The sequence below is a fragment of the Bos indicus x Bos taurus genome, chromosome 5 (assembly GCF_003369695.1).
Source record: "Bos indicus x Bos taurus breed Angus x Brahman F1 hybrid chromosome 5, Bos_hybrid_MaternalHap_v2.0, whole genome shotgun sequence".
Taxonomy (NCBI): Eukaryota; Metazoa; Chordata; class Mammalia; order Artiodactyla; family Bovidae; genus Bos; species Bos indicus x Bos taurus.
Genome location: NC_040080.1, coordinates 45,707,654 through 45,850,263, shown reverse-complemented (window position 1 = coordinate 45,850,263; position 142,610 = coordinate 45,707,654). Strand labels below are relative to the sequence as shown.

Below are 142,610 nucleotides of genomic sequence, written 5' to 3'. Positions count from 1 at the left end.
TTACTTCACTTAGTATGATCACCTCTAGATCCATACATGTTACTACAAAAGGCATTATTTCATTCTTTTTATGGTTGAGTAATATTCCATTTTTTGTATGTACCACATTGTCTTTATCCCTTCATCTGTTGACGGACGTTTAGGTTGCTTCCATGTCTTGTCTATTGTAAATAGTGCTGCTATGAACATGGGGTGCATGTATCTTTTTTTGAATTGGAACTTTTTCTTTTCCAAATATATGCCCTGAAGTGGGATCGCTGGATCACCTGATAGCTTGATTTTTAGTTTTTAAGGAACTTCTTTACTGTTTTCCATAACGGCCACACCAACTTATATTCCCAGCAAGAGTGTAGAAGGCATGCCTTTTCTCCATATCATCTCCAATACTGATTGTCTGTAGACTTTTACTTGATGGCCCTTCTGATTGGTAGGGGGTGATCCCTTATTGTAGTTTTGATTAGCATCCACAGAGGATGAGATGGTTGGATGGCATCAGTGACTCAATGGAGATGAGTCTTAGTGGACTCCGGGAGTTGGTGATGGACAGGGAGGCCTGGCGTGCTGTGGTCCATGCGGTCGCGAAGAGTCAGACACGACTGAGCGCCTGAACTGAACTGAATGAATAATTAGCAGTGTTCAGCCTCTTTGCATATGCTGGCTAGCCATCTGTATATCTTCTTTGAAGGATGGTCTATGTAGAACTTCAGGCAGTGGCTTCTTGGTGACAGTGGTGGTGATGATGGTGGCGGCAGCAGTGGTGATGACAACTCAGTGGATGGAGCATCTGACAAGTATCCAGGTGCCCTTTGAGTTCAGGGTGCACCGAGAGACCAGTGAAGTTCCCATGAAATTCCCAGTGTTGTGTAGGAACAGAGATTGATTTGGGAAAAACAGAAAGAAAGATGAAAGCAGAAGGCATCAACAGGCCAAGGAACTATGCGGTGTGTCAAGGAGATCAACCAGCCTGGGGTCAACAGACAAGGCCTCTCTGACCCTCAATTTCCTCCTCAGTTGAGGATGAAGCAGAACAAGATATTCTAGGACCATCTGCCTCTCTCCACATTGTGTTCTACAGACTTTACTTCAATAAATATGAACTGATTGGCTGAGGCTTCCTTGCATTGATTGATGAGCTCAGCTAGGCTCCAGATGCCTGACCTCCTTCCCCATGAGCCTGTCTCCCAGGGTCTCAGGAAGTACATCCTCCATGGCTCCTCCTGTCTGCCCACTGGGCTCCCATAAAGTTGTTTCCCTCAGACCCTGGAGCCCCGCGGGCCCCATGGGACACCCAGGGGAACCCATGTCGTCTGACTTGGGCTGAGCAAGGGGATGTTCCTCCTCCAGCCCCGGGGACAAGGATGGACACGGGGCACCCGAGGGTAATTCAGAGCAGAGGGCTTGCATGCAAGTGTGAGGAGGGGGGTCAGCCATAAACAGAGGGGCAGAGAGAGCACATGCCTCACCCAGGCTGCCTTCATGTTTCACCAGGACTTCTGTAGGAACTTCCAGAACGGTCTTCCTGTGTTTACCTTGGGACACTGCCCTGCCTCACCTATCTATTCCCCGCATAGGGCTAGAATGACTCTTAAGAATATTGATCTTAGCTCTACCTGCTTTCCCTCCTCCACAGCTGCCTATGACTCTGAGCACAGACACTCAAAGCCTCGCTGCAGCCTAGCCTGCTGGGGCCTGTGGTCCTCCCTAGGGCAGAGCTGGATGCCAGGCTCACTCCATCCCCAGGAGCAGGACTGAGTGGCTTGGGGAAGTGGGCAGGAAGGAGGGAAGTTCCATCCAAGGCCATGTTCTGACCTGGCCACCCAACTGGGATTGCACCTGCCTGGACTTTGTGAGGAGCCTTCATGGGATGCCTCAGGCTCCTCCTCCCAGGGAGGAGAAGGGAGCATCTGGGTGTGGCTCTCACCTCCATGGGCCTGCTCCTGTGGGCACTGACTCTCTGTGTTTCCACCTGTGGAGCATGTGAGCACCTAACAGTTTCCCATGCCTGGAGCCCAGGGCAGGAAGCCAGAGACCTGGGACCTGGAAATGATCCTAGGACATATTCTAAGTCCCTCCCCACGTGCTGCAGAGCCTTCTCCACACTTTTGTCCAAACCTCCCTCGAAAGACTTTCCTCACTGCCTCTGACTCCCTCTCAGCCCATGTTTTCCTGAGGCTTCAACCAGTCCTCTCATTCCTTCTTGAAGATGTCAGCAGTCATGGCCATCGCCTGCCTGACCTTCAGAAATGTGAGTTCATTCCTTCAGCGCTTCTTCATCAGTTCCTGGAGGATTCCCATCCTGCACAGACTTCTCTGGGCAGGGTTTCAGGCACTGGGTACAGAGCCATTCTGTGTCCACCCCCATCTCCCCCTGAACCTTTAGAGCTGGACTCCATTGAGCTCAATGTGCGGCTGATGCAACTCCACGGTGACCTGTGTCAGGTGAGATCCTTGTAGTTCTGAGCAACAGAAACTGCATCTGGCTAAGTGAGCACAGAAGAGGGTGCACTGAGAGGGAAGAAGTCCAGGTCAGAGGATACAAAGAAGTCCCAAATGTGCACAGTTCAGGGAGGATAGGAAGCAGGACATGTCCCCCTCCAGGATCCCACAGTCTGTCCCCTGAGGTCCCGGCAGCAGGGGGCTTAGGTCTAGACACCTGGAATCTCAGTGTCAAGCTCCCAAGAGACAGAATAACTTGGGCCTGGGGACAGTATCCTTGGACTAATATTTCAGACTGAAGGATGAGGAAGATGAATGAGTAACAGGGACCTGAACCCTGGGGGAAAGTCTCAGGTAGAGAGGCTCCAGATTGAGTGCTTCCTGGATGCACAGGTGCCCTCTGCCCAGACCAACAGACATGACTTTCCTCACCTCACCCTTCTGGGTCCAAGTACCCCACACATGACAGTAAGTGCACCGCCCACTTCCCCAGCTGGAGACAAACACGAATCCCCTCCCCCTGCTGCATCTTGCAGTGATGTCAAGGGCGAAGGGCCCCAGCGTGATGCCAGTGCATCTCCTGGTCCATTGGGCTCCTTTCTCAGTATTCTGCATGTGTATTATATATGTGCAGGCAACAGGCAGGTGCAGTAGAGACCCCGGCCCCCAGGAACATTGCTCTCCTGATACCAGTCCTCACTGGGATCCCACTCCCTGTTCCTCTTTCCTGTGGGGAAATTCACCCCTGTGGAGCCTGGGCTGGGCCATCGCTGTGTCAGCACTGTCACCTGGGTCCTAATCAGGATCTTACTGCACCTCTGAGAGCAAGTGCTTGTCACCCCAGTGAAGAGCAGGAGGAAGCTGGGCCCAGGGACCAGGAGAGTGGCTGAGGCCCCTGTGTTTTTAGAAGCAAATCTCAAAAATCTTGTCATTTCTTCTGTACATACTTCTGTTCATCCCTATATTTTAAAAAGGTCTTTGCCTGGTAACTTTCCTGGTGGCTCAGAGGTTAAAGCGTCTGCCTTCAATGCGGGAGACCCTGGTTCGGTCCCAGGGTTGGGAAGATCCCCTGGAGAAGGAGATGGCAACCCACTCCAGTATTCTTGCCTGGAGAATCTCATGGACGGAGGAGCCTGGTAGGCTACAGGCCACGGGGTCGTGAAGAGTCGGACACAACTGAGCAACTTCACTTCACTTGCCTGGTGGCCAGACCCTAAAGAATCTGCCCGCAATGTGGGAGACCCGAATTCATATCCCTGGGTCTGGAAGACTTCCTGGAGAAGCGAATGGCAACCCACTCCAGGATTCTTGCCTGGGGAATTTCATGGACAGAAGAGTCTGGTGAGCTACAGTCCATGGCTTCACAAAGACTTGAACACAACTGAATGACTAACACATCGCAAATGTCTAAGTTCGCTCTGCCCATATTGTTGGAATTTAGGCTCTTGGAACTTCCATCCTTTTAAATAACACTGCAGTGAACATATTTGTGTATGAAGTTTCCCTCTCATCTTTGAGGCTGTTTTTCTGGGGGTGGGCCCTGCGGATGACATTGCTGGGGTAAAGGGAATGAGCGCTTAAAGGCTCCTGTGTCTGACCCATCCCCTTCCGCCGCCCCTGCCAGCCACACCCCCACCCCACGCCCCCACCCCCGCCCCTAGTGTCCCTGCAGGCTGACTTCGCCATTGAGGTGTGGCCAAGGCCACCTATGAGCGCATGTTCACACCACCTGGTGCACAGCTTCCAGTGGCTGGATCCCAGGGCGTGGACCTAATTGAACGGGGGTGTCCTCAGTCTGTGGAGGTCCTGGCTTAGATCAAAGCTGGTTCTTCTCAGCAAATTGTGTTGCTTGCACAGAGTATCTAACAATTGGTTTCACTCGGATGCTGGGTTACACCCAGTCTGGGCCTAGCCTCCTCGTCAATGACAGTTGTTGATGAGAGACTTGCCCTGTCACAGCGCTGCTCCCAAGCCACTTGTGGCCCTTGAGCGCCATCCTGCACCTGGCCCCACTTTCTTGGCTTCCCTTGCTTCGCTCCTTAGGTTCCTAAGTATGCTGAAGCCCCTCTAGACTTTAAACTACCTGTTTAAAGAAACACTCTTTCTCTAATTACCTAGGGTAATGTACCAGAGCCCCGATATCCACTGCCATCTTTGTTAGAAATGCACGGGGCAGAGATGCCAGCAGGTAAAATCCCTTCAGGGCCCAGGTTCTGTGTTTCTCTGCAAGTCTGACTCCTTACCTGTCCCGTGCTGGCCCCCACGTGCCCCTTCCTGGGGTCCCCCCACCCCGCTTTCCCTGCACCAGGAGAAGTCTGTGTGCAGAGCATTAAGACCGATCCAGGGCCTTGGTCTTTCTCTAGGACTCCGTGGTGGCTGGGGTGGCATGTGGTCAGCAGCCAGCTCTCCTCTTCTACATCAGGGTCCTGGAGATCGAGAGCAAACTGTACCGCATGGGCCAGAGTAAGGTTTTCTTTGGGCTACTGTGCTGGCCCACCTGGAGGAGGAGTGGGACCTGAAGATCACCGACGTCATCATCGGCTTCCAGGTCTGATGCAGGGGCTACCTGGCCAGGAAGTGAGTCCCGGGACGCCCACCACCAGCTCAGGGCCCCCAGCTGTCCTGTCTGGAGGCACTGAGGAAGCAGGGCCTGGCCGCCCTCACCGAGGCAGGTGTTCCCCAGGGAGGCCCACGTGGCTTTCCCACCCCCCTGCTTCCTGGATTTCTGCCTGAGGTTTAAAGTGAGCAGGTGGGAGGGGTGACTGTGCTCCAATTTTCCCTGCAGAAAAACCCCTGCCTCCCACTCTTCCTCCCTGTGTCCCTTCTGTAGGCGTGACACCCAGATCTGGCTGTCCCCAGAGGACCCCGAGCTCTGGGGAAGAGGCATCCTTGAGCTCCAGCAGCTCCTGTGGGGTCAGAGGCAGACTTGTGCAGGTCAGTGGGCAGGGCAGCTGCCCGTTTGCCCCTTGAATCCTCTGTGTCTGGGCTCTGGGGCTTGTGTCCTGGCCTGAGCCCTGAGCTCTGGGAGCAGGGTGGCAAATGAATGTTTGCAGGATGTGAGCTGCTGACATTCTCCCACCAAACACAAGTCCCTGAGTTGTTGGAACAAAGTGCCCACCTCTCCCTTCCTCTCAGCTTCCTTATCTGCAAAACACGTCAGATACATAAGAGTTGGCTTTAAAAACAAACTACGGTTGGCTATCCTCATGGAATAATCTCCTGTCCCTCCCTCAAAACCTGAGGGGAGGGGACCATAATGGCCCAAGGACGTTTCCTGGGGTGAAGCAGCCCTCAGGGAAGGGCAGGCGGGCCTCCATGGGGCATCCAGGTCCACTGCAGTCACTTCTGCTTGAGGCAAACCGAGAAGTTCACCGGACACTCAGACTGTGGGAACTTGACCTGCATTTCTTCATCTGTGAAACGGAGCCAGCACTCTTAGAGCTGATGTGAGATTCAGCAGGAAAGTCATGGATGGTGGGAGCACAGCGTCTGCCACACGCTCAGCCCCATCCACAAAGGCTCTTTGCTCAGGAACCAAACGGAGACAGGGCCAGTGCTCCGTTGCAGACTTCTCTGAGTCACCAGGACACTGGTTTTCTGATAAAAGTCTTCCATTTGGAGAGAAAAAAATCTGTTGTCAGGTGGAGATAAGCTGAGGTAGCAAAGGGCAGCGTGCTCTCAGCCCTTCCCACGAACTTCTGCATCCACCTTATGGCAGTGACCACCAAGGCTGGGCCTCCTCATGTGGGTCACTGGGACTAAATGCACTAGTTCCGTCCTTGCCAGCAGGGCTAAGTCTAGAGGGATCTGATCAAAAGGGATTGTTGGAAGGTCATGGACAGAGTGGCTGAGGGGTGGCCTTAGGCCCCCCTTCTAGGTGGCATGGGAGCAGAATAGGAAACTGTGGCCTCTACAGAGAGGTCACGGAGGGCTTCTCAGAGGAGGTGATGCCAGATTTGGGCTTTGCAGAAAACATTTCTCCCGGTTGGATGCAGCAGGTGTCCCTGGCAGAAGAACCTAGAAATGTGAGTGAATCCTAGAAGCCACCTGGACGTGGCCCTCAGCAACAGAGTATGACCAGTATGCACTGAGCAGCTGGTCTGTTCTAGGACTGTACCTCATGCTGGTGGCATGAAGGTGAACGAGGCAGGCAGGCTGGTGAGTGTGGGGTTGTAGGGGTGAGAAGATGGAATGGGGGGGTGGTGGGGAGTGATTTGCCAAGGTACTCACGGTGTGTTGGTGGCAGGTCTTCCTTCATGGAGCCTGAGACGGAGTGGACTGTGTCAAGAAGGACGTGGAATATCAGGACTGGGCTTCTTTCTCTAAGCAGGTCAGCTGGAGGTGGAAATAGTCCCAGGGTGGGGCCTGGTGGGCAGAGTGTTTGTTTGACTTGAACCACTCAGAAGTGAGGGTTTTACTTTCACTTTTGCTTCCCAGAGTATATCTAGGCACAGAGAGTATGTTTGGTCATTGCAGAGATGCACAGCTGGCGGCTGCCTCTGCACAGCTGAAAACGTCTGGATCTTGTTCACACTCAGCCAGAGGAAAATCCCTGGGTAAGCAAAGTGGAGGGCCCTGCCCATCTCCCCATCCTCAGGATGAATGTCTGAGAAAGGATGATGTCACTAGTTGACAGAAGAAGGGAACTGGAAGCGCAGAGAGGTGAGGTCATGGCCAAGGCAGCAGGTTAAGCAGGGGCAGAGCCTGGATGTGGAGGCAGGTGTGTGTGAGGGCTTCCTCCCAGCCGAGGGCCCCTAAACAGAGCAGAGGGAGGGCCACAGCTGCTCAGGTGGGCTCAGCTCAGGATGTGGACTCCTGAGACATGAGCAGCAACCCCAGAAGGAAGGTGGGTGTTGGGTGTGCTTAGTACTTTGGGAAATTGGAGGAAGCAGAGAGGGTAGAGGAGGACAGGGGAGTCAGAGCCTCCCCTCCTATGGCCTGGCCACCTTAAAGCTGTCCCCAGGGTGCTAGGCTGGGGCTGATGGGGGAAAGGGGATTTTTTTCAGTTACAAGGAATCAAGGTTTGTTGAAAAACCTTGCCTCTGAGAGCCAGGCTTAGTGCTAGGCCCTGAGGGACACTGTGGCCTGGAGAGGGACAGGACACCAATCGGGGAGTGAAGGGCGTTGGCTTCCTGCGTTTGTCAGACCCTCTGCTCAGGATGTGGGTGATGGGAGGTCCTGTGTGGGGAAGGTGGCGCTGCTGGAAGAAGTGAGAAGGGCTCACTGCACAAGGTCCACATACATCCCGGTGTTGCAATCTTAAGATAAAAAGCCGAACTCTACAGACATCAGTATAACAGGAGGGGCATGAGCTTAGATCTATAGTTTTTACCGGCAGAGACAACCCTAGAAACGTTGGGTTATTAAAACCACATTCCCACCCTGCCCTTGTACCCATGTCCAAAGTCCTGGTCTTGGCCTCCTCTCTGCCCACAGAGAACTGTGTGACCCTGGGCAAGCTACCCCCTGGGGAATTGTTTGTTCTATTCTCTTACTAAGTTTTTTAAATCTGATTTCCACTTTTCCCTGTGGGTGCAGATGTTTTTTCTGACCTGGTTTATGGGAGCCTTGGCAATTTTTTTTTCTAAGAGTTCAGTAGGTCAGAATTTCCATTATATCTTGTGGAATGTGTGTATTTAGAAAGGCTTTCTGAAATCAATGTTATTTTTAATGCTTCCTTCAGTCCCCTCAGTTTTTTCTCTCTGGTTTACGTTGGATCTTGATTGATTGATTAGGATCTTTAGTTTCTTCTCCATTCTCTTCCTCTCTCTCCACTTCTCCCGTCCATCCCTTTCTAATTTTAACAGGGGAACTAGGGTTATGCTGTGTCATCGAGAAGCTGCTTCTTTCATGTCCCCATAAGGGATCCCACACCTCATATTTTGGCCAGGCTGTGCCCAGGAGGGTGGAGGGTGCCCAGAGGCACTGGACAGGAGGAGCAGCAGAGAAGAGACAGGGCCCCTGATGATGCAGGAAGCGTTCTCAGATCTGGAGAAACTGAGCAAAAAGGGACCACGACCAGGAAAGTGCGGCCTTCAAGAGGAGCTGGAGAGCAACTGGGGGAAGGTGGCAGAGGGAGGTTTGGAGCTGGGCCTCCAGGGACAAGTACCCTGTCATGCGGAGAGGCCAGTGGGGAAGCACATGTCATGGGGAGGGGCAGCCTGTGCCAAGTGAGGTGCCAGTCTCGTGCAGCAGGCCCTGTGGAGACAGAGAGTGTGAGGAAGACAGAAGCTGGGGCAGTCGGGTCCGGGTTCTCGGCCAGGGACTTTCTTAACGCCCTTTTCCCTTCCCAGGGAGGGTGACTGCAGGCACAGGAGGGAGATGGTTGGGGAGAATCTGTCTACACAAGAGGAGGGGAGGGATGCATGACTGGCCATGCAGCTGGGCAGGCACAGGGTTCTCCAGGGTCCTCCCCTCTCCCACCAACAGCCTTTCCAGAAAGGAACCAATCAGAGGCTAACAGTGGAGGAAGCCCTGGATAGGAATCCAGTAGAGGAAGAACTATGAGCATCCACATGCATCTGAGGCCCCAGACAAGCCCCTTGGCCAGTCAGGACCAGGCCAAGAATGGGAGGGAAGGATGGAAGGATGAGGTGGATGGTTCAGATGCATTTGCAAAGTTTTGGCATCACCCAGGATCCAGCCCTTTCTGCCTAAGCCCTCCTCTTCTCTCTGACTTGGCTCTTGGTCCTCGTGATTCATGACGTCATTCAGCTGCCCTGGCTTCTGGGTCATGCAGCTTCCAGGCAGAGAGGGCAGTGCGGGACCAGCCAGCTCTCTTCTCCCACCTGTTTCAAGGTAGACCTGCCTGTGCGAATTTTCTCCCATCACACAATCAGTGCCTCCAGCCTCCACCACCCGGCACACTCCCTAGTGAACAAGTTACTCTTCCTGAGGGACAACCCCAGGCATCACAGAAAGAAGGTGATAGAAAGATTCTAGGATGGGGGCTCAGGTTAGGGGATTTGGGGGAGGCTCTAAGGAAATGGGAGCTTCCCTGATAGCTCAGTTGGTAAAGAATCTGCCTGCAATGCAGGAGACCCCAGTTTGATTCCTGGGTCGGAAAGATCCCCTGGAGAAGGGAAAGGCTACCCACTGCAGTATTCTGGCCTAGAGAATGCCATGGATTCTATAGTCCATGGGGTTGCAAAGAGTTGGACATGACTGAGAGACTTTCACTCACTCACTAAGGAAATGGGTCCACTCTAGATTAGGTGACACAGAAAATGAGGGGCATTTCTATCAGTGGGGGTCTCGATAACTCATCTGTGGAGAGGGGAGACCAGAGTGAGCATAAAGGTGTGACTGGTAAAGAAGGAGCAGTCATGCTTTTCACCCAAGGGAGGGGGTGTGGTGTGGTGGGGGCACAGTGATGGGTGTTTGCTGTCTCCTTTGCCCCTGCTTTCAGGGTGACCCTGTGTGAGGCTGGAGTTCTGTTTGAGTCTTTACATCCAACAGGAGAAGAGCAGCACCCTGTTGTGATACCAGGCCAGCCATGGGATGTCAGGGGTATTCTTTCCTTCTCAGTCCTTTATAATGGTCACATAAATAGACAGAAAGGAATATACCCATCGATTTTAAGACTCCTCTTATTATTAAATTCAATTAACAATGAAATATTTCCCACTACACTTACTCCTCTCTGCAGCATAGCTACCTTTTGTAAGCTTTATGTCTCCCTTCTTAGCCACACTTGATATAAACTCTTCTCATTGAATTATTATGAACTCATGGCCTTTGTCAGACTCAACGTGGCCCAATGAAACATGATCATAGTATTCACTTTCCATTGTCAGCAGCATTATTATATGTGAGTTACACTGAAGTTGCTCAGTCGGGTCCGACTCTTTGTGATCGCATGGCCTGTCAGAGGAGCCTGGCTCCTCTGTCCATGGAATTCTCTGGACCGGAATACTGGAGTGGGTAGCCATTCCTTCTCCAGGGGATCTTCCCAGGGCTCGAACCCAGGTCTCTCACATTGTAAGCAGATTCTTTACCATCTGAGCCACCAGGGAAGCTCATTTCATGTGGGTGCCCCTTCTAAATGCTGCTCTGAACGTTTCCAAGAGAATCTTTGCCTTTGGGGGTGTATAGCTGCCAACCTGTGGATATAGATGCCGACCTGTGGAACTGACCTCCCCTTCAAGGAGTCTTGCTTCCTTTGAGTGGACAGAAGCCCATGGGTGCACATGTTTGTGGGCAAGGTGCTGCCAGATGATGGCTCTGTTTAAGGCCACAGGTCACTGTGATTGTCCTGGTTTATGTGTATTATCATCCCTCCTTTTCCTAGAGAGCTTGGCTTCATCATCACAAACATGTCTGCTACACTGACAGTTGTCACATCGGGTGTCAGCTTACTTCTTATTGTCTCTTAATCCAATTGCTTCCACCAGCTTTATGTGGTGGTGCCAGAAATCAATCCATTCTTATGGGTTACTAACTACTATGAAGTGACTTCTGCTTTTATAAAATTAAAAAAATCCAAAATGCTAAATGCATATGTTTAAAACAAACCAGTTTATACAGAGGGTTCTGCACACCTCGTATAAAAATCATTTTCAGTTGTTTGCTTTTTCTTTAGGTAATTAAGCAATATCCTTAGATAATTTCCTGATTTACAGGGTCATTGAGAGAAGTAAAAATAAGTGAATGCTTGAGAAGCACTTAGAATGCTGCCTGGGGCAAAGTGGGAAGTCGTCAACCACAATAGCTAATAAACATTAAGTATCATATTTTTCTTTTCCTAATTTAAAAAGTTTGATACTATTAACTTACTTCTTACCAGGTAAGATAATGTTTTCAGTTATTCTTATATTTTTTCTTATATCCGTCCCTATCTTCTCCTAATATCATTATATCACTAATCTTACATCTTCTGTTAGAAAACTTTGTGGTTATATGCACTTTATTTGTGCCATTGTTTCTTAGGCCCTCAGGTTCAACTGGTGTTTCTTGATTCCCCACTTTGTAAAATGAGACTAATTCTCTTTCTCCCTTCAGTGATTCAGCTTCCAACTTCTAGAAGTGTGATTTAATGTTTATATTGATTGACAGCAAATAAATTAAGTTCTCATATTTAAATGCTTTGTTCTAGAAGTTAAAAGTCAAAGAAGAGAATTTACATTTTGTGATGTTTTAAATGTTTTCTCTTGAGTAACTTGTATTAACACTATCTATCTGCACATACATTTTGGCACAGCTTCAGTTTTTCCTGATGTTTGGAATTGCCTTTGTTTTCACCCCGTGCACTGTCTGTCTTCAAATTTCCTCCATTTCTTTGCACCTGTGCCTCATATGATACCGAGTCCCCTGTCCCCACAGACTCTGGACTTTTTACCCCATTCTGAACTGGTTTCTCTCTACATCTGCTGTGTGCGCAGCTGTGATCCTTGGATTCCCTTCTCTCTGGGTTGATGTTGCTGATTCCTGGATCACATTCAGGAATCTTTCTTTCTCTTGGTTATCCTTTGCATCATCATCACACACACACCTTTCTTTCCCTCTGCACCTCACTCTCAAGTAACTTGCTAAGGAACGACTGTGAATAGCAACGTTTCTATTCTCCACTTAGCTCCATTTCTTCTGTCATTTAAAGAAAACTTCTGGAAGCTTTTTTTGACCTTCTTTTCCAATCTTTCTTTAGACTTATTTGGTAAACACTTATTAATTCCCAAGATTTTTTTTGTCTGTTTCATTTTTTCCCACTTCTCAGTGTATCTCATTTTATGACAAAAATCCTTTCTAATTGACTTAATGACCTGGGTTCAAGTTTTAAAAATTATTTTCTTCCTTCAGAATTGTCCATCCATCTCTTCTGGTGTCATTTCTCATCTGTTTGTCCTAGTCACCCTTTTCCACATTGTCATCGTTTCCATGTATCTAATCTTGGACGACCCATTCATATTTAAGAGGAAGTAAAGTTGACCGGTAAGCTGCCCTGTAGAGTGCTTGCCTGCTGCTCCTGCTGGTGCTAAGTCACTTCAGTCATGTCCGACTCTGTGCCACCCCATAGACCGCAGCCCACTAGGCTCCCCCAAGAGTACTGGAGTGGGTTGCCATTGCCTTCTCCGAGAGTGCTTGCCTGAGGACCCCTAAATTCCAGAATACAGAAATATTTTTTCTGGAGTCTCTGAATTAAGATTTTCCTCTGTCTGGTGTGGATTTGGGTGAATATGTGATGGAATGTGGGTTGCTGGGACTATCCCCTGCTTTCTCCTCTGTGTCACTCTCATTTTGCTCTAAGCAAGCATTCCTCTCGCCTGTACACCTTCTCTCCGTTTCTTCCCTCCACTCCTCTTTATTCAGCAGTCACTTCTTCATCCAATCAGTCTTCAAACTATTGCTGAAAACTCTGGGCTCCTGCTGCCCACATTCCTGGCTTTATATTAGCAGCAGAGCACCAAGAGGCGAGGTATGGGCTCTTGAGCCCAGTAAGTGAGTTGAAACCTAGTCTGTCATGGACAAGATTTCTGACCTTGGGCAAGTCACATACCATCTATGAAAAAAGGAGGGGATTTTGCGTACATATCTCAAGGGTTACTGGAATGATCCAAATTATATTCGGTAAAGTCTTAGATCAACTATCAGTACAGAAAGACGACCACAAGCACAGAGACGCCTGCTCTCAGTAGCCATTATTACAACTGTAAGCATGTTTCATATCATTTCAGTCAGGTGTCAGGAGGAGGAGCTGATAAATGCACTTGTCTTCTTACAATTTGCTGAATGTAATCAACGTTTGCTTCCTTTCAACATCTACCAAGGCAATGTAATCCCAAACAGAATTTAAAAATTCTCTCTCAATAAAAATCTGTTTTAAAGTAGAGACTTCTGAGAATTGGCAAGATTAAAAGAATTGACACCCTCATATATGAATATAATTGTAATCAATTGGTGCAATTTTTTGGTACAACAGAGCGACTCTAGGTATGAAAACATTTAAAATGTTTAGAACCCTGACCAAATCATTCTACTTCCAGAAACAGCTTAAGGACACGGTCTCAAGTACAGGCAAAGTTTCATACAAGAAGCGTGTTCTTTACACTATTATTTACACAAACAATTAGAAACACCCCAAAGTGCCACAGTCAGGGGAGGACCGCAGAGAGGACTGGGTGCCATCCAGGTCCTCAGCTGCCCAGGGCAGGGCTGCAGGGAGGGGGTTGTTGAGAAAGGCTCCTGCGGAAGGAAGGAGGATGTGGGCTGTGGGAGCTGCAGCACCAGAAACTTGATCAAGGCAGAGATTCAGGCACAGGGAGCAAGACATCATTTTGGAATAAAAAGAGTCATTTACCAATTAACATATATCCCCAGGTAAGTATTTTTGTATATTGTTGAGAGTAGAGCATAGTTATCATTAACCTGCTATTTGAATCAGAAAGACTTGGGTTCAAGTCCAGACTCTGGCACCAGCATGAAGTCTTGGGCTGACCCATGTTTAGGTGAGTTTCAGGAGCCTGCACATCATAGACACTGAATCAATAGTAGTTATTACCAATTAGTGACACAGGTGTCCGAACCTCACATAATTCCCAGAGTATTCCTTTCTATGCTCCTTTCTATGTGTTCTTCTGTCTCTGGTTTTACTGCTCCTATAACTTCACAGATGGCTGTCTCCTGTCTGATTACCTTCTCCCTGTGCCCCAACAGGAGAGCAGGACTCTGACTCAGCTTGGAAGGAGCTGTAGGAGGTGAGTGACTTTTCTTAACTAACAGCCAGCAGAGCCCAGAGGACAGGGAAATGCAGAGTGTTAAGCCCTGGTGGCACTGGTGTCCATCCCAGGGGAACCCACCAGAGGCCTCCCCCTCACTGCTCCCTGCAGCCGCTGCTCACTGCTGATCTAGCCCACAGTCTGTTTTCTCTTCCCCAAGGGTGAAGCCACACCTCCTTCCAGACCGACACAAACAAGGAGTGAAGGGAGATCTCTGGGAGCCCCTGCTGCCACCATGAGCTCTGAAAACTTCGGACACTGTTCAGGTAGTCAGCTCTCTTTTCCCTGGAAGGTTCCTACTTGTGACCCAGATTGAGGGAGGTGTTTCCAGGCAGAGTTAAACTACAGAGGAATCAAGAACCATGAAAAGGATGGATAAACATCCTTGAGTTTTCAAGAGAGGCCAGGAGATTCCCCTCACCCTGGGGTCTGCCCATAGCCTCCTTCCCAGCCCTCTCCTCAGTATCCATGACCAAGGTGTTGACTTCCTGCCTCTCCCACCACCCAGCAAGTGACTCAGGACGGTGGCTGGGAGAGCACACGTGGAGCATGGAGAGCAGATGGCAGTCCCCAAGGCCAGGCAGGCCTGGGAGAGGAGGTCCTCCAGCATCATTGGAGCATCTCCTGCTCTCTCCCTTGGCTCAAGCCTCCTCCCATTCCCTAACCTTGCGGCATCACCACAGGAGCTGTTTCCTCTGGCTCTTGCACAGCCACAAGCCCAGCCTCTCTGCAAGGGTCAGTGGACCCTGCTCTGAACCCCAGTCTGGCCTTTGCCGCCTCCCACTTGGAAGGGAGGGGTGATGAGGATCACATCTGGCTCCACCCCTCCTCCACCTGGTGGATCCCCTCCCCTGCCCATCCTACAGTCTGCGGTCAGAAGCAGGAATCCACTCACATGGTAGTTTTACTCAATGGCATGTGGTCCTAAAGTCTTTTGTAAAAGTAGGTAACATGAGCTTGTGATGTTTTCTAAGTTTCGTGTGTACAACATTATATTTTTACTTCTATATATGCTACTGAATGCTCACAACCAAAAATGAGTTGCAAAGAATCCCCTTTGTGTGCTATAGAGTAGAATGAACAAATCACAGGAGTTTTAAATGGAGGTAGGATTCAAAGTCTTGTCCAAGAAATGTCTGACACTTGTCCTTGGATTCAACCTCAGAGCTCTCAGCTCTGTGGCCTTGGGCTGTCCATTGTCTTGTCTGAGTTTCTCTGCTGTGAAATAAGGATAATTCCTCTTTGTGTGGATTTACCAAGAAACACATTTGATATCAAGTCCCAGCCCACACACATATAGATAGCCTGGCCACCAATATCTTACCTACAATTCCATAACCTCCAGATTTCTGAAATCACTCAGGGATTTTGATAACTCATTGAGGAGTAATCTTACCCTCTAGTGATCTGAGGCTATTTGTAGTCATTACATTCTTTATCCCATTTAACGTGAGTATTTGTTTCACTGCCCAAACATGAAAGCATTCATTTATAGGGTGCTGCCAGTCTATTCTGTAAGTGGTAACTAACAAATCACACTTGCTGCTTCTTCTTTTTGTGTGTGTGTGTTCAGTTGCTCAGTCATGTCCAACTCTTTGCAACCTCATGGACTGCAGCCTGCCAGCCTCCTCTATCGGTGGGATTCTCCAAACAAGAATATTGAAGTGGCTTGCCATGCCCTCCTTCAAGGGATCTTCCTGACTCAGGGATCAAATCCGCCTCTCTTACATCTCCCACATTGGCGGGCAGGTTCTTTACCGCTAGAACTCCCTGGGAATTCCAACTATGACCTCAATTTACCTGGGAATCCCACGTAGGACCTCATTTCACCTAAACTCCTTACAAGTCCTATCTTCAGAAAGGTCACCAGGGGGTTAACTCTTCAACACAAATTGGTGGGGAGGGGGGACAGTCCATCCATAACCCTAGGTGACCTCACCAAGAGCACCCCAGGTGACTGCTGCTCAGCAAGAGGAATTTTAACTATTTTATACTCAATAACATTTATGCCCCACCACTAATTCTTCTAATCTTATTCCCTTTTCTTTCATCTAGATACTGAGATCTTTTTTGAGGATGTCGTTGGATGTCTCTGGGACACAATGAGCAGAGAGAAGCTGCTACTCCTGCTGAATGAATTCCTGGAGAGAATTAAAGCTGAGGCCAGTTTGTCCAGGTAACCGGCACAGGTGCACCAGGAAGGTCACCCATGTCCCCCCAGCACCAGGCCAGCTTCCTCCTGGAGTAACACCTCCTCCAGGCAGGACCCTACTGTTGGGGCTAGGGATGTTCCTTCCCAAGATCCCATCAGGAATGTTTCCTCCATGTCATTTGCTGACAGTGAATGATCCTGGGTTGAGAAGAGATAAAACCTGCAAGGAAGGGGCAGGTTATGTGACCTTGGACAAGTTACTGAACTACTCTCTGCTTTGGTTTCTTCATCTTTTATTGTTATTGTGAGGACACTGAGATCATGCATGTAAAGTGCTTCCCATAATGACTGACATGGAGTAAGTACTCAGTCAATAGTCACATTTAAAAAGTTATTGGGAAGCGACATGGGTCAATGGTCTTTCTGGTGAGGAGAACCAAGCAGAATTTCCTTTGGGGACAAGTTGGAAAATCCTGACACCACCATTTGTGTCCTGGGCTTCTGCCTACAGTATTTCTATTCCCCATGTTAGGAGCTGTACCAACCCTGCAGGATCCTGCTGGGCCATAAGGGACAGAGGCTAGAGAGGAACTGGAGGAGCTGGGGGGATCCTGAATCTAGCCGTGCCCAACTCCTGGGCCTGTGAGCTTAAGACTTTGAATCTCAGCTCTGTCCTGTGTCCAGTGGGAATAGCAGTTCTGATGGATTATGATAAGGTGATGGCCTCAGAGTGAACTGCAGAGTCAGAGGTGGGGAACCAAGTGCAATCATCTTGTCCAAAAGACCAGGGAGGCCTGCACCAGGGTCAGACCCAGGACTCAGGGTGGAGCAGCGGGTCCAGGTTGGAGGACTAGTAGGAAGGCTTGGGCAGCAGGACCAGGAGCAGAGTCAAGAGAGTGGGCCCTAAGGACACAGAACTGAAGGGACTGTGACCCTAGCAGAGGTCCCCTGAGTGGGAGAGGGGAACATTTCTTCCCTCCCTGATGGAATCCCCTCATGCTGGACTAGAGGGCCCTGGGAGACTGTGTCTGCATACCCTGCCTGGGACCTGGCTTCTCACTCCATCTGGGACCCTCTTCTAGTCTACATGGAGTCCCCCTGACAGTGGGAAGGCCCTATGGCTCAGGGAGCCCTCCAGGGTCACAATGAGTGGCTGTGATTGTGTCACATTTGAGGGATTCTGAGGATTCTCGCACATCCCCACCCAAGAGGAAAACACTTCCTTCACCATCCTTGCAAGTGCTGGTCTCCTTAGGCTCAGCCATTCAGATGGATGTTACCTCAAGTCCCTTGAATCTTTAGAGGTTCCACAAACTTGCACACAGCCTTGGGGTGAAGGCAGGTGAAGCTGTTGCCAGGTAAACTGTGAGTTAGGTTGGTGATCCCTGAGCGATTGAGGGTGCTGGGAGATGGGTCAGGAGTCAGTGAGGTGAGCTGGACAGTCCAAGGGAAACCAGCGCTCATAGCACATCTCCTGCTCCCCTGTCCACTGGGGCAGTGGGTGGACCCAGTGACCTTCTTCTGAGAAGGTCAAAGGCACAATGCTTAGAAGACAGCAGATGGCAGACCAAATGAGTATAAGGTGTCTTCTAGCTCTGACTTTTGGGGTTTAAAAAATTCTAAGTCATAGAGACAGCCAATCTGCAAAGTATAAGGGCACAGTGCCCTGGACTGCCCTTACTTTGACTTCAATGGCAAATTTAGGGGATTCCCAAAACAACTCTCAGGTTCAAGAATTCCCTATAGAATGGAGAGGACACACTGAAAGCTTCATGATCCCAGGTACAGTTTACTACTGCTGCTTCTGCTAAGTCACTTTAATCGTGTCCGACTCTGTGTGACCCCATAGACGGCAGCCCACCAGTCTCCTCTGTCCCTGGGATTCTCCAGACAAGGACACAGGAGTGGGTTGCCATTTCCTTCTCCAATGCATGAAAGTGAAAAATGAAAGGGAAGTCTCTCAGTTGTGTCTGACTCTTTGTGACCCAATGGACTGCAGCCACCAGGCTCCTCTGTCCATGGGATTTTCCAGGAAGAGTACTGGAGTGGGGTGCCATCGCCTTCTCCTACAGTTTACCACAGGGAAGGATAAAAGTTCCCACCAGCCACAGGGCAGAGTCTGGGCAGGTTTCACATACGAAGCTTCCATTGTCCTCAGGACACGTTACTGACCTGGATTCGGTGTGTGATAAGATGCACGGAGTACTGCCTATCAGGGACACTTACTTGCTTACAAGCCTAATTACCCTGACCTGTCATCTCCAGCCCCTCCTGGAAGTCAGACTTGTGCCCTAGTGTCCAGCTCTACCAGATGGCAGAACTGATGCCATGGGACCCAGAGACCCTGGGTTACTTGTCACCTCAGACTGACCAGTGGCCAAAGACCCAGGCAGGCAAGGACACTCCTATCAGCCAGAATTCTAGGGGCTTAGGGACCACTTCCCAGTAGCCAAGGGCAAAGGGCAGGGAGACTTCTCACTACACACTGAGACCCTTGAATGAAGGTTTTCTCCTCCAGTCCTACACGTCTTTGTCTGTGGAGTTCCCACTTCAAAAACTCTTTCAAAGTGGTGGTGTTGACCCCCTGTGAGATGTCTTTACCACATACCTTTTCTTTGGCTGAGCCATATGGCCTGTGGGATCCTCATTCCCCAACCAGGGATTGAGTCAAGGCCGGCAGCGGGAGTGCAGAGTTGAAACCTCTGGACCCCCTGGGAACCTGGGAATTCTCTCAAATACCTCTCTTAAGTTGCCAGTATCCAAATGTGACCTCGTTTACCTATTCCAAGTTTAGCTGTTTCAAGATGGAGCATCTACAAAGTATGAAACATGTTTAAGGTTGAAAGAGAAAAGTTTACATTTATAAAATTCTTTTCTAATGATTTATAGTAACATATCTGTATTTATGCAGGACATATATTATGGAGCCAATTTTACAGACAACAAACTGCCTTTCTAATCCCTTGACCTTCATCGTTACAGGGAAGATGCAGATGAACTACATAAATATCTGAACGAATTGAAAATATCCTTGGTTGAGGAGGGCCAAGAAAGACTCTCCAAAGAGCAGCTGGACAGGAGGAGGTTTCTGAATCAGTTTCCTCGGGTGAAACGGCAGCTGGAGGAGTTAATAAACAAGTTCCACGAGCTCGCAGACAAGGTTGAGAAGGTCCATAAGGGATGTACCATCTCCAACGTGATGGCCCACAGCACTGGTGCTGTGTCTGGTATTCTGACCATCGTTGGCCTGGCTCTGGCACCCGTGACAATGGGGGCCAGTGTGGTGCTCTTGGCCACTGGGATAGGGCTGGGAGCAGCAGCTGCTGTGACCAGTGTGTCCACCACTATCATCGAACATGTGAATAGGTCATCAGCAGAAACCGAAGCCAGTCGCATGATGTCAAGTCTCATCGAGAAATGGAAGGTTCTCCTAGAGGTACTCAAGAGCATCCCCGCAACAGAGAAAGTCACAGAAGCTGTACAATGCACTGAAATGCACATCCATGCCATGGAGACAGTCCAAGACATTCCTGGCTCTGTAGCCAATGCAAACATCTTCATGAGCCCTGTGAGATTCTCAGCCCCAGCCATCCAGCAGATACAGGCAGGGTTCAAAGCCACAGCTTTAACAATTAGCAAAGGAGTCCGGGTGGCGGGTTTGGCCACTTCAGGGGTCTTCCTCCTGATGGATGTGGGCTTCCTGGTGAAGGAGTCAATGCACCTGCACGACGGTGCAAAGACAGCATCAGCTGAAAACCTGCGGCAGCGGGCCAGGGAGCTGGAGAGGAAGCTGGAGGAGCTCACCCAGATTTATGAGAGTCTGCAGGAGGACCTGATTTAGCCACCCCCAGAACAGTGCGGGGTCCAGGGACATGTGAGGGGCTAAAGTGCAGAGGTACCTTGTTAGAGGGAAGAGCTGGAGACCACATTAATGGAGCTGGAGACCACATTAGTGAAGCTGGGTGTTAGGATTTGGCATTAGTTGAGCACAGCAGGAAAGGGATGGATGTAGGTGATAGATGAGGAGAGAGAAGGAAGGGGCCTGGAGCCTAGATTAAGGGAGGAGTGGGGACCAGAGAATGAGAGGTGGGGAGAAAGCACTTTTTTTCATACTAAGAACGTTTTATTTTGTATTGGAGTATAGCCAATTAACAATGTTGTGATAGTTTCAGGTGAACAGCAAAGGGACTCAGCCATTCATATTCATGTACGCATTTTCCCCCAAACTCCCCTCCCATCAGAAACCACTTTGGACTAAAGATGACACTGGAGGCAGAATAAAGGGAGAGGTAGGCGAACTAGCAATGAGAGGCCAGGTGTACGAACGGGTTGAAAATGGGAGAAGGTCAGTTAGGATTGTTGGGATCCCGAAGTAGCAGGGGCTCCTCTATCGCCCTCCACAGGCTGTGATGTCCCAGCAAGAAGAGTCTTCCCCTGGTGGTGGTCTCTAGACCTCTCCTCCAACAGCAACTCACCTTTGGTCCTAGTTGATGTATGTTACTTAGGCAGTGACTTCTTTTGTTTGTTTGTTTTATTGAAGGATAATTGATTTACAATATTCTGTTAATTTCAGGTATACAGCAAAGTGCTTCAATTATACAGGTATCTATGTATTTATCTGGGCTTCCCAGGTGGCGCTAGTGGTAAAGAATGTGTCTGCTAAGCAAGAGACACAGGTTTGATTCCTGTGTAGGGATTCCCTGGAGGCTGAAATGACACCCACTCCAATATTCTTGTCTGGGAAATCCCATAGACAGTGGAGCCTGGCATGTTACAGTCCATGGGGTTGCAAAGAGTCAGACACAACAGAACACCTGAGCATGTGTATATCTATATTTGTTTTTATTCTTTTACATTATAGTTTATTACAAGATATTGAATACTGTTCCTTTGCTACTACAGTAGGCAGTCCCTACATTATTGGTGTGTATCTGTTAATCCCGTCTCCTAATTTACCTATCCCCCCAAAACTTTGGTAAAAAGTTTGTTTTCTTTGTCTATGAGTCTGTTTCTATTCATTTGGTCATTTGTATTTTTTCTGGATTCTACATATAAGTTAGTATCACGTATTTGTCTGACTTACTTCACTCAATATGATAATCTCTAGATCCATACATATTGCTACAAATAATATTATTTCATTCTTCTTTATGGCTGAGTAGGATTCATGGAGTGTATACATGTACCACATTTGCTTTACTCATTAATCTGTCAACAGACATTTAGGTTAATATCGTGTCTTGGCCGTTATGAATAGTACTGCTATGAACATCAGGGTATGTGTATCTTTTCAAATTAGAGCTTTAATTTTTTTTGTAGAAATATGCCCAGAAGTGAGATTGCTAAATCATATGGTAGCTCTATTTTTAGTTGTTTAAGAAAACTCCACATGGTCTTCCATAGTGGCTGCACTAATTTACATTCCCACCAACAGTGTAGAAGGGTTCCCTTTTCTCCACAGCCTCAGAGCATTGTAGATGTAGGTGATGGCCCCGTGATCGCTGTAGGGGAGATAACTTATTGTAGTTTGATTTGCATTTCTCTAATAATTAGTGATGTTGAGAAGGTTTTCACGTACCTGCTGGCCATCTGTACGTCTTCATGAAGAATTGTCTGTGTACATCTTCAGGCAGTGGCTTCTTGATGACAATGGTGGTGATGATGTTGGTGGCAGCAGTGGTGTGACAACACAGTGGATGGAACATCTGACACGTTGCCAGGAGCTCTTTGGTTCCAGAGTGCACCAAGAGACCAATGAAAATTGGTGAAATTTCCATGAAAATTTGTTATTTCATGGATTCCATGAAAATCCAAATGTGGAGGAGGAACAGAGGTTGATTAAAAGAAAGAAAGAAGGATGAAACAAGGAGGCAGAAACAGGTCAAGGAACTTTCGGTGTGTCAGGAGACGAAACAGCCTGGGACCAACAGACACGACTCTCTGACCCTCGGTTTCTTCTTCAGCTGGGGGGTGAGGCTGGATAAGATATTTCAGGTTGCTCTGGTTCTCTCCACCTTGTTTTCCTTAGACTCTGGTTCAATAAATATGAGCTGATTCACTGAGGCTTCCTTGCGTTGACTGATGGGTTAACCTGGGCTCCAGATGCCTGACCTCCTTCCCCGGGAACCTGTCTCCCAGGGTCTTAGGGAGCACGTCCTCCATGGCTCCTCCTGCCTGCCTGCTGGGCTCCCATCCAATCATTTCCCTAAGATCCTGGAGCCCTGCAGGCTTCGTGGGATGCCCGGGGGAGCCCATGTCATCTGAATTGGGCTGAGCACTGAGATGCTCCTCCTCTAGTCCTGGGGACCAGAATGGACACCCAAGGGTGATTGAGAGCAGAGGGCTTGTGTGCAGGTGTGAGAGAGGGTTAGCCATATACAGAGGGGAGAGACAGCACACACCTCACCCAGGCTGCCTTCATGTATCAGTAGGACTCCTGCAGGAGCTTCCAGAACTGCCTTCCTGTGTTTACCTTGGGGCACTTCCCTGCCCCACTCATCTATTCCCCGCTTGGGCTAGAATAACCCATAGAGTATTGACCTTAACACAACTGCTTTCACCACCTCCACAGCTAACCGTGACTCTGAGCACAGATGCTGAAGCCTAATTGCAGACCTAAGCAGTGTGCTGGAGCTGGGGTCCCCTGAGGGCAGAGCTGGAGGCCAGGCTCACTCGATCTCCAGGAGCAGGACTGAGGGGCTAGGGGATGGGAGCAGGGATGAAGGAAAGTCCATCCAAGGCCATGTTCTGATCTGGTCACCCCTCTGGGATTGCACCTGCCTGGACCTTCTGAAGAGCTTTCATGGGATGCCTCAGGCTCCTCCTCTTGCAGGAGGAGAGGGGAGCATCTGGGTGTGGCTCTCACCGCCATGGGCCTGCTCCACAGGGCACCAACTCTCTGTGTTTCCATGTGTGGAGCATGCGAGCACCTAACTGACTCCAATGCCTGAAGCCCAGGGCAGGAAGCCAGAGACCCAGGACCTGGAAATGATCCCAGGACGTCTCCTAAGTCCCTCCTCACGTGCTGCAGGGCCCTCTCCCCATTTTTGTCCAAACCTCCTTCGGAAGACTTTCCTCAGTGCCTCTGACTCTGACTCCCTCTCATCCAGTGTTACCCTGAGGCTACAATCAGCCCTTCCATTCCTTCCTGAAGATGTCAGCAGTCATGGCCAGCATCTGTCTGATCCCCAAATCATGAGTTTCATTCCTTTTTAATTCTTTGTAAGTTCCTGGGGAATTCAAATCCTGCACAGACTTCTCCTGGGCAGGGTTCCAGGCACTGGATACAGAACCATTCAGTGTCTATCCCCACGTCCCCACAAACCCTTAGAGCTGGACCCCATTCAGCTCAATGTGCAGATGATGCAATTCCACAGTGACCCCTGTGTCAGCTGAGATCCCTGTGGTTCTGAATACAAAAACTGAGTTTGGTAAGTGAGCACAGAGAGCGTGCACTGGAGGGATGCAGGCCAGGTCGGAGAATGGAAAGAAGCCCCCAAAGCTGCACAGTTCAGGAAGGACAGAAAGTAGGACAGGTCCCCCTGCAGGAGCTCACAGTCTGTCCCCAGAGGCCCCTTCCAGCAGGAAGCTTAGGTCCAAGGCCCTGGAATCTCAGTTTCAGGTTCCCAGGAGACAGAGGAGCTTGGGTCTGAGGACTATATTCTTGGACCAATAGGTCAGGCGGAAGGATGAGGAAGATGAATGGTTAACAGGGACCTGAACCCTGGGGGGAGAGTCTCAGGAAGAGAGACTCCAGATTGAGTGCTTCCTGGATGCACACGTGCCCTCTTCTCAGACCAATGGAAACGACTCTCCTCACCCTGTTCTTGGTCCAACATCCCACACACAACAGTAAGTGCACCGGCCACTTCCCAAGCTGGAGACAAACACGAATCACCTTCCCCCACTGTATGTTGGAGCAATGTCAGGGGTGAAGGGCCCCAGCGTGATGCCAGTGCTTCCCCTGCTCTGTGGGCTCCTTTCCCAGTGCTCTGCATGTATGTTATACATGTGCAGCAACAGGGAGGTGCAGTAACCCCAGGACCTCAGGAGCACTGCTCCCCTGATACCAATCTTCACTGGGATCCCACTTCCTGTTCCTCTTTCCTGAGGGGAAATTCACCCCTGTGGAGCCTGGGCTGGGCCATTGCTGTGTCAGCACTGTCACCTGGGTCCTTATCGAGACCTCACTGCCCCCTCTGAGAGCACGTGTTTGTCACCCCAATGGAGAACAGGAGGAAGCTGGGCCCAATGTCCAAGAATGTGGCCACAGTCTCGACCTGGGAAGCACCATCCTAGGTGGGGCCTCTGGGTGCCTTGAGCCTCTTCCCTGGATCCTTGTTGAGCTGATTGGTCAGGAGGATGCAGGGTGTCCTGTTTCAGGAGGAAGTGAAGCAAGCATGTGGTGTTTCTGTAACACAACTCAACCTGGGCCCAGGGTGGTGGACCCACCTCCTTGGAGCCCAGGCCACAGAGCTGTCTGTCGCCACTTGCTGTGCTTCCCAATGTGGGGAGAGATGGGTACAGGTCTGTCCCGCCACCCAGGACCTGAGTCCCTTCTGGCAGGGCCTGTTTTGGGGGCTTCTAGCTCTTCGCTTGGCCCTGAGTTTGCTGGTTTTAAGCTGCTGCTCCTAGTTCTCACAAAGGCCTTGAAGTTCACAGAGCTGCCTTCATACCAAGCTGCACACAGCCTCCAGCTGCCTTGTTCCTGGGGCTTTAGACCTAAGAGAACAGAGGTGTTTTGAATCTGCAGAGGTCCATACTTTAGAATCCACCGGTTTTCTCAGGAAGTTGTGCTGCTGACACAGAATATCTAACAGCTGGTTACACTCAGATGTCTGTGGAGCTGGTCTGGACCCAGCCTCTGGGACAAGGACAATTGGTGAGGAGCACCTTGCACTGTCCCAGTGAGGCTCTCAAGCCACCTGTGGTGTTGTCTGTCACCTTGCACATGGCCGCACACTGCTCAGCCACCCCTGGTAAGCTCCTGCGCTTCTGAAGGACGTTGAAGCCAGGCTTGACTTTAAAGTACCTTTTTCAAAAGAAACCTTTTGGGACTTCCCTGGTGGTCCAGTGGTAAAGAAGCTGCCTGCCAATGCAGGGGACAAGGCTTTGATCCCTGGTCCGGGAAGATCCGACATGCTGGGAGCAACTAAGCCCGTGCACCGCAACTACTGAGCCCGCTCCCTAGAGCCCGTGCTCTGCAAAAAGAGAAGCCACTGCAATGAGAAGCCCATGTACTCAACCAAGAGTAGCGCACTCGCTGCAACTAGAGAAAGCAGCCCCTGCCTGCACAGCAGTGAAGACCCAGGGCAGTCAAATAAACAAACAAGGACACTGTTTCCCTAGTTACCTAAGGTAATGCCTCCTGAGCCCCACTATCTACTGCCACCTTTGTTAGTAATGCACGTGAGCACAGACTCCAGCAGGTAAGCTCTTTCAGGGCCAAGGTTCTGTATTTCTTACCTGTCCCATGCTAACCCCCACCTGCCCCCTCCTGCGACCCCTCAGCCCCACTCTCCCTGAATCAGGAGGAGGCTGCCCACAGAGCAGCAGGGCCAACCCAGGCTCCAGGCCCCTTCCCTGACCTTGGCCTTGCTCCACGGCTCTGTGGTGGTTGGGGTGCCCCATGGTCAGCAGCCGGCTCTCCTCCTCTGGATTGAAGCCCTGGAACTCAAGAGCAACCTGTACCGCATGGGCCAGAGCAAGGTCTTCTTCCGGGCTGGTGTGCTGGCCCACCTGGAGGAGGAGCGGGACCTGAACATCACGGATGTCATCATTGGCTTCCAGGCCTGCTATGGGACTACCTGGCCAGGAGGTGAGTCCCAGAACACCTACCTCACCCAGCCTGATCCTCACTCGGGGTCCCTAGGTATCCTGTAGCGGAGGGCACTTTTTTCACACTATGAACTTTCTATTTGTATTGAGGATTAGTTGATTAACAGTGCTGTGATAGTTTCAGTTGAACAGTGAAAGGACTCAGCCATACACATACATGTATCCATTCTCCCCCTAACTCCCTTCCCATCAGAAAGCACTTCAGTCAGTTCAGTTCAGTCGCTCAGTCATGTCTGACTCTTTGTAACCCCATTGCAGCAGGCCAGGCCTCCCTGTCTATCACCAACTCCCGGAGTTCACCCAAACCCATGTCCATCGAGGCGGTGATGCCATCCAGCCATCTCATCCTCTGTCATCCCCTTCTCCTCCTGCCCCCAATCCCTCCCAGCATCAGAGTCTTTTCCAATGAGTCAACTCTTCACATGAGGTGGCCAAAGTACTGGAGTTTCAGGTTTAGCATCATTCCTTCCAAAGAAATCCCAGGCTGATCTCCTTCAGAATGGACTGGTTGGATTTCCTTGCAGACCAAGGGACTCTCAAGAGTCTTCTCCAACACCACAGTTCAAAAACATCAATTCTTTGGCACTCAGCTGTCTTCACAGTCCAACTCTCACATCCATACATGATCACAGGAAAAACCATAGCCTTGATTAGACAGACCTTTGTTGGTAAAGCAATGTCTCTGCTTTTGAATATGCTATCTAGGTTGGTCATAACTTTCCTTCCAAGGAGTAAGCATCTTTAATTTCATGGCTGCAATCACCATCTGCAGTGGTTTTGGAGCCCCCAGAAATAAAGTTTGACACTGTTTCCACTGTTTCCCCATCTACTTCCCATGAAGTGATGGGTCCAGACGCCATGATCTTCGTTTTCTGAATGTTGAGCTTTAAGCCAACTTTCTCACTCTCCTCTTTCACTTTCTTTCTTTTTTTGTTTTCTTCAATTTTTTTCTTTTAATTTTATTTCATTTTTTAACTTTACAATATTGTATTGGTTTTGCCATATATCAACATGAATCCGTCACAGGTATACATGTGGTCCCCAACCTGAACCCTCCTCCCTCCTCCCTCCCCATACCATCCCTCTCAGTCGTCCCAGCGCACCAGCCCGAAGCATCCAGTATGGTGCATAGAACCTGGACTGGCAACTCGTTCCATATATGATATTATACATATTTCAATGCCTTTCTCCCAAATCATCCCACCCTCTCCCTCTCCCACCGAGTCCAAAAGACTGTTCTATACATCAGTGTCTCTTTTGCTGTCTCTTATACAGGGTTATTGTTACCATCTTTCTAAATTCCATATATATGCGTTAGTATACTGTATTGGTGTTTTTTTTTTCTGACTTACTTCACTCTGTATAAGAGGCTCCAGTTTCATCCACCTCATTAGAACTGATTCAAATGTATTCTTTTAATGGCTGAGTAATACTCCATTGTGTATATGTACCACAGCTTTCTTATCCATTCATCTGCTGATGGACATCTAGATTGCTTCCATGTCCTGGCTATTATAAACAGTGCTGCGATGAACATTGGGGTACATGTGTCTCTTTCAATTCTGGTTTCCTCAGTGTGTATGCCCAGCAGTGGGATTGCTGGGTCATAAGGCAGTTCTATTTCCAGTTTTTTTAAGGAATCTCCACACTGTTCTCCATAGTGGCTGTACTAGTTTGCATTCCCACCAACAGTGTAACAGGGTTCCCTTTTCTCCACACCCTCTCCAACATTTATTGCTTGTAGACTTTTGGATCGCAGCCATTCTGACTGGCATGAAATGGTACCTCATAGTGGTTTTGATTTGCATTTCTCTGATAATGAGTGATGTTGAGCATCTTTTCATGTGTTTGTTAGCCATCTGTATGTCTTCTTTGGAGAAATGTCTATTTAGTTCTTTGGCCCACTTTTTGATTGGGTCATTTATTTTTCCGGAATTGAGCTGTAGGAGCTGCTTGTATATTTTTGAGATTAGTTGTTTGTCAGTTGCTTCATTTGCTATTATTTTCTCCCATTCTGAAGGCTGTCTTTTCACCTTGCTTATAATTTCCTTTGTTGTGCAGAAGCTTTTAAGTTTATTTATGTCCCATTTGTTTATTTTTGCTTTTATTTCCAATATTCTGGGAGGTGGGTCATAGAGGATCCTGCTGTGATGTATGTCGGAGAGTGTTTTGCCTATGTTTTCCTCTAGGAGTTTTATAGTCTCTGGTCTTACGTTTAGATCTTTAATCCATTTTGAGTTTATTTTTGTGTATGGTGTTAGAAAGTGTTCTAGTTTCATTCTTTTATAAGTGTTTGACCAGTTTTCCCAGCACCACTTGTTAAAGAGATTGTCTTTAATCCATTGTATATTCTTGCCTCCTTTGTCAAAGATAAGGTGTCCATAGGTGCGTGGATTTATCTCTGGGCTTTCTATTTTGTTCCATTGATCTATATTTCTGTCTTTGTGCCAGTACCATACTGTCTTGATGACTGTGGCTTTGTAGTAGAGCCTGAAGTCAGGCAGGATGATTCCTCCTGTTCTATTCTTCTTTCTCAAGATTGCTTTGGCTATTCAAGGTTTTTTGTATTTCCATACAAATTGTGAAATTATTTGTTCTAGCTCTGTGAAGAATAACATTGGCAGCTTGATAGGGATTGCATTGAATCTATAAATTGCTTTGGGTAGTATACTCATTGTCACTATATTGATTCTTCCAATCCATGAACATGGTATATTTCTCCATCTATTAGTGTCCTCTTTGATTTCTTTCACCAGTGTTTTATAGTTTTCTATATATAGGTCTTTAGTTTCTTTAGGTAAATATATTCCTAAGTATTTTATTCTTTTCTTTGCAATGCTGAATGGAATTGTTTCCTTAATTTCTCTTTCTATTTTCTCATTATTAGTGTATAGGAATGCAAGGGATTTCTGTGTGTTGATTTTATATCCTGTGACTTTACTATATTCATTGATTAGTTCTAGTAATTTTCTGGTGGAGTCTTTAGGGTTTTCTATGTAGAGGATCATGTCATCTGCAAACAGTGAGAGTTTTACTTCTTCTTTTCCAATTTGGATTCCTTTTATTTCTTTTTCTGCCCTGATTGCTGTGGCCAAAACTTCCAAAACTATGTTGAATAGTAATGGTGAAAGTGGGCACCCTTGTCTTGTTCCTGACTTTAGAGGAAATGCTTTCAATTTTTCACCATTGAGAATAATGTTTGTTGTTGGTTTGTCATATATAGCTTTTATTATGTTGAGGTATGTTCCTTCTATTCCTGCTTTCTGGAGAGTTTTTATCATAAATGGATGTTGAATTTTGTCAAAGGCTTTCTCTGCATCTATTGAGATAATCATATGGTTTTTATTTTTCAATTTGTTAATGTGGTGTATTACATTGATTGATTTGCGGATATTGAAGAATCCTTGGATCCCTGGGATAAAGCCCACTTGGTCATGGTGTATGATCTTTTTAATGTGTTGTTGGATTCTGATTGCTAGAATTTTGTTAAGGATTTTTGCATCTATGTTCATCAGTGATATTGGTCTATAGTTTTCTTTTTCTGTGGCATCTGTGTCAGGTTTTGGTATTAGGGTGATGGTGGCCTCATAGAATGAGTTTGGAAGTTTACCTTCCTCTGCAATTTTCTGAAAGAGTTTGAATAGGATAGGTGTTAGCTCTTCTCTAAATTTTTGGTAGAATTCAGCTGTGAAGCCGTCTGGACCTGGGCTTTTGTTTGCTGGAAGATTTCTGATTACAGTTTCAATTTCCATGCTTGTGATGGGTCTGTTAAGATTTTCTATTTCTTCCTGGTCCACTTTTGGAAAGTTGTACTTTTCTAAGAATTTGTTCATTTCTTCCACGTTGTCCATTTTATTGGCATATAATTGCTGAGAGTAGTCTCTTATGATCCTTTGTATTTCTGTGGTCTGTTTTGATCTCTCCATTTTCATTTCTAATTTTATTGATTTGATTTTTCTCCCTTTGTTTCTTGATGAGTCTGGCTAATGGTTTGTCAATTTTATTTATCCTTTCAAAGAACCAGGTTTTGGCTTTGTCGATTTTTGCTATGGTCTCTTTTGTTTCTTTTGCATTTATTTCTGCCCTAATTTTTAAGATTTCTTTCCTTCTACTAACCCTGGGGTTCTTCATTTCTTCCTTTTCTAGTTGCTTTACGTGTAGAGTTAGGTTATTTATTTGACTTTTTTCTTGTTTCTTGAGGTATGCCTGTATTGCTATGAACTTTCCCCTTAGGACTGCTTTTACAGTGTCCCAAAGGTTTTGGGTTGTTGTGTTTTCATTTTCATTCGTTTCTATGCAAATTTTGATTTCTTTTTTGATTTCTTCTGTGATTTGTTGGTTATTCAGCAGGGTGTTGTTCAGCCTCCATATGTTGGAATTTTTAATAGTTTTTCTTCTGTAATTGAAATCTAATCTTACTGCATTGTGGTCAGAAAAGATGCTTGGCATGATTTCAATTTTTTTGAATTTACCAAGGCTAGCTTTATGGCCCAGGATGTGATCTATCCTGGAGAAGGTTCCGTGTGAGTTTGAGTAAAAGGTGAAATTCGTTGTTTTGGGATGAAATGTCCTATAGATATCAATTAGGTCTAACTGGTCTATTGTATCATTTAAAGTTTGTTTTTCCTTGTTAATTTTCTATTTAGTTGATCTATCCATAGGTGTGAGTGGGGTATTAAAGTCTCCCACTATTATTGTGTTATTGTTAATTTCTCCTTTCATACTTGTAGCATTTGTCTTATATATTGTGGTACTCCTATGTTGGGTGCATATATATTTATAATTGTTATATCTTCTTTTGGATTGATCCTTTGATCATTATGTAGTGACCTTCTTTGTCTCTTTTCACTCTTAAAGTCTATTTTATCTGATATGAGTATTGCAACTCCTGCTTTCTTTTGGTCCCTATTTGCATGGAAAATCTTTTTCCAGCCCTTCACTTTCAGTCTGTATGTGTCCCCTGTTTTGAGGTGGGTCTCTTGTAGACAACATATGTAGGGGTCTTGTTTTTGTATCCATTCAGCCAGTCTTTGTCTTTTGGTTGGGGCATTCAACCCATTTACGTTTAAGGTAATTATTGATAAGTATGATCCCGTTGTCATTTACTTTATTGTTTTGGGTTCGAATTTATACACCCTTTTTGTGTTTCCTGTCTAGAGAATATCCTTTAGTATTTGTTGGAGAGCTGGTTTGGTGGTGCTGAATTCTCTCAGCTTTTGCTTGTCTGTAAAGCTTTTGATTTCTCCTTCATATTTGAATGAGATCCTTGCTGGGTACAATAATCTGGGCTGCAGGTTATTTTCTTTCCTCACTTTAAGTATGTCTTGCCGTTCCCTCCTGGCTTGAAGAGTTTCTATCAAAAGATTAGCTGTTATCCTTATGGGAATTCCCTTGTGTGTTATTTGTTGTTTTTCCCTTGCTGCTTTTAATATTTGTTCTTTGTGTTTGATCTTTGTTAATTTGATTAATATGTGTCTTGGGGTGTTTCGCCTTGGGTTTATCCTGTTTGGGACTCTCTGGGTTTCTTGGACTTGAGTGATTATTTCCTTCCCCATTTTAGGGAAGTTTTCCACTATTATCTCCTCAAGTATTTTCTCATGGTCTTTCTTTTTGTCTTCTTCTTCTGGGACTCCTATGATTTGAATGTTGTATCGTTTAATATTGTCCTGGAGGTCTCTGAGATTGTCCTCATTTCTTTTAATTCGTTTTTCTTTTTTCCCCTCTGATTCATTTATTTCTACCATTCTATCTTCTAATTCCCTAATCCTATCTTCTGCCTCTGTTATTCTACTATTTGTTGCCTCCAGAGTGTTTTTGATCTCATTTATTGCATTATTCATTATATATTGACTCTTTTTTTATTTCTTCTAGGTCCTTGTTAAACCTTTCTTGCATCTTCTCAATCCTTGTCTCCAGGCTATTTATCTGTGATTCCATTTTGATTTCAAGATTTTGGATCAATTTCACTATCATTATTCGAAATTCTTTATCAGGTAGATTCCCTATCTCTTCCTCTTTTGTTTGGTTTAGTGGGCATTTATCCTGTTCCTTTACCTGCTGGGTATTGCTCTGTCTCTTCATCTTGTTTAAATTGCTGAGTTTGGGGTGTCCTTTCTGTATTCTGGCAGTTTGTGGAGTTCTCTTTATTGTGGCATTTCCTCACTGTGTGTGGGTTTGTACAGGTGGCTTGTCAAGGTTTCTTGGTTAGGGAAGCTTGTGTCGGTGTTTTGGTGGGTGGAGCTGGATTTCTTCTCTCTGGAGTGCAATGAAGTGTCCAGTAATGAGTTATGAGATGTCTATGGTTTTGGAGTAACTTTGGGCAGCCTGTATATTGGAGCTCAGGGCTGTGTTCCTGTGTTGCTGGAGAATTTGCTTGGTATGTCTTGCCCTGGAACTTGTTGGCCCTTGCGTGGTGCTTGGTTTCAGTGTAGGTATGGAGGTGTTTGATGAGCTCCTGTCAATTAATGTTCCCTGGAGTCAGGAGTTCCCTGGAGTCAGGGTTTGGACTCGAGCCTCCTGCTTCCAGTTATCGGTCTTATTTTTACAGTAGTCTCAAAACTTCTCCTTCTATACAGCACCATTGATAAAACATCTAGGTTAAAGATGAAAAGTTTCTCCACCATGAGGGTTACCCAGAGAGGTTCATAGCGTTACATGGAGAAGAGAAGAGGGAGCAGGGAGTTAGACGTGACCCGAATGTGACGAGGTGGAATCAGTAGAGGAGAGAGCGGGCCAGCCAGTAATCACTTCCGTATGTGCACTCCACAACTGGACTGCTCAAAGATGTTCACGGAGTTATACAGAGAAGAGAAGAGGGAGGAAGGAGACAGAGGTGGCCAGGAGGATAAAAGAGGGGAATGAAAAGGAGAGAGACAGATCCAGCCAGTAATCAGTTCCCTAAGTGTTCTCCACCGTCTGGGACACACAGAAATTCACAGAGTTGGGTAAAGTAGAGAGGGGTTAGGGAGGAGACACAGGCGACCTGGTGGAGAAAAAGGAGAGTCCAAAGAGGGAGAGAGCAGTCAAGCCAGTAATCTTGCTCCCAAGTAAAAAATGGGTACTGAAGATTGGGTTCTTAAAGGTACAAAAATTGGTAACAAATACCTAAAAGCAAAACTTAAAAGTCTAGAGTAGAGTTTGGAATTTCAAAATACAATGTTAAAGAAAAGAAGAAGAAAAAGAAAAGAAGAAGAAAAAGAAAAGAAGAAAAATAAAGAGAAAAAAACAAACAAACAGAAACAAAATCACAAAAATTATAAAGAAAATATAGGTACAAAATTGATAACAAATACCAAAAAGCATAAACTAAAAATCTAGAGTAGAGTTTGGAATTTCAGAAATACAATGTTAAAGAAAAGAAGAAGAGAAAGAAAGAGAGAAAACAAAAGTCACAGAAATTATAAAAAAAAAAAATATATAGGTACAAAATTGATAACAAATACCAAAAAGCTAAAATTAAAAATCTAGAGTAGAGTTTGGAATTTCAAAAATACAATGTTAAAGAAAAGAAGAAGAGAAAGAAAGAGAGAAAAAAAAGTCACAGAAATTATAAAAAAAATATATAGGTACAAAATTGATAACAAATACCAAAAAGCTAAAATTAAAAATCTAGAGTAGAGTTTGGAATTTCAAAAATACAATGTTAAAGAAAAGAAGAGGAAAAAAAGAAAAAGAAAAGGAAAAAAAAAAAACAAGGTCACAAAAATTATAAAATATATATATATGAAGTTTTCTTTTAAAAAAATAGGGTCTTTTTTTTTGCAAAGTAATAGTAGGTTATAAAAGTGAAAATTAAAGGAGTAATAGAGGACTTAAAATTAAAAAAAGAAAGAAAGAAAGAATGATCGTAAAAATAGTAAAAATATATCTAGGACTTTCTCTGGTGTTGTGGGTATTGTGGAGTCAGGTCATTTTTGGCTGGTTCCTTGGTCTGGCTTATATTTCTCAAGATCTATAGGCCCCTTCCTATGTAGTCGGTACTGACAGGGTTTTGATCTATTGACTGTTGCTTCCAAGGCGGTTCCCTCTGTTATAGCTTCTTCTGTTTGCTGGTCTCTTCAGTGTCTGATTTCCACCCTGATACAAAGGGGGCAGTGGAGGACACTTTTTTTTTTTTTTTAGTCTCACTTGTTCAGTCGCGCTGTGGGGAGGGAGGGACGCTGCAAATAACACTGGCCTGTGCTCGTAGTGCCTCAGCTACACTGGGCCTGCCCCCGCTCACGGCGCATGTAGCCTCCCTGCCCACACTGCTCAGGCTCTAGGTTGCTCTGCCGAGAACCATTCGAGGCTGGCCCTGGGCTGCCTGCACCTCCCAGGTCTAAGACGCTCAGGTTTAGGCACTCAAGTAGTCCTCAGAGGCGCAGACTCGGTTGGGCCTGCATTTTGTGCCCTTCCCAGGTCCGAGCAGCTCAGGTGATGAGGTGTTTGGTGAGCGCGGTTGCTGCGACTTATCGCCTCCCCGCCGCTCGGTTTTCTGGGTGTACAACTGGCGCACCTTCTCAGGCGGATGTTGACTGTCCAGAACCCCAAGAAGTCTTAGTTTGCAAAGAAGCCTGCTTACAGTTTTGTAGATAATGTCTCTCTGGGGCTGCGATTGCCCCCTTCTGGCTCTGGCTGCCTGTCACCAGAGGGGGATGGTCTGCAGCCGGCTATTTCTGTTCAGTCCTTTTTTCCCTGCGCGGGCCTGGCGGTGTCTTAGGTTAGGGCTGGCTTTTCGCGTGGTAGATATCCCACAGTCTGTTTTGCTAGCCCAAATTAGTTCCCTCAGATAGCACTCGGGGCATTCAGGGCAGATCCTTACTCTAAATGATGCAGCCAGCACCGCGCCTCCCTGCCCAGCCCCCGCTTGCTAGTGGCGGGTGCAGGCGTCTGCGCTGCTTATCCCCTGGGGGAGTTACTGTTGGGCTCGTAATATGTGGATTTTAATTGTTTATTTATTTTTCCTCCCTGTTATGTTGCCCTCTGTGCTTCCAAGGCTTGGCACAGACTCGGCAGTGAGAGTGTTTCCTGGTGTTTGGAAACTTTTCTCTTTTTAAGACTCCCTTTCCGGGATGGAGATCCGTCCCTTCCTCTTTTGTCTCTTTTTTGTCTTTTATATTTTTTCTTACCTCCTTTCGAAGACAATGGGTTGCTTTTCTGGGTGCCTGATGTCCTCTGCCGGCATTCAGAAGTTGCTTTGTGGAATGTACTCGGCGTTTAAATGTTCTTTTGATGAATTTGTTGGGGGAGAAAGTGGTCTCCCCGTCCTATTCCTCCGCCATCTTAGCTCCTCCTCTTACACTTTCTTGAAGAGGCTTTTTAGTTCCTCTTCACTTTCTGCTATAAAGGTGGTGTCATCTCCATATTTGAGGTTATTGATATTTCTCCTGGCAGTCTTGATTCCAGCTTGTGCTTCTTCCAGTCCAGCATTTCTCATGATGTACTCTGCATTGACGTTAAATAAGCAGGGTGACAATATACAGGCTTGACATACTCCTTTTCGTATTTGGAACCAGTCTGTTGTCCAGTTCTAACTGTTGCTTCCTGACCTGCATATAGGTTTCTCAAGAGGCAGGTCAGGTGGTCTGGTATTCCCATCTCTTTCAGAATTTTCCACAGTTTCTTGTGATCCACACAGTCCAAGGCTTTGATATAGTCAATAAAGCAGAAATAGATGTTTTTCTGGAAATCTCTTCCTTTTTTGATGATCCAGCAGATATTGGCAATTTGATCTCTGGTTCCTCTGCCTTTTCTAAAATCAGCTTGAACATCTGGAAGTTCACAGCTCACATATTGCTGAAGCCTGGCTTGGAGAATTTTGAGCATTACTTTACTAGCATGTGAGATGAGTGCAATTGTGCGGGTAGTTTGAGCATTCTTTGGCATTGCCTTTCTTTAGGATTGGAATGAAAACTGACCTTTTCCAGTCCTGTGGCTACTGCTGAGTTTTCCAAATGTGCTGGCATATTGAGTGCAGCACTTTCACAGCATCATCTTTCAGGATTTGAAATAGCTCAACTGGAATTCCATCACCTTCATTAGCTTTGTTCGTAGTGATGCTTTCTAAGGCCCACTTGACTTCACATTCCAGGATGTCTGGCTCTAGATGAGCGATCACACCATCGTGATTATCTTGGTCGTGAAGATCTTTTTTGTACAGTTCTTCTGTGTATCCTTACCATCTCTTCTTAATATCTAGTGCTTCTGTTAGGTCATACCATTTCTGTTCTTTATTGAGCCCATCTTTGCATGAAATGTTTCCTTGGTATCTCTAATTTTCTTGAAGAGGTCTCTAGTCTTTCCCATTCTGTTGTTTTCCTCTATTTCTTTGCATTGATCGCTGAGGAAGGCTTTCTTATTTCTGCTTGGCTGTCTGGGGAGGCCTTACAAATAGCTGTGAAAAGAAGAGAAGCGAAAAGCAAAGAAGAAAAGGAAAGATATAAGCATCTAAATACAGAGTTCCAGAGAACACCAAGGAGAGATAAGAAAGCTTTCTCAGAAACCACTTACTTTGAACTAAAGACGACACTGGGTGCAGAATACAGGGAGAGGCAGAGGAACTAGCAACGAGACACAGAAAGACAAAAGGGCTGAAAATGGGGGGTAGTCAGAGAGGCAGGATCGTTGGGATCCAGGAGAAGTAGCAGGGGCTGCTCTATCGCCCTTCCCGGGGTCTGATGCCCCAGCAAGTAGAGTCTGCCCCTGGTGGTGGCCTCTAGCCCGACTTTTCCAACAACTCACCTTTGATCCCAGCATTTTATCTTAATTAGGCTGTGACTTCTTTTGTCTGCTTGTTTCTTTAATTGAAGTAGAGTTGATTCACAATATTTTGTTAGTTCAGGTGAACATCGAAGTGATCCAATTATACATAATCTATGTATATATCTATATTCTTTTAATTTTTTTTCATTACAGATTATTATAAGATACTGACTATTATTCCCTGTGGTATACATAAAGAACTTGTTTTTTAATCTGTTTTATGTATGGTAGTGTGCATCTGTTAATCCCATACTCCTAGTTTACCCTCCTCTCTCTTTAGTAACAACAAGTTATGTTTTCTATGACTATGAGTCTGTTTTGGTTTGTTCATAAGTTCATTTGGACTCTTTTCTTTTGGCCATGCCAAGCAGTTTGTGGGATCTTAGATCCCCGGCGTGGAATAAACGTGGCCATAGCAGCAAAACCACCAAATTTGAACCACTAGAGCACCAGGGAACCACCTAGACTATTTCTTAGATTGTCCACATAAGTGATATTATGTATCTGTCTTTTCTGCCAGACTTACTTCACTTAGTATGATCACCTCTAGATCCATACATGTTACTACAAAAGGCATTGTTTCATTCTTTTTATGGCTGAGTCATATTCCATTGTTTGTATGTGCCACATTGTCTTTATCCCTTCATCTGTTGACGGACATTTAGGTTGCTTCCATGTCTTGTCTATTGTAAATAGTGCTGCTATGAACATGGGGTGCATGTATCTTTTCGAATTGGAACTTTTTCTTTTACAAATGTATGCCCTGAAGTGGGATCACTGGATCACATGATAGCTTGATTTTTAGTTTTTAAGGAACTTCTTTACTGTTTTCCATAACAGCCACACCAATTTATATTCCCAGCAAGAGTGTAGGAGGCTTGCCTTTTCTCCACATCATCTCCAATACTGATTGTCTGTAGACTTTTACTTGGTGGCCCTTCTGGTTGGTAAGGGGTGATCTCTTATTGTAGTTTTGATTAGCATCCACAGAGGATGAGATGGTTGGATGGCATCACTGACTCAATGGAGATGAGTTTGAGTGGACTCCGGGAGTTGGTGATGGACAGGGAGGCCTGGTGTGCTGTGGTCCATGGGGTCTTGAAGAGTCGGACACGACTGAGCGCCTGAACTGAACTGAATGAATAATTAGCAGTGTTCAGCCTCTTTGCATATGCTGGCTAGCCATCTGTATATCTTCTTTGAAGGATGGTCTATGTAGAACTTCAGGCAGTGGCTCCTTGGTGACAGTGGTGGCGATGATGGTGGCGGCAGCAGTGGTGATGACAACTCAGTGGATGGAGCATCTGACAAGTATCCAGGTGCCCTTTGAGTTCAGGTGCACCGAGAGACCAGTGAAGTTCCCATGAAATTCCCAGTGTTGTGTAGGAACAGAGATTGATTTGGGAAAAAGAGAAAGAAAGATGAAGCAGAAGACATCATCAGGTCAAGGAACTATGCAGTGTATCAAGGAGATCAACCAGCCTGGGGTCAACAGACAAGGCCTCTCTGACCCTCAATTTCCTGCTCAGTTGGGGATGAGCAGAACAAAATATTCTAGGACCATCTGCCTCTCTCCACATTGTGTTCTACAGACTTTAGGTCATTAAATATGAACTGATTGACTGAGGCCTCCTTGCATTGATTGATGAGCTCAGCTGGGCTCCGGATGCCTGACCTCCTTCCCCATGAGCCTGTTCCAGGGTCTCAGGAAGCACGTCCTCCATGGCTCCTCCTGTCTGCCCACTGGCCTCCCATAAAGTTGTTTCCCTCAGACCCTGGAGCCCCACAGGCCCCATGGGACACCCGGGGGAGCCCATGCCATCTGACTTGGGCTGAGCACGGGGATGTTCCTCCTCCAGCCCGGGGGACAAGGATGGACACAGGGCACCCGAGGGTGGTTGAGAGCAGAGGGCTTGTGTGCAGGTGTGAGGAGGGGGGTCAGCCGTAAACAGAGGGGCAGACAGAGAGCACACGCCTCACCCAGGCTGCCTTCACGTTTCACCAGGACTCCTGTAGGAACTTCCAGAATGGTCTTCCTGTGTTTACCTTGGGACACTGCCCTGCCTCACCTATCTATTCCCCACATCGGGCTAGTATGACTCTTAAGAATATTGATCTTAGCCCTACCTGCTTCCCCTCCTCCACAGCTACTTATGACTCTGAGCGCAGACGCTCAAAGCCTCGCTGCAGCCTAGCTGCTGGAGCCTGTGGTCCCCCCTAGGGCAGAGCTGGATGCCAGGCTCACTCCATCCCCAGAAGCAGGACTGAGTGGCTTGGGAAAGTGGGCAGGAAGGAGGGAAAGTCCATCCAAGGCAATGTTCTGACCTGGCCACCCAACTGGGATTGCACTTGCCTGGACCTTCTGAGGAGCCTTCATGGGATGCCTCAGGCTCCTCCTCTCCAGGGAGGAGAAGGGAGCATCTGGGTGTGGCTCTCACCCCCATGGGCTTGCTCCACGGGGCACCAACTCTCTGTGTTTCCACGTGTGGAGCATGAGAGCACCTAACTGTTTCCCATGCCTGGAGCCCAGGGCAGGAAGCCAGAGACCTGGGAGCTGGAAATGATCCCAGGACATCTCCTAAGTCCTTCCCCACGTGCTGCAGAGCCTTCTCCACACTTTTGTCCAAACCTCCCTCGGAAGACTGTCCTCACTGCCTCGGACTCCCTCTCAGCCCGTGTTTTCCTGAGGCTTCAACCAGTCCTCTCATTCCTTCTTGAAGATGTCAGCAGTCATTGGCCATTGCCTGCCTGACCTTCAGAAATGTGAGTTCATTCCTTCAGCGCTTCTTCATCAGTTCCTGGAGAATTCCCATCCTGCACAGACTTTTCTGGGCAGGGTTTCAGGCACTGGGTACAGAACCATTCTGTGTCCACCCCCATGTCCCCCTGAACCCTTAGAGCTAGACTCCATTGAGCTCAATGTGCGGCTGATGCAACTCCACGGTGACCCGTGTCAGGTGAGATCCTTGTAGTTCTGAGCAACAGAAACTGCATCTGGCTAAGTGAGCACAGAAGAGGGTGCACTGAGAACGAAGAAGTCCAGGTCAGAGGATAGAAAGAAGTCCCAAACACGCACAGTTCAGGGAGGACAGGAAGCAGGACACGTCCCCCTCCAGGATCCCACAGTCTGTCCCCTGAGGTCCCGTCAGCAGGGGGCTTAGGTCCATACACCTGGAATCTCAATGTCAAGTTCCTAAGAGACAGACTGGGCCTGGGGACAGTATCCTTAGACTGATAGTTCAGGCTGAAGGATGAGGAAGATGAATGAGTAACAGGGACCTGAACCCTGTGGGAAAGTCTCAGGTAGAGAGGCTCCAGATTGAGTGCTTCCTCGATGCACACGTGCCCTCTGCCCAGACCAACAGACATGACTCTCCTCATGCTGTTCTGGGTCCAAGCACCCCACACACGACAGTAAGTGCACCGCCCACTTCCCCAGCTGGAGACAAACATGAGTCCCCTCCCCCTGCTGCATCTTGCAGTGATGGTCAATTGCTAAGGGCCCCAGTGCGATGCCAGAGCATCTCCTGGTCTATCGGGCTACTTTCTCAGTATTCTGCATGTATATTATATATGTGCAGGCAACAGGCAGGTGCAGTGAGACCCCGGCCCCCAGGAACATTGCTCTCGTGATACCAGTCTTCACTGGGATCCCACTCCCTGTTCCTCTCTCCTGCAGTGAAATTCACCCCTGTGGAGCCTGGGATGGGCCATCGCTGTGTCAGCACTCTCACCTGGGTCCTAATCAGGACCTCACTGCACCTCTGAGAGCAGGTGCTTGTCACCCCAGTGAAGAGCAGGAGGAAGCTGGGCCCAGGGACCAGAAGAGTGGCTAAGGCCCCTGATGTTCCCTGATGGGAAGGGCCATCCTGGGTGGGCCTTCTGGGTGCCTTGATCCTCCTCCCTGATCCATGTTGAGCTGATTAGTTGGGAGAAGGCAGGGTGTTCTGTTCCAGGAGGAAGTGAAGCAAGCATGCGGTGTTTTTGTAACACAGCTCATCCTGGGCCCAGTGCAGAGTACACACCCCCCTGGGAGCCCAGACCATGTAGCTGTCTGTCCCCACCTGCTGTCCTGTCCCCTCTGGGGAGAGGTGGGCAGGGATGTGTGCTGCACACATGTGCCCGCCACCCAGGGCCTGAGTGCCTCCGGGCAGAGCCTCTGCTGACAATTTCATGTTTCTCTCATGCCTTGGTGCTGAGCATCTTTAAGATCCTGCTCCCATCTCTCAAGAATGCCTGGAAGTTCACATTAAGTTGTTCTTTTTCAAAGGGTGCTGTCCTGGACCTCATACCGGTGATAACCGCTGAGTCTGGGCAGAGCCCTCCCTCCAAAGATAGGGACATTGTTTTTGAAAGACAGCAGATGTGTTATGCCCAACCACTCTTTAACCTGATAATTAAAGAAGCTGTATATTTCATTATGAAAACACTACAACTAACAGTTCAGATTCAGAAAATGGGATAAAACCTAGAGAAGTAAAATAATTCCCCCAGTAAGATTATTGGCCATCTCCCTACAGTGCAGCTGTGTTTTTAGAAGCAAACCTCAAAAATCTTGTCGTTTCTTCTGTACATACTTCAGTTCATCCCTATATTTTATAAAGGTCTTTGCCTGGTAGCCTGACCCTAATGAATCTGCCCACAATGCGGGAGACCCGAGTTCATATCCCTGGGTCAGAAAGACTTCCTGGAGAAGGGAATGGCAACCCAGTCCAGGATTCTTGCCTGGAGAATTTCATGGACGGAGGAATCTGCGGAGCTACAGTCCATGGCTTCACAAAGACTTGAACACAACTGAATGACTGCTGCTGTTGCTGCTGCTAAGTTGCTTCAGTCGTGTCCGACTCTGTGCGACCCCAAAGACTGCAGCCCTCCAGGCTCCCCGTCCCTGGGATTCTCCAGGCAAGAATACTGGAGTGGGTTGCCATTTTCTTCTCCAGTGCATGAAAGTGAAAAGTGAAAGTGAAGTTGCTCAGTTGTGTCTGACTCTTTGAGACCCCATGGACTGCAGCCTACCAGGCTCATCCATCTATGGGATTTTCCAGGCAAGAGTACTGGAGTGGCTAACACTTTGCAAATGTCTAAGTTCGCTCTGCCCATATTGTTGGAATTTAGGCTCTTGCAACTTCCTTCCGTTTAAATAACACTGCAGTGAACATATTTGTGTATGAAGTTTCCCCCTCATCTTTGAGGCTGTTTTTCCGGGGGTGGGCCCTGCATATGACATTGCTGGGGCAAAGGGAATGAGCGCTTAAAGGCTCCCTGTGTCTGACCCATCCCCTACCCCCGCCCCTGCCCCGGGTGTCCCTGCAGGCTGACTTCACCATAGAGGTGTGGCCAAGGCCATGTATGAGCACATGTTAACACCACCTGGCACACAGCCCCCAGTGGCTGGATCCCAGGGCACAGACCTAATTGAACAGGGGTGTCTTCAGTCTGTGGAGGTCCTGGTTTAGACCAAAGCTGGTTCTTCTCAGCAAACTGTGTTGCTTGCACAGAGTAGCTAACAATTGGTTTCACTCGGATGCTGGGTTACACCCAGTCTGGGCCCAGCCTCCTCGTCAATGACAGTTGTTGATGAGAGACTTGCCCTGTCACAGCGCTGCTCCCAAGCCACTTGTGGCCCTTGAGCGCCATCCTGCACCTGGCCCCACTTTCTTGGCTTCCCCTGCTTCGCTCCTTAGGTTCCTAAGTATGTCGAAGCCCCTCTAGACTTCACCTGTTTTAGAAACGCTCTTTCCCTAATCACCTAGAGTAATGTACCAGAGCCCCGATATCCACTGCCCCCTTGGTTAGAAATGCACGGGGCAGAGATGCCAGCAGGTGAAATCCCTTCAGGGCCCAGGTTCTGTGTTGCTCTGCAAGTCTGACTCCTTGCCTGTCCCGTGCTGGCCCCCACGTGCCCCCTTCCTGGCGTCCCCCCACCCCGCTTTCCCTGCACCAGGAGAAGTTTGTGCGCAGAGCGTTAAGACCGATCCAGGGCCTTGGTCTTTCTCTAGGACTCCGTGGTGGCTGGGGTGGCATGTGGTCAGCGGCCAGCTCTCCTCTTCTACATCAGGGTCCTGGAGATCGAGAGCAACCTGTACTGCATGGGCCAGAGCAAGGTTTTCTTCCAGGCAAGCGTGCTAGCTGACCTGGAGGAGGAGCGGGACCTGAGGATCACCGATGTCATCATCAGCTTCCAGGCCTGATGCAGGGGCTACCTGGCCGGGAAGTGAGTCCTGGGACACCCAGCCCACCCAGCCTGATCCTGGTTTGGGGTCCCTAGCTAGCCTGTGGTGGAGGGCACTTAGGTAGTGGGGCCTGGGCACCCTCATGCTGGCAGTTTTCCCCCGGGAGGCCCACAAGGCTTTCCCTGCCCCTGAATTTCTGCCTGAGGTTTAAAGTAAGCTGGCGGGAGGGATGACTGTGCTTGGATTTTATCTCCAGGAAAGCTCCTGCCTCCCACTGTTCCTCCCTGTGTCCCTTCTGTAGGGGTGACACCTAGATCTGGCTGTGCCCAGAGGACCCCGAGCTCTGGGGAAGAGGCATCGTTGAGCTCCAGCAGCTCCTGTGGGGTCAGAGGCAGACTTGTGCAGGTCAGTGGGCAGGGCAGCTGCCCATTTGTCCCTTGACTCCTCTGTGTCTGGGCTCTGGGGCTTGTGTCCTTGCCTGAGCTCTGAGCACTGGGACAGAATATCAAATGGATGTTTGCAGGATGTGAGCTGCTGACACTCTCCCACCAAACACAAGTCCCTGAGTTCCTGGAAGAGCACCCCCACCTCTCCCCTCCTCTCAGCTCCCTTATCTGCAAAACACGTCAGATACATAACAGTTGGCTTTAAAAACAAACTATGGTTGGCTATCCTCATGGAATAATTTCCTGTCCCTCCCTCAAACGTTTCCAGGGGTGAAGCAGCCCTGAGGGAGGGGCAGGCGGGCCTCCATGGGGCATCCAGGTCCACTGCAGTCACTTCTGCTTGAGGCAAACCGAGAAGTTCACCAGCAGTCCAACTGCAGGACTCTCAGACTGTGGGAACTTGACCTGCATTTCTTCATCTGTGAAACGGAGCCAGCACTCCTAGAGCTGGTGTGAGATTCAATAGGAAAGGCGTGGACGGTGCGAGCACAGCGCCTGCCACATGCTCTGCCCCCGTCTACAGAGGCTCTTTGGTCAGGAACCAAATGGAGACAGGGCCAGTGCTCCATTGCAGACTTCTCTGAGTTGCCAGGACACTGGTTTTCTGATAGAAGTCTTCCATTTGGAGAGAAAAAAATCTGTTGTTGGGTGGAGATAAGCCGAGGTAGAAAAGGGCAGCGTGCTCTCAGCCCTTCCCATGAACTTCTGCATCCACCTTATGGCACTGACCACAAAGGCTGGGCCTCCTCATGTAGGTCATTGGGACTAAAGACACTAGTTCCATCCCTGCCAGCAGGGCTAAGTCTAGAGGGATCTGATCAAAAGGGATTGGTGGAAGGTCATGGACAGAGTGGCTGAGGGGTGGCCTTAGGCCCCTCTTCTAGGTAGCATGGGAGCAGAATAGGAAACTGTGGCCTCTACAGGCGAGGTCACGGAGGCCTTCTTAGAGGAGGTGATGCCAGATTTGGGTTTTGCAGAAAGCATTTCTCCCGGTTGGATGCAGCAGGTATCCCAGGCAGAAGAACCTAGAAGTGTGAGTGACTCCTAGAAGCCACCTGCATGTGGTCCTCAACAGCAGAGTATGACCAGTATGCACTGAGCAGCTGGTCTGTTCTAGGACTGTACCTCATGCTGGTGGCATGAAGGTGAACGAGGCAGGCAGGCTGGTGAGTGTGGGGTTGTAGGGGTGAGAAGATGGAATGGGGGGGTGGTGGGGAGTGATTTGCCAAGGTACTCACGGTGTGTTGGTGGCAGGTCTTCCTTCATGGAGCCTGAGACGGAGTGGACTGTGTCAAGAAGGACGTGGAATATCAGGACTGGGCTTCTTTCTCTAAGCAGGTCAGCTGGAGGTGGAAATAGTCCCAGGGTGGGGCCTGGTGGGCAGAGTGTTTGTTTGACTTGAACCACTCAGAAGTGAGGGTTTTGCTTTCACTTTTGCTTCCCAGAGTATATCTAGGCACAGAGAGTATGTGTGGTCATTGCAGAGATGCACAGCTGGCGGCTGCCTCTGCACAGCTGAGAACGTCTGGATCTTGTTCACACTCAGCCAGAGGAAAACCCCTGGGTAAACAGAGGGGAGGGACCCTGCCCATCTCCCCATCCTCAGGATGAATGTCTGAGAAAGGATGATGTCACTAGTTGACAGAAGAAGGGAACTGGAAGTGCAGAGAGGTGAGGTCATGGCTGAGGCAGCAGGTTAAGCAGGGGCAGAGCCTGGATGTTGAGGCAGGTGTGTCTGAGGGCTTCCTCCCAGCCGAGGACCCCTAAACAGAGCAGAGGGAGGGCCACAGCTGCTCAGGTGGGCTCAGCTCAGGATGTGGACTCCTGAGACATGAGCGGCGACCCCAGAAGGAAGGTGAGTGTTGGGTGTGCTTAGTACTTTGGGAAATTGGAGGAAGCAGACAGGGTAGAGGAGGACAGGGGAGTCAGAGCCTCCCCTCCTATGGCCTGGCCACCTTAAAGCTGTCCCCAGGGTGCTAGGCTGGGGCTGATGGGGGAAAGAGGATTTTTTTCAGTTACAAGGAATCAAGGTTTGTTGAAAAACCCTACCTCTGAGAGCCAGGCTCAGTGCCAGGCCCTGGGGACACTGAGGCTTGGAAATAGACAGGAAACCAAGTGGGGAGTCGAAGGGTGTTGGCTTCCTGTGTTTGCCAGTCCCTCTGCTCAGGATGAGGGTGATGGGAGGTCCTGTGTGGGGAAGGTGGCGCTGCTGGAAGAAGTGAGAAGGGCTCACTGCACAAGGTCCACATACATCCCGGTGTTGCAATGTTAAAATAAAAAGCCAAACTCTACAGTATAACAGGAGGGGCATGAGCTTAGATCTATGTTTTTTACCGGCAGAGACAACCCTAGAAACGTTGGGGTATTAAAACCACATTCCCACTGACCCTCGTACCCATGTCCAAAGGCCTGGTCTTGGCCTCCTCTCTCCCCACAGAGAACTGTATGACCCTGGGCAAGCTACCTCCTGTGGAATTGTTTGTTCTATTCTCTTACTAAGTTTTTAAAAGCTGATTTCCACTTTTCCCTGTGGATGCAGATGTTTTTTCTGACCTGGTTTATGGGATCCTTGGAAATTTTAATTTCCAAGAGTCTTGTAGGTCAGAATTTCCATTATATCTTGTGGAATTTGTGTATTTAGAAAGGCTTTCTCAAATCAATGTTATTTTTAATGCTTCCTTCAGCCCCTTCAGTTTTTTCTCTCTGGTGTATGTTGGATCCTTTTGAGAGATTGATTGATTAGGATCTTTAGTGTCTTCTCCATTCTCTTCCTCTCTCTCCCCTTCTCCCCTCTCTATCTTTCTAATTTTAACAGATGAACTGGGGTTGTGCTGTGTCATCGAGAAGCTGCTTGTTTCATGTCCCCATAAGGGGTCCCAGCCCTCATATTTTGAACAGGCTGTGCCCAGGAGGGTAGAGGGTGCCCAGAAGCCCTGGACTGGAGGAGCAGCAGAGACAGGGCCCCTGATGATGCGGGAAGGGTTCTCAGACCTGGAGAAACTGAGCACAAAGGGACCACGACCAGGAAATTGAAGCCTTCAAGAGGAGCTGGAGAGCAACTGGGGGAAGGTGGCAGAGGGAGGCTTGGAGCTGGGCCTCCAGGGACAAGTACCCCATCACGAGGAGAGGCCAGTGGGGAAGCACATGTCGTGGGGAGGGGCAGCCTGTACCAAGTGAGGTGTCAGTCTCGTCCAGCAGGCCCTGTGGAGACAGAGAGTGTGAGGAAGACAGAAGCTGGGGCAGTCAGGCGGGTCCGGGTGCTCGGCCAGGGACTTTCTTAACGCCCCTTTCCCTTCCCAGGGAGGGTGACTGCAGGCACAGGAGGGAGATGGTTGGGGAGAATCTGTCTGCCCGCGAGGAGGGGAGGGATGCATGACTGGCCATGCAGCTGGGCAGGCACAGGGTTCTCCAGGGTGCTCTCCTCTCCCACCAACAGCCTTCCGAAAGGGACCAATCAGAGGCTCACAGAGGAGGAAGCCTGGATAGGAATCCAGCAGTGGAAGCACTATCAGCATCCACACCCATCTGAGGCCCCAGACGAGGGTCAGGAAGAGGCCAAGAATGGGACGGAAGGACGGAAGGATGAGTCCAGTGTTCAACGCGCTTACACATGTTTGTCGTCATCCAGCATCCGGCCCTTCTGCCTGACCCTCCTCTTCTTTCTACTTGACTCTGTTCTCATGTTTCATGATTTCAGTAGGCTGACCTGGCTCCTGGGGTCCTGCAGCTTTGGGGCAGAGAAGGGGCAGGGAGCCCGCCAGCTCTCCTCTTCCATCTAGTTAAAGGAGGGCCTGCCTTTGTGACTTCTCTCCCATCCACATGACGGTGCCTCCAGCCTTTGCCACCAGGCACACTCCCAAAAAACAAGGTGATGGTTACTCTTCCTGAGGGAGAGTTGTGAACATCGCAGAGGAAGGTGCAGAAAGAAAGATTCTAGGTTTGGAGCATAGGTGAGGGGATTTGGGGGAAGCTCTAAGGAAATGGGGCTGCTCTAGATTGGGAACTGCAGAGAATGGGAGGCAGCACTACCAACGGACTCTCAGTACCTCATCTATGGAGAGGGGAGAGCAGAGTGAGGCTGAAGGTGTGATTGGTAAGAAGGAGCAGTCCCTCTTTTCAGCCAGGGGAGGGGGTGTGGTGTTGGTGGGGGTGCAGTGACAGGTGTTTGCCTTCTCCTTCGCTCCTGCTCTCAGGGTGACCTTGCGTGAGGCTGGAGTTCTGTGAGAGTCTTACATCCAACGGGAGAAGAGCATCACCCTGTTGTGACACCAGGCCAGCCTCCGGATGGCAGGGGTTCTTTCTTTCTCAATCCTTTATAAACATTCGTGTGAATAAACAGAAAGGAACATACCCATAGACTTTAAGACTCCTCTTGTTATTAAATTCAATTAACAACAAAATATTTCCCATTATATTTACTCTTCTTTGCACCATAGAAACAAAAGAAAGATACCAGCTCAGTTGTGTCCAACTCTTTGCAGCCTCATGGACTGTAGCTCTCCCAGCTCCTCTGTCCATGGGATTTCCCAGGCAAGAATACTGGAGTGGGCAAGCATTTCTTTCTCCAGGGAATCCTCCCTGCCCAGGCATCAATCCCACGTCTCTTTCGTCTTGCATCTCCTGCATAACCACTAGCATTCTTTTTAACCTTTATGTCTCTCTTTTTGGCCACACTTTTCTAAAGTCCTCTCCTTTGAATGTTATTATGAACACATGGCCTTTCACAGACTCAGCCTGTCTCAATGAAACATTCATAGCAATCATTATCTTTTATTGTTATTATTATATGTGGATGCCCCCTTATGACCACTTCTCTGATCATCTTCAAGAGCATCCTTGTCTTTGCAGCAGCAGAGATGCCATTCTCTGGAATTCACCTCCCCTGCAAGGGTCTTCCTTCCTTTGAGTGGATGGAAGCCCATGGCTGCACATGTGGGTGGGCAAGATGCTGCTGGACAATATCTCTTTAAGGTCACAGTTCACTCTCATTATTATGGTTTAACCCTGTTTTCATGCCTACTTTTCTAGAGAACTAGGTTTCATCAACATGAACATGTCTCCTACACTGACAGTTCTCACAGCAGGAGTCAACATTTCTTGTTGGCATTTAATTCAGCTTCTTCCATCATCTTTAAGGTGGTGGCACTAGAAACCACCCCATTCTTGTGGGTTACTGACTGCTATAAAGTGACCTCTGCTGTTTTAGAGTTAAAACAATCCAGTCCTAAAAGTGCATATGGTTAGAACAGATCAATTTGTACAGAGCGTTCTGCTCATTCCTTGCCAAGGAAAACCTTCTTCTTTAGATAGTTAATCAATGTCTTTCAATGCTATTACTACATTGGGAGCTGCAATAGTGTGAGACTGTGTGCCCAGGAGACAGGAACCTGGACTTGGGGTCTGGCTCTAGCACTAGCTGTGTGCTTTGAGTTAATTGCTTCACCTCTCTGAGCTTCAGTTTCCCTTCTTATAGGATCATTGTGAGAACTAAAAGGAAGTGAATTCATACCAAGCAATTGGGAAGGTGCCTGGTGTAAAGTGGAAAGTCATCAACCACAATAGCTAGTAAGTGGTAAGTATTGCATTTTGCTTTTTCTTGACTTAAATTTGATAGTATTTATTTACTTCATAGATGCTTACTCCTTGGAAGGAAAGTTATGACCAACCTAGATAGCATATTCAAAAGCAGAGACATTACTTTGCCAACAAAGGTCCATCTAGTCAAGGCTATGGTTTTTCCTGTGGTCATGTATGGATGTGAGAGTTGGACTATGAAGAAGGCTGAGTGCTGAAGAATTGATGCTTTTGAACTGTGGTGTTGGAGAAGACTCTTGAGAGTCCCTTGGACTGCAAGGAGATCCAACCAGTCCATTCTGAAGGAGATCAGCCCTGGGATTTCTTTGGAAGGAATGATGCTAAAGCTGAAACTCCAGTACTTTGGCCACCTCATGCGAAGAGTTGACTCATTGGAAAAGACTCATGCTGGGAGGGATTGGGGGCAGGAGGAGAAGGGGATGACAGAGGATGATATGGCTGGATGGCATCACTGACTCGATGGACGTGAGTCTGGGTGAACTCCGGGGGTTGGTGAGGGACAGGGAGGCCTGGCGTGCTGCGATTCATGGGGTCACAGAGTCGGACACGACTGAACGACTGATCTGATCTGATCTGAACTGATCTGATTTACTTCTTATTAGGAAAAATAAGGATTTCATTTATTATTATACTTTCTGTTATACCTTTCCCCTTCTTTGCCTTTTATCATTATTCCACTAATTGTATATCCTCTGTTACGAAGCTTTGTACTTGTAAGCACTTTATTTACATCTTTGTTTCTTATGCTCTCGACTGGACCTACTATTTCTTGATTCCCAGCTTTGTAAACTGAGATATTAATCCTTCTCCTCCCTTCAGTGCTTCGGCTCCCAAGTTGTAGAACTGTAGTTTAATTTTTATATTAACAAGTACATTTACTTCACATATTTAAATACTCTGTTTCCTTTTAAAAGATAAAGGTTATTTTATTAAGATAAAGGTTATTTTATAAAGACTATAAATGAAATAAAACTAAGATTTTTGAATCACTAATAAACCTGTGAGTTAATATACCTGTGAGTTATAATACACCTATGAGTTATATCGTATTATATATATTAATATTACTTCAGTTTTAAAACAGTCTCCAAAGGACTTGGACATAGATATATTTATTTTAGATTTTTTTAAAAAATCAAACAAAAGTATTTACATTTTTTTGTGATATTATAATACATTTTTAAAAAGCTAACTTGTACCATATAGCTGCACATGCTTTGCAGCAGTTCACTTCAGTTCAGTTCAGTCGCTCAGTCATGCCCGACTCTTTGCGACCCCAAGAACTGCAGCACGCCAGGACTCCCTGTCCATCACCAGCTCCCGGAGCCTACCCAAACTCATGTCCTTTGAGTTGGTGATGCCATCCAACCATCCCATCCTCTGTCGTCCCCTTCTCCTCCTGAGCTTTAGTTTTTCCTGATGTTTCTAACTGGCTTCCTTTTCACCCCTTGCACTGTTTATCTTCAGCATTTCCTCCATTTCTTTCCAATGGTGCCTCATGTGATACCGAGTCTCCTGTCCCCGCAGACTCTGGACTTCTTATCCCATTCGGGACTGGTTTCTCTCTAGGTCTGCTGCACACCCAGCTGGGATCCTTGGATTCCCTTCCCACGGGGTTGATGTTCCTGACTCCTGGATCCCACGTCTATCTCTCTCATGGGTATCCTTTACTTTCCTCCATAATTAAACATACATGTAATCTATTTTTTTTCCCTGCATCTCATTTTGAGTAACTTTCTAAAAGTCTGGTGAAGGGTGAAGGCTGCTGTGAATATGGGATGGGACGTGGAGGAGGTGGGCTTGTCCCCTGCTCTCCCCTCGGCCTCCCTCTCATCTTACTCCCTCTGGGGCTCTGCCCAGCAGACCGTTCTTCTCTCCTGTGAATGCTCCCTGTTTCTCTCCCTCTACTGCACTCCCCTTTACTCAGCTATCACTTCTCCATCCAGTGAGTCTTCAGACATTTGTTAAAGACTCTGCTTTCCTGTTGCTCCCATGCTTGTTTTTATTAGCAGCAGAGGGAGGAGAGGCAGGCTATGGGTTTCTGAGCCCGTGAGTGGGGTGGAAGCAGTGTACCAAGGGCAAGCCTTCTGACCTTAGGTAAGTCAGCTAACATCTATGTGTCAGCTTCGTTATTTGTAAATGAGGATACAATGGTACACATCTCAAAAGCTAATGGAAGAACATATGAGGTACCATTGGTAAAGTTTCAGAGCCGATACCAATGCAGAGCAATAATCACAAACACAAGTTGCTCTTATCAGTGAAAGTGAAAGTTGCTCAGTCATGTCCGACTCTTTGTGATCCCTTGGATTACACAGTCCATGGAATGCTCCAGGCCAGAATACTGGAGTGGGTAGCTGTTCCCTTCTCCAGGGGATCTTCCCGACCCAGGGATCAAACCCACGTCTCCTGAATGGCAGGTGGATTCTTTACCAACTGAGCCACAAGGGAAGCCCAAGTGAAGCTGTTTCCACTCGATTCTGAACCGGGGACCTTTTGCGTGTTAGGTGAATATGATAACAACTACACTATGGAAACCAGGCACTCTTATCAGTAGATGGTATTATACCTATATATACCTTTACCATCCTTTCAGTCAAGTCTCAGGAGGAGTAGTTGACAGAAGCTCTTTTGCTTTCTTAAAAAGAGTAGCTAAACATCATCAACACTTGCTTTCCTTCCTCATCTCCCATGGCAAGATAATCACATGCAGAACCAAAATAAATGATTTAATTATAAAGATCTGAATTTTTCTAAAGAAAGACCACTGAGAATGGGTATGTCTGAAAGGACGGACACCCTCATATATTATAAGTGTGAACATAAATTGCTACAGTTTCTTTGCATAGCATGGTGGCTCTAGATATGGAAATATTTTAGGTGTTGATGCCATCTGATCTTAATTCTACTTCTAGATATAGCTTAAGGATACAGTCTCAGATGTAGGTGAAGCCTTACACAAGGAGAATATTCTTTGCACTATTATTTACATAAAGGATTAGAAACTACATCAAGTCCAATATTCAGGAGGGGAAAGCAAGGAGGACAGAACAGCTGCAGGGGTCTCAGCCACTCAGAGCAGGGATACAGGAATTGGGGCAGAGCTTGTGGGACTCCAGGCCCTTGTGGGGAAAAAGGCTCTTGCAGAAGCAAGGAAGACCTGGGCTATGGGAGCTGTATCACCAGGAACTTTATCAAGGAGAGACTTGATATGGAACAAGACATCATTTTGGAAGGAAGAGTCATGTACCAATTAACATATATCCACAAATAAATCTTTCTGTATATATAGGGAGTAGAGCATAGTCATCACACACATGTGATTTGGATCAGAAAGAGTCAGGGTCTAGTCCAGACTCTGGCACCAGTGTGACAATTTGGACTCAGCTAAGTTTGAGTGAGTTTCAGGAGCCTGCAGGTCAAGGACACTGGATCAATGTTGTCATTAATATTAGTTATTATCAATTCAAAAACACAGGTGTCCCAACCTCACCTCATTTCCAGAGTATCACCTCCTATCTGTTCTTCTAGTCTCTGGTTTTATTGTTCCTATAACTTCACAGATGGCTGTCTCCTGTCTGATTTCCTTCCCCTTGTGCCCCAACAGGAGAGCAGGACTCTGACTTGGCTTGGAAGGAGCTGTAGGAGGTGAATGACTTTTATTAACTAACAACCAGCAGAGCCCAGGAACAGAGAGTCACACTGGGCTAAGTTCCTGGAGGCACTGGTGGCCGTCCCGGGGAAACCCACCTGAGAACTTGTCACTCGCTGCTCCCTGCAGCCTCTGCCCCTCACAGTGGAGCCCACAGTCTGTTTTTTCTCCCCAAGGGTGAGGTCACACCTCCTTCCAGCCTGACGCAGACAAGAAGCTGAAGGGAGATCCCTGAGACCCCCTGATGCCACCATGAGCTCAGAAAACTTCGGATACTGCTCAGGTAGTCAGCTCTCTCTTCTCTGCAAGGTTCCTACTTGTGACCCAGAATTGAGGGAGGTTTTTCCAGGCTGAGTTAAACTACAGAGAAATCAAGAACCATGAAGAGGATGGATAGGCATCCTTGAGCTTCCAGGAGACCAGGAGATTCCCCTCACCCTGGGGTCTGCCCACAGCCTCCTTCCCGGCCATCTCCTCAAGGAGCCATGACCAAGGTGCTGACTTCCTGCCTCTCCCAACACCCAGCAAGTGACTCAGTACGGTGGCCTGGAGAGCACACGCGGAGCATGGACAGCAGATGGCAGTCCCCAAGGCCAGGCAGGCCTGGGAGAGGAGGTCCTCCAGCATCATTGGACTTCTCCTGCTCTCTCCCTTGGCCCAAGCCTCCTCCTGCTCCCAGACCCTGGGGCATCACCACAGAAGCTGTTTCCTCCAGCTCTTCCCAGCCACCAGCCCAGCCACTCTGCAAGGGTCAGTGGACCTTGCTCTGAACCCCAGTCTGGCCTTTGCCACCTCCGACCTGGAGGGGAGGGGTGATGAGGATCACATCTGGCTCCACCCCTCCTCCACCTGGTGGGTCCCCTCCCCTGCCCATCCTACAGTCTGTGGTCAGAAGCAGGAATCCTCTCACATAGTAGTTTTACTCAATGGCATGTAGTCCTAAAGTCTTTTTTAAAATTAGGTAACGTGAGTTTGTAATGTTTTCTAAGTTTCGTGTGTACAACATTATATTTCTACTTCTATATACGCTACTGCATGCTCACCACCAAAAATGAGTCGCAAAGAATCCACCTTGTGTGCTATATAGAGTAAAATGAACAAATCACAAGAGTTTTAAATGGAAGGAGGATTCAACGTCTTGTCCAAGAAATGTCTGACACTTGACCTTGGATTCAACCTCAGAGCTTTCAGCTCTGTAGCCTTGGGCTGTCCATTCTTCCTGTCTGAGTTTCACTTGCCTCTTCTGTGAGATAAGGATAATGCCTCTTTGTGTGGATTTACCAAGAAACACATTTGATATCAAGTCCCAGCCCACACACATATATATAGCCTGGCCACCAATATCTTACCTACAATTCCATAACCTCCAGATCTCTGAAATCACTCAGGGATTTTGATAACTCATTGAGGAATGATCTGAGGCTATTTGTAGTCATTATATTCTTTATCCCATTTAACGTGAGTATTCAATTGTTTCACTGCCCAAACATGAAAGCATTCATTTATAGGGTGCTGCCAGTCTATTCTGGAAGTGGTAACTAACAAATCACACTTGCTCTCTCTTTTCTTTATGTGTGTGTGTTCAGTTGTTCAGTCATGTCCAACTCTTTGCAACCTCATGGACTGCAGCCTGCCAGCCTCCTCTATCTGTGGGATTCTCCAAACAAGAATATGGAGTGGCTTGCCATGCCCTCCTTCAAGGGATCTTCTTGACTCAGGGATCAAACCTGCCTCTCTTACATCTCCTGAGTTGTTGGACAGGTTCTTTACCACTAGAATTCCCTGGGAATCCCACCAAGACCTCAATTTACCTGGGAATCCCACATAGGATCTCATTTCACCTAACCTCCTTACAAGCCTTTCTTCAGAAAGGTCACCAGGGGGTTAACTCTTCAACACAAATTGGGTGGGGGGAGGGGGGACAGTCCATCCATAACCTTAGGTGACCACACCAAGAGCACCCCAGGTGATTGCTGCTCAGCAAGAGGAATTTTAACTATTTTATACTCTAACATTTATGTCCCACCACTAATTCTTCTAATCTTATTCCCTTTCCTTTCATCTAGATATTGAGATCTTTTTTGAGGATGTCGTTGAGTGTCTCTGGGACATACTGAGCAGAGAGACACTGCTACTCCTGCTGAATGAATTCCTGGAGAGAATTAAAGCTGAGGCCAGTTTGTCCAGGTAACCGGCACAGGTGCACCAGGAAGGTCACCCACGTCCCACAGCACCAGGCCCGCTTCCTCCTGGAGTAACGCCTCCTCCAGGCAGAACCCTACTGTTGGGGCCAGGGGTGTTCCTTCTCAAGATTCCATCAGGAATGTTTCCTCCATGTCATTTGCTGACAGTGAATGATCGTGGGTTCAGAAGAGATGAAACCTGCAAGGAAGGCGCAGGTTATGTGACCTTGGACAAGTTACTGAACTACTCTCTGCTTTAGTTTCTTCATCTTTTCATTGTTATTGTGAGGACACTGAGATCATGCATGTAAAGTGCTTCCCATAATGACTGACACAGAGTAAGTACTCAATCAATTCAGTTCAGGTCAATTCAGTCGCTCAGTCGTGTCTGACTCTTCGAGACCCCATGAATCACAGCATGCCAGGCCTCCCTGTCCATCACCAACTCCCGGAGTTCACTCAGACTCACGTCCATCAAGCCAGTGATGCCATCCAGCCATCTCATCCTCTGTCATCCCCTTCTCCTCCTGCCCCCAATCCCTCCCAGCATCAGAGTCTTTTCCAATGAGTCAACTCTTCGCACGAGGTGGCCAAAGTACTGGAGTTTCAGCTTTAGCATCATTCCTTCCAAAGAAATCCCAGGGCTGATCTCCTTCAGAATGAACTGGTTGGATCTCCTTGCAGTCCAAGGGACTCTCAAGAGTCTTCTCCAACACCACAGTTCAAAAGCATCAATTCTTCAGCGCTCAGCTTTCTTTACAGTCCAACTCTCACATCCATACATGACCACTGGAAAAACCATAGCCTTGACTAGATGGACCTTTGTTGGCAAAGTAATGTCTCTGCTTTTGAATATGCTATCTAGGTTGGTCATAACTTTCCTTCCAAGGAGTAAGCATCTTTTAATTTCATGGCTGCAGTCACCATCTGCAGTGATTTTGGAGCCCAGAAAAATAAAGTCTGACACTGTTTCCACTGTTTCTCCATCTATTTCCATGAAGTGATGGGACCAGATGCCATGATCTTAGTTTTCTGAATGTTGAGCTTTAAGCCAACTTTTTCACTCTCCACTTTCACTTTCATCAAGAGGTTTTTTAGTTCCTCTTCAGTTTCTGCCATAAGGGTGGTGTCATGTGCATATCTGAGATTCTTGATATTTCTCCTGGCAATCTTGATTCCAGCTTGTGCTTCTTTCAGCCTAGCATTTCTCATGATGTACTCTGCATAGACGTTAAATAAGCAGGGTGACAATATACAGCCTTGACATACTCCTTTCCTATTTGGAACTAGTCTGTTGTTCCATGTCCAGTTCTAACTGTTGTTTCCTGACCTGCATACAGATTTCTCAAGAGGCAAGTCAGGTGGTCTGGTATTCCCATCTGTTTCAGTATTTTCCACAGTTTCTTGTGATCCACACAGTCAAAGGCTTTGGCATAGTCAATAAAGCAGAAATAGATGTTTTTCTGGAACTCTCTTGCTTTTCCATGATCCAGCGGATGTTGGCAATTTGATCTCTGGTTCCTCTGCTTTTTCTAAAACAAGCTTGAACATCAGGAAGTTCACGGTTCACGTATTGCTGAAGCCTGGCTGGAGAATTTTGGGCATTTCTTTACTAGTGTGTGAGATGAGTGCAATTGTGCGGTAGTTTGAGCATTCTTTGGCATTGCCTTTCTTTGGGATTGGAATGAAAACTGACCTTTTCCAGTCCTGTGGACACTGCTGAGTTTTCCAAATGTGCTGGCGTATTGAGTGCAGCACTTTCACAGCATCATCCTCCAGGATTTGAAATAGCTCAACTGGAAATCCATCACCTCCACTAGCTTTGTTCGTAGTGATGCTTTCTAAGGCCCACTTGACTTCACATTCCAGGGTATCTGGCTGTAGGTGAGTGATCACCCTATCATGATTATCTGGGTCGTGAAGATCTTTTTTGTACAGTTCTTCTGTGTATTCTTGCCACCTCTTCTTAATATCTTCTGCTTCTGTTAGGTCCATACCATTTCTGTCCTTTATCGAGCCCATCTTTGCATGAAATGTTCCCTTGGTATCTCTGATTTTCTTGAAGAGATCCCTAGTCTTTCCCATTCTGTTGTTTTCCTCTATTTCTTTGCATTGATTGCTTAGGAGGGGTTTCTTATCTCTCCTTGCTATTCTTTGGAACTCTGCATTCAGATGCTTGTATCTTTCCTTTTCTCCTTTGATTTTCACTTCTCTTCTTTTCACAGCTGTTTGTAAGGTCTCCCCAGAAAGCCATTTTGCTTGTTTGCATTTCTTTTCCAGGGGGATGGTCTTGATCCCTGTCTCCTGTCCAATGTCATGAACCTCATTCCATAGTTCATCAGGCACTCTATCTAACAGATCTAGGCCCTTAAATCTATTTCTCACTTCCACTGTATAATCATAAGGGATTTGATTTAGGTCATACCTGAATGGTCTAGTGGTTTTCCCTACTTTCTTCAATTTCAGTCTGAATTTGGCAATACGGATTTCATGATCTGAGCCACAGTCAGCTCCTGGTCTTGTATTTGTTGACTGTATAGAGCTTCTCCATCTTTGGCTGCAAAGAATATAATCAATCTGATTTTGGTGTTGACCATCTGGTGACGTCCATGTGTAGAGTCTTCTCTTGTGTTGCTGGAAGAAATGTTACTCAATCAATAGTCACATTTAAAAAACTTGTTGGGAAGAGACAGGGGTCAAGGGTCTTCTTTCTGGTGAGGAAAACCAAGCAGAATTTCCTTTGGGACAAGTTGGAAAATCGTGACACCACCATTTGTGTCCTGGGCTTCTGCCTACAGTCTTTCTATTCCCCATGTTAGGAACTGTACCAACCCTCCTGGCCCATACAGGAGGGTTGGTACAGTTCCTCTCTAGCAGAGAGGCTAGAGAGGAACTGGAGGAGCTGGTGGGATCCTGGATTTAGCCCTGCCCAACTACTGGGCCTGTAGGCTTAAGACTTTGAATCTCAGATCTGTCCTGTGTCCAATGGGAATAGCCATTCAGTCTGATGGATTATGGTGATGGCCTCAGAGTGAACTGCAGGGTCAGAGGTGGGGAACCAAGTGCAATCATCTCGTCCAAAGGACCAGGGAGGCCTGCACCAGGGTCAGACCCAGGGGTAAGGGTGGAGCAGCAGATCCAGTTTTGAGGACTAGTAGGCAGGCTTGGGCAGCAGGACCAGGACTAGAGTGAAGAGAGTGGGCCCTAAAGACTCAGAACTGAAGGGACTGTGACCCTAGCAGAGGTCCCCTGAGTGGGAGAGGGGAAAAATTTCTTCCCTCCCTGATGGGATCCTCTCATGCTGGACTAGAGGGCCCTGGGTGACCGTGTCTGCACACCCTGCCTGGGACCTGGCTTCTCACTCCATCTGGGACCCTCTTCTAGTCTAGGTGGAGTCCCCCTGACAGTGGGAAGGCCGTGTGGCTCAGCGATCCCTCCAGGGTCACAATGAGTGGCTGTGATTGTGTGACATTTGAGGGATTCTGAGGAGCCTCACGCATCCCCACCCAAGAGGAAAACGCTTCCTTCACCAGCTGTGTAAGTGCCGGTTTCCTCAGGCTCAGCTGTTCAGATGGATATTTCCTCAAATCCCGTGAATCTTTAGAGGTTCCACAAAGTTGCACACGGACTTGGGGTGCAGGCAATGAAGCTGTCGCCAGGTAAATTGTGAGTTAAATTGGTGACCCCTGAGCAGTTGAGAGTGCTGGGTGACAGATCAGGAGTCAGTGAGGTGAGCTGGAGAGTCCAAGGGAAACCAGGGCTCATAGCACATCTCTCTGTTTCCTGTCAACTGGGGCAGTGGGTGGACCCAGTGACCTTCTGCTGAGAAGGTCAAGGGCACAATGCTTAGAAGACAGCAGATGGCAGACCAAATGGTTAAAAGGTGGCTTCTAGCTCGAGTTTTTGGGTTTAAAAAATTCTAAGTCATAGAGACAGCCAATCTGCAAATTGTTAGGGCACAGTGGCCAGGACTGCCCTTACTTTGACTTCAATGGCAAATTTAGGGGATCCCCAAAACAACTCTCAGGTTCAAGAATTCCCTATAGAATGGACAGGACTCACTGAAATCTTCAAGATCCCAGCTACAGTTTACTACAGGGAAGGATAAAAGTTCCCACCAGCCATAGGGCAGAGACTGGGCAGGTTTCACATATGAAGCTTCCATTGTCCTCAGGACACGTTACTGACCTGGATTCTGTGTGTGATAAGATGCACGGAGTACTGCCCATCAGGGACACACTGCTTGCTTAAAAGCCAAGTTACCCTGACCTGTCATCTCCAGCCCCTCCTGGAAGTCAGACTTGTGCCCTAGTGCCCAGCTCTACTGGATGACAGAACTGATATCATGAGACCCAGAGACCCTGGGTCACTTGTCACCTTCTCAGACTGACCAGTGACCAAAGGCCCAGGCAGGCAAGGGCACTCTTATCAGCCAGAATTCTAGGGGCTTAGGGGCCACTTCCCAGTAGCCAAGGGCAAAGGGCAGGGAGACTTCTCACTACACACTGAGGCCCTTGAATGAAGGTTTTCTCCTCCAGTCCTACTTATCTTTGTTTGTCTGTGGAGTTCCCACTCCAAAAACTCTTTCAAAGTGGTGGTGTTGACTCACCTGTGAGATGTCTTTACCACATACCTTTTCTTTGGCTGAGCTGTATGGCCTGTGGGATCCTCATTCCCCAACCAGGGATTGAGTCAAGGCCAGCAGTGGGAGTGCAGAGTTGAAACCTCTGGACCCCCTGGGAATTCTCTCAAATACCTCTCTTAAGTTGCAGTATCCAAAGGTGACCTCATTTACCTATTCCAAGTTTAGGTATTTCAAGATGGAGCATCTATAAAGTATGAAACGTGTCTAAGGTTGAAAGAGGAAAGTTTACATTTATAAAATTCTTTTCTAATGATTTATAGTAATATATCTGTATTTATGTAGAATAGATATTATGGAGCCAATTTTACAGAGGAGCGAACTGCCTTTCTAATCCCTTGACCTTTATCGTTACAGGGAAGATGTGGATGAACTACACAATTATCTGAATGAATTGAAAAGAGCCTTGGTTGAGGAAGACAAAGAAAGACTCTCCAAAGAGCAGCTGGACAGGAGGAGGTTTCTGAATAAGTTTCGTCGGGTGAAACGGCAGCTGGAGGAGTGCATAAGCAAGTTCCGTGAGCTTGCAGACAAGGTTGAGAAGGTCCATAAGGGATGTACCATCTCCAATGTGTTGGTCCACAGCACCGGTGCTGTGTCTGGTATTCTGACCATCGTTGGCCTGGCTCTGGCACCCGTGACAATGGGGGCCAGTGTGGTGCTCTTGGCCACTGGGATAGGGCTGGGAGCAGCAGCTACTGTTACCAGTGTGTCCACCAGTATCATCGAACATGTGAATAGGTCATCAGCAGAAACCGAAGCCAGTCGCATGATGTCAAGTCTCATCAAGAAATGGAAGGTTCTCCTAGAGGTACTCAAGAGCATTCCCACAACAGAGAAAGTCACAAAAGCTGTACAGTGCATTGAAATGCACATCCATGCCATGGAGACAGGCCAAGCCATTCCTGGCTCTGCAGCCAATGCAAACATAGGCGTGAGTGCTGGGAGAATCTCATATCCAGCCATCGAGCAGATAGAGACAGGTTTCAAAGCCACAGCTTTAACAATTACCAAAGGAGCCCGGATCGGGGGTTTGGCCACTGCAGGAGTCTTCCTTCTGGTGGATGTGGGCTTTATGGTCAAGGAGTCAATGCACCTGCATGATGGTGCAAAGACAGAAGCAGCTGAAAGCCTGAGGCGGCGGGCATGGGAGTTGGAGAGGAAGTTGGAGGAGCTCACCCAGATCTATGAGAGTCTGCAGGAGGACCTGATTTAACCACCCCCAGAGCAGTGCTGGGTCCAGGAACATGTGAGGGTCTAAAGTGCAGAGGTACTTTGTTAGAGGGAAAGAGAGGGAAACCACATTAATGAAGCTGGGTGTTAGGAATTTGGCATTTCTGTGGTTGAGCACAGCAGGGAAGGGATGGATGTAGGCGATAGATGAGGAGAGAGACAGAAGGGGCCTGGAGCCTGGATTAAGGGAGGAGAGGGGACCAGAGAATGAGAGGCTGGGAGAAAGCACTTTTTTTCATACTAAGAACGTTTTATTTTGTATTGGAGTATAGCCGATTAACAATGTTGTGATAGTTTCAGGTGAACAGCAAAGGGACTCAGCCATTCATATTCACGTACGCATTCTCCCCCAAACTCCCCTCCCATCAGAAACCACTTACTTTGGACTAAAGGTGACACTGGAGGCTGAATAAAGGGAGAGGCAGGCGAACTAGCAATGAGAGGCCAGGTGTACGAACGGGTTGAAAATGGGAGAAGGTCAGTTGGGATTGTTGGGATCCAGAAGTAGCAGGGGCTCCTCTATCGCCCTCCACAGGCTGTGATGTCCCAGCAAGAAGAGTCTTCCCCTGGTGGTGGTCTCTAGACCTCTCCTCCAACATCAACTCACCTTTGGCCCTAGCTTATATGTCTTACTTCAGTTCAGTTCAGTTCATTCGCTCATCCGGTTCCGACTCTTTGCGACCCCATGGATTGCAGCATGCCAGGCCTCCCTGTCCAGCACCAACTCCCGGAGTTCACTCAGACTCACGTCCATCGAGTCAGTGATGCCATCCAGCCATCTCATCCTCTGTCGTCCCCTTCTCCTCCTGCCCCCAATCCCTCCCAGCATCAGAGTCTTTTCCAATGAGTCAACTCTTCGCATGAGGTGGCCAGAGTACTGGAGTTTCAGCTTTAGCATCATTCCTTCCAAAGAAATCCCAGGGCTGATCTCCTTCAGAATGGACTGGTTGGATCTCCTTACAGTCCAAGGGACTCTCAAGAGTCTTCTCCAACACCACAGTTCAAAAGCATCAATTCTTCGGTGCTCAGCCTTCTTCATAGTCCAACTCTCACATCCATACATGACCACTGGAAAAACAGAGCCTTGACTAGACGGACCTTTGTTGGCAAAGTAATGTCTCTGCTTTTGAATATGCTATCTAGGTTGGTCGTAATTTTCCTTCCCAGAAGTAAGCGTCTTTTAATTTCATGGCTGCAGTCACCATCTGCAGTGATTTTGGAGCCCCCCAAAATAAATCTGACACTGTTTCCACTGTTTCCTCATCTATTTCTCATGAAGTGATGGGACCAGATTCCATGATCTTAGTTTTCTGAATGTTGAGCTTTAAGCCAACTTTTTCACTCTCCTCTTTCACTTTCACCAAGAGGCTTTTTAGTTCCTCTTCACATTCTGCCATAAGGGTGGGGTCATCTGCATATCTGAGATTCTTGATATTTCTCCTGGCAAGCTTGACTCCAGCTTGTGCCTCTTTTAGCCCAGCGTTTCTCATGATGTACTCTGCATAGACGTTAAATAAGCAGGGTGACAATATACAGCCTTGACGTACTCCTTTTCCTATTTGGAACTAGTCTGTTGTTCCATGTCCAGTTCTAACTGTTGCTTCCTGACCTGCATATAGGTTTCTCAAGAGGAAGGTCAGGTGGTCTGATATTCCCATCTCTTTCAGAGTTGTCCACAGTTTATTGTAATCCACACACTTAAAGGCTTTGGCATAGTCAATAAAGTAGAAATAGATGTTTTTCTGGAACTCTCTTGCTTTTTCCATGATCCAGCAGATGTTGGCAATTTGATCTCTGGATCCTCTGCCTTTTCTAAAACCAACCTGAACCTCTGGAAGTTTATGGTTCATGTATTGCTGAAGCCTGGCTTGGAGAATTTTGAGCATTTACTTTACCAGCATGTGAGATTAGTGAAATTGTGCAGGTAGTTTGAGCATCTTTGGCATTGCCTTTCTTTGGGATTGGAATGAAAACTGACCTTTTCCAGTCCTGTGGACACTGCTGAGTTTTCCAAATGTGCTGGCATATTGAGTGCAGCACTTTCACAGCATCATCTTTCAGGATTTGGAACAGCTCAAGTGGAATTCCATCACCTCCACTAGCTTTGTTCGTAGTGATGCTTTCTTTTTTTTTTTTTTTTTTCTTCTTTTTCATAGTGATGCTTTCTAAGGCCCACTTGACTTCACATTCCAGGATGTCTGGCTCTAGGTGAGTGATCACACCATTTTTATTATCTTGGTCGTGAAGATCTTTTTTGTATAGTTCTTCTGTGTATTCCTGCCACCTCTTCTTAATATCTTCTGCTTCTGTTAGATCCATACCATCTGTCCTTTATTGAGCCCTTCTTCGCATGAAATGTTCCCTTGGTATCTCTAATTTTCTTGAAGAGATCTCTCGTCTTTCCCATTCTGTTGTTTTCCTCTGTTTCTTTGCATTGATCACTTAGCAAGGCTTTCTTATCTCTTCTTGCTATTCTTTGGATGCTTATATCTTTCCTTTTCTCCTTTGCTTTTCGCTTCTCTTCTTTTCAGAGCTATTTGTAAGGCCTCCCCAGAAAGCTATTTTGCTTCTTTGCATTTCTTTTCCATGGGGATGGTCTTGATCCCTGTTTCATGTACAATGTCACGAACCTCTGACCAGGGTTCATCAGGCACTCTATCTATCAGATCTAGTCCCTTAAATCTATTTCTCACTTCCACTGTATAGTCATAAGGGATTTGATTTAGGTCATACCTGAATGGTCTAGTGGTTTTCCCTACTTTCTTCAATTTCAGTCTGAATTTGGCAATAAGGAGTTTATGATCTGAGCCACAGTCAGCTTCTGGCCTTGTATTTGTTGACTGTATAGAGCTTCTCCATCTTTGGCTGCAAAGAATATAATCAATTTGATTTTGGTGTTGACCATCTGGTGATGTCCATGACTAGAGTCTTCTCTTGTGTTGTTGGAAGAGGGTATTTGCTATGACCAGTGCATTTTCTTGGCAGAACTCTATTAGTCTTTGTCCTGCTTCATTTAGTATTCCAAGGCCAAATTTGCCTGTTATTCCAGGTGTTTCTTGACTTCCTACTTTTGCATTCCAGTCCCCTATGATGAAAAGGACATCTTTTTTGAGTGTTAGTTTTAAAAGGTCTTGTAGGTCTTCATAGAACTGTTCAACTTCAGCTTCTTCAGCATTACTGGTTGGAGCATAGGCTTGGATTACTGTGATATTGAATGGTTTGCTTGGAAACAAACAGAGATCATTCTGTCATTTTTGAGATTACATCCAAGTACCGCATTTCGGACTCTTTTGTTGACCATGATGGCCACTCCATTTCTTCTAAGGGATTGCTGCCTGCAGTAGTAGGTATACTGGTCATCTGTGTCTTATTTAGGCAGTGACTTCTTTTGTTTGTTTTATTGAAGCATAATTGATTTACAATACTCTGTTAATTTTAGGTATACAGCAAAATGATTCAGTTATACAGGTATCAATTTATTTATCTGGGCTTCTCAGGTGGTAAAGAATGTGTCTGCTAAGCAAGAGACACAGGTTTGATTCCTGGGTAGGGAAGATTTCCTGGAGGAGGAAATGATACCCCATTCCAATATTCTTGTCTGGGAAATCCCATAGACAGTGGAGCCTGGCATGTTACAGTTCATGGTGTTGCAAAGAGTCAGCTATGACAGAGCATCTCAGTATGTATATGTCTATATTCTTTTTTGTTCATTTCCATTATAGTTTATTACAAAATATTGAATACTGTTCCTATGCTACTACAGTAGGCAGACCCTTGTTTATCTGGTGTGTATCTGTTAATCCCGTCTCCTAATTCACCTATCCCCACAAAACTTGGTTTAAAAGTTCATTATCTATGTCTATGAGTCTGTTTCTATTCTGTAGGTAAGTTCATTTGTATTATTTTCTGGATTCTACATATAAGTTAATAACACATATTTATCTTCATCTGACTTACTTCACTCAGCATAGTAATTTGTAGATCCACACATATCACTACAGATAATATTACTTCATTCTTCTTTATGGCTGAGTAGGATTCCATGGAGTGTATACATGTACCACATTTGCTTTACTCATTAATCTGTCAACAGACATTTAGGTTAATATCATGTCTTGGCCATTATGAATAGTACTGCTATGAACATCAGGGTATGCGTATCTTTTCAAATTAGAGCTTTAATTTTTTTTGTAGAAATATGTCCAGAAGTGGGATTGCTAAATCATATGGTAGCTCTATTTTTAGTTGTTTAAGAAAACTCCATATGGCCTTCGATAGTGGCTGCACCAATTTACATTCCCACCAACAGTGTAGGAGGGTTCCCTTTTCTCCACAGCCTCAGAGCATTGCAGATGTAGGGGATGGCCCCTGTGATCACTGTAGGGGAGATAACTTAATGTAGTTTGATTGCATTTCTCTAATGATTAGTGACACTGAGTATGTTTTCATGTACCTGCTGGCCATCTGTACGTCTTCATGAAGAATTGTCTGTGTAGATCTTCAGGCAGTGGCTTCTTGATGACGATGGTGGTGATGATGTTGGTGGCAGCAGTGGTGTGACAACACAGTGGATGGAACATCTGACACGTTGCCAGGACCTCTTTGGTTCCAGAGTGCACCAAGAGACCAATGAAAATTGGTGAAATTTCCATGAAAATGTGTTGTTTCATGGATTCCATGAAAATCCAAACGTGGAGGAGGAACAGAGGTTGATTAAAAGAAAGAAAGAAAGAAGGATGAAACAAGGAGGCAGAAACAGGTCAAGGAACTTTTCGGTGTGTCAGGAGATGAAACAGCCTGAGGCCAACAGACACGACTCTCTGACCCTCGGTTTCTTCTTCAGCTGGGGATGAGGCTGGATAAGATATTTCAGGTTGCTCTGGTTCTCTCCACCTTGTGTTCTCTAAACTCTGGTTCAATAAATACGAGCTGATTCACTGAGGCTTCCTTGCATTGACTGAGGGGCTCAGCTGGGCTCCAGATGGCTGACCTCCTTCCCCGTGAGCCTGTCTCCCGTGGTCTCAGGGAGCCCGTCCTCCATGGCTCCTCCTGCCTGCCCGCTGGGCTCCCATCCAATCGTTTCCCTCAGACCCTGGATCCCCACAGGCCCCGTGGGATGCCCAGGGATACCTGTGTCATCTGACTTGAGCTGAACTCGGGGATGCTCCTCTTCCAGCCCCGGGGACCAGGATGGACACGGGGCACCCAAGCGTGATTGAGAGCAGAGGGCTTGAGTGCAGGTGTGAGAGAGGGTCAGCCGTAAGCAGAGGGCAGAGAGAGACAGCACACACCTCATCCAGGCTGCCTTCACATTTCACCAGAGCGCCTGCAGGAGGTTCCAGAACCACCTTCCTGTGTTTACCTTGGGACACTGCCCTGACCCACTCATCTATTCCCCACACAGGGCTAGAATGACCCTTACGTATATTGATCTTTGCAGTACCTGCCTCCAGCCTTTCTCTGGCTGCCCATGACTTGAGCACAGATGCCAAACCTTAACTGCAGACCAAAGCAGTGTGCAAGAGCCTGGGTTCCCCTGAGGGTGGAGCTGGAGGCCAGTGTCACTCCATCCCTAGGGGCAGGACTGAGGGGCTGGGGGATGGGAGCAGGGACGGAGGGAAAATCCATCCAAGGCCATGTTCTGACCTGGTCTCCCATCTGGGATTGCACCTGCCTGGACCTTCTGAGGAGCCTTCATGGGATACCGCAGTCTCCTCCTCTCCAGGGAGGAAAGGGGAGCATCTGGGTGTGGCTCTCACCCCCACAGGCCTGCTCCACAGGGCACCAACTCTCTGTGTTTCCACGTGTGGAGCATGTGAGCACCAAACAGGCTTCTATTTCTGGAGCCCAGGGTAGGAAGCCAGAGACCCGGGACCTGGAAATGATCCCAGGACAACTCCTCAGTCCCTCCTGATGTGCTGCAGAGCCTTCTCGCACTTTTGTCCAAACCTTCCTTGGAAGACTTTCCTCAGTGCCTCTGACTCTGACTCCCTCTCATCCAGTGTTACCGTGAGGCTTCAACTGGCCCTTCCATTCCTTCCTGAAGATGTCAGCAAGAAAAAAAGCAAAGTGAAGTCCCTCAGTCATGTCTGATTCTTCGTGACCCTATGGAGCGTAGCCTGCAGCCTCTCCCATCCATGGGACTTTCCAGGAAATAATACTGGAGTGCGTTGCCATTTCTTTCTCCAGGGGATCTGGACAAGGATCAACTCAGGGATCGAACCATCAGCAGTCATGGCCATCGCCTGCCTGACCTTCAGAAATAGGAGTTCATTTCTTCATCAGTTCCTGGAGAATTCCCATCCTGCACAGACTTCTGGGCAAGGTTTCAGGCACTGGATACAGAACCACTCAGTGTCCACCCCCATGTCTCCCTGAACCCTTAGAGCTGGACCCCACTGAGCTCAGTGTGTGGTGGATGCAATTCCACAGTGACCCCTGTGTCAGGTGAGATCCCTGTGGTTCTGAGCAACAGAAACTGAGTCTGACTAAGTGAGCACAGAAGAGGGTGCTGGGGGAAGCAGAGAAGGTCAGAGAAAGGAAAGAAACCCCCAAGCTCGCACAGTTCAGGAAGTACAGGAAGCAGGACAGGTCCCCCTGCAGGAGCTCACGGTCTGTCCCCTGAGGCCCCTGCCAGCAGGGGCCTTAGGTCCAGGCACCAGGAATCCCAGTGTCAAATTCTCAGGACACAGAATAGCTTGGGTCCAGGGACTAGGTTTTTGGACCAGTAGGTCAGGCTGAAGGATGAGGAAGATGAATGGGTAACAGGGACCCTGAACCCTGGGGATAAAGTCTCAGGTCAAGAGGCTCCAGATGGAGTGCTTCCTAGATACACGTGTGCCCTCTTCTCAGACCAACAGACATGACTCTCCTCACGCTGTTCTGGGTCCAAGCACCCCTCACATGACAGTAGGTGCACCGCTCACTTCCCCAGCTGGAAACAAACACGAATCCCCTCCACCTGGTGCATGTCGCAGGGATGTCAGGGGTGAAGGGCCCCAGCGCGATGCCAGTGCTTCTCCTGCTCTGTTGAGCCCCTTTCTCAGTACTCTGCATGTATGTTATACATGTGCAGGCAACAGGGAGGTGCAGTAGGGACCCGACCTCCAGGAATATTGCTCCCCTGATACCAGTCTTCACTGGGATCCCACTCCCTGTTCCTCTTTCCTGCAGGGAAATTCACTCCTGTGGAGCCTGGGCTGGGCCATTGCTGTGACAGCACTGTCACCTGGATCCTCATCGGATCCTCACTGCACCTCTGAGAGCAGGTGGTATCACCCCCACGGAGAACGGAGGAAGCTGGGCCCAGGGTCCAGGAACGTGGCTGTTGGGGGCCAGAGTGAGGTACTCCGCCCATGACAAAGGTCATGAGGAAGGAGGCTCGACATACGCAAAGGCGGGATCGAGCCTCAGGAGTCCCCCTGGAACTCCTCGAGCATCTACCCCCATAACCAGAGCCTGCCTACTTTACCACTTTGTGCTCTCACCTACATCTCTGATTTTACGGGGGGGCTGTCCCCCACCACCTCTTTTGGAGGAGTTAACCTAGAGCTCCAGTTAATAAAAACTCCTGGGCGTGACAAGAGTGTTTTAACCTACAAACTCCTCTGAAGGTTCTCTAGCCTGCCTGACAGGCTTGTCCGGCCACATGTGATTGCTCACAGCCTCCCAACCGTGAGAGGCACGAGATGCTTTAAACCTTCTAAAAACAGGTTCCTTAGAAAAGTTAGAAAACTATTAGTATAAGTATAATGGGCTGATTAGAAATTGTATTGGTGAAGGTTTTTCATTTGTTGAGCCAATGTTTGTTGCTAAGTCTCCATATCCCCTGCCCTTACACACATTAATGAATATATAGAAGAAATAAGTATTAACCTTTGATATTAATCACATTAGACCTTAGGCTAAGTAAATTCTTTCCTTAACTAAAACCCACTACACCCTCACCCTATAGGAATGTAACTTTATTTGGGTAGTGTCTGTTTTAAGAATAATCACCCCTGGAGAAATAAGTGTCCTGGTTGACTGACCGCTGTCACAAGGAGAGGGTCATAAATTGTCAGCAAGCCCCCTGGCCAGAAGATGATGTAACACCCCTAAGACCTCTGTATACATTTGTATGAAGCACCTGACTTTGATAAAAGTCAGGACTGCTGACCCCGCGTGACTTTTGCATAACATCTCAGTGTATAAAAGTAGACCATGGAAAACAAAGAATTGGGATCAGTTTCTCGAAATACTGGTCTCCCCATGTTGCTCTCTCTCTCACTCTGGCTGAGTCTCCATCTGGAGCGCGGAACCCCCCATGCTTACTAATTATGCCTGGGCTTCTAAGATCTGACCGGGGAGGCCTCAGTGTCTCCTCTCCTTCGGGAGAATGGAAGGACGCCTGTGGCCTACGTAAGTGGTGCAAACTTCTTGTCTTGAAGTTTTATTGGTCTCCTGCGTAAACCAAGCCACTCAGCCTCTTTTCTCCACTGAATTTTCCTACTGAGCTATCCTCATCCTATTACTCTTTATATCTTTGATAAAATATTTAAATAAATAGGTCGCCGACGCCGTCCCCGCTTCAAATACCCTGGATCAGCCGGGGCAGGACCCCGGCACGTGGCCACGTCCCCTGCCTGGGAAGGACTGTCCGGGGAGGGGCCTCTGTGTGCTTCCAGCCTCTTTCCTGCGTCCAGGTTGAGCTGATTGGTTGGGAGGACACAGGGTGTCCTGTCCCAGGAGGAAGTGAAGCAAGCACGTGGTGTTTCTGTAGCACAGCTGTCCTGGGTCCGGGCCAGTGTACCTGCCTTCCTGGAGCCCAGGTCACGCGGCTGTCTGTCGCCACCGGCTGTCCTGTCCCACGTGGGGAGAGACTGGCAGGGGTCTGTGCCACACTCACGTGCCCACCACCCAGGACCCGAGTCCCTCCCAGCAGGGTCTCTGGTGTGGTTTCTAGTTTCTCTGCAGGCCCTGGCACTGGGTGGTTTTAAGCTGCTGCTCCCATGTCTCAAAGGTACCTTGCAATTCACAGAGCCGCCATCACACCAGCTGCACACAGCCTCCTGTTGGCTTGTTCCTGGGGCTTAAACCTAACTGAGCAGTGTTGTACTAAGTTGCAGAGGTCAGTATTTACACTAAAGCTGCTTCTTTTCAGCAAGTTGTGTTGCTTGCACAGAATATCTTCCAAGTGTTTACACTCAGATGAGTGATGAGCTGGGCTGGGCCCCGTCTCCCTGTCAGTGACAATCGGTGATAAGAGACTTGTTCTGTCACAGCCCTGCTTCCAAACCACGTGTAGTCCCAGCCAGCTCTCCTGCCTGTGGCTGCACCATGCTCAGCCTCTGCTGCTTAGCTCCTCTGTCTCCTAAGGCTGCTAAACCCACTTTTGACTTTACATTACCTGTTAAACATAAAAAATTAAAAAAAAAGCTTTTTCTCTATTTACCTAAGGTAAAGCTGCCTGAACCCCGATGTCCACTGAGACCGTTGGTAGAAGTGCACATGAGCAAAGACACCCAGATGTAAGATTCCTTCAGGGCTGAGGTTCTGTGTTTGTCTGCAAGTCTAACTCATTACTTCCCCTTTGCTGACCGCAACTTGTTCCCTTCCCAACCCCTTCCCCACTATACCCCCAGGTCCTGCTTTCCCTGTATCTGGAAAAGCCTGCTCACAGTGCAGCAGGACAGACCCTGACTCCAGGCTCCTCACCCAGCCTTGGCCTTGCTCCAGAGCTCAGTGGTGTGTGCTGGTATGGGGAGTGGGGTGTGGTATGGGATAAGCCTTCAGCCAAGGTCCTCGGTTTCTCCCTCGTGGTCCCCCAGATCCCAGCTCATGACTCAGAAGTGAGGCCAGAACAGCTCACGGCCAGAGGGGACAGCAGAGGGAGGCCCCAAGGCCAGACAGGGCAGGGAGCGGAGGTCCCTCAGTATCCCTGAAGCTTCTCCTGCCTTCTTTCTTGGTCCGAGCCTTCTCGTTCTCGCAAACCCTGGGGCATCACCACAGAGGCTGTTTCCTCCAACTCTCGCCCTGCTGCCTGCCCAGCTGCTCTGCAAAGATCAGCAGACCCTGAACTGAACCCCAGCCTTTGTCGCCTCCCCTTTGTGTGACCTGGATCACAGTTATCTGACCTCACCTGTAAAATGAGAAGAATATTTCCCTATATTGTTATGAGGATGAAATGTAATGTGCTCTGTGGCCTGGGCCACACAGTAGGTCCTGCTGAGTGTGGAACTGTCCCCTCTACCTAGACTGTGTTAGATGCAGGTGGAAAACTCCCCCTCCCCCAGAATCACTTCTCCTTCCATGCTGTGTCACCACACCCGCCCAGGGATCTCATATATAAGCATGTGCTTACCAGGTCTGATACCTCAGGGAGGTACTGGCTCTACTGATCTCAAACACCCCTGTAGATACCCAAGTGCTCTATTATTTACTCCACTCACCCACACCCCAATCAAAAACACACAGATTTTGTGCTCTGGTTTCCCTCCATATGAGACCTGGGTTCCTTTCACTCTTACTAAAACAGGAAAAAGAAAAAAATTAACAACCCTTCATGCTGCAGGATAGACAGAGAGAGAGTGAGCTGGTATCTCTTCCTCTTCAAATAAGGACACAAATCTTCTTGGATTAGGGCCCCACACTTATGACCTCATTTCACTGTAATTTCCACCTTAAAGACCTTATCTTCAAATAGACTCATTGAGGTGGGGGTGAGGCTGTGGCTTCAACATATGATTGGGGCGGTTGGACACAGTCCACCCATAACCCCAGGTGAATCCATCATGAGTGCCCCCAGGTGACTGCTGCTCAGGAAGATTAACTTTAACCACTTCATGCTCAGTACCATTTACCATTTACATTACACCATAATTTCTTCTCATCTTAGTCTTTTATCCAGCTAGGGTAAAAGTTTTTTTGAGGATACCACTGAGTATATCCAGAAGAGAGTAAGCAACAAAGAGCTGCAAAACCTGCTCACTAAGGCAAAACCCAGGAGAATTTTGTGATTGAGGCCCGTTTGTCCAGGTAACCTACATGGGTGCATCATCCCCCCACCTCAGGCTAGCTTCCTCCTGGCAGGCCTCCTCCAGGGGTCAGAGTGGAGCAGAGGGTTCAGGCTGGGGGACTAGTAGGCAGGCTTAGGCAGCAGGACCAGGACTAGAGTGAGGAGAGTGGGCCCCGAGGACACAAACTGAAGGGGCTGTGACCCTGGCAGAGGTCCCCTGAGTGGGAGGGGAACATTTCTTCCCTCCCTGACAGGATCTCCTCAAACTGGGCTAGAGGGCCCTGGGTGACTGTGTCTGCAAACGCTGCCTGGGACCTGGCTTCTCCCTCCATCTGGGACCCTCTTCTAGTCTACGTGGAGCCGCCCTGACAGTGGAAGGCCATGTGGCTCAGGGAGCCCTCCAGGGTCACAGTGAGTGGCTGCGATTGTGTGTCATTTGAGGGATTCTGAGGAGCCTCACACATCCCCACCAAAGAGGAAAACACTTCCTCCACCAGCTGTGCAAGTGCCAGTTTATTCAGGTTCAGCCATTCAGATGGGTGTTTCCTCAAGTCTCTTGAGTCTTTAGAGTTTCCATAAAGTTGCACACGGCCTTAGGGTGCAGGTATGTGACGCTGTCGCCAGGTAAGGTGTGAGTTAGGCTGGTGAACCCCGAGAGGTCAGGGTGCTGGGCACTGAAGGATGTCAGGATTCCAGTTACGGTTTATTGCAGAGCGGAATTCAGGTTCCGTCAGCTCCCAGACAGTGTCTGGGTGGGTTTCACACATGAAGCCTCCATTGTCCTCAGGACGAGTAACTGCCCTGGATTCAGTGTGCAGCAGGGCGCACAGAGCACTGCCCAGGGGTGCTCACCCTGCTCAAAACAGATCGTGATGTTTTTTAAAATGTTCATTTTGCCTGAAATATAGCATCAAATAAGTTGGGGAGCTGTCATAGGATGCGATTTCTAGAAAGCTCTGGGTATGTGTATTGTGTATTTTGCTTATCCGTGCAATGTCTGCAGTGCTCAATTTGTGCCTCTCTTCGTATGGTCATAGTCTTTCTTTTCTGTTAGTTGCCAGTAAGTTAATTCGGAGTTAAAGAATTTTAAATGCACGACAACAAAAGCCCTTTTGTGATGTTGAATGAGAATAGGACCAGGCCTCTGTCTTTTATTTATTATCGTGATGCTTTATTTGTCTATTACTGTGACCATTTCCAAGCTAAAAAATTAAAAACAAATTACTAATACCCTGGCCTGTTGTCTCTGAGTACTCCCAGAGGTCAGACTAATGCCCTAGTGTCCAGCTCCTCTGGAGGGCAGTGCAGATATTACATGACCCGAAGCCACCATTGTATGTCACTTTGTCAAACTGTCCAGTTGCCAAAGGCCCAAGCAGTCAAGCACACTCCTATCAGCCAGAATATTCCAGGAGCTTAGGGGCCACTTCCCAGTTGCCAAGGGCAAAGAGCAGGTTGACTCCTCACTGCACACTAAGGCCCTTGAATGAAGGTTTTCTCCCCCAATCCCACTTGTGTTAGTTTCTCTGTGGACTTTCCACCCACAAGTCCTTTGGAAGTGACGCTGTTGACCTGCCTCTGAGCATTTTTATCAAATACCTCTCTTAAGACTATCTTAAAATGGCTTTTGCTTGTTTATTTCATGATTGAATAATGGAGTATCCATGAGGTACAAACATGTGTTTAATGTTGAAAATAATTTACATTTGCAAAAATTCTTCCCTTGTCATTTATAATAAAATCTCTGTGATTTATGCAGAATAGATCCATTCAGCTTATTTTACAGACAAGCAAAGTCTTTTTCTTAATCCCTTGATGTTCCTTGTTACAGGGAAGAAGTGGAGGCATTGCATGAATTTCTGAATGAGTTGAAGACAGACTTGGCTATGGAAGACCAAGAGAGATTCCAACAGGACCTGCTAGACAGGGAGAGGTTTTTAAAGGAGTTTCCTCGGTAAAAAAAGAGCTGGAAGAGAGCATAAGAAAGCTCTACGCACCTGCAGACAGGGTTGACAAGTCGCACAGGGACTGTACCATCTTCAAGGTGGTGGCCAGCTCTACCGGCACTGTGTCTGGTGCTCTGAACACCCTTGGCCTGGCTCTGGCACCCCGGACAGCAGGGGCCAGGTGGCGCTCTCAACCACTGGGTTAGGGCTGGGAGCAGCAGCTGCGGTGACCTCTGTGTCCACCAGCATCGTGGAACACTTTAGTAGGTCATCAGAGGAAATGGAAGCCAGTGGGCTGTTGTCAACTAGCATCAAAGAAAGGTGTCTGTGGGAGCTCAATGTCTGTGTGCACTAGGGATCGCTTTTTCTACGGCTGGTGCTGCTGCTAAGTCACTTCAGTCGTGTCCGACGACTCTGTGTGATCCCACAGATGGCAGCCACCAGGCTCCCCTGTCCCTGGGATTCTCCAGGCAAGAACACTGGAATGGGTTGCCATTTCCTTCTCCAATGCATGAAAACGAAAAGTGAAAGGGAAGTCGCTCAGTCGTATCCAACTCTTAGCGACCCCATGGACTGCAGCCTACCAGGCTCCTCGATCCATGGGATTTTCCAGGCAAAGTACTGGAGTGGGGTGCCATTGAGTCTACAAATCCATGAAAGGGGTTAGGAACAATGTCCATGCTGCAAAGCTGGTGAAAGACAACTCTCAGCAGCCCATGCTAAAAGCTTCACGAGCACTGGGTAAGTCTCTGTCCAAACCAGCAAGGAGGTGAGTGAAGCTTTCAAAGGCATGGCTCTGGCAATGACCAAAAAGGCCCGGATCATTGCTGGAAGCTTTGCAGGACTCTCCCTTCTAGTGGATGTGGGCTTCCTGATAAAAGAGGCAATGCACTTACATGAGAGGGTAAAGACAGCTTTGGCTGAGAAGCTGAGGCAGCTGGCCAAGGAGCTGGAGGAGAAGTTTAAGCAGGTCATACAGACCTATGGGAGGCTGAAGTAAGGCCCGATCCCCCACCCCCAGAGCAGTACAGGAACCAGGGACACACGTGAGACCAAGGTTGAGAGCACCTTGTTAGAGGGGAAGGGAGGGGAGACAACACTGATGGAGCTGGGTGTTAGGAATCTGGCATTTCTGCAGCTGAGCACAGCAGGGGAGGAATACATACAGGTGGAAGAGGGGAGAGAGAAGGAAGGAGCCTGGGGCCTAGACTAAGGAGGAGGGGGACTAGTGATTGACGGGAAGGGAGAAACCACTTATTTTGGACTAAAGAACACAATGGGGTAAGAGTTCCCTTGTTGCACGGCAACTAACAATGAGAGGCCAGGAATATGAAAGGCTTTAAAATGGGAGAAAGTCAAAGAGGAACCATAGCTGGGATCCAGGAGAAGTAGCCTGGGCTCCTCTATCGCCCTCCCCAGGGTTTGCTGTCCCAGCAAGAAGAGTCTCCCCCTGGTGGTGGTCTCTAGCCCTCCTTCTCCAGCATCAATGCACCTTTGATCCCAGCAGGTTTATCTTAGTTAGGCAGTGACTTCTTGATGAAGATGGTGGTGGTGGTGGTGGTGGTGGCAGCGATGAATACTCAGTGGGTGGAACATTTGTCGAGATGCCTGTGATATTTGGGACCAGGATACACTGAGTGACTAATGAAGTTCCTATGAAATTCCAAATGCTGTGTGAAACAGAGGTTGATTAAAAAAAAAAAAATTACAAAAGAAAGAAACAATGACACCAGAAGGCAACAACAGAACTTTGTGGTGTGTCAAGGTGATCAACCAGCCTGAGGTGAAGAGACGCAGCCTCTCAGACCCTCGGTTTCTTCTTCAGCTGTGGGTGGGGCTGGGTAAGACATTTCAGGTTCCTTTGTCTCTCCCCACCTTTTGTTCTCTGGACTCTGGTTCAATAAATACGAGCTGATTCACTGAGGCTTCCTTGCATTGACTGAGGGGCTCAGCTGGGCTCCAGATGCCTGACCTCCTTCCCCAGGAGCATGTCTCCCAGGATCTCAGGGCACACATCCTCCATGGCTTCTCCTGCCTGCCCACTGGGCTCCCATCCAGTAGTTTCCCTCAGACCCTGGAGCCCCCAGGCCCCATGGGATGCACGGGGGTGCCCGTGTCATCTGACTTGGGTTGAGTATGGGGATACTTCTCCTCCAGCCCCAGGGACCAGGATGGACATCGGGCACCCAAGGATGATTGAGAGCAGAGGGCTTGTGTGTAGGTGTGAGAGAGGGTCAGCTGTAAACAGAGGGGCAGAGAGAGAGCACACACCTCACCCAGGTTTCCTTCATGTTTCACCAGGACTCCTGCAGGAGCCTCCCCTCTCCTCTCGGCCAGAGCCTGGACCTCAGAGGGTGAAGACTGAGCTTTGGGACCTTGCTATTTCTTATCATAAAAGAGAATAATTTGTTTTGCTGGAGGTTCACAGGAATATCATGACCTGACATCAAGAAAAGGTTCTGACACCAAGAAGGTTGCAACAACTAACCAGGTCCCTCGCTTACTTTTCTCATAAAAGGGCTTTGCTGAGAGCTTTGGGGAGCTTGGGATTTTAAGGCACGAGCCACCCGTTTCTTTGCATGGCCCTGCAATGAATCTTCTTCGGTTCCAAACTCCAACATTTTGGTATTGTTTGGCCTCACTGTGTGTTGGGAATATGGACTTGCATTCAATAAAACAGGCAGCCCAAAGTATTCTGTTGGAGCCTGTGGTCCCTCGAAGGCAGAGGTGGATGCCAGGCTCAATCCATCTCCGGAGGCAGGACTGAGGGGCTGGGGAGAGTGGGCAGGAAGGAGGGAAGGCCCATACAAGGCCATGCTCTGACCTGGTCACCCATCTGGGCTTGCACCTGCCACGATCTTCTGAGGAGCCTTCATGGAATGGCCTCAGGCTCCTCCAGTCCAGGGAGGAAAGGGGAGAATCTGGGTGTTGCTCTCACCCTCACGGGCCTGCTCCATGGGGCACCAATTCTCTGTTTCCATGTGGAGCATGTGAGCACCTAACAGGCTCCCATCCCATCGTGACCCCTGTCTCAGGTGAGATTCCTGTGGTTCTGAGCAACAGAAACTGCATCTGGCTAAGTGAGCACAGAAGAGGGCCCACTGGAGGGAACCGGGGCAGGTCAGAGAAAGGAAAGAAGCCCCCAAACCTGCACAGTTCAGGAAGCACAGGAAGCAGGTCTGGGCCCCCTCCAGGAGCTCACGGTCTGTCCCCTGAGGCCCTTGCCAGCAGCGGGGCTTAGGTCCTGGCACCTAGAATCTCAGAGTCAAAATCCCAGGACACAGGAGAGCTTGGCTTGGGAGACTGTATTCTGGGACCAGTAGGTCAGGCTGAAGGATGAGAAGGATGAACGGGTAATAAGGACCTGGACCCTGAGGGGAAAGTCTCAGGTCAAGAGGCTCCAGATTGAGTGCTTCCTGGATGCACACGTGCCCTCTTCTCCGACCAACAAAATGACTCTCCTCACCCTGTTCTGGGTCCAAGCAACCCACACACGACAGTAAGTGCACCACCTTCTCATACGGTTCGGACTGTTCGTGTTCATGGGGTTCTTGCGGAATGAATGTTTTGGCCACCTGATGTGAAGAGGCGAGTCACTGGAAAAGAGCCTGATGCTGGGGAAGGCTGAGGATTGCTGGCAATTCTGGGCTCTGTCCTTGGGGTTTTTTCAGGCCAGAAGGGTAGCAGACTTATCAGAATCTCAGTCACTTCTATCCATCCAAGAACTGCAGCTGCCTTCAAGGGAAATCCACAAAAAATGACTGTCTCATCCTTTGCCCATCATTCAATCTATGTTGACTCTCCTCAAAGTCTTCCTGTTCTGCTTCTCCTGAGCCCTCACGTGGCGGTTCTGCACTCTGCACTTTTGTGTTTTGTACTTTGTACCAGGTCTAGAGTGTGTGGTTGTTGCCTGCAGGAGAGTCTGCTTGTCAAGAGCTTGTCTGAAATGATTTTTGAGCCTTACTTCTTTCGCTGACCTGTTGTGTGATCTGGGAGAAGTCGCATCCCTGCCTTTGCCTGTTTCCCTATCTACATAATAAAATAGTAACTCTGCCCCTCTTCAGAAAAATCACATGATAAAAAAGTAAATGAATTGCAAATGGCCAAGTGCTCTTCTGATAGAATCATACCCTTCGCTCCTCCTGTCCTTCCACAGGCTCTCCAGGGTCCAGGGTGCCCCATGACCTCTATCCTAGGGAAGCAGGCCCTTATGGGGAGGGAGAACTTGGACCTTGGTGTTTCAGCCCCCCTCCCACCCCCTTCCCCTTGGACATAAATCAGGATGGTGAAGATCCCAACTTTAGAGTCAGACCTGGGCTTCTATTTTACTTTATATCTCTGAGATCTCAGATAAGCTGTTTCCCTTTCCTTGATGAACAAGGCTGCCCTTTGCCTCCCCATTGATGGGGAACCCTTCTCTTGACACAGTGCTATTCACATGCCTTGTGTGGTTCTCGCCCTCTGCTTCCACATCAGGCCTGGCAACACTTATCCTCCTGCACTTTGCTCATCTGGCTCCTAAGTATGTTAGGTCACTCTTGACTTTGAACTGCCTCTTTTAAAAAAGCAATCCTGTTTCTCTAGTCACCTCAAGCAATGTTACCTGAGCCTCCATGTCCACTGCCACCTTTGTGAGAAATGCATTTGGGCAGAGACGTCCACAGGTAAGGTCCTTCAGGGCTGAGTTTCTGCATTTCTCTGCAAGTCTGACTCTTTACCTGCCCCTTGCTGGCCCCTACCTGCCCCCTCTTGGCACCCCCCTACTCCCACTCTGCCTTCACCAGGAGGAGGCTGCCCACTGATCATCAGGGCCAACCCCCGCTCCTGGCCCCTCCCCTAGCCTTGGCCTTGCTCCAGGGCTCCATGGTGGCCCCATGGTCAGCAGCCGGCTCTCATCCCCTGGATCGAAGCTCTGTAGCAATGTATACCACATTGGCCAGAGCAAGGTTTTCTTCCAGGCCAGCATGCTGGCCCACCTGGAGGAGGAGTGGGACCTGAAGATCACGGACGTCATCATTGGCTTCCAGGACTGCTGCAGGGGCTACCTGCCAGGAAGTGAGTCCCGGGACCCCCACACCTTGCTCGGGACCCCCAACTCTCCTGTAGCAGAGGGCACTGAGGAAGTGGGGCCTGGGCACCCTCATGTTGGCAAGTGTTCCCCGGGGAGGCCACGTGCCTTTCCCTGCCCCCCTGCTTCCTGGATTTCTGCCAGAGGTTTAAAGTGAGCAGGAGGGAGGGGTGACTGTGCTTAGATTTTCCTTCCAGGAAAGCCCCTGGCCACCGCCTTTCCTCCCTGTGTCCCTCCTGTAGGGGAGACACCCAGAGCTGCTTGTCCCTAGAGGATCCCGAGCTCCAGGGAGAAGGCAACCTTAAGTCTTGACAGCTCCTGTGGGGTCAGGGGCAGGCTTGTGCAGGACAGCAGGAGGGGCAGCTGCACGTTTGCCCCTTGACCCCTCTGTGTCAGTGCTTCCAGCCTGAGCCCTGAGTGCTGGGGTGAAAGCGTGAGAGTGTGATGTTTGGATAGATGGACGTTTGCAGGACATGAGCTGCTGATATTCTTCTGCCCAACAACAGTGGTTTTCTGAGTTGCTTGACGAAAGCCCCCGCCTCTCCCCGGACCATGGCTGCCTTATCTGCAAAATCAGATCAAATTCCTGGCCTTTGTTATGGGTGATTGTAAGACCAAATTGCAGTGTGTGGTCCTCAGGGAATAACACCCATCACTCTTCTGTCTGTCCCTCAAAACCTGGGAGGAGGTGACCATGATGGCCAAGGGATATCTTCTAGAATGAAGCAACCCAATGGAAGGTCAGGCTGGCCTCGGTGAAGGGCATAGGCCCATTGCAGCCTCTTCTGCTTGGGGGCAAAAAAGAAAAAGTCCAACAGCAGTTGAGTTGCAAGACTCTCAGGCTGAGTTACATTTTCTTCTCCATTTCTTTGTAAAACAGAGCCAACACTCCTAGAGCTGATGTGAGATTCAACAGGAAAGGCGTAGACGGTGCGGGCACAGCGCCTGGCACTTGCTCAGCCCCGTCCACAGAGGCTCTTTGCTCAGGAACCAAACGGAGGCAGGGCCAGCTCTCTGTTGTAGACTTCTCTGAGTCGCCAGGACAGTGGTTTTCTGATAAAAGTCCTCCATTTGGAGAGAAAATATCAAGTTGTCAGATGGAGATAAGCCAGGGGAGAAAAAGGCAGCGTGCTCTCAGCCCTCCCCATGAACTGCTGCGTCCACCTAATGGCAGTGACCACCAAGGCCAGGGCTCCTCCTGTGGGCTACTGGGACCAAAGACACTAGTTCCATCCCCCCCAGCAGGGCTAAGTCAAGAGGAATCTGATCAAAAGGGGTGGGAGGGGCATGGACAGAGTGTCAGAGGAGTGGCCTTGGGCCCCTCACCCAGGTATCATGGGAGCAGAGCAGGGGACTGTGGACTCTACAGAGAAAGGTCCTAGAGGCCTTCTCAGAGGATGTGATGTCAGATTTGGGCTTCGCTGCATGAACACCATCTTCCAGGTGGTTGCAGCAGGTGACCCTAGCAGAAGGTCCTCTGTAAGTAAGTGCCTAGATTCCACATGGATGTGACACTCAGCAGCAGAAGTATGACTAGTATGCAGTGAGCAGGTGGCATTTTCTGGGATTGGGTCACATGCTGGTGGCATGAAGGTGAATAAGGCAAGCAGGCTAGTGAGTGTGGGTGGGTAGAGAAGGCAGAGGGGGCTGGGAAGAAGCCTGTGGGCTGAGGCCAAGGGCCTCATAGTGTGTTGGTGGCAGGTCTTTTTTCAAGGAGCACAGAGCCAGATGAACTGAGCCAAGAATGACCTAGAATGTCAAGACTGGGCTTGTTTCTCTAAGGGGAGCAGTGGAAGGGTGGGAAAAGCCCAGGGTGGGGCCTGGTGAGCAGAATATTTGATGCAAGTGACTCAGAATTGAGAGTGTTCAATTTCCCTTTTCGGTTCTCCGGGTTTATCTGGACCCACAAAATGTGTGGTTTATTGCAGAGACACACAGCTTGTGGCTACACCTGCAATGCTGAGAACAACTGGATCTTGTTCACACTCAGCCAGAGAAGATTCCTGGGTAAGCAGGGAGGTAGGACCCCCACCCATCTCCCCATCTTCACAACCATCTGAGAAAAGGATGATTGTCACTAGTTGACAGAAGAAGGAATGGAAGTGCAGAGAGGTGAGATCATGGCCAAGGCAGCAGGTTAAGCAGGGGCAGAGCCTGCATGTGGAGGCAGGTGTGCTTGGCAGCTTCCTCCCACCCCTGGGCCCCTGGACAGTGCAGAGGGAGGGCGACACCTGCTCAGGTGGGCTCCACTTGGAAGATGGGCTCCTGAGATGAGAGCTGACACCCCAGAAGATGTATGTTGAAGGTGCTCAGCCCTTTGGGAAACTGGAAGAAACAGAGGGGGTGGAGGAGGAAAGAGGAGTCAGAGCCTCTCCTGCTGTGGCCTGGCCACCTTGAGGCTGCCCGCAGGTGCTGCACTGCAGCTGATGGAGGAAAGGGTTCCTCTTGAAATACAAGGAATCCAGGTTTATCATCACCTTGTCTCTTGAATGCCTGCTCAGTGCCAGTCCCTGCGGGGGGATCTGAGGCCTGAGAGGAGAGGAACAGGAGAGCAAGTGGGGAGATGCAGGGCTTGCTACACAATGCCTACATTATGATCTCGGTTTTATAATTTTAAGACAAAAAGTCAAGCTGTGAACACATCAGTGTAACAGGAGTGACACAGGCTTTGATGTATGTGTTTTACAGGCAAGGACAATGCTGGAAACTTTTGGGTTACTAAAACCATGCTCCCCCTCTCACATATCCATGTCAGAAAGTCAGAGTGGGCCTCCACTCTGCCCATGGAAAGCCGTGTGACCCTGGGCAAGTCACCTCCCCTGGAATTGTTTCTTCAGTTTCTTACTCAAATTTTTAATATATATATATATATATATATATATATATATATATATATATATATATATTTTTTTTTTTTTTTTAGTGTGTCAGGTCCTAGTTGAAACAAATGGGGTGAGTTGCTCCACAGCATGTGGGATCTTAGTTCCTTGACCAGAGAGCAAACTCGTGTGCCCTACATTGCAAGGCGATTTAACCACTGAACCACCAGGGAAGTCCCTGTTACTCAAAATTTAAAAACTGGTTTCAGTCTTCTTCTGTGGGTTTTAGGCTCTGTCTTGTGGATTTCCCCCTTGTTGACTCTAGATATTGCAAACAGTGTCTGCTGGTCTCTCCTTGTAATCTGACCTGGTTTATGGTGTCTTTTGCATCTTTTAATATTTAGACAACAAATAAATCAGACTTTTCTTTATGGCTTATGGGATTTGTGTCTTGACTAGAAAGGTTTCCTCAGTCAATCTTATTTTTAACATTTTTTTTTCTAGGGCCTTCGTAGTGTTTTCTTTCTGGCTTACATTTAGATCTCTTTGGGACTTGGTGATTGATTGATTAGAAGCTTTTTCTTTCTTCCTCTTCCTCCTCCTCCTTCCCCTTTCTCCTTTTCTCCTTCTCTTTCAAGCAGGGCATATTTAATAGTTACTTTTCTCAGTCAAGGTCTTCCCAGGTGGCGCTCTTGGTAAAGAACTCGCCTGTGAATGCAGGAGACATGAGAGACATGGATTCAATTCCTGGGTCGGGAAGATCCCCTGATGAAGGACAAGGCAACCCACTCCAGTGCTCAGTCAAAAAGGAGCACACCTTTTCTTGTGTCTTCAAACCAGCCTTCATGGCAGTCAGGGTATGACTCCACTCTCTTCCCTCAAAGTCCCCAGCAGCAGTAAGGGAACAGAGAGCAAGAGGCTGGAGGGAGCTGGGCCCCACAGCCACGCTTGGCCCTGGATTACAATATGGGGCATTCTCTGTTAGTCTCTAATAGGCCACTTCCTGGAAAGGATGTTTCTGGGAAACAGGAGGACTTTGGAGAAGCCTGTCCCAGGCTTTGGAATGTCTGAATCAAGGGTCAGGCATGTATCAGATTTTAGATAAGTCCTGTGTTTTTCCACAATTCTCTCTTCGTCTCCTCATGTAATAATATCATAGCTGGAGTAAGGAGACATGAGGGAATACAGGTGTTTCCTGCCACCTGAATGTACACCGAAATGCCACCGAAATTTTCCTATGAAAATTTCGCAAATCAAAATGGCATAGAGCATAGACAATCTAGGTCTCACGTCACAGTTTATTGGCAGAGGCTAATCCTTTGGAAAGCAGGGGATGCCTATAAAGGGAATACACTCAGAAATCTGATAATACTGTCTGTCAGAAAGAGCTTTTCATCCAGACAGACAAGGAAAACATATGGAATTACTGCACTGCAGGTAAAACAGGGATTGTGCTGTGTCTTTGAGAAGCTGGTTGTTTTATGACCCCATAAGGGGTCCCTACACCTCATATACTGTTCATGGGGTTCTCAAGGCAAGAATACTGAAGTGGTTTGCCATTCCCTTCTCCAGTGGACCACATTCTATCAGACCTCTCCACCACAACCCTCCTGTCTTGGGTGGCCGCACACAGCATGGCTTAGTTTCATTGAGTTAGACAAGGCTGTGGTCCATGTGATTAGACTGACTAATTTTCTGTGATTATGGTTTCAGTGTGTCTGCCCTCTGATGCCCTCTCGCAACACCTACTGTCTTACTTGGGTTTCTTTTACCTTGGATGTGGGGTATCTCTTCATGGCTGCTCCAGCAAAGCACCACTGCTGCTCCTTACCTTGGACGAGGGGTATCTCCTCATGGCAGCTCCTCCAGACCTTGAACTTGGAGTAGCTCCTCTTGGCCCTCCTGCTCCTGTGCAGCCACCGTGGTGCAGTATGATAGGATACTGAAAGAGGAACTCCCCAGGTTGGTAGGTGTCCAATATGCTACTGGAGATCAGTGGAGAAATAACTCCAGAAAGAATGAAGAAATGGAGCCAGAGCAAAAACAACACCCAGTTGTGGATGTGACTGGTGATAGAAGCAAGGTCAGATGCTGTAAAGAGCAATACTGCATAGGAACCTGGAATGTCAGGTCCATGAATCAAGGCAAATTGAAAGTGGTCAAACAGGAGATGGCAAGAGTGAACGTCGACATTCTAGGAATCTGTGAACTAAAATGGACTGGAATGGGTAAATTTAACTCAGATGACCATTATATCTACTACTGTGGGCAAGAATTCCATAGAAGAAATGGAGTAGCCATCATGGTCAACAAAACAGTCCGAAATGCAGTACTTGGATTGAGTCTCAAAAACGACAGAATGATATCTGTTCGTTTCCAAGCAAACCACTCAATATCACAGTAATCCAAGGCTATGCCCCAACCAATAATGCTGAAGAAGCTGAAGTTGAACCGTTCTATGAAGACCTACAAGACCTTTTAGAACTAAGACCAAAAACGATGTCCTTTTCATTATAGGGGACTGGAATGAAAAAGTAGGAAGTCAAGAAACACCTGGGGTAACAGGCAAATTTGGCCTAGGAGTACAGAATGAAGCAGGGCAAAGGCTAATAGAGTTTTGCCAAGAGAACTCACTGGTCATAGCAAACACCCTCTTTCAACAACACAAGAGAAGACTCTACTCATGGACATCACCAGAGGGTCAACACCAAAATCAGATTGATTTTATTCTTTGTAGCCAAAGATGGAAAGGCTCAGCAAAAACAAGACTGGGAGCTGACTGTGGCTCAGATCATGAACTCCTTATTGTCAAATTCAGACTTAAATTGAAGAAAGTAGGGAAAACCACCAGACCATTCAGGTATGACCTAAATCAAATCCCTTATGACTATACAGTGGAAGTGAGAAATAGATTTAAGGGACTAGATCTGATAGATAGAGTGCCTGATGAACTATGGACAGAGGTTCATGACATTGTACAGGAGACAGCGATCAAGACCATCCCCTTGGAAAAGAAATGCAAAAAAAGCAAAATAGCTGTCTGGGGAGGCCTTACAAACAGCTGTGAAAAGAAGAGAAGCGAAAAGCAAAGGAGAAAAGGAAAGATATAAGCATTTGAATGCAGAGTTCCAAAGAATAGCAAGGAGAGATAAGAAACCCTTCCTCAGCCATAAGTGCAAAGAAATAGAGGAAAATAACAGAATGGGAAAGACTAGAGATCTCTTGAAGAAAATTAGAGATACCAAGGGAACATTTCATGCAAAGATGGGCTCGATAAAGGACAGAAATGGTATGGACCTAACAGAAGCAGAAGATATTAAGAAGAGGTGGCAAGAATACACAGAAGAACTGTACAAAAAAGATCTTCACAACCCAGATAATCACGATGGTGTGATCGCTCACCTAGAGCCAGACATCCTGGAATGTGAAATCAAGTGGGCCTTAGAAGCATCACTACGAACAAAGCTAGTGGAGGTGATGGATTTCCAGTTGAGCTATTTCAAACCCTGAAAGATGATGCTGTGAAAGTGCTGCACTCAATATGCCAGCACATTTGGAAAACTCAGCAGTGTCCACAGGACTGGAAAAGGTCAGTTTTCATTCCAATCCCAAAGAAAGGCAATGCTAAAGAATGCTCAAACTACCCGACAATTGCACTCATCTCACATGCTAGTAAAGTAATGCTCAAAATTCTCCAAGCCAGGCTTCAGCAATACGTGAACCGTGAACTTCCAAATGTTCAAGCTGGTTTTAGAAAAGGCAGAGGAACCAGAGATCAAATTGCCAACATCCAATGGATCATGGAAAAAGCAAGAGAGTTCCAGAAAAACATCTATTTCTGCTTTATTGACTATGTCAAAGCCTTTGACTGTGTGGATCACAAGAAACTGTGGAAAATTCTGAAAGAGATGGGAATACCAGACCACCTGACCTGCCTCTTGAGAAATCTATATGCAGGTCAGGAAACAACAGTTAGAACAGGACATGGAACAACACACTGGTTCCAAATAGGAAAAGGAGTATGTCAAGGCTGTATATTGTCACCCTGCTTATTTAACTTATATGCAGAGTATATCATGAGAAACCCTGGACTGGAAGAAACACAAGCTGGAATCAAGATTGCTGGGAGAAATATCAATAACCTCAGATATGCAGATGACACCACTCTTATGGCAGAAAGTGAAGAGGAACTAAAAAGCCTCTTGATGAAAGTGAAAGTGGAAAGTGAAAAAGTTGGCTTAAAGCTCAACATTCAGAAAACTAAGATCATGGCATCTGGGCCCATCACTTCATGGCAAGTAGATGGGGAAACAGTGGCAGACTTTATCTTTTGGGGCTCCAAAACCACTGCAGATGGTGATTGCAACCATGAAATTAAAAGACACTTACTCCTTGGAAGGAAAGTTATGACCAACCTAGATAGCATATTCAAAAGCAGAGACATTACTTTGCCAACAAACGTCCGTCTAGTCAAGGCTATGGTTTTTCCAGTGGTCATGTATGGATGTGAGATTTGGACTATGAAGAAAGCTGAGTGCCAAAGAATTGATGCTTTTGAACTGTGGTGTTGGAGAAGACTCTTGAGAGTCCCTTGGACTGCAAGGAGATCCAACCAGTCCATTCTAAAGATCAGTCCTGGGTGTTCTTTGGAAGGACTGATGCTAAAGCTGGAACTCTAATACTTTGGCCACCTCATGGGAATAGTTGACTCATTGGAAAAAACTCTGATGCTGGGAGGGATTGGGGGCAGGAGGAGAAGGGAATGACAGAGGATGAGATGGCTGGATGGCATCACCAACATGATGGACATAAGTTTGAGTGAACTCCGGGAGTTGCTGATGGACAGGGAGGCCTGGCATGCTGCAGTTCATGGGGTTGCAAAGAGTCAGACATGACTGAGCACCTGAACTGAACTGAATGCCTCATATTTTAGCCAGGCTGTATCCAGGAGGGCAGAGGGTGCCCTGCTTGTCCTGGACAGGAGGAGTAGCAGAGAAGAGACAGGGTCCCACTCTTTGAGATCCCACGGACTGCAGCCCACCAGGCTCCTCTGTCCATGGGGGTTTGCCAAGCAAGAATACTGGAGTGAGTTACCATGCCCTCCTCCAGGGGATCTTCCCAACCCAGGGATCAAACCCATGTCTCCCTCATTACAGGTGGATTCTTTTCTGACTGAGCCCCAGGGAAACCAAAATGGGTAACAGAGCTTAAGAATTTGTCCATTTGTGTTGAGAAAAAAATGACCACCAAAAGATTTAATAATATCTCTCTCTTAGGAGATTTATGTCTTGTGCTGCCGCCAGAGTTTCCAGATGTACAGCTTAAAGAGAACTCCAGGAGCAGAGACACAGTACAAAGGATTGGAGTTAACTGGTAGCTATTTCATTCTAAATGCTAACTGGAGAAGTCTGTTTTTAAATATATTTTGTTGTTAATTTTTTTTCTTGACTTCTGTTTCTTGTTGGTTTAGCTCCCCTGTTGTTTCTCCCATCTCCATCTTGGTAATTTTTCCTTGAGAGCCTCCTTTCCTTCTCTGGGGCCTGTGAGCCAGTTGGGTTTTCCTTCCATCAAGCAAGATGAAGGTACAAACCTTTAAGAGAGTGGTGAAGATTAAGTCCCATTCCCAGTGAAACACACACAGAACTTTCTAGAAAGGAGACTGAAGAAAATTAGAGATCAGAGTAGATGAAACAAGGACCTCATTGCCCTTGAGGAAGTATATTCCCTTTCATTTAATTTGGGAATAATAAGATCTGACATAGAAAACAAAAATGCAAGCAAAGTTTTATATAAGAAGAGTGTTGCTTGCACTATTATTTATGTAAAGAATTAGAAACAAGCTAAAGTTCAACAGTCAGTAGAGGACCGTAGAGAGGACTTGGCCCCATCTAGGTTCAGAGCATCCAGGGCAGGGCTGGGCGGACTCCAGGCCCTTGTGGCATAAAGGCTCTTGCAGAAACAAGGAGGGTGTGGGCTGTGGGAGCTGTGTTCCTGATAAAGCAGGAACTTTATCAAGGTAGAGGCTCAAGCCTTCAAGGAAGGAAGATATCATTTGGGAATAAAACGAGTCACTTGCCAACTAACAGCTATCCACAAACAAAATTTTTCTATATTAAAGGGAGTGCAAGCTCAGTCCTTTTTTGTGAACTGTGGACTGTAGCCCACCAGGCTCCTCTGTCCCGGCAAGAATACTGGAGTGGGTTCCAATTCCTCCTCCAGGGGATCTAAGTTCTCAACTCAGGTATCCAATCTGAGTCTCTTGGGTCTTCTGCATTGGCATGCAGATTGTTTACCACTGGGTCACCTGGGAAGCCCACATTAAAGGGAGTAGAGCATAGTCATCACAAACCTGGGATTTGGATGAGAAAGACTTTAGTTCAAGTCCAGGCTCTGGCACCAACATGAAAACTTGGACTAACTGAAGTTCAGGTGAATTTCAGGAGCCTGCATGTCATAGACTCTGGATCAGTATTAGTTATTACTGAAGAATAAAGAAAATGTTCCCAACCTCATGGAATTTCCAGAGTATTCCTTCTATCTGTTCTTGTCTTTGATTTTATTGCTCCTGTGACTTCACAGATGGCTCTCTCCTCTCTGATTACCTTTTCCTTGTGCCCCAACAGGACTCTGACTTGGAGAGATCTGGTGGGAGATGAGTGCTATGCTATGCTATGCTATGCTATGCTAAGTCGCTTCAGTCGTGTCCGACTCTGTGCAACCCCATAGACGGCAGCCCACCAGGCTCCGCTGTCCCTGGGATTCTCCAGGCAAGAACACTGGAGTGGGTTGCCATTTCCTTCTCCAATGCATGAAAGAGAAAAGTGAAAGTGAAGTCGCTCAGTCGTGTCCGACTCTTAGCCACCCCATGGACTGCAGCCTACCAGGCTCCTCTGTCCATGGATTTTCCAGGCAAGAGTACTGGAGTGGGGTGCCATTGCCTTTTCTTAACTAGTGGCCAGCAGAGCCCGGGAGACAGCGAACCATGCTGGATTAAGTCCCTGGTGGCACTGGTGGCTGTGGCCGTCCCAGGGGAACCCACCCACATTGCCCCTCACTGCTCTCTGCAGCCACTGCTCACTGGTGATGGAGCCCACCATCTGTTTTCTCATCCCCAAGGGTGAAGCCACACCTCCTTCAAGCCTGATTCAAAGAGCTGAAGGGACATCTCTGAAACCCTGCTGCTGCCACCACGAGCTTTAACATCTACCCGCCAGGTAATTGGCTGCCTCTTCTCTGGATGGTTCCTACTTGTGACCTAGAATTGAGGGTGGTGGTTCCAGGCAGAGTTAACATACAGAGGAATCAAGAACCAAGAAGGGGATGGATATGCATCTTGGAGCCCCCCAGAGGGGCCGCGTGAAGTTCCCCCAATGGGGGTGTGTCCACAGATACTTTCCCAGTCCTCTCCTTGGGGAGCCACTTTCAAGGTGCTCACTTCCTCACCCACTGCCCTATAGCAAGTGACTCAGAAGTGAGGCCAGGACAGCCCATGGGGAGGGGGACAGCAGAGGAAGTCCTGAAGGCCAGACGGGGCAGGGAGAGGAGGTCCCCCAGGGTCCATGGAGCTTCTCCTGCCCTCTCCCTTGGTCTGAGCCTCCTCCTGCTCCCAGACCCTAGGGCATCAACACAGAGACCTTTCCTCCAGCTCTTTCCCTGCCACCCACCCAGCTGCTCTGCAAGGGTCAGCAGATCCTGAACCCCCATCTGGTCTTTTCTTCCTCCCACCTGTGTGACCTGGAGCACAGTTATCTGACCTCACCTATAAAATGGGAATAATATATCCCTTTATTGTTATGAGGATGAAATGTAATGTATGTTCATGGCTTGGGCCAGTGCCTGCCACACAGTAGGTCTGCTTAGGTGTGGTACTGTCCCCTCTACCTGGAATATGTTAGTTCCAGCTGGAAATTTCTCCCCTCCCCCAGAATCACCCCTTCCCCTAGCTGTGTGAGGGCACCTGTACAGTGCTCCCGTAGATAAGCACCTGCTTACCAAGTCATTGCCTCATGCGGGTCCTTTTGATCGCAAATATCCCTGCAGATCCCCAGGTGCTCAGTTATTACCCTGCCCACCCCCTCCCCAATCAATCAGTACACAGATTCAGTGTTCTGGCTTCCCTCCATGTGAGCCCTAGGTTCCTTTCTCCCTCAGAGACCCAGGAAAAAGAGGAAAACTAAGAACACTTCATGTTGCCGAAAAGAGAGAAGGAGAGAGAGAGAGATCTGGTGTCTCTTCTAATAAGGACACCAGTCTTATTGGATTAGGGCCCCATACTTATGACTCATTTTACCATAATTACCACTTTAAAGGCCCTATCTTCAAATACAGTCACCAGGGGGGTAAAGCTTCAACATATGAATTGAGGGGTGGGGTGGGGGAAACAGTTCCATCTGTAACCCCAGGTGATTCCACCAAGAGTACTCGAGGTCATCGCTGCTCGAAAGATGAACTTTAATCACTTGATCCTCAGTACCATTTACCTTCCACCATAATTTCTCCAATTTTCTTTTTTTTCTGTCTAGCGCTCAGAATATTTTTGCTCAACAGAGCAAGGGAAAAACTGCAACAACTGCTTGCTCAAGACAAAGCCTGGGAGAGTTTTGTGGCTGAGGTCAGTTTGTCCAGGTAAAGAGCACAGTGCACCAGGAAGGTCTCCCAGATCCTCAGGCCCAGGGCTGGTTTCCTCCTGGCAGGCACACCTCCTCCTGGCAGGACGCTATGGTGTGGTGGGGCTGAGAATGTTCCTTCTCAAGAATCCAAGAAGAATGTTTCCTCCATGTCATTCACTGCCCGTGAATGGCCTCAGACTAAGAAGAGATGAAACCTGTAAGGAGGGAGCAGGTTACGTGGCCTTGGACAAGTTCCTGATCTCCTTGCCATTACTTTCTTCATCTGTTCAGTTTTATTGAGAGGACACTGAGATCATGCATGCAAAGTGCTTTGCATAATGGCTGACACAGAGTATGTGCTAAATTAGTATTAACTTTTAAAATAACCTTGTTGGGAAGAATCAGGGGCCAATGGCCTCCTTCCAGGAGACGAGAACCAAGTAGAACTTCCTTTGTGAAAAGTCAGGAAATCCTGACATCAACATTATTTTGCATTCCCAGGGATTCTGACTTGAGCCCTTTGATTAGGAACTGTATCAACCCTGCAGGATCCTGCTGGCTGATAAGATAGAGAGGCTGGAGAGGAACTGGATGGAGCTGGTGGGGTCCTGGCTCTACTCCTACCCGGCTCTGGGGCTCTGGGCTTATCTTGGAGTCTCAGATCTGTCCTGTGTTCAGTGGGAATAGCAGTTCAATCTGATGGACTATGGTGATGGCCTCAGAGTGAACTGCAGGTTTAGACGTGGAGAACCAAGTACAATCATAAGGACCAGGGAGGCCTGGACCAGGGTCAGACCCAGGGTCAGGGTGGAGCAGAGAGTCCAGGCTGGAGGACTACTAGGCAGGTTTGGGCAGCAGGGCCAGGACTAGAGTGAGGAGAGTGGGCCCCGAGGACACAAACTGAAGGGGCTGTGTCCCTAGCAGAGGTCCCCTGAGTGGGAGGGGGGACATTTCTTTCTTCCCTGATGGGATCCCCTCATGCTGGGCTGGAGGGCCCTGGGTGGAGGGTCCTGTGGTGGTCATGTTCTCCACACCCTGCCTGGGACCTGGCTTCTCCCTCCATCAGGGACCCTCTTCTAGTCTATGTGGGGCCTCCCTGACAGTGGAAGGCCGTATGGCTCAGGGAGCCCCCCAGGGTCACAGTGAGTGGCTGTGACTGTGTATCATTTGAGGGATTCTGGGGAGCCTCACGCATCCCCAACAAGAGGAAAACACTTCTCCACCAGCTGTGCAAGTGCTGGTCTCTTCAGGCTGAGCCATTCAAATGGGTGTTTCCTAAAGTCTCTTGAATTTTTAGAGGTTCCATAAAGTTGCACATGGCCTTGGGGTGCAGTCAGGTGAAGCTGTCACAGGCAAAGTGTGAGTTAGGCTGGTGACACCTGCAAGGTCAGGGGTGCTGAGCACTGAAAGTTGTCAGAATTCCAGTTATAGTTAATGCACAGTGGGATTCAGGTTCCCATCAGCCACAGGACAGTCTGGATGGGTTTCACACTTCCATTGTTCTCAGGATGAGTTACAGCTAAGGTGGCAGGCTGGTGACCCCTGAGAGGTCAGGGAGCTGGGTGATGGGTCAGGAGTCAGTGAGATGGGCTGGAGAGCCATGGGGAACCAGGACTCAGAGCACATCTCCGGCTTCCCTGTCAGTTGGGGCAGTGGGTGGACCCAGTGACCTTCTGTGAAAGCCAAGGTTGTCAGGCTTGGGGGAGAGCAGATGCCAGGCAAAATAATCATTAAGGGTCCTTCTAGCTCTAAGTTTTGATTAAAAAAAAAAAAATTCTACATACACTGAAGTAGCCAGTCTGCAAAATCAGAGGGCACAGTTCCCCGGACTGTCCTTACGTTTGACACCAATGGTCAATTTCTGGGGTACAAAAAACCACCCTCAGGTTTGAGTTTTCCCTAGAAGGATGCTCAGAGATCACTGAAAGCTTCATGATTCCAGTTTATAACAGGACAGGATTCGGGTTCCCATCAGCCATAGGGCAGTCTGGGCGGGTTTCACTCATGAAGCTTCCATTGTCCTCAGGATGAGTTACTGTCCTGAATTCAGTGTGTGGCAGGACGCACAGCACTGCCCACCAGGGATACTCACCTTGTTTAAAAACAAATTACTGTGACCTGTCATCTCCAGCCCCTCCCCGAGGTCAGACAAGTGCCCTAGAGTCCAGCTCCTCCACAGGTCCGAACTGATGCCACGTGACACAAGGCCCCATTACGTCACTTTGTCAGAATGTCCAGTGGCCAAAGGCCCAGTCAGATGAGGACACTCATATCAGCCAGACTATTCTAGGGGCTTAGGAACCACTTCCCAGTAGCCAAGGCAAAGAACAGGTTGACTCCTCACCACATGCTGAGGCCCTTGAATGAAGGTTTTCTGCTCTAATCCCGCTTCTCTTAGTGTATCTGTGGAGTTCCTACTCTACCAACTCTTTGTAAGTGTTGGTGTTGACCTGCCTCTGAGATGTCTTTGTCGAATGCTGCTCTGAAGTCAAGAGTATCCTAAGATCCTTCATTTATTTTTTCCATGATTGAATAAGTACACAGAGCATCAACAATGTCCAAACATGGCTTCATTGTTGAAAAATTTTTTTAATTTGCAAAATTATTTCCATTTAATTTATACAATAAATTTTCCACTTAATTCATAATCTCTGTGTTTTATGCAAGGTAGACCTTGTTGAGCCTATTTTACAGACAAGCAAATTGTCTTTCTTCATCCTTTGGTGTTCATTGTTACAGGGAAGAGGCAGTTGTACTACATGAATATCTGGGCCAACCGGACAGGAAGAGGTGTCTAGAAGAGTTTCCTAACGGGAGCTGGAGAAGAGCATGAAAAAGTTGTGAGATGCGCAGACAACGCTGACAAGGTGCACAGGGACTGCACCATCTCCAAGGTGCAGCCAGTTCCACCGGCATTGCATCTGGCTTTCCGACCATCCTTGGCCTGGTTCTGGCACCCTTTACAGCGGGCATCAGTCTGGGACTCTCAGCCACTGGATTAGGGCTGGGAGCAGCAGCTGCTGTGACAGGCGTGTCCACCAACATCGTGGAACTCGTAAACACGTCATCAGTAGAAGCCTAACTTGATTTCCACAGCATAGCCCAGAAGATTTCCAGTGGAAAAAGTCTCTACGAAGTGAAAGATTTTAGGAAGCATATCCATGCCATCAGGATGGCCAAAAGCAATCCTCAGTTAGCAGCTGGGCGAGTCCCTGGCCAAAGCACCCAGCTGGTAAGGGCAGCTTTTGGAGCCACGGCTCTTGCAATGACCAGAGGAGCCCACACGTATGGTGGAGTCTCTGCAGGTTTGTTCCTCCTGTTCGACATATGGTCCCTGGTGAAAGATTCACAGGACTTGCAGGGTGGGGCAAAGACAGAGTCTGCTGAGAGACTGAGGGAACGGGCCCAGAAGCTGGAGATGAATCTGGAGGTGCTTACCCAGATATATGAGCGTCTGAAGTAGGCCCCAGTTTGGGCACCCCAGAGCACTGCAGGGACCAGGGACATGTGAGTGGCCAAGCCCCAGAGGCAACTTGCTAGAGGGTAAGATTGCAAAATAAAATTGATGGAGCTGAGTATTAGGAATTTGGTGTTTCTGTAGCTGAGCACAGCAGGGGAGGGGTGCATGCAGGTGATAGATGGAGAGAGAGTAGGAAGGAGCCTGAACTGGGGGGTGCGGGTGTGGGGAGAAACCACTTATTTTGGACTAAAGAAGCCACTGGGGGCAGAATAACGGGAGAGGCACGGGAACAAGTAATGAGACACCAGGAATAGAGAAGGGTTGAAAATGGAAAAAGCCCAAGAGTTAGGACTGCTGGGGTCCAGAAGAAGTAGTAAGGGCTCCTCTATTGCCCTCCCCAGGGTGTGATGCCCCAACAGGAAAGGTTTCTTCCTGGTGATGGTCTCTAGCCCTCCTTCTCCAGCATCAACTCACCTTTGATCCCAGCAGGTTTATCTTAATTAGGCAGTGACTACTCTTTTTTGGTTTTTTATTAAAGCAAAGTTGATTTGCAATATTCTGTTAGTTTCAGGTATACAGCAAAGTGATTCAGTTATACATGTATTTTTTTTAAAAATCTATATTCTTTTTAATTTTTTCCCATCACAGGTTAAAAATTTTGAATTCTATCCCCTGTGTATATAGTAGGTCCTTGTTGTTTATTTTGTGTATACTAGTATGCATCAGTTAATCCCATACTAATTTATCCCTCCCCACTTTGGTAACAATAAGGTTGTTTTCTGTAAGTATTTCTGTTTTGTAAGTAAGTTCACTTGAACTCTTTTTTTTTTTTCCTTTTGGCCATGCTAAGCCATTGGTGAGCTCTCAGTTTTCCCAACCAGGGATAAACCTGGGCTACAGTTGTGAAAACACTGAATCCTAACCAAAAGACCGCCAGGGAATTCCCTTAGTATTTTTAACTTTCCACTAATAAGTGATTTCATGTATTTGTCTTTGTCTGACTTACTTCCCTTAGTATCATCAGCTCTGAATCCATACGTGTTGCTACAAAGGGCATTATTTCCTTCTTTTTTATGGCTGAGTACTATTCTATTGTACATAGGTACCACACTGCCTTTACCCATTCTTCTGCTGATGGACACTTAGGTTACTATCATGTCTAGGCTATTGTCAATAGTGTCCTATGGACATTGGGGTGCATGTATCTTTTCAAATTTGAGCTTTCCCCTTTCCAGATATTTACCCTGAAGTGGGATTGGTGGATTATATGATAACTCTATTTTTAGTTTTTCAAGAAACCTCTATACTGTCCTCTATAGTGACTGTACCAATTTACATTCCCACCAACAGTGTAGGGGGGCTCCCTTTTCTATACATCTTGTCCAGCATTGATTATTTGTAGACATTTAGATAATGCTCCCTCTGATTGGTGTGAGCTGATACCTTATTGTAGTTTTGATTTGCACTTCCCTAATATCTAATGAGGCTGAGCATCTGTTCATGTGCCTCTTGGTCACCTGTATGTCTTCTTTGAAGAAACATCTATGTAGGTCTTCAGGCAGTGACTCCTAAATAATGATGGTGGTAATGATGGAAACAGCAGCTATGATGATGATGACAACACAGTAGATAAGACATTTGACAAGTTGCCAGGGGCTCTTTGGGTCCAGGGAGAAGCAACAGACCTGTGAAGTTCCCACAAAATTCCAAATGTTGCATGGGAACTGAGGTTGATTAGAAAAAAAGGAAGAAAAATGAAAGCAGTAGACAGCAACAGGTCACGAACTTTGCAGTGAGTCAAGGAAGTCAACCAGCCTGGGGCCAACGGACACAGCCTCTTGGAGCATCCATTTCTTCCTCAGGTGGGGTTGGTGCTTGATGAGATATTCCAGGTCTGTCTGACTCTTCCCCACCTAGTGTTCTCTAGACTCTGGCTCAATAAATACAAGCTGATTCACTGAGGCTTCCTTGTGTTGACTGACGGGCTCAGCTGGGCTCCGGATGCCTGAGCTCCTTCCCCGTGAGCCTGTCTCCCAGGGTCTAAGGGAGCACATCCTCCATGGCTCCTCCTGCCTGCCAGCCAGTCGTTTCCTTCAGACCCTGGAGCCACCAAGCCCCATGGGACACCGGGGGGAGCCCGTGTAGTCTGACTTGGGCTGAGCACGGGGATACTCCTCCTCCAGCCCCAGGGACAAGGATGGACACGGGGCACCCAAGGGTGATTGAGGGCAGAGGGCTTGTGTGCAGGTGTGAGAGAGGGTCAGCTGTAAACAGAGGGGCAGAGAGAGACAGCACACGCCTCACCCAGGCTGCCTTCACATTTCACCAGGACTCCTGCAGGAGCTTCCAGAACCATCTTCCTGTGTTTACCTTGGGGCACTGCCCTACCTCCACCCGTCTATTTCCCACAGGGGACTAAAATGACCCTTAAGAATATCGACCTTAGCAGCACCCGCCTCCAGCTCTTCCCTGGCAGCCATGACTCTGACCACAGACGCCCAAAGCCTCCACATAAAAGGGCCGGGGGATGCACAGCCTTTAGCTCAAGGTAGTTAGGAGGAGACTGTCGGCAGGAGACCAGGAGTGGGTGGTCGCAGAGCCCTCCCTCCCACAGTCAGCCTGGCAGCGGTGTCCTCACAGAGTAGAGTGTTATAAGAGGGGGATGGCCGCCTTCTCCCCAGCCCTCCAGGCCTTCCAGCCTCAGGCCTGAAGGTGAGCTGAAGGGTGGGGGACAGGTTGGGGACGGTGACCGGCAGGGCTCCAGAGCCCTCGCTTGGCTGCCCACTGGCCGGGCCCATCCTTGGGAAGACAGTGAACCTCTCATCCATCCCCACCTCTGAGACCTGAGGTGGTGGAGGTCTCCATGGGTCCCAGTCCACAGAGGCCTCAGCAACTGGAGTAACTGGACACTGTCATTAAGGTGACAGCTTTAACCAGCTTCAGTCACTCCATTCAAGTTCCAAGAACTGGTCCAGCTGAGGTCAGTTGTCGACCCCAAGCAGGTGCCAGAGGTCAGGGTTAAGTGGCAAGGACATTGCACAGCATCACTTCAAGTCCATTCTATGGTGGGGGCTGTTCTCTAAAGGGCAACAGTTGGGAGCTAGGGATTAACCTGAAGGGCATTTGCTGCAACACGTGTTCCTATGGCTCCTATACAATAATCTCTCCAGGTTAAATGAGAAGCCTGAGTGCTGGCTCGGTGCTGGGTGCCTGGCTCCCTCAGTGTTAACAGCTGAGCAGGCTTGGAGACTAAAGGGCACCAGTGGCTGAGATCTGCCTTTTCAGCAGGGCTTGGTACTGGTGAGAGGGCTTAGACTAAGTGCTAGAGGAAGGTTCCCTGGAGGGTAACCAGCCCTCACAGGGAAACCCTCCTTTTAGCTAGGACCTGAACCTCAGGGTGAAAGTTGAGCCTTGGGACCTTGCCCTTTCTTGTCAGAACAGAGAATTTGCTTTGCTGGAGGTTTATAGGAACATCATGACCTACTATCAAGAGCAATAATCTGACACTGGGAAGTTTGCCACTAACCTGGCCCTCCCCCCTCACTTTTCTATAAAAGGGCTTTGTTGAGAGCTTTTGGGGAGTTTGGGGTTTTTAACACATGAGCCGCCTGTCTGCTTGCATGGCCCTGCAATAAAACTCTTCTGCTCCAAACTCTGACATTCTTGTATTGCTTGACTGCACTGTGCGTCAGGCAAATGGACATACTTTCAATAAAACATGCAGCCCAAACTATTCTGCTGTGGCCTGGGGGCCCCTGAGGGCAGAGCTGGAGGCCAGGCTCACTCCACCCCCAGAAACAGGACTGAGGGCTGGGGCAAGTGGTCAGGGGAGGAGGGAAAGTCCATCCAAGGCATGCTCTGACCTGGTCACCCATCTGGGATTGCACCTGCCTGGACCTTCTGAGGAGCCTTCATGGGATGTCTCAGGCTCCTGCTCTCCAGGGAGGAGAGGGGAGCATCTGGGTGTGGCTCTCACCCCCACGGGCCTGCTCCACAGGGCACCGACTCTCTGGGTTTCCACATGTGGAGCATGTGAGCGCCTAACAGGCTCCCACGCCTGGAGCCCAGGGAAGGAAACCAGAGACCCGGGACCTGGAAATGATCCCGGGGTGTCTCCTAAGTCCCTCCCTATGTGCTGCAGAGCCTTCTCCACACTTTTGTCCAAACCTCCCTCGGAAGACTGTCCTCAGTGCCTCTGACTCTGACTCCCTCTCAGCCCGTGTTTCCCTGAGGTTTCAATCGGCCCTTCCATTCCTTCCTGAAGATGTCAGCAGTCATGGCCAGCATCTGTCTGACCTTTAGAAATTGAGTTCATTCCTTGTCACTTCTTCATCAGTTCCTGGAGAATTCCCATCCTGCACAGACTTCTCCTGGGCAGGGTTTCAGACACTGAGTGATACAACCATTCAGTGTCCACCCCTACATCCTCTGAATCCTTAGAGCTGGATCCCATTGAGCTCATTGTGTGGTTGATGCAATTCCACAGTGACCCCCGTGTCAGGTTAGATCCCTGTGTCTGAGCAAAAGAAACTGAGTCTGGCTAAGTGAGCACAGAAGAGGGTGCACTGGAGGGATGCAGGCCAGGTCAGAGAATGAAAAGAAGCCCCCAAACACACACAGTTCATGAAGGAGAGGGAGCAGGACAGGTTCCCCTGCACAGCTCACCGTCTGTCCCCAGAGGCCCCTGCCAGCAGGATCTTAGGTCCAAGCACCTGGAATCCCAGTGTCAAGTTCCCACGACACAGAATAACTTGGGTCAGAGGACTGTATTCTTGGACCAATAGGTCAGGCTGAAGGATGAGGAAGAATAATGTGTAATAGGGACCTGAACCCTTGAGAGAAAGTCTCAGTTCAAGAGGCTCCAGATGTAGTGCTTCCTGGATGTACACATGCCCTCTTAGATCAACAGACATGACTCTCCTCACCCTGTTCTGGGTCCAAGCACCCCACACACCACAGTAAGTGCACCGCTCACTTCCCCAGCTGGAGATAAACATGAATCACCTCCCCCTGCTGCATCTTGCAGGGATGTCAGGGGTGAAGGGCGATGCCAGTGCATCTCCTGCTCCGTTGGGCTCCTTTCTCAGTACTCTGCATGTATATTATGTATGTGCAGGCAACAGGGAGGTGCAGTAGACACCAGCCTCCAGGAGCACTGCTCCCTTGATACCAGTTCTTAAGGGTGATTCCACTCAGTGTTCCCCTTTCCTGTAGGAAAATTCACTCCTATGGAGCCTGAGCCCTTTGTTGGTTCCAGTTCAGTAAGACTGTGGAGTTTTCTGTTAACCTGTATCATCAGTCACAGTCTTCCAAGAAGGATTCCTAGAAGGGGCCCATGAGTAGAAGGAATCCGTGGAGTTCTACTCATGTTCCTACTGCTCTCCTGTGTAGCAATGTACAAATCTCTCTTGATAACCAAGGTCATTACCACATCCAACCCATAACCTCATTGTTATCCACAAATCAAGGAGCATGAGGAATCAGATATGGCATTTCAACGAAACTTTCTGTTCTGCCTTCACAGAGGTAGTACCCTCTTTAGTACTAAAATGTCTAGTCCAGAACGTTCCAGAGTCATGGGCATTGAAAACAAAAACTTTGAGATGGGATTATGATGTGTAATCATGAAATTTACTGCCTTGTCTTAACTTCTTAATTCCTAGATCCATAAAACATGGGTATGGGAGCAAATGCACTAAATCCTGGGTGTGGATTCAGAGCATGACACATTCCATGAGCTCACAACTCAAGCGTTCAAGATATTTCTCCAGGAGACATGGCACTGAGTCCCCTTCAGGACAGTTCAGTGATATCTCAGGCCATTGCTTCTGAGGGCTAAATTCATTAGGCTCCAAGTCAACTTTGATGAAGGGCAGTCCATGATGTATGGTTAGACGTAGTCTGCCTGCCAGCCGCTTTGTTACAGAGCCAATTTTGAAAGTGTTAGGCTGTCTGGGGAATATAGACTGTCTTATATTCTTTGGGGTTCACACAACTGTTTTTTTAGCCATACCACACCGCTTTTGGGATCTTAGTTCCCGATGAGGGATTGACCCTGCACCCTCAGCAGTAAAAGCAGAGAGCCCTAGCCACAGTCCACCAGGGAAGTCCCTCACAGAAATTCTTCTGTTTTTTTTCTGTAAAATGCATCTCCAATGGTTCCATTTATTTTTTTTTAGTCGGAGGATAATTGCTTTACAATGTTCTGTTGGTTTCTGCCTTACAACAACCAGAATCAGCACTAACTGTATATATATATCCCCTCCCTTGTGAGCAACTTTCCCTGCTCCTATCCCATTCCTCTAGGGTCCTCACAGAGGCCCAGGCAGGGCTCCCTGTGTTATACAGCAACTTCCCACCCATTATCTATTTTACACACGTGTGTGTGCATGCGCAGTCATGTCTGACTCTTTGCAACCCCATGGCCTGTAGCCCATCAGGCTCCTCTGTCCGTGGGATTCTCCAGGTAAGAATACTGGAGTGAGTTGCCATTTCCTCCTTCAGTTTTACACACGAGAGTGTAAATATGTCACTGCTACTTTCTTCATCCATCCCACCCTCTCCTTTCTCAGTTGTGTCCACAAGTCCATTCTTGAACGTGTAAATTTAGCTCTTTCACTAAACTTGAAACGTTTTCAGCCATTATTTCTTCAAATATTTTTCCCCACTCCTTTCATTCTTCTCTCCAGCTGGGAACCCAATTCCTCAATTACCTATTAACTTTATACCTTTCAATGTTTTCCTACAAGTCCATGAGGCTTTTTTTTAAAAACTTTTTTCTTTTGTTTCCTCAGATTGGATAATTTCTTTTAAAATCTATGTTTAAACTCACTCTTTCTCTGCCATCTCCATTCTGTTATTAAGTGCAAACATTTCATTTTAGAATTTCAGATACCATATACTTCAGTTCTAAAATTTTCTCTTGCTCCTTTTTTGTCCTTTGGTATTTTCTATTTCTCTGTTGAGATTTCTATCTTTTCATACACATGTAATTTCCTTTATCTCATCAAGCATAGTTATAATAACTGCCTTTAAATTTTTGTTTATTAATTCCCACATCTGGATCATTCAGTGTTGACCTCTACTGATAGTCTTTTCTTTTGAGAAGGGATTACATTTTCCTTCCTTTGGGTCAAGTAATTTTTAAAAATATCCTGGACGTTATGAATATTATCTTGAAGAGGCTATGGATTCTTTTCGTGTGCGTGTGCGTGTGTGTGTTCAGTTGCTTAGTCGTGTCTTACTCTTGGAAATCCCATGGACTGTAGCCCACCAGCTCCTCTTGTCCATGGGATTTCCCAGGCAAGAGTACTGGAGTGGGTTGCTATTTCCTTCTCCAGGGGATCTTCCCGACCCAGGGATGGAATCTGTGTCTCCTGCAACTCCCACATTGGCAGGAAGATTCTTTACCACTGAATCACCTGGGTACCCCTATTCTTTTACTGGGTTGGCCAAAATGTTAGCTTGGGTTTTTCCCCTGGATGGTATGGAAAAACCTGAACAAACTTTTTGGCCAACCCAATTATATTCCTCCAATAATAATTTTTCCCCCTTTAGCAGGCAATTCACTTGGTTAGACTGAAATTGCAAATCTGTCCTGTCTGTGATGAGAGGCAACTATCATCTTAGCTCAGACTTCTTTTAGTCTGTATAATGCTATGTGGTAAGGATCCATCAGACACTGGTGTAGAAATTGTGCACAGAATTTGGCTTTTCCTTTCTTTCTCTCCTTTAACCATTTCTCCTCCCACAGTCCTGGTTGCTCTGGGTTCTGTCCTCTGGGGTTGCTTTTGGGCCAGAAAAATAGCAGGCTTTCTATCATAGTTTCAGCCCTTTTTATCTGTCCCAGAACTGCAGCTTCCTTCAAGGGAAAGCCACACACACAAAAAAAAGACAAACTTGTCCTCTGCCCATCGTTAAATCCATGTTTTGTTGTTGTTCATTGTTCAATCTCTAAGTCGTGTTCAACTATTTGCGACCCCGTGAACTGCAGCACACCAGGTTTCCCTGTCCTTCACTATCTCCCAGAGTTTGCTCAAACTCACGCCCATTGAGTCAATGATGCCATTCAACCAGCTCATCCTCTGTTGCCCTCTTCTCCTCTTGCCTTCACTCTTTCCTAGCATCAGAGTCTTTTCCAGTGAGTCAGTTCTTCGAAATAGGTAACCAAGTATTGGAGCCTCAGCTTCAGTAACAGTTCCTCCAGTGAATATTTAGGGTTATTGACTCCCCTCAAAGTCTTCCTGTTCTGCTCCTTCTCCTGAGCCCTCACGTGGCGGTTCTGCACTCTGCACTTTTGTGTTTTGTACTTTGTACCAGGTCTAGAGTGTGTGGTTGTTGCCTGCAGGAGAGTCTGCTTGTCAGGAGCTTGTCTGAAATGATTTTTGAGCCTTACTTCTTTCCTGACTTGTTGTGTGATCTGGAGAAGTCGCATCCCTGCCTTTGCCTGTTTCCCTATCTACATAATAAAATAATAACTCTGCCCCTCTTCAGAAGAATCACATGATAAAAAAGTAAATGAATTGCAAATGGCCAAGTTCTCTTCTGATAGAATCATACCCTTCACTCCTCCTGTCCTTTCACAGGCTCTCCAGGGTCCAGGGTGCCCCATGACCTCTATCCTAGGGAAGCAGGCCCTTATGGGGAGGGAGAACTTGGACCTTGGTGTTCCAGCCCCCCTCCCACCCCCTTCCCCTTGGACATGTATCAGAATGATGAAGAAAGGACTTTAGAGTCAGACCTGTGCTTCTATTTTTCTTTATATCTCTGAGATCTTAGATAAGTTGTTTCTCTTCTGAGCCTTGATTTCTTTCTTTTCTTATATATTTACTTGGCTGCTCTAGGTCTTAGTTGCTATGGCATGGGGGATTTTTAGCCATGGCCTGTAAACTCTTATTTGTAGTGTGTGGGTTCTAGCTCCCTGACCAAAAATTGAACCCTGGCCCCTCAGCAATGCCAGCGCAGAGTCTTAGCCACTGGACCACCTGTGGCTCGTCCAGTGAAGTCCCTTAGCCTTGATGTCTTCATTTCTAAAATGGGTACCTCCCTCCTGGAGTGGATGTAAAATTAAATTTAAATTTAAATTTGTAACTGTTTATAAAGACCTCAGTGAACTTCTCTGGTGACCCAGTGGTTAAGTGTCTGCACTTCCAGCACAAGGAGCATGGGTTCGATCATCAGTCGGGGAACTAAGATCCTACATGCTACAAAGAGTGACCGAAAAAAAAACCTTAGCATCACAAGCTCTCGACAGTGAATCACTGCTCTCCACAATCACCAGGCAGGAAACAGGATTTGCTTTCCTTCCTCTGGTCCCTTCTGAGTTGAATCCTTGCCATTCCCTCAGCTTCCTCTGTTTGTTGAGAAAAGGATGTGTGGTCAAACAGGGATAAGCCATTGCAGAAAAATCCAGGTTTCCTATAAACAGGCTCCCAGGAGCCTCGGTGTGCATTTGAGCACCATTCTCCACCAACCCCTGCTTTTTTTAAAAATCCTGCCTTTATTTATTTTTTTAAATTTATTTATTTTAATTGGAGGCTAATTATTTTACATTATTGTATTGGTTTTGCCATACATCAACATGTATCCGCCACGTGTGTACTCGTGTTCCCCATCCTGAACCCCCCTCCCACCTCCCTCCCCATACCATCCCTCTGGGTCATCCCAGTGCACCAGCCCCGAGCATCCTGTATCATGCATTGAACCTGGACTGGCGTTTCGTTTCACACATGATATTATACATGTTTCAGTGCCATTCTCCCAAATCATCCCACCCTTTCCCTCTTGCACAGAGTCCAAAAGACAACCCCTGCTTTTTAATTTCTACTTTCATTCAGAATGCAATTCACCTCTGCCCACTCAAGCCTAGGTCTCGCTCAGGACACTGAGGATATGTAGATGTACTCGGGAAAGCCACAGTCTAGTCATCAGAATCTGGTAGAAGGATACAGGCCAGGAAGAACCCTCTGGGGAGGACTCTGGAAGGTTTCTTTAAGTAGGTTTTGTCTGCTTTGGGCTTTGGAGGAGGACCTAGATCTTTCCAGGTTACAGACGTGTTTCCAGTGGAGGAAATGGCATGAGCAAACACCCGGATGCACTCAGTCAGTAAACGGTATCCGACACAACCATCAGTACAGCTGTTTCTGGTCTGACACCCACATGTATTCCTACACCATAGCTAATAGGGCTTAGCAAAAAGAGGGGTTGGGAAAGATGCCTCCAAACCTATGAAATTTCATGGCCAGCACACTGTAGGGGGAGAGCAATTGGCCAGGTGGCGGTGGTCAGGCTCTCTCGCCCCACTCCACTCTTGTCCTGCAGCTGGGATCATTTGTGGCACTGTGCACACACATCACGGTGTGGTCCTATGTAAGCACCACCTGAAACGCTCTTGTAGTTGAGGAGAGGCGAGTCGAGGCACCTTGAGTTCTGTGGAGTTGCCGTCATCGTCATTGCTACTCTCAGCCATTAGAGCAAAGCATGTCTACCTTGCTGCTTCAAACAAATATGTCTGCCATTCCTACCACTCCTCTCTTCCCCCAGCTTCCCTGCTCGCGTCTTGCCTACCCTGGGTCAAGGGAACTGTGAGAAACAGCAAGACACACACTAACCAGAATCATAACAATCCTGATAAATATTCCTCCCGGGTTAAACCTCCACCAAAACATGTATCTAGTATCACCACCCAGCAACGCTTTGCAGCCTTAAGTCCTGGGGCTCCTGATTATTTTCTTCTGGATGTAAGTACTGGTGAGTTTTGCTTCTCATGGAGACTATTTCTTCCAAAATAAAAATCAGATCAGAGGGATGGTATGGGGAGGGAGGTGGGAGGGGGGGTTCAGGATTGAGAACACGTGTACACCTGTGGGGGATTCATGTTGATGTATGGCAAAACCAATACAATATTGTAAAGTAATTAGCCTCTAATTAAAATAAATAAATTTAAATTAAAAAAATCAGATCCTGGGTGTAGCCTTCTGGATTAACCCATCATTTTAATGCAGTGGGAAATGACTACTCAGCCTCTGAATCTGTACTCACAGCTTCACTGAAGAGTTTAAGTCGAAGCAACCTCAGAGTGTCTGCAGCCACTCGACCAGCCACAACTTGTACAGAAGAGGGCAGCCAGGAACGACTCAGGTCTGCAGGTTGACAGGAAAAGATGGTCTGGCATGTCCGGTGGATCGTCAGCTTTTGCCAAGTCTTTCTGTTTGATCGTGTGAAAACTTGCCCCAGATTGCTTTCAAAACTTGAATGTTCTGGGTAAACCCACTTTATTGTTTTCCCTGGGTATAAAATAAGCTTTATCCCTTTTTCTTAAAAAAAAAAAGTATGTTTAATTAGAAGAAGATAGCTTTACAATGTTTTGTTGGTTTCTTCCATACATCAACATGAATCAGCCATAGGTATGCGCATGTCCTCTCCCTCATGAACCTTCCTCCCACCCCAACCTAAATACAATCCCACCTCTCTAGGTTGTCACTGAGCAGTGGGAAACCCACTTTATGCCAACATCATTCTACTAGAGATCCTTGAGTAAAAAATCCACAAAAAATAAACAAAAAGCCCAAACAACAAAGATCATGTATGGTGTCACTGAGGACCTCTTACATCTCAGGCTGCAAGCCAAGAGCCAGGGATGAAGTGGGTTTGGGGTTGGAAAAGGGGCAGCAGGAAACGAGCCCAGAGTGGACAAGTAACTAAGGTCGCACAGTCACAAAGTGCCAGGGCCTGTGCAACCCCAGCTGATCTGAACCCACTGAAACTGGATCTGAACAGTGGTTCTAAACCTGGACTGTCCTGTGTTGGCCAGCCTAGGGGTGGGGCTGACATTGGGCCTGGTGCCCAGGGACTTACTCTGTGTGAGCTCAGTTTTCCTTTTGGGTGTATCTTGGATTCTGGAGGGAGAGTGGGGTTATAGCTCAGTAACCCATGATCTCAGACTGAGGACTGGGATCTACAGAGGTGGTAACAGCCAGGCCTCACTGATCAGTGATCCTGGGGACATGGGGATAGGGGGAGGAGGAACATGGCCTGTGAAAGCAGGATTATTGTCCCCATTTGACAAATGGAGAAACTGAGGCACAGAAAGATTGGGTAACAGATCCAAGATAGCTGAGCCTGGGTTCAGAACTACTCTTTGCATGTCCCCGATGGCTCAGCAGATAAAAGAATCCACCTGCAATGCAGGAGACACAGGGAACATGGGTTTGATCTCTGGGTCTGGAAGATCCCTGGAGGAGGGCATGAAAACCCACGCCAGGGAGGAGCTAAGATGGTGGAGGAGTAGGACAGGGAGAACACTTTCTCCCCCGCAAATTCATCAAAAGAACGTTTAAACGCCGAGTAAATTCCACAAAATAACTTCTGAATGCCGGCAGAGGACATCAGGCACCCAGAAAAGCAACCCAAGTCTTCGAAAGGAGGTAGGGAAAAATATAAAAGACAAAAAAAGGGACAAAAGAGGGAGGGACGGAGTTCCGTCCCGGGAAGGGAGTCTTAAAAAGAGAGAAGTTTCCAAACACCAGGAAACCTTCTCACTGCCGAATCTGTGCCAAGCCTTGGAAGCACAGAGGGCAACATAACAGGGAGGAAAAATAAATAATTCAAACCCGCACATTGCGAGCCCTACAGTAACTCCCCCAGTGGTAACTCCCCCAGCGGAGAAGCAGCGCAGACGCCTGCACACGCCATTAGCAAGCGGGGGCTGGGCAGGGAGGCGCGGCGCGGGCTACATCGCAAGAATCTGGCCTGAATACCCTGAGCACTATCTGAGCGAAATAATTTGGGCTAGCAAACCAGACTGTGGGATATCTACCACGCGAAAAGCCAGCCCTAACCTATGACACCACCAGGCCCGCGCACGGAATAAAGGACTGAACAGAGATAGCTGGCGGCAGACCATCCCCCTCCGGTGATAGGCAGCCAGAGCCGGAAGGGGACAATCACAGCCCCAGAGAGACATTATCTATAAAACTGTAAGCAGGCTTCTTTGCTAACTAAAACTCCTTGGGGGTCTGGACGGTCAACATCTGCCTGAGAAGGTGCGCCGGTTTTACATCCAGATAACCGAGTGGCGGGGAGGCGATAAGTCGCAGCAAGTGCGTGCACAAAACACCTCATCACCTAAGCTGCTCGGATCTGGGAAGGGCACAAAACGCAGGCCCAACCGAGAGTCTGCGCCTCTGAGGACTACCCAAGTGCCTGAACCTGAGCGGCTTGGACCCGGGAAGTACAGGCAGCCCAGGGTGGGCCGCGGATGGTTCGCGGCGGAGCAACCTAGAGCCTGAGCAGCGTGGGCAGAGAGGCTACACGCGCCGTGAACTGGGGGCAGACCCAGTGTGGCTGAGGCACTGCGAGCACACGCCAGTGTTCTTTGTTTGCAGCATCCCTTCCTACCTCCCCTCAGTGAGACTGAACAAGCCTATAAAAAAAAAAAAAATTAAGTCCTCTATTATTCCTTTAATTTCCACTTTTATAACCGATTACAAAAAAAAAAAAAAAAGACCCTATTTTTTTAAAGCAAACTTCATATATATTTTTTTAATAATTTTTTGACCTTTTTTTTTTTCTTTTTCCTTCTTTTCTTTAACATTGTATTTTTGAAATTCCAAACTCTACTCTAGACTTTTAATTTTAGCTTTTTAGTATTTGTTATCAATTTTGTACCTATAGTTTTTTTTTGTTTTTGTTTTTATATAATTTCTGTGACCCTTTTTTATTTTTTCTTTTTCTCTGTTTCTTTCTCTTCTTCTTTTAAATAACATTGTATATCTGAAATTCCAAACTCTATTCTAGATTTTTAATTTATGCTTTTTGGTATTTGTTATCAATTTTGTACCTGTATTTTTTTTTTTTTAATAATTTATGTGACCTTGTTTGTTCTTGTTTTTTTTTTTTTTTTTTCTCTCTCTTTCTTTTTCTTCTTCTTTTTTTAACATTGTATTTTTGAAACTCCAAACTCTACTCTAGATTTTTAACTTTTGCTTTTTGGTATTAGTTATCAATTTTGTACCTATATTTTCTTTATAATTTTTGCGACCTTGTTTGTTTTTGTTGTTCATTTTTTCTCTCTTTCTTTTCCTTCTTCTTTTCTTTAACATGGTATTTTTGAAATTCCAAACTCTACTCTAGATTTAAAATTTTTGCTTTTATGTATTTGTTACCAATTTTGTACCTTTAAGAACCCAATCTTCAGTACCCATTTTTCACTAGGGAGCGAGATTACTGGCTTAACTGCTCTCTCTCCCTTTGGACTCTCCTTTTTCTCCACTAGGTCGCCTGTGTCTCCTTCCTAACCCCTCTCCACTCTACCCAACTCTGTGAATTTCTGTGTGTTCCAGACGGTGGAGAACACTTAGGGAACTGATTACTGGCTGGATCTGTCTCCCTCCTTTTCATTTCCCCCATTTATCCTCCTGGCCACCTCTGCCACCTTCTTCCTTCTTCTCTTCTCTGTATAACTCTGTGAACAACTCTGAGCGGTCCAGTTGTGGAGTGCACATAAGGAAGAGATTACTGAATAGCCCACTCTCTTCTCTACTGATTCCACCTCATCTCATTCGGGTCACCTCTAACTCCCTCCTCACTCTTCTCTTCTCCATATAATGCTGTAAACCACTCTGGGCGAAACAAGTTTCAGGGCAAGACATACCAAGCAAATTCTCCAGCAGCAAGGAACACAGCCCTGAGCTCCAAGATACAGGCAGCCCAAGTCACCCCAAAACCATAGACATCCATAACCCATTACTACACATTTCATTGCACTCCAGAGAGAAGAAATACAGCTCCACCCACCAGAACACCGACACAAGCTTCCTTAACCAAGAAACCTTGACAAGCCACCTGTACAAACCCACACAGAGTGAGGAAACGCCACAATAAAGAGAACTCCACAAACTGCCAAAATACAGAAAGGACACCCCAAACTCAGCAATTTAAACAAGATGAAGAGACAGAGGAATACCCAGCAGATAAAGGAACAGGATAAATGCCCACTAAACCAAACAAAAGAGGAAGAGATAGGGAATCTACCTGATAAAGAATTCCGAATAATGATAGTGAAATTGATCCAAAATCTTGAAACTAAAATGGAATCACAGATAAATATCTTGTAGACAAAGATTGAGAAGATGCAAGAAAGGTTTAACAAGGACCTAGAAGAAATAAAAGAGAGTCAATATAAAATGAATAATGCAATAAATGAAATTAAAAACACTCTGGAGGCAACAAATAGTAGAATAACAGAGGCAGAAGATAGGATTAGTGAATTAGAAGATAGAATGGTAGAAATAAATGAATCAGAGAGGATAAAAGAAAAACGAATTAAAAGAAATGAGGACAATCTCAGAGACCTCCAGGACAATATTAAACGCTACAACATTCGAATCATAGGGGTCCCAGAAGAAGAAGACAAAAAGAAAGACCATGAGAAAATACTTGAGGAGATAATAGTTGAAAACTTCCCTAAAATGGGGAAGGAAATAATCACCCAAGTCCAAGAAACCCAGAGAGTCCCAAACAGGATAAACCCAAGGCGAAACACCCCAAGACACATATTAATCAAATTAACAAAGATCAAACACAAAGAACAAATATTAAAAGCAGCAAGGGAAAAACAACAAATAACACACAAGGGAATTCCCGTAAGGATAACGGCTGATCTTTCAATAGAAACTCTTCAAGCCAGGAGGGAATGGCAAGACATACTTAAAGTGATGAAAGAAAATAACCTACAGCCCAGACTATTGTACAGCAAGGATCTCATTCAAATATGAAGGAGAAATCAAAAGCTTCTCAGACAAGCAAAAGCTGAGAGAATTCAGCACCACCAAACCAGCTCTCCAACAAATTCTAAAGGATATTCTCTAGACAGGAAACACAAAAATAGTGTATAAACTCGAACCCAAAACAATAAAGTAAATGGCAACGGGATCATACTTATCAGTAATTACCTTAAACGTAAATGGGTTGAATGCCCCAACCAAAAGACAAAGACTGGCTGAATGGATACAAAAACAAGACCCCTACATATGTTGTCTACAAGAGACCCACCTCAAAACAGGGGACACATACAGACTGAAAGTGAAGGGCTGGAAAAAGATTTTCCATGCAAATAGGGACCAAAAGAAAGCAGGAGTAGCAATACTTATATCAGATAAAATAGACTTTAAAACAAAGGCTGTGAAAAGAGACAAAGATGGTCACTACATAATGATCAAAGGATCAATCCAAGAAGAAGATATAACAATTATAAATATATATGCACCCAACACGGGAGCGCCGCAATATGTAAGACAAATGCTAACAAGTATGAAAGGAGAAATTAACAATAACACAATAATAGTGGGAGACTTTAATACCCCACTCACACCTATGGATAGATCAACTAAACAGAAAATTAACAAGGAAACACAAACGTTAAACGATACAATAGACCAGTTAGACCTAATTGATATCTATAGGACATTTCATCCCAAAACAATGAATTTCACCTTTTTCTCAAGCACACATGGAACCTTCTCCAGGATAGATCACATCCTGGGCCATAAATCTAGCCTTGGTAAATTCAAAAAAATAGAAATCATTTCAAGCATCTTTTCTGACCACAATGCAGTAAAATTAGATCTCAATTACAGGAGAAAAACTATTAAAAATTCCAACATATGGAGGATGAACAACACCCTGCTGTATAACCAACAAATCACAGAAGAAATCAAAAAAGAAATCAAAATTTGCATAGAAACTAATGAAAATGAAAACACAACAACTCAAAACCTGTGGGACACTTTAAAAGCAGTCCTAAGGGGAAAGTTCATAGCAATACAGGCACACCTCAAGAAACAAGAAAAAAGTCAAATAAATAACCTAACCCTACACCTAAAGCAACTAGAAAAGGAAGAAATGAAGAACCCCAGGGTTAGTAGAAGGAAAGAAATCTTAAAAATTAGGGCAGAAATAAATACAAAAGAAACAAAAGAGACCATAGCAAAAATCAACAAAGCCAAAAGCTGGTTCTTTGAAAGGATAAATAAAATTGACAAACCATTAGCCAGACTCATCAAGAAACAAAGGGAGAAAAATCAAATCAATGAAATTAGAAATGAAAATGGAGAGATCACAACAGACAACACAGAAATAGAAAGGATCATAAGAGACTACTATCAACAATTATATGCCAATAAAATGGACAACGTGGAAGAAATGAACAAATTCTTAGAAAAGTACAACTTTCCAAAACTGGACCAGGAAGAAATAGAAAATCTTAACAGACCCATCACAAGCATGGAAATTGAAACTGTAATCAAAAATCTTCCAGCAAACAAAAGCCCAGGTCCAGATGGCTTCACAGCTGAATTCTACCAAAAATTTAGAGAAGAGCTAACACCTATCCTGCTCAAACTCTTCCAGAAAATTGCAGAGGAAGGTAAACTTCCAAACTCATTCTATGAGGCCACCATCACCCTAATACCAAAACCTGACAAAGATCCCACAAAAAAAGAAAACTACAGACCAATATCACTGATGAACATAGATGCAAAAATCCTTAACAAAATTCTAGCAATCAGAATCCAACAACACATTAAAAAGATCATACACCATGACCAAGTGGGCTTTATCCCAGGGATGCAAGTGTTCTTCAATATCCGCAAATCAATCAATGTTATACACCACATTAACAAATTGAAAAACAAAAACCATATGATTATCTCAATAGATGCAGAGAAAGCCTTTGACAAAATTCAACATCCATTTATGATAAGAACTCTCCAGAAAGCAGGAATAGAAGGAACATACCTCAACATAATAAAAGCTATATATGACAAACCCACAGCAAACATTATCCTCAATGGTGAAAAATTGAAAGCATTTCCTCTAAAGTCAGGAACAAGACAAGGGTGCCCACTTTCACCATTACTGTTCAACATAGTTTTGGAAGTTTTGGCCACAGCAATCAGAGCAGAAAATGAAATAAAAGGAATCCAAATTGGAAAAGAAGAAGTAAAACTCTCACTGTTTGCAGATGACATGATCCTTTACATAGAAAACCCTAAAGACTCCACCAGAAAATTACTAGAACTAATCAATGATTATAGCAAAGTTGCAGGATATAAAATCAACACACAGAAATCCCTTGCATTCCTATACACTAATAATGAGAAAACTGAAAGAGAAATTAAGGAAACAATTCCATTCACCACTGCAATGGAAAGAATAAAATACTTAGGAATATATCTACCTAAAGAAACTAAAGACCTATATATAGAAAACTATAAAACACTGGTGAAAGAAATCAAAGAGGACACTAATAGATGGAGAAATATACCATGTTCATGGATTGGAAGAATCAATATAGTGAAAATGAGTATACTACCCAAAGCAATTTATAGATTCAATGCAATCCCTATCAAGCTACCAACGGTATTCTTCACAGAGCTAGAACAAATAATTTCACAATTTGTATGGAAATACAAAAAACCTCGAATAGCCAAAGCGATCTTGAGCAAGAAGAATGGAACGGGAGGAATCAATCTACCTGACTTCAGGCTCTATTACAAAGCCACAGTTATCAAGACAGTATGGTACTGGCACAAAGACAGAAATATTGATCAATGGAACAAAATAGAAAGCCCAGAGGTAAATCCACGCACATATGGACACCTTATCTTTGACAAAGGAGGCAAGAATATACAATGGATTAAAGACAATCTCTTTAACAAGTGGTGCTGGGAAAGCTGGTCAACCACTTGTAAAAGAATGAAACTAGAACACTTTCTAACACCATACACAAAAATAAACTCAAAATGGATTAAAGATCTCAATGTAAGACCAGAAACTATAAAACTCCTAGAGGAGAACATAGGCAAAACACTCTCCGACATACATCACAGCAGGATCCTCTATGATCCACCTCCCAGAATATTGGAAATAAAAGCAAAAATAAACAAATGGGACCTAATTAAACTTAAAAGCTTCTGCACAACAAAGGAAACTATTAGCAAGGTGAAAAGGAAGCCTTCAGAATGGGAGAAAATAATAGCAAATGAAGCAACGGACAAACAACTAATCTCAAAAATATACAAGCAGCTCCTACAGCTCAACTCCAGAAAAATAAATAACCCAATCAAAAAATGGGCCAAAGAACTAAATAGACATTTCTCCAAAGAAGACATACAGATGGCTAACAAACACATGAAAAGATGCTCAACATCACTCATTATCAGAGAAATGCAAATCTAAACCACTATGAGGTACCATTTCACGCCAGTCAGAATGGCTGCAATCCATAAGTCTACAAGCAATAAATGCTGGAGAGGGTGTGGAGAAAAGGGAACTCTCTTGCACTGTTGGTGGGAATGCAAACTAGTACAGCCACTATGGAGAACAGTGTGGAGATTCCTTAAAAAACTGGAAATAGAACTGCCTTATGACCAGCAATTCCACTGCTGGGCATACACACTGAGGAAACCAGAAGGGAAAGAGACACGTGTACCCCAATGTTCATCGCAGCACTGTTTATAATAGCCAGGACATGGAAGCAACCTAGATGCCCATCAGCAGATGAATGGATAAGAAAGCTGTGGTACATATACACAATGGAGTATTACTCAGCCATTAAAAAGAATACATTTGAATCAGTTCTAATGAGATGGATGAAACTGGAACCTATTATACAGAGTGAAGTAAGCCAGAAAGAAAAACACCAATACAGTATACTAATGCATATATATGGAATTTAGAAAGATGGTAACAATAACCCTGTGTACGAGACAGCAAAAGAGATACCAATGTATAGAAAAGTCTATGGACTCTATGGGAGAGGGAAAGGGTGGGAAGATTTGGGAGAATGGCATTGAAACATGTATAATACCATGTATGAAACGAGTTGCCAGTCCAGATTCCATGCACGGTACTGGATGCTCGGGGCTGGTGTACTGGGACGACCCAGAGGGAGGGAGGGGAGGGAGGAGGGAGGAGGGTTCAGGATGGGGAACACGGGTATACCTGTGGCAGATTCATTTCGATATTTGCCAAAACTAATACAATATTGTAAAGTTTAAAAATAAAATCAAATTAAAAAAAAAAAAAAGAAAACCCACGCCAGTATACTTGCCTGAAAAAATCCCAGGGATGGAGGAGCCTGGTGGGCTATAGTCCATGGGGTTGCAGAGTCAGACATGACTGAGCCACTAAGCACAAGAACATTCCTCTGAAGGGTAAAGGGGTGGAGGTGACTAAGAGACGCCCATGCTCCTCATGGGTTCCCAGACCACCTAGGGCATAGACAGGTGACCCCAGAAGACAGCAACCATGGGATGCATGCTTTCCTGCAGGCACCAGTATTCCCTAGTAAGGATGAACCCTAATTTACCTGTTGCTGTTTAGTCGCTCAGTAGTGTCTGACTCTTTGTGACTCCATAGACTATAGCCCGCCAGGCTTCTCTGTCCATGGGATTTCCCAGGCAAGAATACTGGAGTGGGTTGCCATTTCCTTCTTCAGGGAACCTTCCCAACCCAGAGGTCAAACTTGCATCTCTTGCATTGGTAGGGGGATTCTTTACTGCTGAGCCACCAGGGAAGCCCACACCTAATTTACCTACCTATGCCTGGACATGGAACAACAGAGTGGTTCCAAATAGGAAAAGGAGTATGTCAAGGCTGTATATTTGTCACCCTGCTTATTTAACTTATATGCAGAGTACATCATGAGAAATGCTGGGCTGGAAGAAGCACAAGCTGGAATCAAGATTGCCAGGAGAAATATCAATAACCTCAGATACGCAGATGAAACCACCCAATGGCAGAAAGTGAAGAGGAACTAAAAAGCCTCTTGATGAAAGTGAAAGAGGAGAGTGAAAAAGTTGGCTTAAAGCTCAACATTCAGAAAACGAAGATCATGGCATCCGGTCCCATCACTTTATGGCAAATAGATGGGGAAACAGTGGAAACAGTGTCAGACTATTTTGGGGGGCTCCAAAATCACTGCAGATGGTGATTGCAGCCATGAAATTAAAAGACACTTACTCCTTGGAAGGAAAGTTATGACCAACCTAGATAGCATATTGAAAAGCAGAGACATTACTTTGCCAGCAAAGGTCTGTCTAGTCAAGGTTATGGTTTTTCCAGTGGTCATGTATGGATGTGAGAGTTGGACTCTAAAGAAAGCTGAGCGCCGAAGAATTGATGCTTTTAAACTGTGGTGTTGGAGAAGACTCTTGAGAGTCCCTTGGACTGCAAGGAGATCCAGCCAGTCCATTCTGAAGGAGATCAGTCCTGGGTGTTCTTTGGAAGGAATGATGCTAAAGCTGAAACTCCAGTACTTTGGCCACCTCATGCAAAGAGCTGACTCATTGGAAAAGACCCTGATGCTGGGAGGGATTGGGGGCAGGAGGAGAAGGGGATGAAAGAGGATGAGATGGCTGGATGGCATCACTGACTTGATGGACATGAGTTTGAGTGAACTCCAGGAGTTGGTGATGGACAGGGAGGCCTGATGTGCTGCGATTCATGGGGTCGCAAAGAGTCGGACAGGACTGAGCGACTGAACTGAACTGAACTGTTGCCTGAATGTGTGTATTGTTACTGAGTTTCCTAAATTTTTAAAAATACAGTAGGAACAATTCTGGGATGACAATCAGCTCTGGGAGACCATGGACCTCTTGGGAAATTGCCATGCCCCAGAGCCCTGGGTTTGCCTTTCCTGGCCTCCACCAGATTCCCCGTTGGCAAGAAAATAGCTGCTGTCCCTGATCCAGGGAAGCTGTGAGTCATCCATGGTAAACAGAGAACACAGAAGATTCCTTTCCTAGCTGGTCAGGTCAACACGTTCATGTAACTGTATTAGGGTACGGGGGCAAACTAGAAACCCACAGAGGCTTCTCACCAAGGCCAGTGCATCTGACAGGTCTACACCTCTCCCCTGAAGATTGCAAAGGACGTGTGAGCAGCCTGTCACCAGCAAGGTGTCAAGTCTCACAAGCAATATGGAGAATTTGCTGTCTGGAAATACTTTTGGGTGGGTGGGTGTCTTTTCTTTTGGTCCCTCCATTATTACCTGCCAATCCAACATGTAGGGGAAAGATCTCATGTTGGGGGACTCCATTTAGTTTGAGAAATCAAGGAAGTCTTCCCTGAAGAAACGGCATTTGGGCTCACATTTGAAGACTGAGCGAGGGTGAAGGAGGTTGAAGAAGAAAGTGGTGGTTAGAGGTTTCAAGGCAGAGGCCTGGCACCCGTTAAGATCAGAAATCTGGGAGACAGTTCGTGGGGGTCAGAAAGGGAATGGATGGGGCTGCCACAGGCCACCGCAGCTTCCCTACACCAGGACTCGTGCTGAATCCTCTGCAGGGGCTGCCTTGTGAGCACCAGACTTTGCCAGCAGCCTCTGAAGGGACGGGAGGTGGCACTGTCGGCACAAACATCGTTGCTGTTGGAGCCGCTTGTCTGCAGCCGCAGGGGACCAGGAGGACAAAGCCTGCTGAGTGGCTGCTTCTGACATTAGCTGTTACAGGAGAGGTAGGGCAGGGAGGGACCCAGGGTGACACCGGGAAGGAGCCCCAGGGGCAGGATGTGGGCACACAGGAGACCCTGTGTGGGGCTCCCTTAAACTCTTAGAAGAATCTGGTAGGTCCTGGGACCCAGCAAAACAGAAGTGGAGCCAGGGAAATACTGCTTTGTGACTGTCTTGCCCACAACTGAAAGTGAAGTGTGAACTGTTAGTTGCTCAGTTGTGTCTGACTCTTTGTGACCCCATGGACTGTAGCCCACCAGGCTCCTCTGTCCATGGAATTTCCCAGGAGGGGGTTGCCATGCCCTCCTCCAGGGGATCTTCCCAATCCAGGGATCAAATTCTGGCTTCCTGCGTTGCAGGCAGATTCTACTATCTGAGGCACAGGGAAGTCCTGGAGGGCCAGAGAAGCAGGTTACATGCAGATTTACCATCCATGTTGGGCATGTGGGACTCGCACCTCCCAGCAGGGTGGGCTGGTTTGCCCAGAGATGAGAACAGGCCACGCTCCGTTTGGGTCGGCTCCAGATGAGAAAGGCACCCAGAGCTCCTCTGGCCTCAGATCTGCCCACTGACCTGAGGTCTCCCGCCCCCCCCCCCACCCCTGCTGAGTAGGACCCCTCTGTGTATTTCCACCTTCTCCCCGGCATTCCTGCCTCCTTCCCAATGTTCAGCCGTCCCTCTGGGCAGGGTGGTGGTTCTCAAAATCTTTGTGGTTGTCAGCAGAGCTGTTGGCTACATTCTTGTGATTACTCCCCTGCCTTCTAGATACAAGACAGGATTCTACTTCCTGTCTTACTTACGATGCAGTGGGAATGTGTCGCCAGTTCTAACCAATGAGTTTTTTTTTTTTGAGATTTTTTTTTTTTTAATGTGGGCCATATTTTAAAGTCTTATTGAATTTGTTACAGTATTGCTTCTGCTTTATGTTTTGGTTTTTTGGGCCTCCAGGCGTATGACATCTTAGTTCCCTGAATCAGGGAAGAAACCCACACCCCCTGCATTGGAAGGTAAAGTCTTAACCACTGAACTGCCAGGGAAGTTCCTGATCTATGAGTTTTGAATGCAAATGGTATGTGTCATTTCTAAGTCACATAGCATTTAATCTTGATTAGAAGACCCTTTTCCTCTACTATGACCACCAGTTATGTGCCAGCAACTGGCTGCTCCCTTATCCTGGGTCCAGGAGAGAAGACTACAGGAGCAGAATTGCACCTGACCCACAGTGGATATGTAGTGTGAGCAAGAAGTAAATGTTGTTGTTGTAAACCACTGAGATTCGTGGGTTGTTTGTTACTACAGCATAACCTTGACTATCCTGACTGATACAAGCAAAACCCTGGAGATATAGTACTATTTGCAGAGCACTGTAAAAGGTACCTATTTTTATTTTTCTTCACTCATTCAAGCACCCTTTGTTTTATATCCTTAATAGTTACTGATTCAGAATTTTATTTTATTATTATTTTTAATATAAGTTTATTTATTTTAATTGGAGGCTAATTACTTTACAATACTGTATTGGTTTTGCCATACATTGACATGAATCCACCACGGTGTACACATGTTCCCCATCCTGAACCCCCCTCCCACCTCCCTCCCCATACCATCCCTCTGGGTCATCCCAGTGCACCAGCCCCGAGCATCCTGTATCATGCATTGAACCTGGTCTGGTGATTTGTTTCACATATGATATTATACATGTTTCAATGCCATTCTCCCAAATCATCCCACCCTTTCCCTCTCCCACAGAGTCCAAGAGACTGTTCTATACATCTGTGTCTCTTTTGCTGTCTCGCATACAGAGTTATTGTTACCATCTTTCTAAATTCCATATATATGCGTTAGTATACTGTATTGGTGTTTTTCTTTCTGGCTTACTTCACTCTGTATAATAGGCTCCAGTTTCATCCACCTCTCTAGAACTTATTCAAATGTATTCTTTTTAATGGCTGAGTAAATATGTACCACAGCTTTCTTATCCATTTGTCTGCTGATGGACATCTAGGTTGCTTCCATGTCCTGGCTATTATAAACAGTGCTGCAATGAACATTGGGGTACACGTGTCTCTTTCATTTCTGGTTTCCTTGGTGTGTATGCCCAGCAGTGGGATTGCTGGATCATAAGGCAGTTCTATTTCCAGTTTTTTAAGGAATCTCCACACTGTTCTCCATAGTGGCCGTACTAGTTTGCATTCCCACCAACAGTTTAAGAGGGTTCCCTTTTCTCCACACCCTCTCCAGCATTTATTGCTTGTAGACTTTTGGATAGCAGCCATTCTGACTGGTGTGAAATAAGGTACCTATTTTTAAATTTCTACATAAAGTAGAATTATTAGTAGCAATGAGTGTCATTTATAGAGTGCTTACTATGTGTCAGGCATTATACTAGGCTCTTTGGCAAATGTTTCCTCATTAATCCTCACTATGGATTCAGTACTGCAGGGCTGTTTAGTATAATTAGTTCACTGCAGAGATCAAGGGACAAAGCTTCAGGGAGAATGAAGGTCAAGACCATAGCTAGTAAGTGGTAGAATTGAGATTCAAATGCAGGATCCTCTGACCCCAAAGCCCTCACTCTTTCCACCACTCAGCTGCTACTACATGTAAAGTAGAATTAGACCTATCAAGGAAAAAAGAAACCCACGCATTTAACAAAGAAATTATCTCTTAATAGGAAGAACATTAACACCTGTCTTTTTACTAAATTGAAGGTGAAAACTGATCTTGACAGGCTGAACAAAGATGCTTGCTCTCTGGTGTGATGTTTGACAAGGGAGTCATTTTCTCCTGTGATTTGGTTCTACTGGATAATAGGCAGCAGGCACCAGAGGCTGAACAAAAAATTTAAGGTGATAATTCTGTCCATCACTTCACATTTGTGTGTACAAGGTGGGAAATAGCCCACCATATGCGTTTTTGCAATGGGATGGTCTGAGATCTTGTGGCCCCCAGAGGGAACTTTGGGGAAAGAAGACCCAGGTGCCCTGCTTGTTCATGCTCTCCTCCCTGCCTCGGACTCCCTTTCTCTCCCCTCTGAACTGCTGATGCTTGAGAACTCAGCTCCACCATCGTTGCATTGGGAGCCCTCTTGGGCGTGCAACGTCACCCCATTGTGATGTACAGAAGTTACCTGGGCATGTGGTATGAGGTCTCACTCCCTGCACAGGAGCACTCCTTGCAGGCAGGAATGCACTCATTCTTTTTTAAAATGAAACTCTATTTCGCATCTGTAGAACATAATAGAGGAAGATCCCATGTACCTTTTATCCAGTTTCCCTCAATGGTAACATCTTGCAAAATGTTTAAATGTTGGCAGATAAACATTTAAATGCTATATATGCAAACACACACACTCACAAAGATTTAGCACACATCCGGCCAGTTCTCTACTTTGGGACTAAAGGCTGCTATCTTTTATTGTACCAAATACTGCTTCTTTTGCCTCCTGTTCGATATCACAGCCAGGATATCAATATTGATGGAATCAAGATACAGTCTTTTCATCCCCTCAAGGATCCCTCATGTTGCCCTTTCATAGCCTACTTCTTTGTCAACTCCACCTTTTCCTAGTCTTTGGCATTACTTAGTCTCCTCTTTATGTCCATAATTTTGTCTTTTTGAGAATGTTATATAAACGGAATCATGCAGTATGAAACTTTGGGGGGTTGCCTTTTCACACTCAGCATAATTCTCTGGAGAGTCACATAGATTGCTGTGTGTACCAACCATCCCTTCCCTTTCATTGCTGAGTCATATTCCACGGTATAGATGTATCACTGTTTGTTTAACCTCTCACTTATAAAAGGCCTTATTCATTGTTAAATCACCAGTACTTCGTAGATGGATACTTGCATGCAAAATAAGTCCCAGCACTAGTTGTGATCAGGAGCATGGGTTCTGGAGTTTTGATTCACCGTATGCATGAGCTTGACCAAATTCCTTGACCTCTGTTTTCCTCAGTTTTCTCATCTGTAAAACGGGAATGACTGCAGTACCCATCTTACACAGTTGTTATGAAAATTAAATAAATCAATACTTGTTTTGTTTTTAGGCCAAAGCCTGGCTGATGGGATGAACTCAAAAATTAATAATATAGTATAATAACTAGTAATAAACAGTCACTGAACTAAGTTGAAAAACCTGGAAGAAGAAAATTCAAACTTGCCAAATATTCAAGTTAAGTGGCCTACTGTAAAAGGAATTATTCTTTTTTTCCTAGAGGCTTCATAGGGTTTTTCTCTAAACATCAAGCTTCCACAGACTCTTTGAAATAGAAATATTTGAAAACTATCAAGTAGAACCCATTGGCAATGTCAGGTCCTTTCGAATGCAGTCCACAGCCTCTCTGAACACAGGTGAGTTGATGCACTTGAGCAATATTTATTGTGCTCCTACTGTGCATGCCAGGCATTCATCTAGGTGCTAGAAATGCAGCACTGAATAAAATAGACAACCCTTGTCCTTATGACAGGTAATAAAAGAGGAAGCCCTCCTTTACCACACCCTGGGTTAGGAGGCAAGGATGTGACTCAGAAAGAGGGAGAAAAGATACACTGTGGGTGGACCCAAGAGAATGTGGGCATACCCTCTTATTTTGGCTTTAAAGAAATAAAACTGGTTCTCATCCTCCTAGCTTGATCAGGTGTGGCCTGCTTGCAGGCAGGGGAATGCACTTTTTTAAACCATCTGGTCCTCTCCCCACCCTTACCCTACATACCCCCTTCTTTGTCATATGACTGGGGGACACTGTGCTGCAGTCACAAAAGGTAACTGGACTGGGCCCCAGAGCAGCTCTCATCACTTCCCCCTGTGCCTGAGCCCAGAGACTTGCGGGAGAGCTGCAGTCCAGCTGCAGTCTGGCCACGGGTTCCTCCAAGAGCCACTAACTGGCCCATGACCTTGGCCTCATTAGCTTGGCACTATCCACCTGAGCTGCCTGGATCGGGGCCAGCCAGGGAAATTAGCTCAGACCCACAGGCCCCTGGGAGAGGTGTCAGGCAAAAATAGACCAGAGAAAGCCAGCGAATCCTTGAGTGGGCGGACCTGTGGAGGTCATCGGCTCCGGCATCGTCCTAGCTCTCCAGATGGAGGCTGGGGGCAGGGAGGAGATGGGGCCCGGCCAAGGTCATCCTGAGATGACCTTGTGTGGAGCTGAGGGGAGAATGGGGGTCACCAGACTTCCAAAGTCCCATTCTTCCCTCACCTGTGCCTCACATCGGGCTGTGGGCAGGAAGGGGTGGAAGGACAATAAGAATTACAGATAATGAAGCAATTCATCAGAGGCTGTTTGTTGTTTCTGGCAGGGGTGTCAATTGCACAGAAAGAGTAAGAAGAATAGCGAGTGCCTACCTACTCTACTCGGAGAAGGCAGTGGCACCCCACTCCAGTACTCTTGCCTGGAAAATCCCATGGACTGAGGAGCCTGGTGGGCTGCAGTCCATGGGGTTGCTAAGAGTCGGACACGACTGAGTGACTTCACTTTCACTTTTCACTTTCACGCATTGGAGAAGGAAATGGCAACCCACTCCAGTGTTCTTGCCTGGAGAATCCCAGGGACAGGGGAGCCTGGTGGGCTGCCATCTATGGGGTCGCACAGAGTCGGACACGACTGAAGCGACTTAGCAGCAGCAGCAACCTACTCTACTGGGCCCTCTCCCCAAAAGGGATCTGTGTTAGCAGCTGCCCGTGGAACTACACAGGAGATAACCTATGCGCACACTAGCACACACACATGTGTGTCTGTGCATGTGCGCCCATGTGAATTGAGCAATATCCTTGCAAGTAGGGCATTAGATCATCCTACTTTACATAGGTTGTGTGCCTTGTCTCGCCCAATTCATAACATACCTGGACATCTTTTGTCAGCTGGTTCAGGTGTACCCCCATTTTAATGGCGCCATGGTATTCCATTCTATGGATGAGCTTTAAGGTGTCTAACCAAACCCCAAAAGTAGATGGTTGGTTGCAGCATGTGAGTGTGGCTCAGTGTAGCGGAAATGGAAAGTTATAAGAAATAAGTCCACAAAAACAGGTTGTGGGGAAATTGCTATTGGGCTTGGTTATTAGCTATGCAACTTCATGCAAGTGATGAATTTCACTCCTGTATTGAATATCAACTGTTTACCTCATTACCTGTAGAACTTACAATGACTTGCTTGGGGAGCTTGCCATTAGAATTCCATTTACAGTGAAGCCCGGAGATGGTGGCTCAACTGGTAAAGAATCCGCCCACAGTGAGGGAGACCTGGCTTCGACCCCTGGGTTGGGAAGATCCCCTGGAGAAGGGAATGGCTACCCACTCCAGTATTCTGGCCTGGAGAATTTAGGCCATTCTATACAGTCCATGGGGTCTCAAAGAATCGGACACGACTGCGCGTCTTTCACTGCTACTTTCCGGAGATGTTTTAGTTCCGCAGGGCCAAGGCGTCTGGCCCAGAGCCCGTGTCCTGTGCCGGCAAGCTGTGGGAGGTCAGGCTTCCTTCTGTACGAAGTGATGAGCCCTCCCCCACACCTACCTTCTCTAACAGCCCCTTCTCAGTGATTAGATCCTTCTCTCCCAGCTGACCTGCCCCAGGTCCAGGGGCCTCCAAGCTGCATGGGTGAGCTCAGGCCCAGGGCAAGGTGGGAACCTTATTAAGATGAAGAGCCTATTAGTCCAGCCAGTGCTAAACTGGGGCAGGGGCAGGCAGGAGTGGACTGGGGTCTCTGCTCGGAAGCCAGGCATTGTCCAGCCTGACTCCTGTCTGCCTTTGGAAAGCAGCTCAGTTCACCGACTATCTTGAGTGCCTGAGAGGTCACTGTGGGGTCACCATGGTGACTGAAACCATATTTCCTCTTGTATGGATCTTCCACTCTTCACTCAGCTCCTCCTATCTCCCCGCAGCCTAACCTAAGGACCACCTCTGGTTTGGTCAAACCTCCTACTTTTGTGTGTGGTGGGAAGATGCTTCCACAACCATTGCATCAGGACCACTTTGGATGACATATACCTCTCCTCCCATAGCTCACTGCTGGAGCCCTGTGTTCCAGCCTGCCCTGGCTAGGTTTCTTCATCATGAGACTGTTTCCCAGCAGGTCAGCACACATGTGGTGAGTACCCAAAGAAAAAAATGAAAACAGATCCCCACCTCACACCATAAAAAAAAAAAAATCAGTTACAGGTGTAATGTGAAAGGCAAAACTTTAAGACTTTCAGAAGAAAAATACAGAATAATATGTCTATGCTCTTGGGGCAAGGGAAGGATTTCTGAAGACAAGAAAAGCACAAATCATTCAAGATCAATACCTTTGAACGCATACAAATAAATCAGAAGATGAATTTCCCACCATAAATAGAGGAGAAAAAAACAAATTTCAAACTAGATGGAGATATTTTCAACACCTGAGTGACATAAGATTAATCTCTAAAATATAAAAGGCATTCCTCAAATCATTAAGAAAAGACAAACTAAGGGAAAGACAGACAAAAGGCACAAAGAGGCATTCAGACACAATGACCAACAGAGATCATTAAAAACTGAGAAATGGTCATTAAACCACAGTTTGACCTTGTACTGCCTGACCCTTATATTTCACTGCTGCCCCCTGGTGGCTGAGAGGAACCTCAGTTCAGTTCAGCTCAGTCGCTCAGTCATGTCTGACTCTTACCGACCCCATGGACTGCAGCATACCAGGCCTCTCTGTCCATCACCAACTCCCGGAGTTTACTGAAACTCATGTCCATTGAGTCGGTGATGCCATCCAATCACCTAATCCTCATCTCCTTCTCCTCCCACCTTCAATCTTTCCCAGCATCAGGGTCTTTTCCAATGAGTCAGCTCTTAGCATCAGGTGGCCAAAGTATTGGAGTTTCAGCTTCAGCATCAGACCTTCCAATGAATATACAGGACTGACTTCCTTTAGGATGGACTGGTTGGATCTCCTTGCTGTCCAAGGGACTCTAAAGAGTCTTTTCCAGCACCACAGTTCAAAGCATCAATTCTTTGGCGCTCACCTTTCTTTATAGTACAAATCTCACATCCATACATGACTACTGGAAAAACCATAGCTTTGACAAGACAGACTTTTGCTGGCAAAGTAATGTCTCTGCTTTTTAATATGCTGTCAAAGTTGGTCATAACTTTTCTTCCAAGGAGCAAGCGTCTTTTAATTTCATGGCTGCAGTCACCATCTGCAGTGATTTTGGAGCCCCCTCAAAAAAGTATCTCACTGTTTCCATTGTTTCCCTATCTATTTGCCACGAAGTGATACTGATGCTTTTGAACTGTGGTGTTGAAGAAGACTCTTGAGTGTCCCTTGGACTGCAAGAAGACCCAACCAGTCCATCCTAAAGGAGATCAGTCCTGGGTGTTCATTGGAAGGACTGATATTGAAGCTGAAACTCCAATACTTTGGCCACCTCATGCAAAGAATTGACTCATTGGAAAAGACTCTAATGCTGGGAAGGATTTGGGGCAGGAGGAGAAACGGACGACAGAGGATGAGATGGCTGGATGGCATCACCGATTCGATGGACATGGGTTTGGGTAGACTCTGGGAGTTGGTGATGGACAGGGAGGCCTGGAGTGCTGTGATTCATGGGGTCGCAAAGAGTCGGACACGACTGAGCGACTGAACTGAACTGCTGGGATCAGATGTCATGATCTTAGTGCCAACTTTTTCACTCTCCTCTTTCACTTTCATCAAGAGGATCTGTAGTTTTTCTTCACTTTCTGCCATAAGGGTGGCGTCATCTGCATATCTGAGGTTATTGATATTTCTCCTGGCAATCTTGATTCCAGCTTGTGCTTCATCCAGCCCAGTGTTTCTCATGACATCCTCTGCATATAAGTTAAATAAGCAGGGTGACACTCGATGCACTCCTTTCCCGATTTGGAACCAGTCTGTTGTTCCATGTCCAGTTCTAACTGTTGCTTCTTGACGTACATACAGATTTCTCAGGAGGCAGGTCAGGTGGTCTGGTATTCCTATCTCTTGAAAAAATTTCCAGTTGGCTGTGATCCACACAGTCAAAGACTTGGCATAGTCAATACAGCAGAAGTAGATGAGTTTTGGAACTCTCTTGCCTTTTCGATGATCCAACGGATGTTGGCAATTTGATCTCTGGTTCCTCTGCCTTTTCTAAATCCAGCTTGAACACCTGGAAGTTCACAGTTCATATACTGTTTAAGCCTGGCTTGGAGAATTTTAAGCATTACTTTACTAGCATGCGAGATGAGTGCAATTGTGTGGTAGTTTGAGCATTCTTTGACATTGCCTTTCTAAGGGATTGGAATGAAAACCGACCTTTTCCAATCCTGTGGCCACTGCTGAGTTTTCCCAATTTGCTGGCATACTGAGTGCAGCACTTTCACAGCATCATTTTCTAGGATTTGAAATAGCTCGGCTGGAATTCCATCACCTCTACTAGCTTTGCTCGTAGTGATGCTTCCTAAGGCCCACTTGATTTCACCTTCCAGGATGTCTGGCTCTAGGTGAGTGATCACACCATCGTGATTATCTGGGTTGTGAAGATCTTTTTGGTATAGTTTTTCTGTATATTCTTGCCACCTCTTCTTAGTATCTTCTGCTTCTGTTAGGTCCGTACCATTTCTGTCCTTTATCGAGCCAATCTTTGCATGAAATATTCCCTTGATATCTCTAATTTTCTTGAAGAGATCTCTAGTCTTTCCCATTCTATTTTTTCCCTCTATTTCTTTGCATTGATCACTGAGGAAAACTTTCTTATCTCTCCTTGCTATTCTTTGCAACTCTGCATTCAAATTGGTATATCTTTCCTTTTCTCCTTTGCCTTTCCCTTCTTTTCCATTCACAAATATTTGTAACGACTCCTGAGACAGCCTTTTTGCCTTTTTGCATTTCTTTTTCTTGGGAATGATATGATCCCTGCCTCCTGTACAGTGTCATGAACCTTCGTCCATAGTTCATCAGGCACTCTTTTATTAGATCTAATCCCTTGAATCTATTTGTCACTTCCACTGTATAATTGTAAGGGATTTGATTTAGGTCATACCAGAATGGTCTAGTGGTTTTCCCTACTTTCTTCAATTTAAGTCTGAATTTGGCAATAAGGAGTTCATGATCTGAGCCACAGTCAGCTCCCAGTCTTGTTTTTGCTGACTATAAAGAGCTTTTCCATCTTTGGCTACAAAAAATATAATCAATCTGATTTCGGTATTAACCATCTGGTGCTGTCCATGAGTAGAGTCTTCTCTTGTGTTGTTGGAAGAGGGTGTTTGCTATGACCAGTGCATTCTCTTGGCAAAATTCTATTAGCCTTTGCCCTGCTTCATTCTGTACTCCAAGGCCAAATTTTCCTGTTACTCCAGGTATCTCTTGACTTCCTGCTTTTGCATTCCAGTCCCCTATAATGAAAAGGATATCTTTTTGGGGGGTTAATTCTAGAAGGTCTTGTAGGTCTTCATAGAACCATTCAACTTCAGCTTCTTCAGCATTACTGGTTGGGGCATAGCCTTGGATTACCGTGATATTGAATGGTTTGCCTTGGAAACGAACAGAGATCACTCTGTCGTTTTTGAGACTGCATCCAAGTACAGCGTTTCAGACTCTTTTGCTGACTATGATGGCTACTCCATTTCTTCTAAGGGATTCCTGCCCACAGTAGTAGATAAAATGGTCACCTGAGTTAAATTCACCCATTCCTGTCCATTTTAGTTCACTGATTCCTAAAATGTCTATTTGCACTCTTCCCATCTCTTGTTTGACCACTTTCAGTTTGCCTTGATTCATGGACCTAACATTTTAGGTTCCTATGCAATATTGCTCTTTACAACGTTGGACTTTACTTCCATCACCAGTCACATCTACAACTGGGTACTGTTTTTCCTTTGGCTCCATTTCTTCATTCTTTCTGGAGTTATTCCTCCATTGATCTCCAGTAGCATATTGGGCACCTACTGACCTGGGGAGTTCACCTAAGATAGGACCTCACCTGTGGATGTCTCTGCCCACATGCATTTCTCACAAAGGTGGCAGTGGACATGGGGGCTCAGGTAACATTCCTTTAGGTGACTAGAAAAACAGGTTTTTTTTTTTTTTTTTTTAAGGCAGTTCAAAGTCAAGAGAGACCTAACATACTTAGGAGCCAGAGGAGCAAGTGCAGGAGGACAAGCATTGGCAGGCCAGATGTGGAAGTAGCAGGAAAGAACCACACAAGGCTTGTGAACAGCGCTGTGTCAGCAGAAGCGTCTCCCCATCAATGGGAAGGCAAAAGGCAGCCTTGCTCATCAAGGAAAGGAAAATGGCTTATCCGAGATCTCAGAGATATAAAGAAAAATAGAAGCCCAGGTCTGACTCTAAAGTTGGGATCTTCACCATCCTGATTTATGTCCAAGGGGAAGGGGGTGGGAGGGGGGCTGAAACACCAAGGTCCAAGTTCTCCCTCCTCTGCTTCCCTAGGATAGAGGTCATGGGGCACCCTGGACCCTGGAGAGCCTGTGAAAGGACAGGAAGAGCGAATGGTATGATTCTATCAGAAGAGCACTTGGCCAGTTGCAATTCATTTACTTTTTTATCATGTGATTTTTCTGAAGAGGGGCAGAGTTATTATTTTTATTATGTAGATAGGGAAACAGGCAAAGGCAGGGATGCGACTTCTCCAGATCACACAAGTTAGCAAAAGAAGTAAGGCTCAAAAATCATTTCAGACAAGCTCCTGACAAGCAGACTCTCCTGCAGGCAACAACCACACACTCTAGACCTGGTACAAAGTACAAAACACAAAAGTGCAGAGTGCAGAACCGCCACGTGAGGGCTCAGGAGAAGCAGAACAGGAAGACTTTGAGGAGAGTCAAACACAGATTGAATGATGGGCAAAGGATGAGACAGTCATTTTTTGTGGATTTCCCTTGAAGGCAGCTGCAGTTCTTGGACGGATAGAAGTGACTGAAATTCTGATAAGTCTGCTACCCTTCTGGCCTGAAAAAACCCCAAGGACAGAGCCCAGAATTGCCAGCAATCCTCAGCCTTCCCCAGCATCAGGCTCTTTTCCAGTGACTCGCCTCTTCACATCGGGTGGCCAAAACATTCATTCCGCAAGAACCCCATGAACATGAACAGTCCGAACCGGATGAGAAGGTGGTGCACTTACTGTCGCGTGTGGGGTGCTTGGACCCAGAACAGGGTGAGGAGAGTCATTTTGTTGGTCGGAGAAGAGGGCACGTGTGCATCCAGGAAGCACTCAATCTGGAGCCTCTTGACCTGAGACTTTCCCGCAGGGTCCAGGTCCTTATTACCCGTTCATTCTTCAGCCTGACCTACTGGTCCAAGAATACAGTCTCCCAAGCCAAGCTCTCCTGTGTCCTGGGATTTTGACTCGGAGATTCTAGGTGCCAGGACCTAAGCCCTGCTGCTGGCAAGGGCCTCAGGGGACAGACCGTGAGCTCCTGGAGGGGGCCCAGACCTGCTTCCTGTGCTTCCTGAACTGTGCAGGTTTGGGGGCTTCTTTCCTTTCTCTGACCTGCCCCGGTTCCCTCCAGTGGGCCCTCTTCTGTGCTCACTTAGCCAGATGCAGTTTCTGTTGCTCAGAACCACAGGAATCTCACCTGAGACAGGGGTCATGATGGGATGGGAGCCTGTTAGGTGCTCACATGCTCCACAAGGAAACAGAAAGTTGGTGCCCCATGGAGCAGGCCCGTGAGGGTGAGAGCAACACCCAGATGCTCCCCTTTCCTCCCTGGACTGGAGGAGCCTGAAGCCATTCCATGAAGGCTCCTCAGAAGATCGTGGCAGGTGCAAGCCCAGATGGGTGACCAGGTCAGAGCATGGCCTTGTATGGGCCTTCCCTCCTTCCTGCCCACTCTCCCCAGCCCCTCAGTCCTGCCTCCGGGGATGGAGTGAGCCTGGCCTCCACCTCTCCCTTCAAGGGACCTGAAGCTCCAACAGAATACTTTGGGCTGCCTGTTTTATTAAATGCAAGTCCATATTTCCAACACACAGTGAGGCCAAACAATACCAAAATGTTGGAGTTTGGAACTGAAGAAGGTTCATTGCAGTGCCATGCAAAGAAATGGGTGGCTCGTGCCTTAAAAATCCCAAGCTCCCCGAAGCTCTCAGCAAAGCCCTTTTATGAGAAAGGTAAGCGAGGGGCCTGATTAGTTGTTGCAACCTTCTTGGTGTCAGAGCCTTTTCTTGATGTCAGGTCATGATACTCCTGTGAACCTCCAGCAAAACAAATTATTCTCTTTTATGATAAGAAATAGCAAGGTCCCAAAGCTCAGTCTTCACCCTCTGAGGTCCAGGCTCTGGCCAAGAGGAGAGGGGAAGCTCCTGCAGGAGTCCTGGTGAAATGTGAAGGCAGCCTGGGTGAGACTTGTGCTCTCTCTCTGCCCTTCTGTTTACGGCTGACCGTCTCGCACACCTGACACAAGCCCTCTGCTCTCAATCACCCTTGGGTGCCCCCTGTCCATTTTGGTCCCTGGGGCTGGAGGAGGAGTATCTCCATACTCAGCCCAAGTCAGATGACACGGCCTCCCCTAGGCATCCCATGGGGCCTGGGGGCTCCAGGGTCTGAGGGAAACGACTGGATGGGAGCCCAGTGGGCAGGCACGAGGACCCATGGAGGATGTGCGCCCTGAGATCCTGGGAGACATGCTCCCGGGGAAGGAGGTCAGGCATCTGGAGCCCAGCTGAGCCCCTCAGTCAATGCAAGGAAGCCTCAGTGAATCAGCTCGTATTTATTGAACCAGAGTCTGGAGAACAAAAGGTGGGGAGAGACAAAGGAACCTGAAATGTCTTACCCAGCCCCACCCACAGCTGAAGAAGAAACCGAGGGTCTGAGAGGCTGCCTCTCTTCACCTCAGGCTGGTTGATCACCTTGAGACACCACAAAGTTCCTTGATCAGTTGTTGCCTTCTGGTGTCATTGTTTCTTTCTTTTGTAATTTTTTTTTTTTTTTAATCAACCTCTGTTTCACACAGCATTTGGAATTTCATAGGAACTTCATTAGTCACTCAGTGTATCCTGGTCCCAAATATCACCTGCATCTTGACAAATGTTCCACCCACTGAGTAGTCATCGCTGCCGCCACCACCACCACCACCATCTTCATCAAGAAGTCACTGCCTAACTAAGATAAATGTGCTGGGATCAAAGGTGCATTGATGCTGGAGAAGGAGGGCTAGAGACCACCACCAGGGGGAGACTCTTCTTGCTGGACAGCAAACCCTGGGGAGGGCGATAGAGGAGCCCAGGCTACTTCTCCTGGATCCCAGCTATGGTCCTCTTTGACTTTCTCCCATTTTAAAGCCTTTCATATTCCTGGCCTCTCGTTGTTAGTTGCCGTGCAATGAGGGAACTCTGCCCGCAATGTGTTCTTTAGTCCAAAATAAGTGGTTTCTCCCCTCCAATCACTCACTAGTCCCCCTCCTCCCTTAGTCTAGGCCCCAGGCTCCTTCCTTGTCTCTCCCCTCTTCCACCTGTATGCATTCCTCCCCTGCTGTGCTCAGCTGCAGAAATGCCAGATTCCTAACACCCAGCTCCGTCAGTGTTGTCTCCCCTCCTTTCCCCTCTAACAAGGTGCTCTCAACCTTGGTCTCACGTGTGTCTCTGGTTCCTGTACTGCTCTGGGGGTGGGGGAGTCGGGCCTTACTTCAGCCGCTCATAGGTCTGTATGACCTGCTTAAACTTCTCCTCCAGCTCCCTGGCCGGCTGCCTCAGCTTCTCAGCCAACTCTGTCTTTGCCCCCTCATGTAAGTGCACTGACTCTTTTACCAGGAAGCCCACATCCACTAGAAGGGAGAGTCCTGCAAAGCTTCCAGCAATATCCAGGTCTTTTTGGTCATTGCCAGAGCCATGCCTTTGAAAGCTTCACTCACCTCCTTGCTGGTTTGGACAGAGACTTGCCCAGTGCTCGTGAAGCTTTTAGCATGGGCTGCTGAGAGTTGTCTTTCACCAGCTTTGCAGCATGGACATTTTTCCTAACCCCTTTCATGGATTTGTAGACTTTTGCCATAGAAAAAGCGATCCCTAGTGCACACAGACATCGAGCTCCCACAGACACCTTTCTTTGATGCTAGTTGACAACAGCCCACTGGCTTCCATTTCTGCTGATGACCTACTAAAGTGTTCCACGATGCTGGTGGACACAGTGGTCACCGCAGCTGCTGCTCCCAGCCCTAACCCAATGGTCGAGAGCGCCACCTGGCCCCTGCTGTCAGGGGTGCCAGAGCCAGGCCAAGGGTGTTCAGAGCACCAGACACAGTGCCGGTAGAGCTGGCCACCACCTTGAAGATGGTACAGTCCCTGTGCGACTTGTCAACCCTGTCTGCAAGTGCTTAGAGCTTTATGCTCTCTTCCAGCTCCTTTTTCACTGAGGAAACTCCTTTAAAAACCTCTCCCTGTCTAGCAGGTCCTGTTGGAATCTCTCTTGGTCTTCCATAGCCAAGTCTGTCTTCAACTCATTCAGAAATTCATGCAATGCCTCCACTTCTTCCCTGTAACAAGGAACATCAAGGGATTAAGAAAGACACTTTGCTTGTCTGTAAAATAAGCTGAATGGATCTATTCTGCATAAACCACAGAGATTTTATTATAAATGACAAGGGAAAATTTTTGCAAATGTAAATTATTTTCAACATTAAACACATGTTTGTACCTCATGGATACTCCATTATTCAATCATGAAATAAACAAGCAAAAGCCATTTTAAGATAGTCTTAAGAGAGGTATTTGATAAAAATGCTCAGAGGCAGGTCAACAGCGTCACTTCCAAAGGACTTGTGGGTGGAAAGTCCGCAGAGAAACTAACACAAGTGGGATTGGGGGAGAAAACCTTCATTCAAGGGCCTTAGTGTGCAGTGAGGAGTCAACCTGCTCTTTGCCCTTGGCAACTGGGAAGTGGCCCCTAAGCTCCTGGAATATTCTGGCTGATAGGAGTGTGCTTGACTGCTTGGGCCTTTGGCAACTGGACAGTTTGACAAAGTGACATACAATGGTGGCTTCGGGTCATGTAATATCTGCACTGCCCTCCAGAGGAGCTGGACACTAGGGCATTAGTCTGACCTCTGGGAGTACTCAGAGACAACAGGCCAGGGTATTAGTAATTTGTTTTTAATTTTTTAGCTTGGAAATCACAGTAATAGACAAATAAAGCATCACGATAATAAATAAGACTGAGGCCTGGACCTATTCTCATTCAACATCACAAAAGGGCTTTTGTTGTCGTGCATTTAAAATTCTTTAACTCCGAATTAACTTACTGGCAACTAACAGAAAAGAAAGACTATGACAATATGAAGAGAGGCACAAATTGAGCACTGCAGACATTGCACAGATAAGCAAAATACACAGTACACATACCCAGAGCTTTCCAGAAATCGCATCCTATGACAGCTCCCCAACTTACTTGATGCTATATTTCAGGCAAAATGAACATTTTAAAAAACGTCACGATTTGTTTTGAGCAGGGTGAGCACCCCTGGGGCAGTGCTCTGTGCGCCCTGCCTCACACTGAATCCAGGGCAGTTACTCGTCCTGAGGACAATGGAAGCTTCATGTGTGAAACCCGCCCAGACGCTGTCTGGGAGCTGATGGAACCTGAATTCCGCTCTGCAATAAACTGTAACTGGAATCCTGATATCCTTCAGTGCCCAGCACCCTGACCTCTCGGGGGCCACCAGCCTAACTCACACCTTACCTGGCGACAGCGTCACATACCTGCACCCTAAGGCCGTGTGCAACTTTATGGAAACTCTAAAGATTCAAGAGACTTGAGGAAACACCCGTCTGAACGGCTGAGCCTGAAGAGACTGGCACTTGCACAGCTGGTGGAGGAAATGTTTTCCTCTTGTTGGGGATGCGTGAGGCTCCTCAGAATCCCTCAAATGACACACAATTGCAGCCACTCACTGTGACCCTGGAGGGCTCCCTGAGCCACACGGCCTTCCACTGTCAGGGCGGCTCCACGTAGACTAGAAGAGGGTCCCAGATGGAGGGAGACGCCAGGTCCCAGGCAGGGTGTGCAGACACGGTCACCCAGGGCCCTCTAGCCCAGCTTGAGGGGATCCCATCAGGAGGGAAGAAATGTCCCCCTCCCATTCAGGGGACCTCTGCCAGGGTCACAGCCCCTTCAGTTCTGTGTCCTCGGGGCCCACTGTCCTCACTCTAGTCCTGGTCCTGCTGCCTAAGCCTGCCTACTAGTCCCCCAGCCTGAACCCTCTGCTCCACTCTGACCCCTGGAGGAGGCCTGCCAGGAGGAAGCTAGCCTGAGGTGGGGGGATGTGGGAAACATTCCTGATGCACCCATGTAGGTTACCTGGACAAACGGGCCTCAATCACAAAATTCTCCTGGGTTTTGACTTCAGTGAGCAGGTCTTGCAGCTCTTCGTTGCTTACTCTCTTCTAGATATACTCAATGATATCCTCAAAAAAGCTTTTACCCTAACTGGATAAAAGACTAGGATGAGAAGAAATTATGGTGTAATGTAAATGGTAAATAGTACTGAGCATAAACTGGTTAAAGTTAATCTTCCTGAGCAGCAGTCACCTGGGGGTACTCGTGATGGATTCACCTGGGGTTATGGGTGGACTGTGTCCAACCGCCCCAATCATATGTTGAAGCCATAGCCTCACCCCCACCTCAATGAGTCTATTTGAAGATAAGGTCTTTAAGGTGGAAATTACAGTGAAATGAGGTCATAAGTGTGGGGCCCAAATCCAAGATGATTTGTGCCCTTATTTGAAGAGGAAGAGATACCAGCTCACTACTCTCTCTGTCTATCCTGCAGCATGAAGGGTTGTTAATTTTTTTTCTTTTTCCTGTTTTAGTAAGAGTGAAAGGAACCCAGGTCTCATATGGAGGGATCCCAGAGCACTAAATCTGTTTGTTTATTGATTGGGGTGTGGGTGGGTGCGGGAAATGACAGAGAACTTGGTTATCTGCAGAGGTGTTTGAGGTCAGTAGAGCCAGGACCTGCCTGAGGTATCAGACCTGGTTCAGTTCAGTTGAATTCAGGTCAGTTGCTCAGTCATGTCTGACTCTTTGCGACCCCATGAATCACAGCCTGCCAGGCCTCCCTGTCCAAAGCCAACTCCCGGAGTTCACTCAAACTCATGTCCATTGACTCGGTGATGCCATCCAGCCATCTCGTTCTCTGTCATCCCCTTCTCCTTCTGCCCCCAATCCCTCCCAGCATCAGGGTCTTTTCCAATGAGTCCGCTCTTTGCGTGAGGTGGCCAAAGTATTGGAGTTTCAGCTTTAACATCAGTCCTTCCAATGAACACCCAGGACTGATCTCCTTTAGGATGGACTGGCTGGACCTCCTTGCAGTCCAAGGGACTCCCAAGAGTCTTCTCCAACACCATACTTCAAAAGCATCAATTCTTCAGCACTCAGCTTTCTTCACAGACCTGGTAAGCACATGCTTATATATGACATCCCTGGGTGGGTGTGGTGACACAGCTTGGAGGGAGAGGTGATTCTGGGGGAGGGGGAGTTTTGCACCTGGATCTAACACAGTCTAGGTAGAGGGGACAGTTCCACACTCAGCAGGACCTACTGTGTGGCCCAGGCCACAGAGCACATTACATTTCATCCTCATAACAATATAGGGAAATATTCTTCTCATTTTACAGGTGAGGTCAGATAACTGTGCTCCAGATCACACAAAGGGGAGGCGACAAAGGCCAGACTGGGGTTCAGTTCAGGGTCCGCTGATCCTTGCAGAGCAGCTGGGCAGGTGGCAGAGAGAGAGTTGGAAGAAATAGCCTCTGTGGTGATGCCCCAGGTATGGGAGCACGAGGAGGCTCGGACCAAGAGAGAGGGCAGGAGAAGCTTCAGGGATGCTGCGGGACCTCCGCTCCCTGCCCTGTCTGGTCTTGGGGCCTCCCTCTGCTGTCCCCTCTGGCTGTGGGCTGTTCTGGCCTCACTTCTGAGTCATGAGCTGGGATCTGAGGGACTGGGAGGGAGAAACCAAGCACCTTGGCATGGCTCCCAGAGAAGAGGGACAGAAAGGAGGCTAGGGACAGACCCCAGGGTTGGGGAAGTCCCCTTGGCCTCCATGGGACACGAGGATGCTTATCTATTCCCTTCTGATTCTTGATTCTTCTCTAGGTTAATTCAGATAGTTGGCAGCATCTCAGTTCTGGGTCGTAAGTAGGAACCACCTAAACAAGCGACAGCTGACTACCTGAGCAGTCCCGGAGGTCTTTTGGGTTCATGGCAGTAGCAGGATCTCAGAGATCTCCTTTCAGCTCCTTGTCTGCGTCAGGCTAGAAGGAGGTGTGGCTTCACCCTTGGGAAGGAAAAACAGACTGCAGGCTCCATCATAAGTGAGCAGTGACTGCAGGGAGCAGCGAGGGGTTTGGTCTCCAGCGGCTTCCACTAGGACAGCCACCAGTGCCACCATGGACTTAGCCCAGCGTGCTTCTCTGTCCCCTGGGCTCTGCTGGCCACTAGTTAAGGAAAGTTACTCATCCTCCCACTGCTCTCTCCACCCTGAGTTAGAGTCCTGCTCTCCTGTTGGGGCACAAGGAGAAGGTAATCAGACAGGAGACAGCCATCTGCGAAGTTATAGGGGCAATAAAACCAGACACAGAAGAACAGATAGGAGGGGATACTCTGGAAATTACGTGAGGGAACACTTGTGTGTACTAACTGGTAATAACTAATATTGATTCATTGTCTATGACATGCAGGCTCCTGAAACTCACCTAAAATTAGGTCAGCCCAAGTTTTCATGCTGGTTCCAGAGCCTGGTCTTTCCGATCTACATCCCACATTTGTGATGACTATGCCCTATGCCTTTTTTAATATAAAAATATTTATTCGTAGACATGTTTATTAACAAATGAGTGTTTTCATTCTAAAATGATGTCTTGCTCCCTGTGCTCCAGTCTCTGCTTTAATAAATTTCCTGATGCTGCAGCTCCCACAGCCCAAGCCCTCCTAGCTTCTGCAACAGCCTTTATCCTACAAGGGCCTGAAGTCCCTCCGACCCTACCCAATCCCTGAAGTTCTGCCCTGGGTGGCTGAGGACCCCTGATGGTGCCCAGTCCTCTCTGCTGTCATCCCCTGACTGTTGAACTTTTAGGCTGTTTCTAATTATTTATGTAAATAATAGTGCAAAGAACATCTTTCTTGTAGAAAAGTTTGCCTTCATTTGATAATATTTCTTTAAGCTATTTCTGGAAGTAAAATGACTGAGTCTGAGGGTATCAATACGTAAAAATTTTTCATACCTAGAGCCACACTGTTATGCAAAGAAACTACCAATCTATATTTAGACTCATGATATAGGAGAGTGCCATCCCTTCAATCTTGTCAGTTCTCAGTTGTCTTTTTTTTTTTTTTTTTTTAAGCAGATCTTTATATTGAGAGATTTTCTTTTGGTTCTGGTTGTAAATATCATGTGCTTGGAGGTAAAGAAAGAAAGCAAATGTTGATTATGTTTAATCCTTTTTTAGAAGGCAAAAGAGCATTTATCAACTACCCCTCCTGAGACCTGACTGAAATGATAAAGATCATTATTGATATAGCAACAGCTATTGATGAGAGCCTCAGGTGTTTCTGATTTTGCTCTACACTTCAGTTGCTCTAAGATTTTATAAATTATAACGTATATTATTCCAATAACCCTGAGGTGTGTACTATTGTATCCCTGTTTGAAGATAAGGAAACTGAAGCATAGATGTTATGTGTTTCGCCCAAGGTCAGAAATCTTGTTCATGGTAGACTGGGATCCGATTCACTCTATGGGCTCAAGATGCCATACCTGGCCTCTCCTCAGTTCAGTTCAGTCCTTCAGTCCTGTCTGACTCTTTGCAACCCCATGGACTGCAGCATTCCAGGCTTCCATGTTCATCACTAACTTCCAGAGCTTGCTCAAACTCATGCCCATTGAGTCGGTGATACCATCCAACCATCTCATCCTCTGTTGTCCCCTTCTCCCCCCTCCTTCAATCTTTCCTAGCATCAGGGTCTTTTCCAATGAGTCAGTTCTTTGCATCAGGTAGTCAAAGTATTAGAGCTTCAGCTTCAGCATAAGTTCTTCCAATAAATATTCAGGACTGATTTCCTTTAGGATTGACTGGTGTGAACTCCTTGCAGTCCAAGGGACTCTCAAGAGTCTTCTCCAGCACCATCATTTGAAAGAATCAATTCTTCAGTGCTCAGCCTTCTTTATGGTCCAACACTCCCAGCCATACATGACTACTGGAAAAACCATAGCTTTGACCCGACGGACCTTTGTTGGCAAAGTAATGTCTCTGCCTTTTAATATGCTGTCTATGTTGGTCATAGCTTTTCTTCCAAGAAGCAAACATCTTTTAATTTCATGGGTGCAGTCACCATCTGCAGTGATTTTGGAGCCCAGGAAAATAAAGTCTGTCACCGTTTCCATTGTTTCCCCATCTATTTGCCATGAAGTGATGAGGCCAGATGCCATGATCTTAGTTTTTTGAACATTGAGTTTTAAGCCAGTTTTTCACTCTCCTCTTTGACTTTGATCAAGAGGTTCTTTAGTTCTTCTTTGCTTTCAGCCATAAGGGTGGTGTTATCTGCATATCTAAGGTTATTGATATTTCTCCCGGTAATCTTGATTCCATCTTGTACTTCATCCAGCCTGGCATTTCTCATGATGTACTCTCCATATAAGTTAAATAAGCAGGGTGACAATATGTAGCCTTGATGTACTCCTTTCCCAGTTTGGAACCAGTCTGTTGTTCCACGTCCAGATCTAGCTGTTGCTTCCTGACCTGCATACAGATTTCTCAGGAGGCAGGTCAGGTGGTTTGGTATTCCCATCTCTTGAAGAATTTTCCCCAGTTTGTTGTGATCCACACAGGCAAAGGCTTTAGTGTAGTCAATGAAGCAGAAGTAGATGTTTTCTGGAATTCTCTTGCTTTTTCTATGATCCAGTGAATGTTGTCAGTTTGCTCTCTGGTTCCTCTGCCTTTTCTAAATCCAGCTTGAACATCCGGATTTTCTCTGTTCACATACTGTTGAGGCCTAGCTTGGAGAATTTTGAGCATTACCTTGCTGGTGTGTGAGATGAGTGTAATTGTGTGGTAGTTTGAACAGTCTTTGACATTGCCTTTCTTTCTGATTGGAATGAAAACTGACCTTTTCCAATCCTGTAGCCACTGCTGAACTTTCCAAATTTGCTGGCATACTGAGTGCAGCACTTTGACAGCATCATCTTTTAGGATTTGAAATAGCTCAGCTGGAATTCCATCACCTCCACTAGCTTTGTTTCTAGTGATGCTTCCTAAGGCCCACTTGACTTCACATTCCAAGATGTCTGGCTCCAGGTGAGTGACCACACCATTGTGGACATCTGGGTCATTAAGAACTTTTTTGTATAGTTCTTCTGTGTGTTCTAGGCCAAAGGACCAGAGCACCCCCAAAATCCCCTTCCTTCTCGGGTATCCAGTCACATCTCAGGAGTCCACATCCTGAGCTGAGCCCACCTGAGCAGGTGTCACCCTCCCTCTGCACTGTTTAGGGGCCCCGGGGGACGGGAGGAAGCCCTCAGACACACCTGCCTCCATATCCAGGCTCTGCCCCTGCTTAACCTGCTGCCTCAGACCCTGACCTCACCTCTCTGAGCTTCCATTTCCCTTCTTCTGTCAATTAGTGGCAATCATCCTTTTCTCAGACATGCATCCTGAGGATGGGGAGTTAGGCGGAGTCTTAACCCCCTGCTTACCCAGGAGTCTTCCTCTGCCTGAGTGTGAACAAGATCCAGTCGTTCTCAGCTCTGCAGATGCAGCCACCAGCTGTGCATCTCTTCAATAAACCGCACACACCCTCTGGGCCCAGATATACACCAGGAAGCAAAAGGGAAAGTGAAAGCCCTCATGTCTGAGTCATTCAGGCCTGCCCACCTACAGGGCCCCACCCTGGGCTATTGCCCCCTCCCTGTTGACCCCTTAGAAAAACAAGCTCAGCTCTGACAAGCCAGGTCCTTCTTGGCTCAGTACATCCTACCCTGGATCTGTGAAGGAAGACCTGCCACCAACAGAGCGTGAGGCCCTTGGCAAATCACTCTCCCACCCTGTGGGCTTCTTCCCAGCCCCTCCCTCTCTCCCCCTTTCCCATGTGATACCTGCCTGACTTGCTGATGTTGCTCTGGCCAATGGGGTAAAAGTTGCTGTCCAGGTCTTTGATCTAGAAGAGGAGAGCTGGATGCTTACCCCATACCACACCCCACTCCCCGCAGCAGTACCCACCACTGAGCTCTGGAGCAAGGCCAAGGCTGGGCGAGGAGCCTGGAGTCAGGGTCAGTCCTGCTTCACTATGAGCAGGCTTTTCCAGATACAGGGAAAGCAGGACCTGGGGGTATAGTGGAGAAGGGGTTGGGAAGGGAACAAGTTGTGGTCAGCAAAGGGGAAGTAATGAGTTAGACTTGCAGACAAACACAGAACCTCAGCCCTGAAAGAATCTTACATCTGGGTGTCTCTGCCCACGTGCACTTCTACTAAAGGTCACAGTGGACATCAGGGTTCAGGCAGCTTTACCTTAGGTAAATAGAGAAAAGCTTTTCTAATTTTTTATGTTTAACAGGTAATGTAAGTCAAGAGTGGGTTTAGCAGCCTTCGGAGACAGAGGAGCTAAGCAGCAGAGGCTGAGCATGGTGCAGCCACAGGCAGGAGAGCTGGCTGGGACTACACGTGGTTTGGAAGCAGGGCTGTGACAGAACAAGTCTCTTATCACCGATTGTCACTGACAGGGAGATGGGGCCCAGCCCAGCTCATCACTCATCTGAGTGTAAACACTTGGAAGATATTCTGTGCAAGCAACACAACTTGCTGAAAAGAAGCAGCTTTAGTGTAAATACTGACCTCTGCAACTTAGAACAACACTGCTCAGTTAGGTTTAAGCCCCAGGAACAAGCCAACAGGAGGCTGTGTGCAGCTGGTGTGAAGGCGGCTCTGTGAATTGCAAGGTACCTTTGAGACATGGGAGCAGCAGCTTAAAACCACCCAGTGCCAGGGCCTGCAGAGAAACTAGAAACCACACCAGAGGCCCTGCTGGGAGGGACTCGGGTCCTGGGTGGTGGGCACGTGAGTGTGGCACAGACCCCTGCCAGTCTCTCCCCACGTGGGACAGGACAGCAGGTGGCGACAGACAGCCACGTGACCTGGGCTCCGGGAAGGCAGGTACACTGGCCCGGACCCAGGACAGCTGTGCTACAGAAACACCACGTGCTTGCTTCACTTCCTCCTGGGACAGGACACCCTGTGTCCTCCCGACCAGTCAGCTCAACCTGGATGCAGGAAAGAGGCTGGAAGCACACAGAGGCCCCTCCCCGGACAGTCCTTCCCAGGCAGGGGACGTGGCCACGTTTCTGGACCCGGGGCCCAGCTTCCTCCTGTTCTCCGTGGGGGTGATACCACCTGCTCTCAGAGGTGCAGTGAGGATCCGATGAGGATCCAGGTGACAGTGCTGTCACAGCAATGGCCCAGCCCAGGCTCCACAGGAGTGAATTTCCCTGCAGGAAAGAGGAACAGGGAGTGGGATCCCAGTGAAGACTGGTATCAGGGGAGCAATATTCCTGGAGGTCGGGTCCCTACTGCACCTCCCTGTTGCCTGCACATGTATAACATACATGCAGAGTACTGAGAAAGGGGCTCAACAGAGCAGGAGAAGCACTGGCATCGCGCTGGGGCCCTTCACCCCTGACATCCCTGCGACATGCACCAGGTGGAGGGGATTCGTGTTTGTCTCCAGCTGGGGAAGTGAGTGGTGCACCTACTGTCGTGCGTGGGGTGCTTGGACCCAGAACAGCGTGAGGAGAGTCATGTCTGTTGGTCTGGGCAGAGGGCACACGTGCATCTAGGAAGCACTCCATCTGGAGCCTCTTGACCTGAGACTTTATCCCCAGGGTTCAGGGTCCCTGTTACCCATTCATCTTCCTCATCCTTCAGCCTGACCTACTGGTCCAAAAACATAGTCCCTGGACCCAAGCTATTTTGTGTCCTGAGAATTTGACACTGGGATTCCTGGTGTCTGGACCTAAGGCCCCTGCTGGCAGGGGCCTCAGGGGACAGACCGTGAGCTCCTGCAGGGGGACCTGTCCTGCTTCCTGTACTTCCTGAACTGTGCGAGTTTGGGGGTTTCTTTCCTTTCTCTGACCTGCCCTGCTTCCCCCAGCACCCTCTTCTGTACTCACTTAGTCAGACTCAGTTTCTGTTGCTCAGAACCACAGGGATCTCACCTGACACAGGGGTCACTGTGGAATTGCATCCACCACACACTGAGCTCAGTGGGGTCCAGCTCTAAGGGTTCAGGGAGACATGGGGGTGGACACTGAATGGTTCTGTATCCAGTGCCTGAAACCCTGCCCAGAAGTCTGTGCAGGATGGGAATTCTCCAGGAACTGATGAAGAAATGAACTCCTATTTCTGAAGGTCAGGCAGGCGATGGCCATGACTGCTGATGGTTCGATCCCTGAGTTGACCCTTCTCCAGATCCCCTGGAGAAGGAAATGGCAACCCACTCCAGTATTCTTGCATGGAAAATCCCATGGATGGGAGAGGCTGGCAGGCTACAGTCCATAGGGTCACAAAGAATCAGACATGACTGAGCGACTTCACTTTGCTTTTTTTCTTGCTGACATCTTCAGGAAGGAATGGAAGGGCCAGTTGAAGCCTCAGGGAAACACGGGCTGAGAGGGAGCCTGAGGCACTGAGGAAAGTCTTCCAAGGAAGGTTTGGACAAAAGTGCAGAGAGGGCTCTGCAGCACGTGGGGAGGGTCTTAGGAGACGTGCTGGGACCATTTCCAGGTCCCGGGTCTCTGGCTTCCTGCCCTGGGCTCCAGGCATTGGAGCCAGTTAGGTGCTCACATGCTCCACACATGGAAACAGAGAGTTGGTGCCCTGTGGAGCAGGCCCGTGGGGGTGAGAGCCAAACCCTGATGCTCCCCTTTCTTCCCTGGAGAGAAGGAGACTGAGGCATCCCATGAAGGCTCCTCAGAAGGTCCTGGCAGGTGCAATCCCAGATGGGTGACCATGTCAGAACATGGCCTTGGATGGACTTTCCCTCCGTCCCTGCTCCCATCTCCCAGCCCCTCAGTCCTACCCCTAGGGATGGAGTGAACCTGGCTTCCAGCTCTGCCCTCAGGGGCCCCCAGGCTCTTGCATGCTGCTTTGGTCTACAGTTAAGTTTGGCATCTGTGCTCAGAGTCATGGGCAGCCAGAGAAAAGCTGGAGGCAGGTACTGCAAAGGTCAATATACTTAAGGGTCATTCTAGCCCTGTGTGGGGAGTAGATGAGTGGGGCAGGGCAGTACCCAAGGTAAATACAGAAAGGCCGTTCTGGAAGCTCCTGCAGAAGTCCTGGTAAAACATGAAGGCAGTCTGGTTGAGGCATGTGTTGTCTCTCTCTCCCCTCTGTTTATGGCTGACCCTCTCTCACACCTGCACACAAGCCCTCTGCTCTCAATC

The 142,610-nt window shown here is 47.4% G+C and overlaps 2 protein-coding genes, 1 long non-coding RNA gene and 1 pseudogene across 11 annotated transcripts; 3 read left to right on the top strand and 1 right to left on the bottom strand.

Annotated features, from left to right (window-relative positions):
- The first annotated feature begins 6,903 nt into the window (after positions 1–6,903).
- LOC113892668 (apolipoprotein L3-like) lies at positions 6,904–21,302 on the top strand. Of its 3 annotated transcripts, none has more exons than XM_027541802.1 (5): positions 6,904–6,992; positions 14,086–14,126; positions 14,308–14,413; positions 16,203–16,323; positions 19,282–21,302. In XM_027541802.1, exons 3-5 carry the CDS (start codon positions 14,383–14,385, stop codon positions 20,138–20,140), a joined length of 1,011 nt encoding a protein of 336 aa, XP_027397603.1. In that variant the 5' UTR covers positions 6,904–6,992; positions 14,086–14,126; positions 14,308–14,382; the 3' UTR covers positions 20,141–21,302. The 3 variants fall into 3 exon arrangements, with proteins under 3 accessions (XP_027397603.1, XP_027397605.1, XP_027397602.1); XM_027541804.1 differs by having other exon boundaries at positions 14,042–14,126; XM_027541801.1 differs by lacking the exon at positions 14,086–14,126.
- A 23,614-nt stretch (positions 21,303–44,916) lies between these two features.
- Positions 44,917–65,738, top strand: LOC113892665 (apolipoprotein L3-like). 6 transcript variants are annotated; one of them, XM_027541796.1, is made up of 7 exons: positions 44,917–45,059; positions 48,969–49,067; positions 52,698–52,738; positions 52,919–53,492; positions 54,809–54,929; positions 59,925–60,378; positions 65,297–65,738. In XM_027541796.1, the coding sequence occupies exons 4-7, from the start codon at positions 53,228–53,230 to the stop codon at positions 65,441–65,443; spliced, it is 987 nt and encodes a 328-aa protein (XP_027397597.1). In that variant the 5' UTR covers positions 44,917–45,059; positions 48,969–49,067; positions 52,698–52,738; positions 52,919–53,227; the 3' UTR covers positions 65,444–65,738. The 6 variants fall into 6 exon arrangements, 5 of the variants coding, with proteins under 5 accessions (XP_027397597.1, XP_027397595.1, XP_027397592.1 ...); XM_027541794.1 differs by having other exon boundaries at positions 44,920–45,059; positions 59,925–60,501; XR_003511101.1 differs by having other exon boundaries at positions 44,923–45,059; positions 59,925–60,837.
- A 6,739-nt stretch (positions 65,739–72,477) lies between these two features.
- LOC113893444 lies at positions 72,478–93,726 on the top strand (annotated as a pseudogene).
- Positions 93,727–134,523: 40,797 nt separating this feature from the next.
- LOC113892664 lies at positions 134,524–141,533 on the bottom strand. 2 transcript variants are annotated; one of them, XR_003511100.1, is made up of 4 exons: positions 140,563–141,533; positions 139,272–140,097; positions 138,873–138,975; positions 134,524–135,458 (listed from the first exon to the last, which is right to left on the bottom strand). It is a non-coding gene; the product is annotated as an uncharacterized LOC113892664 (long non-coding RNA). The 2 variants fall into 2 exon arrangements; XR_003511099.1 differs by having other exon boundaries at positions 139,272–141,533.
- Between the last annotated feature and the right edge of the window lie 1,077 nt (positions 141,534–142,610).

Bases quoted from the DNA above. Each gene is read 5' to 3' on its own strand.
- LOC113892668 (XM_027541801.1), top strand. From the start codon at position 14,383: ATGAGCTCTGAAAACTTCGGACACTGTTCAG. The intron at 14,414-16,202 runs GTAGTCAGCTCT...TCTTTCATCTAG, and splicing joins AAACTTCGGACACTGTTCAG to ATACTGAGATCTTTTTTGAG. The intron at 16,324-19,281 runs GTAACCGGCACA...TCATCGTTACAG, and splicing joins GCTGAGGCCAGTTTGTCCAG to GGAAGATGCAGATGAACTAC.
- LOC113892665 (XM_027541791.1), top strand. From the start codon at position 53,228: ATGACCAAGGTGCTGACTTCCTGCCTCTCCCAACACCCAGCAAGTGAC. The intron at 53,493-54,808 runs GTCAGTGGACCT...CCTTTCATCTAG, and splicing joins AGCCCAGCCACTCTGCAAGG to ATATTGAGATCTTTTTTGAG. The intron at 54,930-59,924 runs GTAACCGGCACA...TTATCGTTACAG, and splicing joins GCTGAGGCCAGTTTGTCCAG to GGAAGATGTGGATGAACTAC.